Source organism: Pinus tabuliformis, chromosome J (assembly GCF_031772625.1).
Source record: "Pinus tabuliformis cultivar Carrire ecotype Pingquan chromosome J, CPIR1, whole genome shotgun sequence".
Classification (NCBI taxonomy): Eukaryota; Viridiplantae; Streptophyta; class Pinopsida; order Pinales; family Pinaceae; genus Pinus; species Pinus tabuliformis.
This window is the reverse complement of record NC_142295.1, coordinates 1,421,249,824-1,421,394,002: the sequence shown is the minus strand read 5'-3', so window position 1 is coordinate 1,421,394,002 and position 144,179 is coordinate 1,421,249,824. Positions and strand designations below refer to the sequence as shown.

Genomic DNA, 144,179 nt, shown 5'->3' with positions numbered 1-144,179 from the left:
TTTCCAACGTCTGCACATAGTTCCTCAAGGTGAGCACCCTCTTTATTAGTAAAATGGTATCATTTCTATCTCTGATACCCATTCCTGCTAGCTGAAGGCCAGTGCGATTGTTGAGGACTTGAATCATTCTGTTGGCTATTTCAGGCATATTCCCCAGGGATGCTCGGGCTCTTTGATTTTCTACTTTTTCCCTGCTTAGGAGATCCATTTGCTCATGGATTGTTTCAATGGACTGCCATTGGTCTGTAATGGATTGACCAATGTTAGCCCATAGAATCTTCTTGATTTCACCTATAGTTTTATCCAGAGTAAGTTCTTTTTCTAACTCCTTTATCCTTTTCTCAAGAGCTCTTATCTCTCTTACTCTTTCAGCCAAATTCTGCTTGGATTTGTCATATTTCTCTTCAAGCTTGGCTAAATTTTCTTTAGCCTCTTTCAGTTCAGCCATCTGTACTTCTAGAGCTTCAAGCTCCTTCATCATTTTCTGCATGCTGAGTCTAGGTACCTGTTCTGATGCTGCTACCTGTGTTGTCCCTTCTGATGCTGGTGCTGAGCCTGAAGGGCCTGCCTCCGATGTTTGCCCGGTGGGAGGAGCTGGTGGAGCTATTATTTGAGGAGTATCCTCAATATTTATGGTAGCTGGTGGTGGCCGAGGTGCTTGCTCTTCCTGTCTTTGCTTTAGGCTCACCTCCAAAGCACTCTCTGTTTCCACCAATCTCTTATGTAAGGTTAAGAGTAGAGCAACCACATCTTGGTCTTTCTTTTGTTCTGCAACCCCTTCAGTCTGAGGGTAATGGGTAGGTGGTATATCCTCAACTTTTTTCTTCATCAAGGCTTGCACACCCTTAGGATCATTTGGATCATGTCCTAGTTCTATAATAATTTCTTCAAAGGACTTGATTCTATTGTCCTTGGCTTGAGATGATGCCTTTTCTAGTTCCAGCTGAGCAGCAGTATTGTGTAGAGAATTTTGTAACCTGTGTGCCAATAGAGTTTTATCAGCCAAGGTTGAGTAGACCATCTCCCCGGTTTGCTTGTGTAGCTCAATTTGATCCATGGGGTGGATGTCTTTGGCAAACACTTCCAAGTTAGTTCTGATGTAGTCTGCCGCTGACTGAGGATGCTGCATGGTAGGTCTAAAATGACTGAGAGTCATTTTCCCTTCTTGAATATCATAGGCTGACATGAGTCTCTCCTAATTTGTTGGTGCCATTCTGAGCAGTTGGTTATAGAGCTAGTATCTAACCGGCTCATTTCTTGCTTTTATGTCTGTGAACTGCTTTTTGATACTAGATTTTGCCTTGGTTCGCTGCCTTGAAGAACTTACTTCTTCTCCTCCTTGCATTTCTTGCTCTTGCTGTAAGGAGCTGGCCGATGTTTCGATGCTAGGAGGGAGCATAGTATCGGTTGGTCTTTCAAGAATTTCCTCCTCAGAGAAGGGATTTAGCCTCTGCCGCTTTTCCCCTGGTTGATCCGTTGAAGTAGTGAGAGGAGTTTCTTCTTGCCTATCTCTTTTCCTCATTCTTTCTTCATTTGCAGGTGTCTGTAAAATTGTAGTTTCAACTGTTACCTCCTGCCTTGGAGGGATTTGCTCTTGGGTTTGCTGCTCTGTGGAGGCAGGTGCTTCAGCCATTTCTTCTTGTTGCTCTACTTGCTGCTCCAAATTGGGAAGTGACTCCTCTTGTTGTACTTCTTTGCCTTTAGCTATGTTTGCTACTTGACCAGCTGCTTGGGCAAACTGCTGGGGAACAATGGAAGATGAGGCACTTCCTCCAAGATGCCGAGTGGCTGGAGACCAAACCTGTCCAAAATGTTCCACGTCAACTACTTTTTCTAAATTCTTAATTTCTCCTTCTGCTAATTCTTCTTCAGAATAATTCTCCATTAATGTGCCTTCTCTCCACTCTAGTTGATTAACATATTTTTCAATTTGTGGAATGCTAAAATGATCATAGGTAGCAAGCCTATACTTGATTCTTCTGAGGCTTATGAAATGATTAGGGTCATATGGTGCCCAATAGAAGCTTGTTTTGAGCTGGAGGCTTTTTAGGATCTTGTCTGCCTCTCCCCAAGCTTCTTCCCTCTTATTAAAGATGAATGTACCCAGTTGGTGCTTAATTTTCAGCTGTGCTTTCTTATTTTTGCTATGAAAGTGTACTATGTCTGAATTGCCAAATTGCCGAAAGTACTCTAGGGCAAAATGTCTCATGGGAAGGTACTTTGGCAGTCTGTATGGGGCTAGCTCACAACCATATACTGTGATTACTGTGTGGTTTTGGTAGAAGTACCAATCTCCAATGCTATAGTTCTTTGACAGCTGGAGGATCTTCTGCATTTCATCAGTGAGTCTAGGAGGAGGAGAACTCTGTAGCAGGGACAAGGCTGGATGAATGAACAGATCAATGAACTCACAGTAGTTGTATGGAGAGTAAAAGATATGGTGACAGACTGGTGTCCAGAATATCACTGACCTCCTGTTTCCTTTTGCACCCAGATTTTTGAGAAAAATAGGGAAACTGTCAGGCTGATTGTATAATATCAAGTGATATATGTATGAGGTAAATTTAAATACCCTCTCTCTCTCCAGATTCATGAATTGCTCATGAATTCTGTCAGCAATGAATGTGGCATAATCATGTTGGACAGCAGGGGGCTGTCCTGGAGCGAACATGGATAGCATTACCAAGATTGTTTCATCCACATACTCACTGGTATTGTAACCCAGGATGTAGGATATCATATCCACTAGCAGCCTCCTTGTTTCATTGAACCAAACATGTAGATAAGGAGGAGGTTGCCGGGGCTAGTAATCTGGCTGCATGAACAACTAGCCAATCCTTGTGACCTCTGAGCTGGGCAGCTTGGCACCTTGTTTGAGTAGAAAATTCATAGAAAGGGGCACCAGGGGTTTAGTTGGCTCAAAGCTTAGCATCTCATTTATGGATTGAGGAGTGATGTGAAATAAAACAGTCCCAGATGGAGCCAAAACTGCTCTTTGAGTGGGTTCATAGTGTTCACAACACTGATGGATGAAGTCTGGGAACACATTCACTTGTGGAAGGTAATAGATGGGCAAGTTGGACTCCCAGATACCCATGTCATCAGCACCACTTATGTGTTTCTTCTTCAGCTCACAAACGGTTTCTATGTGATATTTGTTGCTTATTTCAACCGTTTCTTTCATTTGATAATCCCAGTCAGCAAGGGCCAACCATTCTAGGTTCTTATGTGGAGCATTCAGAGGTGCAATGTTTAATGCCACAGGGGCCTCCATTGCTTAGTTGTCACTTGGAGTTGAATTGTACTTGAATTTTGAACAAAGGTAACACTGAACAGTGAATTTTGATGGATAAAGTAATTTGCAGAGAGAAAAAGGGGTAAATTGGGTGAAACAGAGGTAAAATGCTGCTGAGAGAGGCGAAAAGGATGAATTATAATGCAGTGGTTCGCCTTGCCAAGTGAGGAATGCTTGACAAAGGGTCTGAGCCAAAATGGTGCAGTGAGTGCGGGAATTGAAAGGGTTTAGAGCCGGGACGCTCCTCTGATAAATTTTTAGTTTAGTTTTGCAGTTACAGGGAAGTTGACTGGTTAATTTTTGAATTTTTTAACAGTGGAGGACTGAAAACCAGGTTGCGCAGAGGAATGGTAAATACCTAGCAATTACGCAGCTGGTAGGGTGCTGACAGTGGTGAATCCGCGGCGGCAGCAGCTCAGGGTTGATATTTCCGGAGGTTGGCGAAAACGACGTAGAATGGCATGCAGGCGGCAAAAAACACTTTCGATAAAAAATGAGGAAAAACATGACTTTTGTGCGCAATATGGAAAAAATCGATTTTTGGCGCCTTTTTATGAATGACGTCAGCATGATGTCATTGGTCAGGTCCGGGTACGGCGGGATGACGTGGTGACGCATGACTGGGCTGAGGTGGACGAGTGACGGGGCGGCCATGTCGGGTTAACGGGTAAATAGGAGCTGACATGACTTGCTGACGTAACGCTGACGTGATGCTGGCTTGGGCTGGAAAGGAATGGCGGTAAGCGGTTTTATCGGACCGCTTTTGGTACGGGCCCGGTATTTGTCGGAAGCCGCCCGATACAATCAGAAACTGACACGCGCCCCAGGGAATACGTCAGCAGACTGACAATTTCGGGCGCTAAAGGCCGGACGGCGGGGGTGGTCCGAAATCGCCGAGGACCGTCGGATGGGAGGGCCCGGATCCGACGGATGACGGACAGTGAAAATGCCAGCGCGATACGGCGGGACCCGGCGACCTTTTAATTATTTTTTGTTTTTTGGTAAAACGCGCCGAGATATAAAACATTGGATAAACGGCTAGAGTGGGTTTTTGCAATTTTTTTTTAAAACAAATCGAGAGGAACATGAATTTACAACTTTGTAAGGTGGGTTAGGGCTATTAAATCAACCAGATGTTAATTTAATCCCCAAATACAGTATGAACATCAATTTACATTAGAATTCAACTTTATTATACTTTCACTCTTTAGGGTATATGGCTAAATTGCCCAAGGGGAGGATATATACATATTTTGGGATTTTTTGCATAAAAATGCTATAATACTAGGGGAAGGGGAAAAGTTAGGGAGTTATATAGTAAGATTAGAGGTTAATATGGATTAAAAGGGTGAAAGAAGAACTGAAGGCTAAGCTTAAGAAGTAAACTTGGGTTTGGAAGCATATGAGAGTGGGGAATGATTTTACACAGGAAATGTGGCTTTCTTGTGTGATGGAGACCAACACCTTGGCTTGATGTTGCTGCAATCTTAGAGTGATGTTAGGAATGGATGAGGAGATCCCTCTGGTCCACTGATCAGATGTTAGAAAGAAGTTTTGTGGGGAATGATGGGGAAGTTAGACATGCTTCCATGCTTTTTTACCAAGATGCTGAGTAGATATCTCTGTTCTTGGCAATATATGCTTTCTTTGTCAAGGCCAGCAACATGAAGGAAATCAAGCTTCTGCAACCCCTGTCTACCTACCCATCTTAATACCTAGCATTTTTTATTACTTCAAGGAGGGTGCATTTGGACTTGCAAACCCTCAATTGCTCTTTTCTTTTTCTTTTTCAAATGCATTTCTAACTAAGACTACCCTTATTACTTCCAAGGGCCCAGATTAAGCAGTTGGGCACCTTTATTCTCTACCTAACTATTAATCTGCCAAGATTAAACTGTTTGGACAGATTCTCATTCTCTATTCTACAACATCAATTTAAACATGGCATGACCCAGATTACACTGTTGGATCACCCATCAACAGGTAGGACATGAACAAAATTGTTTACAGATGTGTTTTACACACAAATATGGAATCTTTGCATCATCAAAGCAGAACATATTTGGAATTTCCCCTGCCAATCATGATATATGAAACCTATTGGTATAGGAGGCTAACACCATTCAAGAAGAAATAATATATAATAAGGTATAAGGTGATTAAAAGTTAAATCTAAAATCATTAATTTTTTATTTTTCTTATTTCTTATAGTTATTTTATAGTTATCTTATAAAGATGATTTAATAAAAATTTGAATATTTATGTTAATTAATATATTTCAATATAAATTTCTTATATATAGAGAGAAAGTGCATAAACATATATATGGGATTGTCTATGGAGGTTGGACAACTATTTTTCGACATAATCCAATCATTTTTTTTCAAAAAAATAGTAATCTGATATTTTTTTTTTTTTTTTTTGGTGGAAATGGATTCAACACATAAAAAACCTTTGAGGCACTAAAAAGATATGAAGCTTGATAGCTATAACCCCAATTAAAAAAAAAATGCCCAATTTTGTCAACATCATGTCGAAAATTCCATTGTAACACCCCTCACCGTGTATGTATTTACTTTATCTTTTTACATTTATTGTAGTAGAAGTGAATAATTGGTGAACGGAAAAGGTATGTTTGAATTCAAAAATAATATTTTAAAAATGATGTGGTTAAATATTAAAGAAAACAAAATCATCTTGGAAATTTTCATGGCAAGGCACTAGATGTGGTTCAATTGCAAGTAGTTATAGAAGGTTTTTTTTCATTCTTTTTTCATATCACCCTAGAGATAGAGATCTCAGTGGGGGAAAAGGAAAAATAAGAGAAGGTAGGACGTTTTCGAGAGGTGATTCTGGAGTTGGACTGAGAGGCAGTGGAATCCTTGCACCTTGTGAAGGCTGAGAGAAGCAGGTTGGACCTAGGGTGGTCTTGATGTCTGTGGACTTGGCTGAAAGGAAAAAATGTCTAAAGATTGTTCTAGTAGTTAAGGAATGGGGGGATACTAGACATAATAGCCAGTATCAAGTTCGGGAGGAGTGGTCTCTCCCAACAAAAATTCCAGGCAGACAATAAAAACAAATAAGTAATTCTATAGGAGCTAATATGTAATTATTATTTCCATTATGTGATGGTGTTTAGCCATTTATACAGACATTTATATTGTTATGTCAGGAATGAATGTATACATATGAAAGTTACTTCTTGTTGTGGTAATTTAAATGAAAGGGTAAGTACCTAGTTTTACAAGGTTTTTAGGGGAAATTTAAACCCTATCGGAAACATGTTAGAAGAAAATAATCTGCATTGCTAAAAAACAATGACACAAGAATTACAACCATTGTAATGGAAGAACAAGCTAGTGGAAGAAGGGAATACTCAGTGTGATGATATTGAGAATAAGAAATCGGTGGAGGGTTTCCCAGGTTTCCAGTTGAGATCCCAGGCCAAGCTGGGTTACCCAGCAACCTAGAGTCTGCTCTGGAATACGTGATAGAATCTGTGAAAAATTAGGAAACTGTAAACATGAAATTTCGAAGATATGAAATGAATTAACTCAAATAAACCCTTATGATACATATTGTAGTAAACAATAGACAGAGAAGCAATATACATGTGGTATTCGGTGAATCTTGCATAACAAAGAACTTGTAACAACTAAATCGTCACAAATATAATTGAAATCAGAAATATATTGTACAACGAACATCTGAGAAAAACCCATGAGCAATAATGCATGCACATGAACCCCTGTGATTTCACATTCGAACAAGAGATTATATATAATAATGATGCCAATTGTAATATATAATAAATATTTGGTAGATTATAACTGGTAGAAAAACAAGTGGCAAAACTGTAACTTAAATAATTATAGGGTTGCTCGAACAACTAAACCATATAAGGTATACATCATTCTAGTAATCTATTATGCAGCGAACAGACTGGAATTAATATAAAACTTTTAACCAAAAACCTCCTCTTAAGTTCCTACAAGACTTATAAGTAGGGGTCATGCAAATTCCGCATCAAGCAGAAAGGGTAGTGACCCTGGAACTTCGTAAACAAATTCCACTAGAATACACAGGAAAATGTTTAAGTTGGCACCTGGAAAGATGAAAAGCAAATGGAAGGTTAGCGTTAGAACACTTATTGTCATAACCAGAATCCTCTGAACATGGAAAGAACTAGAGATGTAAAAACCTAGTTGTTATAACCAAAAGCAAGTGGTTCATAGTTAGAAACCCTTCATATAGCCATAAATTTAAAGACTGTTGCAGCAGCTAAAAACACATTACCTATAGAATCTATTTGAAGGTGAAGTGAGCGGGAGACTATCACACAGACACAAAATTCGCCGAGTATTAAACCATAGGGAAGGAAAAGAAAAATACAATGATAGCAAGAAAAAGCCCAGGATAGACCTTTACATAAATGTGAGATAAGGTGAAAGATCTCGGCGGACAACCCTAAGAAAATACAACTTTGGTCAGAGTCCTCTACCAACCAGAGAATCCCTTGTTAGCATATGGATAACAACGACCATCAACAAATGTCAGATTAGCAAGCAACGAGATAGTAGTTACCTCTGTGGATGCGGTAAAAACCCTTGTCGCTGAAGACAGATGTAGAAAGGACCTCCGAGCTGAGCAGAGAGTGAATGATAAGCAACCGGGAGAGTAGAGGCCAAGTGGTTACCTCAACCATCAACAATAACCCTTGAACGTCTGATTTACTCGACATCAGATGGACAATGTAGAGGAGAGATTGAGTAGGTTCCGAGTTGGGAGTGGCATGCAGTGGGTGCTAGTTGTCCTCCATAAATATCAATAGTAACCTTGCGGTCTAAGGAAAAATATCAAACCCATATAAACCATCAAACCCTAAGTATTTATATTTGTTGTACATTATGCCCTAACCATCGTTAATATATATATTTGTTAATAAGTTCTTAATATATATATTTGTTAGTAATTTCAATGATGATTTTTTTTCCATATTACATGACGTGTAACAACTTCTATCTATATATATGTATATGTTACTTTTTTTAATTATTACTTTTATAGTATGGATATGTGTTACAAGTGGTATTAGAGCCAGGTTCAACACTAAGGCTTGCTCGGGCAACCAAGGAATAACAAATTCTATATATGTTCATATTGAAAGGCAATAGAATGAGGAGAGGGACTGGAATTACCCCATTAGCCACTAGAGGCAACCCAAAAATTTGCGTGCAATTAGTGGAAGAGTCTCACAACACCAATGCAATGTTATTAGAAATTGTTCAACAACTACAATCATAAATGACTAACTTGAGAGAAGATAATGAAAGATCGAGGTTGGAGCAAGAGAGAATCTTGAAAAGCCTCTTTGATTGACAAAACCAAGGGAATCGAATCCCAATCCAGATTATGAGCATAGGACTAAAACACATTGACAGTGGGAGAACAATTCAAAAACAGGAGGAGACCGATATGTTAATGGTGAAGAATAAGATTAAGAAACTAGCGAAAAGGAAACCAAAAGGTTGAAGGTGGAGTTGCGGGGGGAATTTAAAAAATAATATATAAACATATTTTTTCCAACCATTTACTTAAACCCTTATCGAGAAACCATCCTCATTATTCAGGAAGCGAGCTACTTATTTGTATATATACTAAATGATATATAAACATATGTTTTCCAACCACTTAAACTCTTATCTAACTATCTATCCAAACGGGAAACCATACCTCATTAATCAAGAAGCGAGTCACACCGAATTTCATTTTACCATTCAAGAAGAAATAAGGTATAAGGTGATTAAAAGTTAAATCTAAAATCATTAATTTATTTTTTTATTTCTTATAGTTATTTTATAGTTATCTAATAAAGAGGATTTAATAAAATTTTGAATATTTATGTTAATTAATATATTTCAATATAAATTTCCTATATATAAAGAGAAAGTGCATACACATATATATGGGGTTGTCTATGGAGGTTGGAAAACTATTTTTTGACATAATCCAATCTTTTTTTTTCAAAAAAAAAAATAGTGTGAGTACTCGAATAATTTCTTTTATGGTGGAAATGGATTCAACAAATAAAAAACCTTTCAGGCACTGGAAATATCTGAATCTTGATAGCTATAACCCTAATTTAAAAAAAAAAATGCCCAATTTTGTCAACATCATGTTGAAAATTCCATTGTAACACCCCTCACCATGTACGTATTTATTTTATCTTCTTACATTTAATATAGTAGAAGTGAATAATTAGTGAACGGAAAGGGTATGTTTGAATTCAAAAATAATATTTTAAGAATGATGTGATTAAATATTAAAGAAAACAACATCATCTTGGAAATTTTTATGGCTGGGCCCTAGATGTGGTTCAATTGCAAGTAGTTATAGACGGTTATTTTCCTTCTTTTGTCCTCTCACCCTAGAGATAGAGATCTTAGTGGGGGAAAAGGAAAAAGAAGAGAAAGGAGGGCACTGCCGAGAGGTGACTCTGGAGTTGGACTGAGAGGCAGTGGAATCCCTGCACCTTGTGAAGGCTGAGAGAAGCAGGTTGGACCTAGGGTGGTCTTGATGTATGTGGACTTGTTTGAAAGGAAAAATTGTCTAAAGATTGTTCTGGTAGTTAAGGCACGGGGGAGACTAGACATAATAGCCAGTCTCAAGTTTGGGAGGAGAGGCCTCTCATAGCAAAAATTCCAAGCAGACAAGGAAAACAAATAAGTAATTCTATAGGAGCTAATATGTATTTATTATTTCCGTTATGTGATGGTGTTTAGCCATTTATACAAACATTCATATTGTTATTTCAAGAATGAATGTATACATATGAAAGTTACTTCTTGTTGTGGTAATTTGAATGAAAGGGTAAGTACCTAGGTTTACAAGGTTTTTAGGGGAAATTTAAACCCTATCAGAAACATGTTAGAAGAAAATAATCTGCATTGCTAGAAGACAACGATGTAAGAATTAGAACCATTGTAATGGAAAAACAAGCTAGTGGAAGAAGGAAATACTCAGTGTGATGACATTGAGAACAAGAAATCAGTGGAGGTTTTTCTAGGTTCCCTGTTTAGAGCCCAAGCCAAGCTAGGTTACCCAACAACCTAGAGTCTGGTCTAGAATACCCGACATACTCTCTGAAAAATTAGGAAACTGTAAACATAAAATTTTGAACATAGGAAATGAATTAACTCAAATAAACCCTTATGATAAACAATAGATAGAGAAGCAATATACATGGGGTATTTGGTGAATCTTGCATAACAAAGAACTTGTAACAACTAAATCGTCACGAACATAATTGAAATCAGAAATATATTGTACAACAAACATCTGAGAAAAACCCATGAGCAATAATGCATGCACATAAACCCCTGTGATTTCACATTCGAACAAGAGATTATATATAATAATGATGCCAATTGTATTATACAATAACAGTTTGGTAGGTTATAATTGGTAGAAAAACAAGTGGCAAAATTGTAACTTAAATAATTATAGGGTTGTTCAAACAACTAAACCATAGAAGCTATACATCATTCTAGTAATCTATTATGGAGTGAACAGACTAGAATTAAAATAAAACTTTTAACCAAAAACCTCCTCTTAAGTTTCTACGGGACTTATAAGTAGGGTTCATGCAAATTCCGCATCAAGCAGAAAGGGTAGTGACCCTAGAACTCCGTAAAAAAATTCCATTAGAATACACAGAAAAATGTTTAAGCTGGCACCTGGAAAGATGAAAAGCAGATGGAAGGTTAGCGTTAGAACACTTCTTGTCATAACCAGAATCCTTTGAACATGGAAAGAACTGGAGATGTAAAAACCCAGTTGTTATAACCAAAAGCAAGTGGCTCATAGTTAGAAACCCTTCATGTAGCCATAAATTTAAAGACTGTTGCAACAACTAAAAACGCGTTACTTGTAGAATTTGTTTGAAGGTGAAGCGAGCAGGATACTGTCACACAGAAACAAAATTCACCCAGTATTAAACCATAGGGAAGGAAAAGAAAAATACAATGACAACAAGAAAAATCCTAGGATAGACCTTTACACAAATGTGAGATAAGGTGAAAGATCTCGGCGGACAACCCTGAAAAAATACAACTTTTGTCAGAGTCCTCTACCAACCAAAGAAACCCTTGTTAGCATCTGGATAGCAACGAGATAGTAGTTACCTCTGTGGATGCAGTGAAAACGTTTGGTCGAAGATGGATGTAGAACGGACATCCGAGTTGAGAAGAGAGTGAATGACAAGCAACCGGGAGAGTAGAGGCCAAGTGGGTACCTCAACCGTCAAAAATAACCCTTGACCATTTGATTTACTCAACATTAGATGGACGGTGCATAGGAGAGATCGAGAAGGTTCTGAGTTGGGAGTGGCATGCAGTGGGTGCTAGTTGTCCTCCATAAATATCAATAGTAACCTTGTAGTCTAAGGCAAAAGATCAAACCCATATAAGCCATCAAACCCTAATTATTTATATTTATTGTACATGATGAAAACTTTTTCCATATTACATGACGTGTAACAACTTCTATATAGTAATATATAGTAATATATATACATATATACAACGAAGATATAGATAAATGTCACTTTTTTTAAATTATTACTTTTGGAGTGTGGAGATGTGTTACAAGTGGTATCAGAGCCAGGTTCAACACCGAGGCTTGCTCGGGCAACCAAGGAATAACAAATTCTATATATGTTCATAGTGAAAGGCAACAAAATGAGGAGAGGGACTGGAATTACCCCAGTAGCGACTAGAGGCAACCCAAAAATGTGGGTGAAATTAGGGGAGGAGTCTGACAACACCAATGCAATGTTATTAGAAATTGTTCAGCAACTACAAGCATAAATGTCTAACTTGAGAGAAGATAATGAAAGACCGAGGCTGGAGCAAGAGAGAATCTTGAAAATCCTCTTTGATTGATAGAACCAAGGGAATAGAATCTCAACCCAGATGATGAGCGTAGGACTGAAACACATCAACAGTGGAGAACAATTCAAAAATAGGAGGAGACCGATATGTTAATGGTGAAGAATAAGATAAAGAAACTGGCAAAGAGGAAACCAAAAGGTTGAAGGTGGAGTTGCAGGGGGATTTAAAAAATGATATATAAACATATTTTTTCCAACCATTTACTTAAAACCTTATTGAGAAACCATACCTCATTATTCAAGAAGCGAGTTACTTATTTGTATATATTCTAAATGATATATAAGCATATGTTTTCCAGCAACTTAAACTCTTATCCAAATATCTATCCAAACAGGAAACCATACCTCATTATTCAAGAAGCGAGTCACACCGACTTTCATTTTACCATTCAATAAGAAAGAAGGTATAAGGTGATTAAAAGTTAAATCTAAAATCAATACTTTTTTATTTTATTTCTTATAGTTATTTTATAGTTATCTGATAAAGAGGATTTAATAAAAATTTGAATATTTATGTTACTTAATATATTTCAATATAAATTTCTTATATATAAAGAGAAATTGCATACACATATATATATGGGGTTGTCTATGGAGGTTGGACAACTATTTTTCGACATAATCCAATCATTTTTTTTTTTTTAAAGATAGTGGGAGTGATCGAATATATATATATATATACATATATATATATATATATATATATAATATATATATATATATATATATAATTTTATTTTATTTTATTTTATTTTTTTATTTTATTTTATTTTATTTTATTTTATGGTGGAAATGGATTCAACACATAAAAAACCTTTGAGGCACTGAAAATATCTGAAGCTTGATAGCTATAACCCCAATTTAAAAAACAAATGCCCAATTTTGTCAACATCATGTCGAAAATTCCATTGTAACACCCCTCATCGTGTACGTATTTATTTTATCTTTTTACATTTACTATAGTAGAAGTGAATAATTGGTGAATGGAAAAGGTATATTTGAATTCAAAAATAATATTTTAAGAATGATGTGATTAAATATTAAAGAAAACAAAATCATCTTGGAAATTTTCATGTCAAGGCCCTAGATGTGGTTCAATTGCAAGTAGTTATAGATGGTTTTTTTCCTTCTTTTTTCATCTCACCCTAGAGATAGAGATCTCAGTGGGGGAAAAGGAAAAAGAAGAGAAGGTAGGACGTTTTCAAGAGGTGATTTTGGAGTTGGATTGAGAGGCAGTGGAATCCCTGCACCTTGTGAAGGCTGACAGAAGCAGGTTGGACCTAGGGTGGTCTTGATGTCTGTGGACTTGGCTGAAAGGAAAAACTGTCTAAAGGTTTTTCTAGTAGTCAAGGCACGGGGGGAGACTAGACATAATAGCGAATCACAAGTTCGGGAGGAGTGGTCTCTCCCAACGAAAATTCCACGCAGACAAGAAAAACAAATAAGTAATTCTATAGGAGCTAATATGTACTTATTATTTCCGTTATGTGATGGTGTTTAGCCATTTATGAAGACATTTATATTGTTATGTCAAGAATGAATGTATACATTTGAAAGTTACTTCTTGTTGTGGTAATTTGAATGAAAGGTTAAGTACCTAGTCTTACAAGGTTTTAAGGGAAATTTAAACCCTCTTGGAAACATGTTAGAAGAAAATAATTTTCATTGCTAAAAAACAACGACGCAAGAACTAGAACCATTGTAATGGAAAAAAAAGCTAGTGGAAGAAGGGAATACTCAATGTGATGACATTGAGAACAAGAAATTGGTGGAGGTTTTTCCAGGTTTCCAGTTTTGAGCGCAACCCAAGCTAGGTTACCCAGCAACCTAGAGCCTGGTCTGGAATACCCGACAGACTCTCTAAAAAATTAGGAAACTGTAAACATAAAATTTCAAACATAGGAAATGAATTAACTAAAATAAACCCTTATGATACATATTGCAGTAAACAATGGATAGAGAAGCAATATACATGCGGTATTCAGTGAATCTTGCATAGCAAAGAACTTGTAACAACTAAATCGTCACGAATATAATTGAAATGAGAAATATATTGTACAACGAGCATCTGAAAAAACCCATGAGTAATAATGCATGCACATAAATCCCTATGATTTCACATTTGAGCAAGAGATTATATATAATAATGATGCCAATTGTATTATACAATAATTGTTTGGTAGATTATAACTGGTAGAAAAACAAGTGGTAAAATTGTAACTTAAATAATTATAGGGTTTTTTGAACAACTAAACCATAGAAGGTATACATCATTCTAGTAATCTATTATGGAGTGAACAAACTGGAATTAATAGAAATGTTTAGCCAAAAACCTCCTCTTAAGTTCCTACGGGACTTATAAGCAGGGGTCATGCAAATTCTGCATCAAGCAGAAAGGGTAGTGACCCTAGAACTCCGTAAAAAAATTCCATTAGATGATCCAGGTGGATGTTGGTGGCCACCCACCTATCCCATTTGGACCCCCACAACTGTCTCTTTCAGTCTTTGTAGTTTCCTAAATTGTAGCACAGTTTACTATTTTTAGCAGTTTTTCGGGTCCTGAACTTCCGGAGCCGTTTTGAGGCCCTAAACGACGTTTTTTTGGGAATCTGGGGCAACATGGGTCGATGGACCGATGTTTCCTCCCAAAGTGGTAGTACTCGGATAGATATTTCTAACGAGCTATCGTACACGTCAAACGGAGATCGTATGCCAAAGTTACGACCCCGGGAAATTGATGTACCAATTTACCCAAACGGGGCCCACAATTTGGCGTTTCATCTTCTAGGGTTAGATTCGGGATGTGAAGGGTTTTCCATTGTTTCTCAACAATAAATAGGCCTTCAAGCCTCATTGTAACACAGTTTAGAATAGTTCAGAGGCATGTAGCCGCCACATCTCTTCTCAGAGATAAGCTACCATCGCCCTAGCTGGTTTCTTTCCATTTCTGTTTGTAAGCATATTTCAGTATTTTACAGTAATGAAATGAAGTAATATTTCCGCTGCATCTCAGTATTTATGGTTATCTCATCTCTGTATTTATGGTTATCTCTGTAATTTGTTGTGTTCCTGTCTAAATCCGAATCAGTGGTATCAGAGCGGTCTGCTTTTTCTCTGTTTTTCTTTGCATGTCCCCAACGAGGTCGAGATATAAGGAGTTAGGGCTTGAACTGGTCGAGCCTTTGCAAGACCAGCCTCGCAAATCCTGACGGCCTCCCATGGCAGATGAGAAGAAAGACGAGGGGGCAGGAGATCCTATCAAAATCTTGCTTGAATAAGCGCTCGAGCGGCAAAGGAACGTGATGATGGATAGCTTTGCGCAGATCCTTCGGCGGCTACCCAGAGGCGACGCATCGACTTCCAACAGCGACTCTGGAAATGCCACACCGTTTAAGGTACAAGTTAATTTTGAAATCCCCATCTTCGAGGGTCAAATATACGCAGATGCCGTAGATAAATGGTTAAATCTGCTAGATGGGTATTTTTCTGTTCATGAATTTTCAAGTCGGGAAAAGATTGTTTTCGCTCTTCTCAAGGCAGCCCCCCACGTCAAGGACTGGTGGGAAACCTATTGCGAGCAGAAGGATGAAAGTATAGGCTCACTATTTTCAGCCGCACACACTTGGAATGACTTTCGGGATGCCATCAAGGAGCAGTACTACCCTGTCGGAAGCTATGAGGACAAATACATCAAATGGACCACACTGCGACAGGGACGAGACCAAGATGTGTCGGAGTTCACAAACATTTTTCATATCCTTCGCACACAGTTGGGTATCAAAGATTCTGAGCTGCATCTGGTACTCAAATACCGTGGCTGCCTACACAAATACATCCAGGAAGAGATGGGGTTCTTGAACATCCCCTCACTCGGCACAGCATACCGATACGCTGTCAAAATCGAGCAAAAGTTCAAACAGAAGAAGCGAGACTTTGGATCTGCAAATCCGAAGCCCAAAGGACAAAGCCAAGGCGGGGTGACCCAAGACAACCCGTCAAAGCTGCAAGAAAATAACAACACCACGAAGCCGAAGAAGGACACAGGAAAGTGGTGTGAGTTCCACAAGAGTCCCACTCATAAGACAAGTGAGTGTCGGACCAAGCAGTCGCTGGTGGCGGAGTTGAAGGATTCTGAATTAGATGCATGTTCTGACCCTAAGCCAGAACTTGACAAGGGGAATGGCAAAGGGAAGCAGATCATTGATGCAGATCCCAGCGCCACTGTTGCCACTGCCAAGATCCAGAAGAATGAACTTGCAGATCCAGAAGAGGGGGAGCGTCTTTTCCACTCACAGATGTGGGTGAAGGGTTCGTCGCTACAATTCATTGTCGACAGTGGAAGCCAAAAGAACCTCATTTTAGCAGAGGTTGTGAAGCGGTTGGGCCTACCGACTACACCGCACCCGCAGCCGTACAGTATCGGGTGGCTTCACGAAGGACGAGATCTGAAAGTTCGCCAGCAGTGTCGCCTTCCCTACAGCATCAAACCCTTCACAGACGAGGTATTGTGTGATGTTACACCTCTGGATGTTTGTGATGTATTATTAGGCCAACCATACTTGTGGAGGTGACATGCTGTATATGAGTCAAGGCCTCGCGCTGTCATTATTTCTTTGGGTGATTCATTATACAGGATACCGGAGGTAGCCCCACCTACCTCCACATCTTTGATCACTACCAAAAAAGGCAGCAAGCTCATATCACAGACCAGGAAATTCATCTGTCTGGTTCACTCCCAAAGTAAGGGGAAGATCGTTGCTACATCCATGACCCCTGCAAAGGGTTCCTCCACGCAGCAACAGCAACAAAGGGATACGGTCATGACAAAACACAGGAACAACTTCTCCTCACCCACATGGGTACCACACAAGTTTCAGGTGGGCAACAAAGTCTGGTTGCATCGACAGAAAGAACGCCTTACCAGAACCCATCAGAAGCTCAGATCACTCCGACATGGTCCTTACAGCAGTACCAAGGCTATGGGGAACAATGCTTTGGAGCACATCATTCCTCCATTCCTTCGCCTGCACCAAATGTTCAATGTGGACCATCGTCGACCATACTTCCCACCATCACTGGACACATTAGAGATCGCAGGACAAGTTCAGCAGATGGAGGAACTCAACGCAATGGGGACCATTGCTTCCTAAGGGGGGAGGAATGATCTAGGTGGATGTTGGTGGCCACCCACCTATCCCATTTGGACCCCCACAACTGTCTCTTTCAGTCTTTGCAGTTTCCTAAATTGTAGCACAGTTTACTATTTTTAGCAGTTTTTCGGGTCCTGAACTTCCGGAGCCATTTTGAGGCCCTAAATGACGTTTTTTTGGGAATCTGGGGCAACATGGGTCCATGGACCGATGTTGCCTCCCAAAGTGGTAGTACTCGGATGGATCTTTCTAACGAGCTATCGTACGCGTCAAACGGAGATCGTATGCCAAAGTTACGACCCCGGGAAATTGATGTACCAATTTACCCAAACGGGGCCCAAAATTTGGCATTTCATCTTCTAGGGTTAGGTTTCGGGATGTGAAGGGTTTTCCATTGTTTCTCAACAATAAATAGGCCTTCAAGCCTCATTGTAACACAGTTCAGAACAGTTCAGAGGCATGTAGCCGCCACATCTCTTCTCAGAGATAAGCTACCATCGCCTTAGCTGGTTTCTTTCCATTTCTGTTTGTAAGCATATTTCAGTATTTTACAGTAATGAAATGAAGTAATATTTCCGCTGCATCTCAGTATTTATGGTTATCTCATCTCTGTATTTATGGTTATCTCTGTAATTTGTTGCGTTCCTGTCTAAATCCGGATCATTAGAATACATAGAAAAATGTTTAAGCTGGCACCTGGAAAGATGAAAAGCAGATGGAAGGATATCATTAGAACACTTCTTTTCATAACCAGAGTCCTCTAAACATGGAAAGAACTGGAGATGTAAAACCCAGTTGTTATAACCAAAAGCAAGTGGTTCATAGTTAGAAACCCATCCTGTAGCCATAAATTTAAAGACCATTGTAGCAACTAAAAACACATTACCTGTAGAATCTGTTTTAAGGTGAAGCGAGCGGGAGACTATCGAATAGACACAAAATTCACCGAGTATTAAACCATAGGGAAGGAAAAGAAAAATACAATGACAACAAGAAAAAGCCCAGGATAGACCTTTACACAAATGTGAGATAAGGTTAAAGATCTGGGCGGATAACCCTGAAAAAATCCAACTTTGGTTAGAGTCATCTGCCAACTAGAGAAACCCTTGTTAGCATCTAGATATCAATGACCATCAACAAATGTCAGATTAGCAAGCAAGGAGATAGTAGTTACCTATGTGGATGCGGTGAAAAACCTTGTCACTGAAGACATATTCAAAACGGACCTCCAAGGTGAGCAGGGAGTGAATGGCAAGCAACCGGGAGAGTAGAGGCCAAGTGGTTACCTCAACTGTCAACAATAACCATTGACTATTTGATTTACTCGACATTAGATGGATGGTGTAGAGGAGAGATTGAGAAGGTTTCGAGTTGGGAGTGGCACACAGTGGGTGCTAGTTGTCCTCCATAAATATCAATAGTAACCTTACAGTCTAAGGCAAAAGATCAAACCCATATAAACCATTAAACCCTAAGTATTTATATTTGTTGTACATTATGCCTTAACCATCATTAATATATATATTTGTTAATAAGTTCTTAATATATATATTTGTTAGTAATTTCAATGATGAAAACTTTTTCCATATTACATGACGTGTAACAACTTCTATATAGTAGCATGCATATATATATATATATATATATATATCTTCGGTATATATATATATACACTGAAGATATAGATAAATGTCACTTCTTTTTAATTATTACTTTTGGAGTATGAAGATGTGTTACAAGTGGTATCAGAGCCAGGTTCAACACTAAGGCTTGCTCGGGAAACCAAGGAATAGCAAATTCTATATATGTTCATAGTGAAAGGCAGCTGAATGAGGAGAGGGACTGGAATTACCCCATTAGAGACTAGAGGCAACCCAAAAATATGGGTGCAGTTAGGGGAAGAGTCTCACAACACCAATGCAATGTTATTAGAAATTGTTCAGCAACTACAAGCATATATTGTTAAAAATGGCAACAAGAAATGCTAAAAATAGAAGCGCTAAAAATAGCACTACTATAAATAGTAGTTCAGGTACGAGTGTTGGACTGAGCAACAAGGAATGAAAAATGGAAGTGTTATTTTTAGCAGTTCGGGATAAATTCCTATTTTAGTTAGTCCATGAACTAAAATAGTGAAGTAAAATTCGAATTTGATCTTAATAGCTATTTGTAAAATAATTAATTAATTCATCTTGAGTTAATTAGTTGAGGAAAATCAAACATGAAGTCTATGTGGGGACATGCAACAGTTTCTCCATTGATTGAGGAATTTATCCATCAGCTAAAGAGATAATGATGAGTTGTAATTAGTTGGCTCAGTTAACTGAGTGAAGTCTAGTTAGATTAATTCAAATAGTTTGTTGAATTAATTGTGAGTTTAGTTAGTTAATGCTTGCATGCATGTAACTGCTGCACTTCAGATAACTGAATATTCTCTCATCAATAACTCATGCATGTTAGTTTAGTCAGAGACCCAGTTGAGATCAGAGGAGACAGTGTACTATCAGTTGGATGAATTTTTCCTATAAAGGAATCTCATCCATGAAGAAGGATTTATCTCCTTCGGGTTTGTGTAGTTATTTCTGAGTCAAGTGAGCAGTGTGAGATGGGAATTCACGCAAGTGGAAGCACTAGACCCCAGGAAAAATTGCACAAGGAAATAGGAGGCTTGGAGGGCAGAGGAGAAGGTTGTGAGAGCCTTTGACTGTCTATGAGCAGTATTGTTTGATTGCAGAGAGAGCAGGATAGCTTGAGAGTTGATTCTTCTTGTAACTTGAACAAGATTTCCACTTGTATGATAAGACAGAGATTGGGATTTTAGGCTGACGCTTTCCCTGGGTTATTTCTTCTGTGTTATGTGTGATTAATTTCTCATTCTCAATTATATGAGTTCTCTTGATCTTTCTCAATTCGATTAAGCTTCTGCAAAGTGTTGTAGAAGTGGATCTTGTATTGTGTTTTAGTATATTACATAATCTGTTGATCTACAGTGGGAAGTTCTACATAAATGACTAACTTGAGAGAAGATAATGAAAGACCGAGGCTGGAGCAAGAGAGAATCTTGAAAAGCCTCTTTGATTGGCAGAACCAAGGGAATCGAATCCCAACCCAGATGATGCGCATAAGACTGAAACACATCGACAGTGGGAGAACAATTCAAAAACAGGAGGAGACTGATATGTTAATGGTGAAGAATAAGATAAAGAAACTGGCGAAAAGGAAACCAAAAGGTTGAAGGTGGAGTTGGGGGGGGGATTTAAAAAGTGATATATAAACATATTTTTTCCAACCATTTACTTAAACCCTTATCGAGAAACCATACCTCATTATTCAAGAAGCCAGTCACACCGACTTTCCTTTTACTATTCAAGAAGAAATGAGGTATAAGGTGAATAAAAGTTAAATCTAAAATCAATATTTTTTTTTTGTTTTTTATAGTTATTTTATAGTTATCTTATAAAGAGGATTTAATAAAAAATTTGAATATTTATGTTAATTAATATATTTCAATATAAATTTCTTATATATTAAGAGAAAGTGCATACACATATATATATGGGGTTGTCTATGCAGGTTGGACAACTATTTTTTGACATAATCCAATCATTTTTTTCAAAAAAATAAAAAATAGTGGGAGTGCTCGAATAATTTCTTTTATGGTGGAAATGGATTCAACACATAAAAAACCTTTGAGGCACTGAAAATATCTGAAGCTTGGTTGCTATAACCCCAATTAAAAAAAAAATTGCCCAATGTTTTCAACATCATGTCGAAAATTCCATTGTAACACCCCTCACCGTGTACATATTTATTTTATCTTTTTATATTTAATATAGTAGAAGTGAATAATTGGTGAACGGAAAAGGTATGTTTGAATTCAAAAATAATATTTTAAGAATGATGTGATTAAATATTAAAGAAAACAAATCGTCTTGGAAATTTTCATGGCAAGGCCCTAGATGTGGTTCAACTGCAAGTAGTTATAAATGGTTATTTTCCTTCTTTTGTCCTCTCACCCTAGAGATAGAGATCTCAGTGGGGGGAAAGGAAAAAGAATAGAAGGTAGGACGCTGTAGAGAGGTGATGCTAGAGTTGGACTAAGAGGCAGTGGAATCCCTGCACCTTGTGAAGGCTGAGAGAAGCAGGTTGGACCTAGGGTGGTCTTGATGTCTGTGGACTTGGTTAAAAGGAAAAATTGTCGAAAGATTGTTTTAGTAGTTAAGTCACGGGGGGAGACTAGACATAATAGCCAGTTTCAAGTTCGGGAGGAGTGGTCTCTCCCAACGAAAATTCCATGTAGACAAGAAAAACAAATAAGTAATTCTATAGGAGCTAATATGTAATTATTATTTCCGTTATGTGCTGGTGTTTAGCCATTTATACAGACATTTATATTGTTATGTCAAGAATGAATGTATACATATGAAAGTTACTTCTTGTTGTGGTAATTTAAATGAAAGGGTAAGTACCTAGTTTTACAAGGTTTTTAGGGGAAATTTAAACCCTATTGGAAACATGTTAGAAGAAAATAATCTGCATTGCTAAAAAACAACGACATAAAAATTAGAACCATTGTAATGGAAAAACAAGCTAGTGGAAGAAGGGAATACTCAGTGTGAGGACATTGAGAACAAGAAATCGGTGGAGCGTTTGGCAGGTTTCCAGTTTAGACCCCAGGCCAAGCTGGGTTACCTGTTGGGTCCCTATAATACTAGTGATTACCCCATTACTATTGTAGTTATACCCCTTATTAATATTGTTGTGCCCCTATTGCCCCCATATTGTTATTACTGTGCCCCATAGAATCCCTCTATTGTTATTTTTGTGGCTTTATATTATTATTGTTAGGTCGGCTGGATTATATTGTGACTCCTTAGACTACTATATATAGAAAGGAGGTTTTGTCATTTGAATCATCCAAGAATTGTTCATTTATGTAATGTAAAGGAGGTTTCCCCCTCGAAGAGGCTGAATTCTAAGGCGTTGATCTATCTTTTCTATCTTTTCTTGAGCTGGTTTCATTACATTTGGTATCAGAGCTTTGGATTCTAGGGTTTCGCTGCTCCAAACAGGTCATCATGGCATTTTCGTTATAACTCTTTTTCTGCGACGTTTCAGAAGTTTAAAAAAAAAGCCATTTGAGAAGAAATCACGCTGAACCTTGGGTCCGAATTACAGAGATTTTCGCGTTATATTTGCGGAGATATGATCCGAGGAAGTTGGTCTTTTTGCAGACTCCTGAATTAAATTCCAAACAGGTGACCTGGGGAAAATCGTCATAACTTTCTCTCTGGGGATCGGATTGAAATTTCATCAGAAGGTACAGAAATAGGATGGATTGTAGTTTCCTGTATGCATTTTTCAGATCCAAAGGTTGAAATAGTGACTCGTGGCACGTCGTACAAGTTTTCTCTACTGAACTAGTCTATAATCAAGTCACTGTGGGAGATTTCTCATAACTCTTCCTTGGAGAAACCAATTTGGGTCAGACTTGTGGCATTGGAAAGAGGACACAAAGGGCTATTACAGGTCACAAATTCAGAACTAGATGATTGGAAAGTATAGAGATACATCAGAGGCAATATCGAGCTCCTACAAAGTGAAAAAAGGTGTGTAGATTTTCTTAAATTTTTGCTTAAGCTTGGTTTGAAAATTTGTTTTTAAGGAATTCAAAGGGCATAATAGAGCATTATTATCGGTAACTGATGCCCTGAGGAAAGAAAATGCAAACACCTAGTAAGGAACCTGGAAGCTCTAGCATGACTCATGAAGAAGAAGTAGAAATGCTATATGATATATCAAAATTACAAGAACAAGTGCAACAAGTGTCACTTGCACAAAAAGCAACAGAATCTAAGATGGATGGTTTAAGGTAAGATGTGGAAGCTAATATGGATGGTTTAAACAAAGGCATAGAAGCTAAAATTGATGGCATGGATGATAATATGGAAGAATTGAAGATAAATATGAATAAGTTGCTACAAGAAATGGTCAATAAGGGTGAAACGGTACTAAAGGAAACTCATGATGAGAACAAAAGAAATGTTAATCATGATTCCATAGACTCTAATGTTGGATCGAAGACTCACCATATTCCAAAAATCGATATGAGGAAGTTTGATGTCAAGGATCCCGCCACATGGATATTACAGATGGAGCAGTTCTTCGATCTCAATAATGTGCAAAACACACAAAACGTACGTATGGAAACTTTATATTTGGAACCAAATCAGTTTGTATGGTATCAATGGCTTTTCTCTCGTAAACAATTTATCACTTGGGCAATTTTTACGGAAGAATTGATAGCACATTATGAGGATACAAAAAGCAACACTTTTTTTAGCCAATTGATAAGTCTCAAACAAAAGGGTTCAATAATGGAGCACATTGAGGAGTTCCAAAAATTGAACATAAGGGTAAAAGATATTCCAGAGGAGCATAGGATTGATGTGTTCATAGGGTCTTTAAAGGATAATATCCAACATGATGTTCGCCTTTGGGAACCTGATTCATTAGAGAAGGCATTCATGTTAGCAAGAAAAATGGAAAGCAAAATTATGGCAACCAGGAAGCATACCACTCACAACTATAAAGACGGAAGTGTTGTTGGCCCTAGTCTTCCACAACCTATAAGGTTGACACCACAACAATTGGAAGAAAAAAGAGCAAAAGGGCTTTGTTACAGTTGTGATAGCAAATACACTAAAGGTCATAAGTGTGTTGAGAAGAAATTATTCTACATAGATTGTGAAGAGGAAGAAGAAAAGGAGCAAGAAAGGTCAAAAGAAGAGGATATACTCCAGGAACAAAGCCTAGATGAAGAACAAATAAATCGGACCATATCTTGTAATGCATTGTCGGGAATTACCACTCCTCAAACCATCAAGATAGAAGGACAAATCAAGAAGAAAAAGGTAATAGTCTTGATTGATTCAGGAAGCACCCACAATTTTATTCATTGTAGGGTAGCAAAAGAATTGAATTGCTTCCTATATCTAGCACCAGAGTGTCAAGTGAAGATTGCAAATGGAGGAACAACAAATTGCTCTGGAAAGTGCCATAATATCAAGCTATCCATGGGAGAATATGTATTGACTAGCCCAATGCTTTCCATTCCAATGGGAGGTGCTGATGTTGTACTAGAAGTCCAATGGCTACAACCCTTGGGTACAATATATTTTAATTTTCAAGAACTTTTCACCAAATTTTCTACAGAAGGAAAGGAAGTTAAATTAAGGGGTATTGCAGGGAAACCGGGAAAGATAATCAGCTCTAGTGGTATGACAAAGCTTCTAAAAAAGGAGCAAAGAGGTGTAATTGCACAATTATGTTCGCTAGATGTTTCCACATCGGAATAATCTATTTCTCCAGATCTCCAAAAAGTCCTGGACAATCATTCCAAGGTATTTGAGACTCCCAAAGGTCTCCCACCTATGCGTGATCATGATCATGCTATTCATCTGATTCCAAGAAGTGTTCCTCCAAACATCAGGCCGTACAGATATCCCTATGTCCAAAAAAGTGAAATTGAATGTATGGTTGCAAAATGCTAGAGGCTGGTATAATTCAACCGAGTCAAAGTTCTTTCTCTGCTCCAGTAGTATTGGTGCACAAGAAGGATGGATCATGGCGCATGTGTCCGGATTATAGGGAGCTCAACAAGCTCACTATTAAAGATAAGTTCCCCATTCCTGTCATTGATGAATTACTGGATGAATTGCATGGATCAATTTACTTCACCAAGTTGGATCTTCGTTCAGGATATCATCAAATCAGAATGAAGATTGAAGACATTGCAAAAACAACATTTAGAACTCATGAGGGTCATTATGAATTTTTGGTCATGCCTTTTGGCCTTACCAATGCACCTTAAACATTTCAAGGTTTGATGAATTCAATTTTCAAACCATTCCTTAGAAAATTTGTGTTAGTATTTTTTGATGATATACTAATCTACAACAAGTCTTGGAAGGATCATGTTGAACATGTTGACAAGGTGCTACAACTATTGGAGGAGAAACAATTATATGCAAAAAGATCCAAATGTTTCTTTGGAGTCCAGGAGGTAGAATATTTGGGTCATATTGTATCTCATGAAGGAGTTAAGGTAGACCCTAGCAAAATTAAAGCCATTAAGGAATGGAAAATCCCCACATCCATAAAGCATCTGCGAGGATTTCTTGGGTTGACAGGGTATTATCGCAAGTTTGTTAAGAATTATGGGAGAATAGCAGCACCTCTAACAACATTATTGAAGAAAGATGCATTTTCATGGACTTTGGAAGCAACAAAGACCTTTTAACATCTTAAAGAGGTAATGTGCCAAGCACCGGTCTTAGCTACACTGGACTTCACAAAAACCTTTATTGTGGAATGTGATGATTCAGGAAATGGAATTGGTGTTGTTCTAATGCAAGATGAAAGACCCATTGCTTTTGAAAGTCGTCCAATCAAGGGAAATTTTTTAAGCAAAGCTATTTATGAGAAGGAAATGTTGGCAATACTCCATGCACTTAAGAAATGGCGACCCTACCTGATGGGAAGAACTTATCCGCTGAAGATTCCACATGGGAGGATGAGAATTTTATGCAGAAGTATCCAGAACTACTCAAGTGTTGAGGACAACACTTTTTTGAAGGCAAGGGGCATGCTGGGTCCCTATAATACTAGTGATTACCCCATTACTATTGTAGTTATACCCCTTATTAATATTGTTGTGCCCCTATTGCCCCCATATTGTTATTACTGTGCCCCATAGAATCCCTCTATTGTTATTTTTGTGGCTTTATATTATTATTGTTAGGTCGGCTGGATTAAATTGTGACTCCTTAGACTCCTATATATAGAAAGGAGGTTTTGTCATTTGAATCATCCAAGAATTGTTCATTTATGTAATGTAAAGGAGGTTGCCCCCTCGAAGAGGCTGAATTCTAAGGTGTTGATCTATCTTTTCTATCTTTTCTTGAGCTGGTTTCATTGCATTATCCAACAACCCAGATTCTGGTCTAGAATACTTGACAGACTCTCTGAAAAATTAGGAAATTGTAAACATAAAATTTTGAACATAGGAAATGAATTAACTCAAATAAACCCTTATGATACATATTGCAGTAAACAATAGACAGAGAAGAAATATACATGCGGTGTTCGACGAATCTTGCATAACAAAGAACTTGTAACAACTAAATCGTGACGAATATAATTGAAATGAGAAATATATTGTAAAACGAACATCTGAGAAAAACCCATGAGCAATAATGCATGCACATAAACCCCTGTGATTTCACATTCGAACAAGAGATTATTTATAATAATGATGCCAATTGTATTATACAATAACTGTTTGGTAGATTATAACTAGTAGAAAAACAAGTGGAAAAACTGTAACTTAAATAATTATAGGGTTGTTCGAACAACTAAACCATAGAAGGTATACATCATTCTAGTAATCTATTATGGAGTGAACAACCTGGAATTAATATAAAAATTTTAACTAAAAACCTCCTCCTAAGTTCCCACGGGACTTATAAGCAAGGGTCATGCAAATTCTACATCAAGCAGAATGGTGACCCTAGAACTCCATAAACAAATTCCATTAGAATACACAGAAAAATGTTTAAGCTGGCACCTGGAAAGATGAAAAGAAGATGGAAGGTTAGCGTTAGAACACTTCTTGTCATAACCAGAATCCTATGAACATGGAAAGAACTGGAGATGTAAAACCCAATTGTTATAACTAAAAGCAAGTGGTTCATTGTTAGAAACCCTTCCTGTAGCCATAAATTTAAAGATTGTTGTAGTAGCTAAAAACACATTACCTATAGAATCTGTTTGAAGGTGAAGCGAGCAGGAGATTGTCAAACAGACACAAAATTCACTGAGTATTAAACCATAGGGAAGGAAAAGAAAAATACAATGACAACAAGAGAAAGCCCAGGATAGAACTTTACAAGATAAGGTGAAAGATCTCAGCAGACAACCTTGAAAAAATACAACTTTGGTCAGAGTCCTCTACTAACTAGAGAAACCCTTGTTAGCATCTGGATAGCAACAACCATCAAAAAATGTCATATTAGCAAGCAAGGAGATAGTAGTTACCTCTGTGGACACGGTGAAAACCCTCGTTGCCGAAGACGGATGTAGAACAGACCTCTGAGTTGAGCAGAGAGTGAATGACAAGCAACCAGGAGAGTAGAGGCCAAGTGGTTACCTCAACCTTCAGCAATAACCCTTGACTGTCTTATTTACTCAACATCAGATGGACGGTGCAGAGGAGAGATCGAGAAGGTTCTGAGTTGGGAGTGGCACACAATGGGTGTTAGTTGTCCTCCATAAATATCAATAGTAAACTTGTGGTCTAAGCCAAAAGATCAAACCCATATAAACCATCAAACCCTAAGTATTTATATTTGTTGTACATTATTCCTTAACCATCGTTAATATATATATTTGTTAATAAGTTCTTATATATATATATATTTGTTAGTAATTTCAATGATGAAAACTTTTTCCATATTACATGATGTGTAACAACTTCTATATAGTAGCATCTATATATATATATATATATATATATATATATATATATATATATATATATATATATATATATATATATATATATATATATATATATATATATATATATATATATATATATATATATATATATATATATATATATATATATAAATGTCACTTTTTTTTAATTATTACTTTTGGAGTATGGAGATGTGTTACAAGTGGTATCAGAGCCAAGTTCAACATTGAGGCTTGCTCGGGCAACCAAGGAATAACAAATTCTATATATGTTCATAGTGGAAGGCAGCAGAATGAGGAGAGGGACTGGAATTACCCCATTAGAGACTAGAGGCAACCCAAAAATGTGGGTTCAATTAGGGGAAGAGTCTCACAACACCAATGCAATGTTATTTGAAAATGTTCAACAACTACAAGAATAAATGACTAACGTGAGAGAAGATAATGAAAGACCGATGCAAGAGCAAGATAGGATCTTGAAAAGCCTCTTTGATTGACAGAACCAAGGGAATAGAATCCCAACCCTAATGATGAGCATAGGACTGAAACACATCGATAGTGGGAGAACAATTCAAAAACAAGAGGAGATCGACATGTTAATGGTGAAGAATAAGATAAAGAAACTGGCTAAAAGGAAACCAAAAGGTTGAAGGTGGAGTTGCAGGGGGAATTTAAAAATATTAAAGCCCCAACATTCGATGGTGAAGCAAAAGAAGATGTCGAGGCTTGGTTAATAAACATGAATAAATACTTTATAATTCACGAATATGGCCCTAATTTAAAAGCAAGATTGGAAGTTTACCAACTACATAGTAAGGCCACATTGTGGTGGGAGGAAATCAAGATTGTTTGGGGCATTGAGGAGCAAGTGGTGACATGGGAAGTTTTCCAAAAAAAAAATTAAGGACAAGTATTTAACCGAGTGGTTCTATGATGAAAAGGCAAAAGAGTTTCATGATCTTAAGTTGGGATAGTTTTCTATGGATGAATTTGTAACCAAATTCCTCTTTACTGAGCTATGTTACCTACATTCATGAAGAGAAGGAAAAGGTACAAAACTTCATAAGTAGTCTGCTTGCATTTATGAAAGAAAGGTTGGAGTTCAATAATCAGAGATCCATGGATGAAGCAATTCAGAAGGCCCAAATTTGTTATCAACAGATGAAACAAAAAGGGGAGAAATTTAATAAGAAAGGGCCAAGAAGCTTCCAAAATGCCAAGAGTGTGAAAACTGCCAGTATTAACAATGGGCATAAGGGTAGCAAAATAACTACTCTAGAAAAAATTAGTCAAGAACTAGGTCACAATTTGAAGTTAGGAAGACAAGGGTGTTGAGAAAACTAGAAGCCAATCAGTCACAAAAACCACCTTTACAGTTTTGGGGTTGTGGAGAACCCCATTACTATAAAAATTGTTTGCATCAATTTAGAGTGGAGCGGGTTTGCAAATGCTCAGGAATCTTCCCTAGTAGGAGAGGTGGCAAGAAGTATACCAAAAATCAATGCAGCTCTAGAAGATCACCAAGCAGCATTTTAGCCTGTGATGATAGAATTGGAAGGTATGATAGCTAAGCATGTTGTTTCAATTTTGATAGATCCAGGGGCTAGTTTAAGCTATATTAGCCCAAAGATAGTGGAACTATGTCATATACTTGTTAGTAAATTTAGAGACCCCTGATTAGTTCAATTAGCAACATGGGCTAAAATAAAAGTAACTACCAAGGTTGAAAATTGTTCCATTGATATAAATAATTAGCAGATTAAAGTAAATTTAAATTTTCTACCTCTAGGATCACATGATGTTTTAGTAGGAATGGATTGGCTAGAGGGACATTGGTCCCTGGTAAATTGTAAAGATAAAGTGATTAGTTTCCTCAATGAGGAGGGCACAAGGCACGAACTTGAAGAGATCAAAAGGCTACTTCAGCTATGACCTATTACATCCACTCAACAAATGCCTTCGAAAAGGTTGTCCAATCTATGTGATGCAGGTTGGGTATTCGAATGATAAGGAGAAATTAGCTGCCATGGATGATATACCTATTATCCAAGAATTTATGGACATATTTCCTGAGGAATTCTGGGACTTCCCCCAAGCGAAGCATTGTTTTCACTATCGAGTTAATTCCTGGTGCAACCTGATGAGCCCCAAATTTGGTAACTTGTTGGGCTCATTTGGCCTAATTATCCTTGTTCAATCCTTCATTTTTCATAACTTATGCATTATTTTTCAGTATGTTTATGTCATTTGTACAAATAAGGGTAGTCACTCTTCCTAGGTGGCTAACACGTGCTCATTTCAGGTCTTTTGACACATGTTGGAGCAAAACCGAGCAGTCATGGGCTAGAAGACAGCCAAGCTTGGGTTGAGGATTCGTAGGGGGTTGTCTATGTCATTAAATAGCCTTCCTCGGGATCTTCACCCCCAACTCCGAGCTCCAAAGGCTACCAAAACCGGATCTAGAAGGCAGCCATGCAAATTTTGGAAGGTGTTGTCCACTCACAGTTTGGGCAGCCAAGTCCCATAGATTTAGGAGGCCAGCTAGGGCCTTTTGGTGTATAAATGTTAAGGCCTCAGCCTTCATGAGGGATTTTTGGAAACTCTTGCATACTTTGCACTACAGTGCTGCTAGCTTCATTTTGTTCTCTTGTAGCCATTTTTGGCATAACTCTTGACTTATGATCATGTTTTGATAATGAGAAGCAGTCCGATTTTATATCAACTCTGAGTTTTCTCTAAGAGCCATAGCTCTCGGGGTTGGGCCCAACCTGAGAGCCTAGGGCATCCTTCTTTGTACTGTTACCTTTCCTTTATGCATCGTTATTTTCCTTTTATGCATTTGAAACGTATTTCTGTTGGGCAGATTTAGTCGTGTTGGTTAAATAGGTCATTGATTATGAATAGTATTGCTTCAGATGTTTAAAATAGATTGGTAGGATAATAACAGATAAAGCTCCAAGAAAAGGGTCAACAACACTCTCAGTTTCACCTCATCCTTATTGGATCAGGGGCTGGAATTGAAGAAACAGTGCTGCCCCAACAAAAACACTAGTTTGCTTGACCATGCAATCCTTAGTGTACTGTTTTCATTTGTAGAAGTCAGTTATGGGTTCAAATCTCTGAAATGTTTCTTTGCATGAGTGATGTACATGGTTCTCTTTACAAATAAAGTCGTTGTTCATTCGTTTCATTGACAGTTAGATTAGATTAGCTAGGACTTTGATTAATTGCAGGACTTTGTTGATTCGATTAAATGTACACCGTGCAGGGCATCTCTACCACTCTCTCATCCGCCTAAGCTTCATCAGAGCCAGCTGTTCCATCTCCTAGCTAGGTTCCTCATCTCACATCTGTCCTCTTGCCCACGTAACCCTACCTTTTTGTTCAATCATCGTTTCAAACTTCTTTGAGCCAAATTAGCTATCTACACCTTCTCACCACTCCATCCACCAGTCCCTGGGCAACTTCAGACCCCTATCTTACCTCCATATCCATTCATGCATCTTCCCTCACTCACCCATCCTCCAAAATCCAATTTTTAAACATCCTGTAGAAATTTCTAAACATCTTGTAGAAATCTCTGAACATCCTGTAGAACCCCTGCAGACTTCCTGTAGAAGCTCCCAAATGAGGTTTCTTGATAGCCAAACTTTGTGGAACTCTCTGGAAGGGTGTTAGGGACTCCTTAGACCCTCTTTGAACCTTCCCAACTTTTTCCAAGCATTTTTCCTCCTCGATCTGCCCTTGCACAGTAAAAAGCTAGTCAGAAGCACATGCATGATAATTCTCATAACTCATTCAAAAATACAAAAAGATGTTTTTTTCAGGTAGAGGTAGTCTAGACACATGTATTTAACCTTCATAGAATTAATGGCATCCTTTCCAGTAGTTTGCGTTCTCTCCTTTGCATCAGTAGGACTAGCTGGTAGAATTAGGGTTTGCTAGGGTTTGCGTTACTTTTTGGCTTTCAGTTTCTTTTCGCAAGTAGATTAGCTTCCTTTGATTTAGCTTGCATCCATCAGTTAAAAAGATTCTTCTAAGAGCTCATAGAAGTTGGCTTAGGCCCCTAGCAGACTTGTGCCAACTGATCAAGTGACAGCTGCGGCAAGAGCTAGTACTTGTGCATACATCACCGTCGCTTCCAAGTTTGTTACGAACTACCGGGTTGATAAAAGTAAAGAAGGGAGTCCCAGGAGTTGCAGCATTATTGCTGCAATACTGGAGCCCACCATCTTTTTGGCGTCGTTGCCAGGGAAGCATCAGAGTATTGGTGATTGCTGCTTTTCTTCTATTCTCCACTACAACCTTCTGTTAAGTAGTTTATTTCATTTCATTTCCGCAAAAGTAGAGTAGATATTTCCTGCTTTCATAGATTAGCATTTAAATTCCACAATTTCATTTCTGCAAGCGTAGAGTAGCATTTCAATTCCGCAAGCGTAGCCTAGCATTTCATTCCTGCAATTTCATTTGAGCAAACTAGATTAGTCATTTCATGCTTTCATTTCAAATCCGCATTTCCGTTTCAGCAAGAGAGATTAGTTGTAGTTGAATTTATTTTAGTTTTGCAGTACCAGAAGAAAAAAAAACAAAAACAATCAAAATTCTTTCCATTTCATGCCTCGTAGGAACAGAGATAAAACCGGCAAATTCTTACTCAATACCCCCACCACTTCATTGAGTCACCCTTCTCTCTTCTTTGGTGACAGTGATCTAGAAGAACCTATAGGTGAACCTCCTGAGATATACGAAGATCCTATAACAGAAAAAGAGTTAGAGAACACTCCATCTGAAGCCATGGCTGAAAACCGAAATGGTAGAAGAGAAGATGAGAGAATAGAAGGTGCCTTTCCCATCTGAGAGACCAATGGAGACATGAAAATGAAAAACATAAGCCCCTCTACTTTACCTCACTTCCATGGATTGACTACTGAAGACCCTGATACCTTCCTGTTTGAGTTTGTTGTCCTTTGTTGAACCTATGACTATACAGAAGATGAGCAAAAATTGAAACTCTTTCCCTCTACCCTCAAGGATGCAGCATTACGCTGGTTCATGGGGTTACCTGGAAACAGTATCACCACTTGGGCTCAGATGCAGCAAGCTTTCAATACCAAATAGGGGGACTACTGTAGGTCCAGGGAAGCCAAGGGAGAAATCTTTCGGATGACCATGGGAGATGATGAGTCTTTAGAAGATTACGAGGAAAGGTTCCAGCTTAGCTATAAACGGGCCAGGTGCACACTTGACCCTGAATCTCTAAAGTTGGTCCTGCTCCGAGGAGTCCCTGAAGATCTTCTAGATACCCTTCACATGCTAGCTGGAGGAGATATTTACCAACTACCCTATGAGGATATAAAGACTGTGTTTAGAATCCACTCTAGGGAAGCCCGGAAAAGAGGTAGGGGAAACCCACTTTCAGCTAGTAATACTTTCTCCAAGCATGAGTTTGCTAATCAGCTGGAGGACCTCAAAAGTGAGGTGAGACAGACCATTGCCATGCAACTTGATACCTTCCGAATCCAGTAGAAGAAAGAGGAAGCTGAGAGGGCTTTAGCCATCTTCTATCCCGGGTGTACGAGGAAGCACCCTAAGAACGAGTGTTCATTACACTCACTAGAGGTATGTTTCGTTTGTGAGGAGGACCACCCCACAAACCAATGCCCAACCTTACCTGGATTTAAAGCCATATACCAAGGGACTGAGGTACCCATTGAACCTCTCTACTTCCTCAACCAAAGGAGGCCACATGGACCTAGACCTTACCAGCAGGGGATGCAAGGGACATCCCAAACTTATTATAGCCCCAACCAATCTGCTCCTATGCCTTCTTGGGGTCCCCACGCTCATCCTTCCTGGTCTGCACCTCCTCCATGGTATTACCCACCTCAATACCATACTCAACCCACTACTCATTCGTTTCACTCACATGTCCAGCCACAACCTTAGTGGAATGCACCTAAACCGGGGTGGAGGTCCCAGTACAACACTCCTCCCACCATTTTGCCTCCACCACCGACTCAACCATAACCATTACCTCCTGCTCCTCCAAGACAACCCCAAATTCCTGCTCAATCGAACCCGAACCCCAACAACCGACAGGCCCAGCAGGTATATACTGGGGAAACAACATGCCCTACCTATGCTGTGGAGATCCAGGAGATCAACCTGCGATCCGGGAAGACTCTTCCAAATTGCCAACCTCCTCCCCTAGAGGACGAGGAAGATAAACAGGAAAGTGAACCCAAAGCCATTCCACCCTTTCTTGAGAGACTAACAGTAACCACACAACCCAACCCAGAAGAAAATGAGCTTCTAGGACAACTCAAACAGTTGTGTGTGAGAATACCACTTCTCCAAGCCATCAAAGATGTACCGATATACAACAAATTGGTTAAGGAAAAGTGTTTCAGGCACCCAGGCAGGTGAAAAAGAGATGCCTCAACTATCAATGTCATAGGACAACTGTCTGATCTTATGTTGGGGCAAGTAATCTGTCCAAAGTATTTGGATCCTGTTAGAAAATTATATATTACGGAGAAATGGAACACATAAAATATTGCAGAAATATATACACAGAAAACACACAAAACAAGAGAGACACAGATATACGTGGTTCACCTAGTTTGGGCTACGTCCACCCCGAACAGCCAGTCCTTTCTTTCTATTATCCAGCAAAATGAAGAGACACAACCTACAGCAAATCCGCTGTAATATCCTTTGTTTTCTCTCACAGTCTCACCTCTCTATTTCTTGCTCACAGAATACACATCTATCACACAGCCTCAAATACAATACCCTCATACAAAGAGAGGGGTTGCCTTCTAGGGCAAAAAACCCTAAACTAAACATAAGTTCTACTGTCAGATAATCCGCCTAATGAACGGCCCAGATTGACTAGAAATTACTATACTTTTACAAGGCAATTTTACAGCTGTTTTTAGCTTCGGGGGCGCTGCCCCCGAAACCCCCCGCCAAGGGGGGGCTCCCAAAGGTCACAGTCGCCCCCCCTTGGACCCCCCCTGCAGCGAATATTTTATGGGCGGCGTTGCCACCCCCATCTTGAACTGGGGTCCTATGTGGCGATACCTTTGAATATAGAAGATAATCAGGCTCCACACCCAACAATCTCCCACTTGGAGACTGATTGTAGCAACTCCACTGCTGCTCCATTTGCTGGACAATGACTCATCTTTGGACCTGGCTGTTTCTCATATTCATCGTCATCCTTGAAGACCAACTGAAATTGAGCATATTCTCAGTTTCTCCCTGGTTACAACTTTTGTTAGCATATCTGCAGGATTCTGGCTAGTGTGTATCTTTTCCAGCTTCAACTCTCCATCTTCCAACACTGATTGTATGAAATGGTACTTGAGCTGTATGTGTTTAGTCCTGAATGAAATGCTGAGTTCTTTGCAAGATGAATGGCACTTTGGCTATCACTGTATAACGTGCCCATATCATGCTCCTTACCCAATTCACCCATAAACCTTTGTAACCAAATCATTTCTTTACTAGCCTTTGTAGCAGCAACATACTCTGCTTTTGTTGTTGAAAGTGCAACAACACTTTGGATTTTTTGAAACCCAACTGACAGCTGTTCCTCCAATAGTAAATACATATCCTGTAGTGCTCCTCCTGTTATCTCTGTCACCTGCCATATCTGCATCAACATATCCTTGTAGGGAGATGTTTGAACCACCAAAGCATATTGCTTGATTTGTGCTACCTTTCAAATATCTGAGAATCCATTTCACTGCCATCCAATGTTCCTTTCCTGGATTGTTCATGTACCTGCTTACAACTCCCACTGCATGTGCAATATCAGGCCTTGTGCAGACCATTGCATACATTAAGCTTCCGACTGCTAATGCATATGGAACTTTAGACATATAATCCATGTCTTCTTGGGTCTTTGGGCACATTTCCTTGCTAAGTTTGAAATGGCTAGAAAAAGGTGTACTAACTGGTTTTGCATTGTGCATGTTAAATCTTTTCAACACCTTTTGTATGTACTCATTCTGAGACAATGTTAATTTACGATTTTTCCTGTCTCTAGTTATTCTCATACCAAGGATTTGTTTTGCAGCTCCCAAATCCTTCATTGCAAATGAATTTGCCAATTTTCTTTTGAGCACATTTATTTCCTGCATGTTAGATCCTGCAACAAGCATGTCATCTACATACAATAACAATATAATATAGCTGCCATCATTTTGCTTTTTCAAATAAACACAATGATCAGAGTGACATCTAGTATAACCTTGTTCACACATAAACTTGTCAAATTTTAGATACCACTGCCTTGGAGCCTGTTTTAAGCCATACAAGCTCTTCTTCAACCTGCACACTAGTTTCTCCTTCCCTTTCACCTCATATCCTTGTGGCTGCTGCATATATATCTCTTCCTCCAAATCCCCATGGAGAAAGGCTGTCTTTACATCTAACTGCTCAAGATGCAAATCTTCAGCTGCTACAAGACTTAAAATAGTTCTGATTGAAGTCATTTTAACAACAGGAGAAAATATTTCATCAAAATCAATACCTTTCTCTGTGCAAACCCCTTCACCACAAGTCTAGCTTTATACATCTGTTTTCCTCCATATTCTTCCTTCAGCCTGTAAACCCATTTATTCTTCAATGTAGTTTTTCCTACAGGCAACCTGACTAAATCCCAAGTTTGGTTATGCATTAAGGAGTCCATCTTTTCTTCCATGGCTACCTCCCACTTCTTCCTGCTTTCAACCTGCATTGCTTCTTCATAACATTCGGGTTCACCAGAATCAGTCAACAATAAATAATATAATGAAGGAGAGTATCATTCAGGGGGTATACTTATCCTGGTAGATCTTCTAACACCACTTTCAGGTGTTTCGGGTGCCTGTTGTTGTTGTGGTGGTTGCTGTTGTTGTGGTTGTTGATTGTTATTATTTTCAGGCACCTTTACTTTTTCAGTGATTTCATCAAGAACTGCGTATTCCTTGTTTTCCTTTTCCTGTTTCTTTTCTTGCAACTGATTCTTATACAAGACCTTTTCATTGAATATTACATCTCTGCTCCTAATGATTTTGTGATTTTCATAATCATATAAGTGATAACCAAAATCATTAACACCATATCCAATAAAGGTACATTTCTTTGACTTTGCCTCAAGCTTTGTTCTATTTTCTTTATCAATATGGACAAAGGCCTCACAACCAAAAGGATTTAAAATAGAGTAGTTTACCTTTTTACCTGTCCATGCTTCCTCTAGAACACCACCATCCAAGGAGCTTGAAGGCCCTCTGTTTATTAGATAAACAACAGTATCTACAGCATCTGCCCAAAACTGTAAAGGCAATCCTGCATGCAATCTCATGCACCTTGCACGCTCCATGATTGTTCTGTTCATCCTTTCTGACACACCATTTTCTTGTGGTGTTCTTGGAACTGTCTTCTCTCTGCGAATTCCATGCTCTGAAAAGTACCTATCAAACTCTTTGCTGCAATATTCACCTCCATTGTCTGATCTAAGACACTTCAATTTCTTTCCTGTCTCAATCTCAACCAAAGCTTTCCATTTCTTGAAAGTATCAAATACATCAGATTTATTCTTAATACAATAAATCCAAGTTTTTCTAGTTGCATCATCAATAAAAGTAACATAATAACGAGAGGCACCGAGAGATGATACCTGAGCAGGTCCCCATACATCTGTATGCACAAGCTCTAATTTTTCATTCTTCTTTTCTTTCCCAACTCTGATAAATCTGACTCTCTTCTGTTTTCCATAAATGCAATTCTCACAGAAGTCCAAATCAACATTCTTCAAACCCAGCAACAAATTCCTTGAGTGAAGAATCTTCATCCCCTTTTCACTCATGTGTCCGAGCCTATGATGCCATAATGCTGCATCTGCTCCTTTGGAAGTTAAAGCATTAACAGAGTTAGAAATACCATTGCATAAATACAATGTACCGACCTTTTCGCCTTTTGCTATTACCAGGGCTCCTTTGGTGACCTTCCAAGATTTATCTGTGAAAGTTGTCACACAACCTTCACCGCCTAACTGCCCTGTTGAAATCAGATTTTTCTTTAGATCTGGAACATGCCTTACCTCCTTTAATAGCCATTGGTTTCCATTCTGCTGTTTTACAAGAACCTTACCCATTCCAACGATTTTACAGGGTTTATCATCACCCAGACGAACTTGTCCAAAATCTCCTTGAACATAGTCATGAAAGTATTTCTTATCAGGTGTGGCATGGAATGAAGCCCCTGAATCTACCACCCAGGAATCAGTAATATTTTCGAAAGAAAGAATCAAAGCATCTTGTAACACCTCACCTGTCACATTTGCTTCATGATTGTTTTCTTGCTGTGCATCTCCTTCTTTTCCCTTCCGAGATCTACAGTCTTTCTTTAGGTGTCCTTTCTTTCCACATTTCCAGCACACTATCCCCGATCTGGACTTGGATCTGCCTTTCCTTGATTTACTGCGATATCCTAAGCTCTTTCCTCTTTCCATTTTTCTTCCTCTAGACTCTGCACTCAAAGCATTTCTCGATGTCTCATCGGAGCTTTTCCGTCGCATTTCCTCGCTAAGGATAGCACCGACAACATCATCAAACTTTAAAGTACTAGATCCAGAAACGGAGTTACTAATGGCCATTATCAAACCATTCCAACTTTCTGGTAATGAGCACAAGAATAACAGAGCTCTAACTTCATCATCAAAGTTTACCCCTACAGAACTTAACTGACTTGTAACTGTATTAAAATCATTTAAATGGTTTGCAACAGATCCACCTTCCGACATATTCATATTAAATAACCGTTTCATAAGAAATACCTGTTTGAGGCCGAGGGTTTTTCATATAGTTTCGACAACGTCTGCATCAAACCCTCTGTCGTGGTTTCCTTCGAAATGTTGAAGGCAACTGATGCAGCAAGGCACAACTGTATTGTGCCGAGTGCCTTTCTATCGAGAAGGTTCCATTCTTCATCTTTCATACCCGTCGACATCTTTGTTTTTCCGCCCAATGGTAGGTATAGATCTTTCTGATACAGATAATCTTCCATCTGCATCTTCCACAGCGAGAAGTTTTGGCCGTTAAATTTCTCGACCCTAAACTTACCATCTTCCGCCATTGCTCCCACTCGAACCAGGAACCCTTCTCTCCTATGAGTTTATCAGCCAAATAGACCTTCGGCTCTGATACCAGTTGTTAGAAAATTATATATTACAGAGAAATGGAACACATAAAATATTGCAGAAATATATACACAGAAAACACACAAAACAAGAGAGACACAGATATACCTGGTTCACCCAGTTTGGGCTACGTCCACCTCGAACAGCCAGTCCTTCCTTTCTATTATCCAGCAAAATGAAGAGACACAACCTACAACAAATCCGCTGTAATATCCTCTGTTTTCTCTCACAGTCTCACCTCTCTATTTCTTGCTCACAGAATACACATCTATCACACAACCTCAAATACAATACCCTCATACAAAGAGAGGGGTTTCCTTCTAGGGCAAAAAACCCTAAACTAAACATAAGTTCTACCGTCAGATCATCCGCCTAATGAACGGCCCAGATTGACTAGAAATTACTATCCTTTTACAAGGCAATTTTACAGTTGTTTTTAGCTTCGGGGGCGCTGCCCCCGAAACCCCCCGCCAGGGGGGGGCTCCCAAAGGTCGCAGCCGCCCCCCCTTGGACCCCCCCTGTAGCAAATATTTTACGGGTGGCGTTGCTGCCCCCATCTCGAACTGGGGTCCTATGTGGCGATACCTTTGAATATAGAAGATAATCAGGCTCCACACCCAACAGATCCTGGGAGTCATATAGTTGATGTCCACATCAATGGCACCATCATACCCCACACCTTGATTGACTTAGGGGTTGCCATTAATGTGATGACCAGGGACACCATGCTCAAACTCAACCTTCAGGGTTCCTTAAGGAAGACCTCAACAGTCCTGCAGTTGGCATATCGCTCCACCGTGACTCCCGAAGGGATTGTGGAGGATGTCTTGGTCTCTATTGACTCTTGGGAGTATCCTGCGGACTTCTTGGTCCTTCAACCAAAGGCAAAGATTACTGGATACCCCCTTATTTTGGGAAGGCCTTGGTTAGCCACTACGGATGCTTACATAAGCTGCCGAGCAGGAAACATGACCATAAAAAATGGTCCTATGTCCAAGCAGCTAGTCCTATACCCTCTTGCCCAACCTCTGCTAGAGCATGACTTACCACTTTGGTTGGAAGAAGGAGAAGAGGATGAGGTATACTCTGCACCCTTGTGCACCTTAGAAACCACCATTGGAGGTCCTCAAATCGAGGATGATTTGCTTGACACCTTGATTCAGAATCCGCCCCCCAGTGCATTGTCCTTAGAGAAATTGGTGGAGGATACTCAAACCAGTACCTTAGTGGACCTCTGTGTGACTGATCCAACCTCTCCCAGAGTTAAGAATGTGGAGTTTGGCCTTGAGAGAACTTTAAAGATCAGCTCCTCCCTATCTCCTTCCCAGGAAAAGGAGTTGTGTAGCTTGTTGGCCAGTCATCTAGATGCTTTTGCTTGGAGCTATAAGGAGATGAAAGGAGTCCATCCTTCAGTTTGTACCCATCACATCTACATTAAAGAAGATTGTAAACTGGTCAAGCAACCTCAGAGGAGAATGAATCCAGCCCTTAAGGACATTGTCAAAGAAGAATTGCAAAAATTGTTGGATGCAGGATTCATCTACCCCATCTCGGACAGCGAATGGGTTTCCCCTCTAGTGTTGGTACCCAAGAAAAATGGGAAGTGGAGAATCTGTGTGGACTACATAGAACTGAACAAAGCCACCAAGAAAGACCACTTCCCTCTGCCTTTCATAGATCAAGTGTTGGATGGACTGACAGGAAAGAAGTTTTTCTCTTTCCTAGATTGGTTCAGTGGGTATAATCAGATCCAAATCAGCCCGGAGGACCAAGATAAGACCACCTTCACTTGTCCTTGGGGTACCTTTGCTTACCGAGTCCTTCCCTTTGGGCTATGCAATGCTCCTACCACTTTCCAGAGAGTAGTATTGAGCATCTTTTCTGAGCTAGTCCATGATTCAGTGGAAATCTATATGGATGACTTCACTCCTTATGGGTCCAACTTCCAGGAAGCATTGTCCAATCTGGGAAAAGTTCTAACCAAGTGCATTGCGATGAACCTGTCCCTTAGTCTTGAAAAATGTGAATCCATTATGATTGAAGGGATCGTGCTAGGACATACCATTTCTCACCAAGGATTACAGGTGGATCCTAATAAAATTGCTCTCATAAAAAAGGTTCCACCTCGTCAAAAGGTAAGAGATGTTCAGAGTTTCTTAGGCTTAGCAGGATATTATAGAAGATTCATTAAAGACTTTTGTAAGCTAGCCTCGCCATTGTTTGGCCTCTTAGCAAAGGATGTTGAGTTTAAATGGACTGACGACTGTTAGAGGGCTCTGAATGAAGTAAAGGATAAGTTGGTGTCCGCCCAGATCTTGAGAGGTCCAAACTGGGCCCTACCTTTCCACATCCACACTGATGCCTCAAACAAAGCCATAGGGGCAGCCTTAGGACAAGTTGAACAAAAACTTCCATATGCCAGATACTTTGTCAGCAAAAACTTATCCAAGGCAGAAATGAATTATACGGTAACTGAGAAAGAGTTCTTGGTCGTGGTCCATTCCCTGAACAAGTTCCGACACTACATCACTGGCTATCAAACATTTGTACATACTGATCATGCTGCAATTAGATATTTAATGAATAAACCTGATGTGAATGCTCGTATTATTAGATGGTTACTTTTGTTGCAACAGTTTGATTTGACTATCGTTGACAAACCAGGTAAAGAAAATGTTGTTGCTGACTTCTTGTTTAGATTGGATTTACCTGCAGGTGAAGATGGAACAGTGGATGACCAGATGCCAAATGAACATCTGTTCGCTATCTCAGTACTCTCTCCATGGTTTGCTGATCTAGCAAACTACCTGGTGGTGGGCTCCAGTATTGTAGCAATAATGCTACAACTCCTGGAGCTTCCTATCTCTAATTTTATCAACCCGGTAGTTCGTAACAAACTTGGAAGCGACGGTGCTGTATGCACAAGTACTAGCTCTTGTCGCAGCTGTCACTTGGTCAGCTGGCACAAGTCCGCTAGGGCTCAAGCCAACTTCTATATGTTCTCAGAAGAAGCTTTCTAAATGATGGACGAAGGCTATCTCAAAGGAAATTGACCTACTTTGCAATAATGAACTGAAAGCCAACAAAACAGGGAAACCCTAATAAACCCTAATCTGACTAGTCTAATCTCTATGATGCAATAGTGGGAGTGAAAACTTCTAGAAATGATGCCATTACTTCTAGTGATATGAGATGCATGGATTTTAAGCTACTTCTACTGAAAAGAACATTGTTTTTGTATTTTTGCTTAAGTGGTTGGAGTTATTATGATTTTGTTTCTTATTAGGGTTTGACTGTGCACGGGTGGTCTGAAGGGAAAGAAAGCTTGGGAAAGGTCAGGAGGGCTAGGAGAGGTTCCAGAGGACCCAAAACATCATTCCACAGAAGTCCACAACGTTTAGATGCTTGGCAACCGAGGTTACAGGTTTCTACAGGATGTCTGCAGGGGATCCTACAGGAAGCTCGGGATTCCTACAGGAAGTCTGCTAACTTCTACAGGATGTTCTGTGGTTGGAGTTTTGGGTGATGGAGGAGTGGAGGAGTTGTATGGGTGGATAGGTAGGATGGAAAGGGAGCTTATGATGGCTCAGGGACAGATATATGAGATGAGGAAAGAGTGGGTACAGTTGGTTGGTGGATAGACGGGTGGAAGCAATGGAAAGTCTGAAAGGATGGAGCTACGTGAACAATAGAAGTGTTGGAAGGCAAACGAGCTGAACAGAGGTTGGGTAGGTGGCTTTAGGCGCGGTTGGGAAGAAGAAGAAGATGACGGAGTGATGCAACGCAGTGTAAAGGAAACAAATCTACACAAAACCGAGAATTCATCAACCTATCCTAACTGTGTTATTAAATCAACGAACAGCAATGTAAACTTCAGAGAAAAATCGTGCATGGAGTTGGAATGAAGAAGTACTGCTCAAGATCAGAATGCATGGATGGATCTACGATTGAAATGACTGTGTTGTAGCTTGAATGAAGGTGTATGACTGCGTTTTTTGGTGGCTGGTACGGTCTACACCCCCAATCTCTAAACAGAGATGGCAGTGAGTGCACTGTCAGCCTTTTCTTGGAGTTCAAATGAATGTTGATCCCCCTACTCTAATCTAAGCAACTAAAAGCACTTGAACTGTAAACTAATCCTACTCAGACACATAAAAGAAATCAAATCAGCAGACTGTAATTTCTAAATGCATGTCAAAACAGAGGAATAAAGTGATGAAAGGAAAGACAATTAACAATACAAGGAAGAGGAGGTCTATTGCTCTCAGGTTGGGCCCTAACCTGAGAGCTATAGCTCCCTTAAAAACTCAGAATTGAATCCAAAGCTGCCTGTCTTTATTGAAAAATCATGAGTCTAATAACATTCCAAAACTGGCTTACAAAGGCAAAAACCGAGCTGTAGCTCGTGCTTAGAAATTGCAACAGTAGTTTAAAAGTTCAAAAAGCTCCTATCAAAGGCCACAGCCTTAATATTTATACATGATGAGGATCAAGCTGGCTTCCTCAATTAATGGAGCTCGGCTGTCCAACTAAAAGTAAACTGTTGTAGACTGCTGTTCCTGTAGAATCTGTTGGCTGCCTTTAAGCTCGGTGGGGAAAGCTGTTGGAGCTCGGAGTTAGGGTGGAGATCACGAGGGAGGTCATTAAGGCTGTAGACAACCTCCCTATAAACTTGCAATGCCACCTTTGCTGTCTCCTTGTCTCCTTCTGCGTGGTCTTTGCTCCCTTTAATGCCAAAAAACCTGAAATCATCATGTATTAGCCACATAGATATAATTCCTGCCCTTCTTCCTACAAATAACACGAATATACCAAGAAATGAATGCATAAGTGATAAAAGATGAAGGGTTGAGCAAGGTAAGTAGGCCAAATGAGCCCAATTTGTTACCAAAAATTGGGGCTCATCATCACCCCCCAGCTAAAATATTTGCTCATCCTCGAGCAATTTTGCCCCAGCTCCTTGTCCTTGGCCGAGAACTAGGCGCCGGAATACGCCCTTTCTTTCCTACTTTTGGTGGCTCTGCCTGTTCTGCCCTTGGTGGCGATGAGGGTGCTGCTCCTTCACTCTTCTCTGTTTCTGTTATCACAAAATCAAGCACTGAAGGGCTGCTGATCAGGTAGACTCTGTGTAACTGTTTCAGACCAATCTTTTGACTAAGGATTAGCCTCCCTAGCCTGAGAGGGCTCTCTCAAGAAAAAGTTATTGATTTTGAATGTTGATAAGAGGGCTAACTCTTGTACAATAGATTTAATGAACTTGCTGGCTGGACAAATATACAAATACATCCATTGGGCTTATGGAGTCAAACATGCTACAGAAAACAATGATATTTCCTTTACATAGAAGTCAGGGCATGTGACATTTAAATGTTCAAAATATAACTCTTATAAAACCACAGTTCATAGAAGAGTACAGGAAGTCAGAGCAACATATGTGAATTCTGAGTGATTACTCCTCTAAGCAACTGAAAAAAGACATGAAGGACAAAGTAAAACAATACATCTTGAACATGGAAATGTTGTATGAATCCTGAGAAGAAAGGCATATATCTTATATTACTACAAACTGTTCTTTACACAAGCCAAAATAGCACTCTCTTTTCATAAAATATCCAACCCTTTTTACATTCATCTTTCAGCTCTATATAGAATGCTTACTCTACCTGATTCGAGCTCCCTCCTCCAGCGTGAGGGGAGCTCAATAATTACCTATGATGACACCTACTAACTTTTAACTACCTAATAATTACAGCTGACCACTAATTTACAGCGCTGGAATCCTAAAGCAAATAAGATCCTAATTCTACATCATGCTGGACATAGCATTTATTACAATTAAGATTCCTCCTCTGCCAAGTGGATTACTATAGCGGTAGCTTGGATGGCTTTAATTACAATGAACTTCATTCTTTGACATCTGCGTTCCTTCTGGCGGTGGCTGTGATGGCATGAGATGGGCAATTAATGTTCCATGCTGGCTTTGAACACCGAAGGCTTTGATCTGTTCTGTGTTGGCTGAGAATAACCCTAAATTCTCGGTTCTGGTCCCCCATCACCGAGTATGCAGCAGTAGTTACCTTAAGCCTTTAATAACCCAAGAATATAGGATATTACCATGTTACTGATATGTTTACTGACATGCTGGAAGCTTCTTTGATGAACAGGTGTGCCAACCGAAACTTTTCATATGCAGCTCCCTCCAAACCCTAATCACCGAGATTAAAGTGACTTTATGACCAAAAATTCCAAACTTAGGTTAAAATCTTTCACCTTTTGTTAAAGGTACACATGGCGTATGTTGAATGGCTGTAGCAGCTTCCTTTGATCCCTTTCATGTCACTGAGGTGTTTCCTTTGCAAATTTTTGATTCTGCCATCAAACTGTTATATGCGTTTCAAAACAACACCTACAGCAGTTTCGCAGTTTCGTAGCGCGCTACGAAACTGCGAAACTGTTTTAAACAATTTCAATTTCCCCTGAGATTTTAACTGCTCTGCCACCTTGCTCACAAATAACTTATCAATGCTCATAACATTCATGCTTGAAATTCTTGCAAATCCTGGAGCGGATGACATTACAGTTAAATGAAATTCATCAGCAGAAAAAATCTCCAGTTTGTCCATTATCTGTGACCCAACTTTCAAGAGTGCAGCATAAGATGTGTGTCTGTAACACTGCCATTCTCTGCAACAACATGACAAACTCCATACTTTCTTCTCACAAGTCACCATTATATCATAAAGTATACACCATTTTTTCTGAAATTATAAGAACTCCAGGTGAGCTTCCCTTGAAGCCTCCAAGGGGCATGACTGACACCTTTGGGATAAGGCACCACTCTCATATAAGCAATGGCCTGACCAATATTTTATCTTAATCTCGTGAACTGGTTTGATTGATTTGTTAAATATGCAGTCAGTTACAGACATAATACACAGAGCAAGCAAATCCACCCCAACAACTCTAATGTTGAAACCCGAAAGACATTGCACCTACAATTCCATGATTTTACTTGGAAGGATGGATGGTATTTACACCAGTTCTTGGCATGTCAGGAAGAAAAGAAAAACCTAGCAGTAAAACAAAACCCTCCTAAAATGGGGGAAGGTTACAGTAAACCATGAATCACTGTTTTCAGTTAGTATTTTACATGACTTTCAACAGGAGATGGTCTAAAACACAAAAGTATGTCCTCGGACCTGCTCTACCCAATGAATTATTTTTGGGTACATCTTTACCAACAAAATCTGGTTGTAAACTCCAACTTTGCTCTTAACCTCTACATTGTTCTCTGTTGTTCGAAAACCAGATCATATTGACCCTCTAAATCATATGTATACAGTCCGCACATCGTTCTGTCCAAAACCTGTACCACATCCTGGACATTTGCGGTGCCGGGTCTCCAAGTTCCGTTGTATACAAGGGCCACAAAACAAGTGGAAGCACTTGGTAATCACAACTTCTTTGGGCCTATCATGGCAAACACTACATTTTAAAATTGCCTTGTACTCTTTGACTTCTTCTTGAAGTCTTTCTACTACTGTTTCACCATCGTTAAGGGAACTGAGGCATGTAAATTTTATGTTCAAAACGACCAGTTCTTCCTCAATTCTCTTTTTCCCGAACCTCTCATTCTTCAACTCCACTTGCAGATCAGTAATTCTGCGTTTGCACTGTTCAGCCTCCTTTTGCAAAGCCTCAAGACAAGCCTTAAGAAATGGGAAGATACCGAACATTTCCGATGAAATAAACCTTGACAAAAATGGCATCGAAGAGGTCAATCCAGTTTCTTGAGCGCGGCCATGGAGCATAAAAAGCTTCCAACCATCCATTCACCAATTTATCTGGAATACTTTGGGACATAGTCATTGCCTGGCTGTTTGGGTTGTTTGCATCAGGAAAAACATGATCATAAGATAAACCATTCAGCATGCCATTGACAAAACCTTCTCTGCCACCCGTTTGCGTGGAAAAAGAACTCTTGTGGAGCTAGGCCACGAAGATAATGAACTACATCTCTCTCTGGCACTTCATCAAACACTTGCGCCCAAGACATAAATGCTATTCCATGAATTTGCCACCTGCCAATAATTGGTTTCACCCACAGTGGAAAGAAATCTCCACCGGCCCATTTGTATAGACCTCAGCCTCATTCTTATCCTTTTCCTTTTTTAAAATCGAAGTCGGTTCTCTTCATCTGCGATTTGCATTGATGCCGTGCCACCAGCAAGCAGAATAATGCTAAACAATTCTCGGCGTATATCCACGTCACACTTATTTATACTCTCGATAACCATCTGGGGAAGCCCGCGAAGTGAATGCCCTAAATTATCAAGCTTCTCCATATGAGGCAGTGTTTGAAGTAGGGGCGGGTGGAATATAAGATCAGGAAATTTGAATCTATCAGCTCCAATTTTCGTTTTATACTATCCAGAGTAAGTGCATACTGCTGACCATCTTCAGTAACCTTTCCAATTTGATCCAAGTGAACCCTCACCTGTTCTTCAAGACGCATAATCTTCTGCTTATACATCTCTGCTGAAACACCAGCCTGCTGTAATTGCTTTGCCATATCCTTTTTCTCCATAAGAAGAGAATTTTGAACCTGCTTTGCCTTCACACTCTCCGATACAAGCTTGATATCGTAATCATCTCTCTCTGTTATCTGCTGAAGTAATCGTTGATTTTGAGTTTGCATATCTTCGTATGCTTGCCCAATAGTCTCAATTTCAGCTATATACACTTCTCCTTCTTCATTTTTAGCTTTCAGAGCCTCAGTGAACTCCAATATGTCCCTCTCTGCAGCATCAAGCTTTTGCCTTGTGTCAGCTATCTCAGCTTTAGCAACAGCAAGTCTCTGTTGGCAGACTGCCTCAGCTTCATTGGCTGCTTTGACCCGCAATTCCAAACTGTGCTCATCAAGGGCAGACTTTAGCTTATGCACTTGTGCCCAAGCTTTGCATTCTGCCTGCCTTGCTTCCATGACATCCCTGGAATCTGTGGTTTCCCGTCCATACATCTCCAGAATTAACTTTAGCTCTTGTTTAGTCTCTCTTAGATCCGTAACCAAAGCCTGCAAGGATTTTATTTTAGCTGCATGGTCTGCACATTTATCTGACAGTTTTTTGTATTCATTTGACTTTCTGTTAAGTATAGTTGTGAGGGAATGGACCTCTGCCCGCAATGAATGAACTTCAAAGGTTGTCTCCTTAAATTTAGTTAAATGTGCTTGCATCATACCCATCTCTTTATGTAGAGTTGAAACCATCACTTTAAACTCACTAATAGTGTCTTTGTATGATATGAAGAACCAACAGATCCATTAGCATCATTGTAATAGCTGTCCACATATTTATTGAACAAAGATTGCTGCCCAAATGGCTGTATGATAGGCATTGGTCATGCATCCATCAATGAACCAATTATTGCACCCTCTCTAAGAAACTCACACTGACCAAACTTAATGACAAGCATACATGCAGGAGCTTGAGAACATGCCACCTGTAAAATGCATCCACCCCAGAACTATTTTGCATGACAGCTACTATGGATTCGAACAAATCCCCAATTTCGTAGCACGCTACGAAATCACTAAAACATGTTGCGCTGCGAAACTGCTAAAGGATTCATGCGCTGTGAAAACAATTTGTCTTTAAGCTAATCTGAGCAATTTTTGGAAACAGAATTTTGAGAGATAACAGTTTCCTTGACCTTGAGCCGGGTTTTTGAAGCCGATTGGTCTATCCTTGTTTTCCAAGTAGTTGTTTTTGGGCTCCCCCTCTCGTAGGTGACAGATATCTTCGAGGGGGACCTCTCACTGGGTGAACTAGGGGCATCCCCCGTAGTGATTTGGCTGCTGGATGGGGGCTGTGGCTTGCCCGTCTTTATTCTCGAACTTCAGAGTATAGAGGGGTCTCCCTCTTTCTCTTTTCTTTTGGCTTAGGTGGCGTGCTGAGGCCAGCTAGTATAGCTGCTGCCTCGCTTTCACGAATATCAGCCTTCTTCTCCTTGGGTTTCACCTTTTCAGGGCTTCCTGTAGAAGACCCTGTTTTAGCCAATTTCGGGCTTCCTGTAGAAGCCCCTATTTTGGTAATTTTCGGGCTTCCTGTAGAAGCCTGTTTCTGCTTTCCTGTAGACACAGGTGTCACCACCTTGGCTTGCTTTGCTGCATGGGTTTTGCTTTTTGATTTGGTTGCGGGTGCTGACGAGGTACTTGTGCTGATGTGGACCTTCTCAGCTTTGTCTGTTCTGCTCTGCAACCTTTTCTCTCTTGCTGACAAGATGGGTGTGTCACCTTTTTCCTCAGCATCTTTTTTCTCGTGCTTCCTCCTTTGTTCTTTCTTCTGCACTGTGGTCGGGGTCTTCTGGCCTGTTTCTTTCTTTCCCGCGGCCACTGTTTCTTTCTCCTCACTGCTGGAGGAACCATTTTCTTCAGTCAACATCCTTATGTCTCCATCTCTTGTCAAATTTCTGAATGCTTCCCATGAGAGGGGAATCTTATATGAATGAAGCGCATCCTCCACAAGAAGTTTGATCAACCCATGGTGGGCTACTTGATCTGGTATGCCTTCTTTTAACTTTGTGGCACACTCAATTAGAGACTGTAGCAAGAAATAAGGAATGCTAAGTTTGTTTTCTACAGGAAGATCAATCTGGTGCCTCAATTCAGTGAGCAACCTGAAGTGATACCCATACACAATGCTGAAACGGCCTTCACAGGTTATGTACTTCATGATTTGCAGGCTAACTTCATTCCATGGTGGCAGCAAGCTGGTTCTATGCACCCCATTTTTGTCCTCCGTGAATTCCTCCTCAGGTGGAAAGAATTCTTTCTTTGCCTGCTGGCTCAACTTCCTTTCTTCCTTATCCCATGGCAAACCCATTGGAAGTTCATTAATTCGACTGATATATTGCGGGGTGAGCTTGAGGCTTAGGCCCCTGAAGTTCACGGTGGCCAATGTTTTGGATTTCGGCCTCAAAGCTTGTAAAAATTCTTCTGCCACTTCGTCGTCATAACCCTGCAACTTGTCACAAAAGGATATCCATTGTGCTCGTGTGAAGAGCTCCACCACCTCCTGGTTTTCTCTTAACTTTGATGAATCAGTGGGTTCCCGTCTAATAAACCCACCCGACATGATAAAAATTGTTGCTAGAGGTGGCGAATGCGGAAGAAGTTTAGCTTATTGGGACAGAGTGTAGAATTACGCTTCCATCGTGCAAATAATCCACAAAACTTATCCCTGAGGACCTTAACACAGTTTAATTACACTGTCATCCTATAGAACGATAGTCTATGCACAGCAAACAGCACTTTCAACCACTTTCTACGACCAGACTGTAGACGACGATTCTGCCACCTTTAAAAACCAATTGAATGGAGAATTCAGGGTTACCTTTTTATCTGCCACCTTTTTACGTGAGGAACCCGCCTTCCTGTAGAAACAGCTTTCCTGTAGGAGCAGCTTTCCTGTAGGAGCAGCGCGTGATTCCTGGGGAAGACTGCAGTTGGTCCGCGCTCTCGGTGGTGCTTCACAGCCATTCTGATAGCCAAAGGCTCAGAGTTTCGAACTGCAGAGGGATCCGAATGTTCACTCGAGGTTCAAACAGCGAATGATAAATGCATGCGGCCAATCTAGCCGATTAGATTTGAATCGGCTGAATCCGTGGCGTGGGGGTGAGCTGTCCCCGCCGGACCGTTGGATGACGTCGTCCCATCATTTGTCTGCGAGTTCACTTACCACCGCATCATCCCTCTAGCAGATCCGCCGCCGTTTCTTCTGCTCAATCCATTTTTTCCGACGGGGATTGTTCTCACGTGTGTGCTGATCATTCCTTTTGTCACGGCCGCCACCCAAACATCTGACTGGACCATTAACCGGTCGACGTGGCCAGTCAACTGGCCATACAGCCGCTCAACCCATTCACTTTACACTTTGCAAACAATTCAAAGTAAAATTCATGCGATCTGACGGAAGAAAGGGTCGAGACACTTACCTGCGCGGTTGCAACACGATTTTTCGGGTTTTGGACGATGATGAATGGATCTATCTGCTGCTGGTGAATTTGCACAGGCCCGGAGGTTCACGTTTACAGGCTGCCGATGATGGAGTTGATGCTTGGCTGCACGTGTCCGCGTTCATTGCATATGGCCAGCGCCTTGAATAGTATACACTCTAGCGGGCTTAACTGTTACAGGACTCCCGCGGGATGTCTTGTAACAGTTCTTCCTCCTTGGGTGCATGTTGCATGACGAAGGATCTGGCCGCCTGATCACGCTCCCAGGGATTCTGGATGACTGGGATGGATCTGGTATGAGATCTCAGTGTTTTTTCATTTGAAAATTGCTTTTTCTTGAGAACTCATCGATCTGCTTTACTGGTGCAGGTAACTTCGTTGCATGTCGACAAGGATGGCAGGACAAGGTGACAACAATGTGCAAGGGAGATAACAATAGCTTGCATGCGTCCAAACCGATCCTTAGTCGTTAGATCTCCTCATAAAATGGATTCTGGACTGTCCTGAAATTCTACAGGAAGTTTCCTGTAGAAAGGTTGCGTTTCCTGTAGAGAGTCTGCACCTTCCTGAAGAAAATTTGCATCTTCCTGTAGAAAATCTGCGTCTTCCTGTAGAAGACTCAAGCTGTAATAAAATTGCACATACCTTGGAGAAAATGAGTATTCTTGGAGGAGGTGCTGGTGAGGTCTCCTGACTGCATGATAAGGATCCTGGGCTTTGAGTTGAGAGGCTTCCTCTCCTCCATAGAACACCTGCAACCTGCATGCAATTTTACATTATGAATTTGCTGACCTTGTTTTTTTTTTTTTTCTCTTTTTTTTTTTTTTTTGAAAGATAACAGGGGCGCCTCATTGAGGTTTTCACCCTTGCCATCTGCCTTAAGCGCCTCAGAGAGGTTTTCACTCAAGGATCTTTTTTCAAATCTCTTTCTTTTTTTTTTTTTTTTGAAAGACAATAGGGGCGCCTCAATGAGGTTTTCACCCCTACCACCTGCCTTGGGCGCCTTAGAAAGGTTTTCACCCAAGGATCTTTATTATTTTTTCTCTTTTTTTTTTTTTTTTTTTGGATCTTTCAGGGTATGCCCAAAGGAGAGGCAGAACCCTTCTCTATGACCAATACTGATTTCTCCATAGTTTTGATGAACTCTTGTCTTGAGAGAGGCTTCCTGTAGATCTTCAGTCGATGCCCATTGACAAGCATGGGGATGGCTTCCTCATCAATGGTCCGAATAAGAACAGATCCATTGTCATGACATTTTTCCACTACATATGGTCCTAGCCATCTGGTTCTCAGCTTCCCTTTGAAATCTTTGTATCTGGAGTCATACAACAAGGCCCAATCTCCTGGCTGAAATTGCTTGTCATGGAGATGTTGGTCATGCCACACCTTTCTCTGAAGTTGAACCACTTCCGAGTGAAGGAGGGCCTGCATCCGGTGCTCGTCCAGTCCATTCAGCTGCAATAACCTTTCTTGTTGTGCATGGCTGAGATCTAGATCTAGCTGAGCTGCCATCCTCAAAGTGTTGTACTCGAACTCAATGGACAGCAAAGCTTTCTTCCCATAGACCAGCTCATAAGGTGTGAAGCCGGTGGTGGTCTTCCAGGTTGTGTTGTAAGCCCATGTGGCCTCAACCAGGCGATCTGCCCAGTCCTTTCTGCTGCTGCTCACCACCTTAGTCAAGATCCCTTCTAATGCTCTATTGGTGACTTCCACCTGCCCATTTGCTTGAGGGTGATAGGGGGTGGAAGTCCTATGCTTGATCTTGTGGTGAGCTAGTAAGTCTTCAACCAGGTTGGATGTGAACTGGCTCCCTTGATCGGTGACTAGCTCTCTTGGGTAGCCAAACTTGTAGAAGATGTTTTCTCTTAAGAACTCGGCCACCTTTTCTTCTGTTGCTGCTTTGATTGCTTTAGTCTCTGCCCATTTTGTCAGGTAGTCAGTACACACAATGATGTAAGACCTTTGCCTCGAAGGAGGGTTGATTGGACCCACAAAGTCCATGCCCCACTTCTCAAATGGCTCAAGAGTCACTTGAGGTTGGAGAGGCATCTCATCCCTTTGAGTCGGTTTCCCCATTCTTTGGCATTGGTCACATTGGCTGATATATCTTCTGACATCTTGATGAAGTGTGGGCCAATAGTAGCCTGCCTGCAGGATCTTGAAGGCAGTCCTCTTTGCTGCAAAATGTCTTCCACAAGGCCCATCATGATAGGTGAGGAGGATATCAAGGACTTCCTCCTCCCTTACACAATGCCTTAAGATCTGATCAGGGCCAAGCTTGAACAGATTGCCCCCGATCCAAGTAAATGAGGCACTTTTTCTGATGATTCTGCTCTTCTCTCTTGAAGATATGTGCGGAGGGAACTGTGCTGAAACAAGGTAGTTTGCTATATCAGCAAACCATGGAGAGAGTGCTGAGATAGCAAATAGATGTTCATCAGGCATTTGGTCATCCACTGTTCCATCCTCATCTGCAGACAAATCCAATCTAGATAGAAAGTCAGCAACAACATTTTCTTTACCTGGTTTGTCAACAATGGTAAAATCAAACTGCTGCAACAAAAGTAACCATCTAATAATACGAGCATTCACATCTGGTTTATTCATTAAATATCTAATTGCAGCATGGTTAGTATGTACAAATGTTTGATAGCCAGTGATATAATATCGGAACTTGTTCAGTGCATGGACCACAGCCAAAAACTCTTTCTCAGTTACAGTGTAATTCAGCTCAGCTTTGGACAAGTTTTTGCTAACAAAGTAAATGGCATATGGAAGTTTTTGTTCGACTTGTCCTAAAGCTGCACCTATGGCTTTGTTCGAGGCATCAGTGTGGATGTGGAAAGGTAGGGCCCAGTTTGGACCTCTCAGGATTGGGGCTGACACCAACTTGTCCTTTAATTCATTCAAAGCCCTCTGACAATCATCAGTCCACTTAAACTCCACATCTTTTGCCAACATGCCAAACAATGGCGAGGCTAGCTTGCTGAAGTCCTTAATGAATCTCCTGTAATACCCTGCTAATCCTAAGAAACTCCGAACATCCCTTACCTTTTGAGGAGGTGGAACCTTCTTGATGAGAGCAATTTTGTTAGGATCCACCTATAACCCTTGGCAAGAAATGGTATGGCCTAGCACGGTCCCTTCAGTCATCAGGAATTCACATTTTTCAGGACTAAGGGATAGGTTCATCTCAATGCATTTGGTTAGGACTTTTCCCAGATTGGACAATGCTTCCTGGAAATTGGCCCCATAAGGAGTGAAGTCATCCATATGGATTTCCACTGCATCATGGACCAGCTTCGAGAAGATGCTCAAGACAGCTCTCTGGAAGGTAGCAGGAGCATTGCATAGCCCAAAGGGAAGAACTCGGTAGGCAAAGGTACCTCAAGGACAAGTGAAGGTGGTCTTATCTTGGTCTTCTGGGCTGATTTGGATTTGGTTGTACCCGCTAAACCCATCCAGGAAAGAGAAGAACTTCTTCCCTGCCAGTCCATCCAACACTTGATCTATGAAAGGTAGAGGGAAATGGTCTTTCTTGGTAGCTTTGTTCAGTTCTCGGTAGTCCACACAGATTCTCCATTTCCCATTCTTCTTGGGAAACAACACCAGAGGGGACACCCATTCACTATCTGAGATGGGGTAAATGAATCCGACATCCAACAGTTTTTGCAATTCTTCCTTGACAATGTCCTTAAGGGCTGGATTCATTCTCCTCTGAGGTTGCCTAACCGGTTTACAACCCTCTTTGATGTATATGTGATGGGTACAGACCGAGGGATGGACTCCTTTCATCTCCTTATAGCTCCAAGCAAAAGCATCTAAGTGACTGGCCAACAGGCTACACAACTCCTTTTCCTGGGAAGGAGATAGGGAGGAGCTGATCTTTAACGTTCTCTCAGGGCCAAACTCCACATTCTTGACTCTGGGAGTGACAGGGTTGGTCGTACAAAGATCCACTAAGGTGCTGGCTTGGGCATCCTCCACCAATTTTTCTAAGGATAGTGCACTGGAAGGTGGATTCTGGATCAAGGTCTCAATCAAGTCATCCTCGGTTGGGGGGTCTCTTCTACTGGTATCTAGGGTGCACAAAGGTGCTGAGTACACTTCATCCTCTTCTCCTTCCTCCAACCAAAGTGGTAAGTCATGCTCTAAGGAAGGTTGGGCAGGAGGGTATAAGACTAGCTGCTTGGACATAGGACCATTTTTTATGGTCATATTTCCTGCACGACACTTATGTAAGCATCTACAGTGGCTAACCAAGGCCTTCCCAAAATAAGAGGATATCCAGTAAGCTTTGCCTTGGGTTGCAGAACCAAGAAATCTGCAGGGTATTCCCACGAGTCGACAGAGACCAAGATATCCTCCACAATCCCTTCGGGAGTCACAGTGGAGCGATCTGCTAGTTGCAGAACTGTCGAGGTCTTCCTCAAGGAACCCTGAAGATTGAGTTTGAGCATGGTATCCCTGGTCATCACATTAATGGCAGCCCCCAAATCAATCAAAGTGTGAGGTATGATGATGCCATTGATGTGGACATCTACTACAGGACTCCCAGGATCTAGATACTTTGGGCAGATGACTTGTCCTAACATAAGGTCAGACAGTTGTCCTAAGACATTGATGGTTGAAGCATCTTTCTTTCGCCTGCCTGGGTGTTTGAAACACTTTTCCTTAACCAGTTTGTTGTATATTGGCACATCCTTGATGGCTTGGAGAAGTGGTATTTTCACACACAACTGCTTGAGCTCACCCAGGAGCTCATCCTCCTCTGGGTTGGGTTGTGTGGTGGCTGTTAGTCTCTCAGGAAAGGGTGGAATAACCTTTGGTTCACTTTCCTGTTTATCTTCCTCATCCTCTGGGGGAGGAGGTTGGCGATCTGGAAGAGTCTTGCCAGATCGAAGATTGATCTCCTGGATCTCCACAGCATAAGTAGGGCATGATGTTTCCCCAGTGTATACCTGCTGGGCCTGTCTATTGTTGGGGTTCGGGTTCGGTTGAGCAGGTATTTGAGGTTGCCTTGGAGGAGCAGGAGGTAATGGTTGAGGTTGAACTGGTGGTGGAGGAAAAATGGCAGGAGGAGTGTTGTATTGGGGCCTCCACCCCGACTAAGGTGCATTCCACTGAGGCTGTGGCTGGGTGTGTGAATGATAAGAATGAGTAGTGGTTTGAGTAGGGTATTGAGGTGGGTAAGACCATGGAGGAGGCATGGACCAAGAAGGATGAGCAGGGGGACCCCAGGAAGGCATAGGAGTCGATTGGTTGGGGCTGTAATAAGCTTGAGGTGCCCCTTGCATCCCCTGCTGGTAAGGTCTAGGTCCTTGTGGCCTCCTTTGGTTGAGGTAATAGAGAGGTTCAGTGGGAGCTTCTGTCCCTTGGTACATGGCTTTAAATCCAGGTAAGGTTGGACATTGGTTTGTGGGATGGTCCTCGTCACAAACGAAACACACTTCAACCGAGTGCAATGGACATTCGTTCTTAGGGTGTCTCCTGGTACATCTAGGGCAGAAGATAGCCAAGGCTCTCTCAGCTTCTTCCTTCTTCTGCTGGATCCTGATGTAGGAATTTACAGGGTAAGTTCCTCAGAAAGAATACCAAAAGGACACCGCTCACAACCAGATCTCAAATCAATACACCAGTATTTTTGACGTGGTTAAAACCCTCAAAGTGCAAGGAGGGAAACAGTCCACGGCCTGTCCCAACGTGGGTACTACAGGCAATTTATTAATCAAAGAATGAAAATTTACATAAGCTTCTCTCATGCACGGATTACCCGAACAATGACCCTCCATGCGCTTTAAATAGAACTCATGGACCAATCGGGTGTCAAGCCACGGATCAAGTGTCGGTAATACCGAGGTGAGAGTGAACCGTCGGATCACTACATATCGTGACCGTCGGATTGTAAGTTACAAAATGTACAACGGTAAAGAAACACACTTTACCTAACTCTAACCTAACTCTATACTAGACCAAGTTGAACTTAACTATATCCTATGTGTCGGAATATCCTAACATCCCCCCTTAAGAACAACTTGGGATAGGATTGAAGGATTTACAAATATGACACAATAGGAGAAGGAAGGAGGCACTAGAGCCTATCCCCCCTTAGTGACAACTTCCTGAACTCCAAGCATATATCGAAGTTTAGTGAACTTCGCCTCTGTGAGAGCCTTTGTGAAGATGTCTGCAACCTGATCATCTGTTGGACAATATTGCACTTCAAGAACATGGTCATGAATGAGCTTTCTGATGAAGTACATGTGTAGTTCAATGTGTTTGCTGCGCTGATGCTGGACTGGATCTTTGCATAGCTGAATGGCACTTTGATTATCACACCAAAGTGTGGTTGGATGCTGCTGCTCAAAGCCAAACTCTGATAGGATCTGACGAAGCCACAAGGCTTCCTTACTAGCTTCCACGGCACCACGATACTCTGCTTCTGCTGACGAAAGAGAAATGGCAGCCTGTTTCTTACAAGCCCATGTAATAGGTCCTGAACCAAGAGTGAAGACATAACCGGCAGTAGACTTCCGATCATCAGGGTCACCAGCCCAATCAGAATCAGTGAAACCAACTAACAGAGGAGCTGCTTTGGCACTGTAATGAATCCCAAACTGTACTGTACCTCGAACATAACGAAGTATTCTTTTAGCTGCTTTCCAATGACTTTCACGGGGGTTTTGCATAAAACGAGCAACAAGGCCAACAGCAAAGGAAAGATCAGGACGAGTATGGGTTAAATACAAGAGTTTTCCGACAAGTTGACGGTATAAGGTAGCATCAACTTCAGGAGAAGTACAAGAGACTGAAAGTTTGACTCCAGACTGAAAGGGAGAAGGGGCTGGATTACAGTCTTCCATGTGAAAATGACGAAGAATATCACAAGCATACTTGGACTGGGAAAGGAAAATACCCTCTTGGGATTGCAAGACTTGAAGACCGAGAAAATAGTGTAAGTGTCCTAAGTCTGTCATTTCAAATTTCTTTTTAAGGCTGGACTTCACATGGTTTATAAGGTTGGGATCACTACCAGTAAGAATAAGATCATCAACATAAAGAACAAGGATGATAAGAGAGTTGCCCACTTTCTTGGTGTAGACAGTATTGTCAGAATGACACCTAGAAAAGCCAGATTCTAAAAGAAAGCTATCCATTTTGGCATACCAAGCCCGAGGAGCTTGCTTGAGGCCATAAAGGGATTTCTTAAGTCGACAAACAAGGCTGGAGTCTGTTTGTATGAAGCCAATGGGTTGTTCCATATAGATTTCTTCCTGCAAGTCCCCATGCAAGAAGGCAGATTTAACATCCATCTGATGGACTTCCCATTTTAAAGAGGCAGCAAGGGAAAGAACAAGGCGGATAGAGTTCATTTTGGCAACAGGGGAGAAGGTTTCAGTGTAGTCAATGCCTTCAACCTGTGAAAAGCCCTTAGCAACGAGACGAGCTTTATGTTTATCAACTTTCCCATCTGGTCCATACTTGGTTCTGTAAACCCATTTACATCTAACAAGTTTGCGTCCCTTTGGTAGAGGAACAAGATCCCATGTATCATTTGTCATCAATGAATGATATTCTTCATTCATAGCTGCTTCCCAATGTGGATGGCCTGAAGCTTCTGCAAAAGTGTCAGGATCATGATTTACTGGAGCTTGAGCCAGTAAAGAAGAGGCTCTTTCAAACTGAGAACGTGTACGTCGCTGATCTGTAGGATCACCGGCAAGATCACCTGCTGCATCCCGAGTAGCACGGACCCATCTTGGAAGTTGAGGATCCTGAGAAGGTGGGGGAGGATTATCATCCTCGCTTTCATCATCTGAAGAAGAAATGTTTTCAAAAGTAGAAGAGATAGGAAGAGGTGGCACATCCGCCGGACTAGGCTCGCAGGCCGATTTATTTTCATCAAATTTCACATCTCTTCTAATGATAACATTTTTGGACTTAAATGGAATAAGTCTATAACCTTTTACATCTTCAGAATATCCAACAAAAGTACATTTCTCACTCTTAGGTTCTAAAGCTTTATGCTTTTCATCTGGAATATGGGCCCATGCTTCACTTCCAAACACACGAAAGTGACTTACATCTGGTTTAATGGAACTCCAAGCTTCTTCTGGAGTGATATTCTCTAGAACCTTAGTAGGAGTGCGATTGATTATATAATTTGCACAATTAATTGCTTCGGCCCAAAAACTAAGACTGAGTCCTTTAGATTGCAGCATACAATTAGCCATTTCCTTTAAGGTGCGATTTTTCCTTTCAGCTACACCATTTTGTTGTGGAGTGTATGGAACAGTATGTTGCATTTGAATTCCATTTTCGGTGCAAAAGTTGATGAATGTGTTTTTAACATATTCTCCACCATTATCAGTTCTTAGCTTAAGAATTTGATGTCCAGATTGTTTTTCAACAAAGGCTTTGAAGGCCAAAAAAGTGTTAAATACTTCGCTCTTGAGTTTTAAGAAGTATACCCAAGTGCGTCTGGAGAAATCATCAATGAAAGTTAAGAAGTACTTGCAGCCAGAGAATGAAGCAACAGGAAGAGGACCACATAAATCACTGTGCACAAGCTGTAAAGGGGCTGAGGCGTGCCAAGAGGCACGTTTGTCAAAACTGTCCCGATGATGTTTTCCGAGTACACATCCGGAACAAACACCATCTCTGCAAGATACCATAGGAAGACCTGTCACCATATTTTCTTTACATAGATGCTGAAGGGAGCGATAGTTTAAGTGACCAAATCACTCATGCCAAAGTTTGCTCACTTCATCATTATGAGCAACAAATACTGAGGGAAGATTTGATGACCCAAAGTTGTGAAACTTATACAACCTTTTGGAATCATCAGCAAGACCAGTAGCTAGAATCTGTTTAGGATCTTTTAGATCCTTGATTACAACATCATGAGGTGAAAATTCAACAATTTTACCTTCACCTGAATGAGTTATCTGATAGACAGAGAGAAGGTTGCAGGATAAGGTTGGAACACATAATACATCATTAAACTGACCATTGTCTAGATGAACAGTTCCAGTCCCTACAACATTAAGAGATCTATCATCACCAATATATATATTTTTGGTGTTACAATCATTTAAAGAAGAAAACATGGCTTGGTTTTTGGCCATGTGACAAGAGGCTCCAGAATCAATGAGCCACTCATGAGAATGAGAAGAAGAAGAAGATACATTTAATGCATAACCAGACTGAGATGATTGATAATGACATGCAGAAAGTGCCATTCCGGAAGTTGAAGTTGATGTAGGCTCCACATGGATGTTATGTTTCTTCATTGCGGCTTCCAAGGCTTCCATCTTCTTAAAGCATTTAGATTCTAAGTGGCCATCTCGATTACAAAAGTTACAATGTCTATCAGTCTTCTTCCATTTGTTTTTATTGGTCTTATCATTTTGCTGAAATGATCTTTCATTTTGAGGCTGAGATGATTTAGGACCATTCTTTTGAGGATATGACTTCTTAGGATTCTTTGAATTTGGTTGCTGCTAGGCGGCTAACGCTTTCGTGGAAGAGTTTCCAAGATTAAGAAGACCAAGGTGTAAGAGTTTTTCTTGTTCTCTTATTAAGGAATCACAAAAGGAGTCAAAGGAAGGGGCCTTGTAGTCTTGTCCTTGACAAATGAAAGCTTCCCTTGTAGAATGGAAAGTGGAAACAAATACAGAGTAGGCTGGTCCCAACTTAGTAAGGATGGAATAAATAAGGTTACCATCTTCTTTCTTAACTTTAACACCTTCCAAGAGATATCTAAGGGTCTTGAATTTGGACAAGAAATCTTCAATGCAAGAAAAATTATTAGGATCCAAAGTAAGCAGCTCATTTTCAAGTTGATGGGCTCTAATTTCATTTTTAATCCCAAAAACTTTAGCAAGTTTTTCTAATGCTTCATGAGGAGTCTCAAGTTCTGCAATGTGGAATCTAAGATCAGGAGAAACAGACATCCCTATCAAACCACGTGCTTGATCTTGTCTATTTTCCCATTTTGCCGCCTTGTCTTCATCTTTTGGTTTCTTCTCTTGGTCTGTGGCTATTCTGTAGAGACCTTTACTTCTAAGTAAATCTTCCATGTAGGCTACCCATTGGAAGTAGTTAGTGCTGTCAAGAATGACTTGGCATGGACTTTCCATTTTTAAAAAAACTGAAGCTGAAGATGCTGAAGGTAGGTGTTCCAATGGATAGATCTCGAAAAAATAGGCGGTTTAAAAAAAAACGGCTCTGAAAAAGGCTTCCGGATGAAGAAGTTATGGCTTTTTGAAAAACAATGTTGACGTTGCCGGCAAAGTGCGCGAATGTGCGGGAATGAAAAAAATCCGCCCCCACAAAATGGAGACTTGAACCCAAGACCTCTACTCTCTTAAAATAGCTTTGAACCAATTGATCTATACAAAAAATTTGAGAGAGAGAGAGAGAGAGAGAGAGAGAGGGGGGGGGGGGGCCTTGGTTTGCGTGCTTGCCTTGAGAAAGCTCTTTTTCCCTACAAAACACAAAACACAAAACCCAACACGAATATGCAAAGAAAAACGAACCTTGCGGCTCCAAGTTAGCTTTAGCCAAAAAAACTAGAAATTTAAAAAAAATGTCAAAGTTAGTTTTAACCGAAAAACTAAATATTTTTCTCAATGTTTTTGATTTTCCGAGATCACACTAAGGTGCAGGGAAAAGAGCATACGCATGAGAAAAATCCTTCCTTTCTGTTTCTGATTTGCCCAGATCGCACAGAGTCGCAGGGCAAAGAGCATACGCAGAAATGAAAGGTATAGATCCGGTTAACAAAAAAGCTAAATAAACTGAGACCGAAATAAGCAGAGAGAAAATAACAGTAAACTGCAAAAAAACACTGTATACCTCCCGATCTGAAAAATGACGCAGCTAGGGCTACCGGAAACCTTTTCGCGTGAAACGAAAGAGGTTCCTCACTGGAACAGATGCTCCGAACGCAACAGAGCAGTCCTCTCGGCCCGAAAGCAGTCAGAAACAGCAGATCTAGGAAACGACAGCCGCATGCAGTTCTACCGGCTTCAGATTTGGATCACCAACGGACGCGGCCCTCAAATAGCTCTGATACCATGTAGGAATTTACAGGGTAAGTTCCTCAGAAAGAATACCAAAAGGACACCGCTCACAACCAGATCTCAAATCAATACACCAGTATTTTTGACGTGGTTAAAACCCTCAAAGTGCAAGGAGGGAAACAGTCCACGGCCTGTCCCAACGTGGGTACTACAGGCAATTTATTAATCAAAGAATGAAAATTTACATAAGCTTCTCTCATGCACGGATTACCCGAACAATGACCCTCCATGCGCTTTAAATAGAACTCATGGACCAATCGGGTGTCAAGCCACGGATCAAGTGTCGGTAATACCGAGGTGAGAGTGAACCGTCGGATCACTACATATCGTGACCGTCGGATTGTAAGTTACAAAATGTACAACGGTAAAGAAACACACTTTATCTAACTCTAACCTAACTCTATACTAGACCAAGTTGAACTTAACTATATCCTATGTGTCGGAATATCCTAACACCTGAATGTGTCCAGCTGCATGGCAATGGTCTGTCTCACCTCACTCTTAAGATCTTCCAATTGATTCGCAAACTCATGTTTGGAGAAAGGGACACCAGTTGAGAGGAGGTTTCCTCTACCTCGTTTCCGAGCTGCCCTGGAGTGGTTTCTAAACACAGTCTTGATGTCCTCATAAGGCAGTTGGTAAATGTCCCCCCAGCTAACATGTGAAGGGTATCTAAGAGGTCTTCAGGGACTCCACGGAGCAGGACCAACTTGAGGGATTCAGGGTCAAGTGTGCACCTGGCCCGCTTATAGCTAAGTTGGAACCTCTTCTCATAATCCTCTAAGGACTCATCATTTCCCATGGTCATCCGAAAGATTTCTCCCTTGGTTTCCTTGGACCTACAGTAGTCCCGGTACTTGGTATTGAAAGCTTGTTGCATCTGAACCCAAGTAGTGATACTATTCCCAGGTAAGCCCATGAACCAGCGTAATGCTGCATCCTTAAGAGTGGAAGGGAAGAGTTTCAGCTTCTGCTCATCTTCAGTATAGTCATAGGTTCTACAAAGGACAACAAACTCAAACAGGAAGGTATCAGGATCTTCAGTAGTCAGTCCATGGAAGTGAGGTAAAGCGGAGGGGCTAATGTTCTTCATTTTCATCTCTCCATTGGTTTCTCGGATGGGGAAGGCACCTTCTATTCTCTCATTTTCTCTTCTATTGTCAGCCATAGCTTCAGATGGGATGGTCTCTAATTCTTCTTCTGCTATAGGATCTTCGTATATCTCAGGAGGTTCACCTATAGGTTCTTCTGGATCACTGTCACCGAAGAAGAGAGAAGGGTGACTCAGTGATGTGGTGGGGGTGTTGGGTAAGAATTTGCCTGTTCTATCTCGATTCCTACGAGGCATGAAATGGAAATACTTTTTTATTGCTTTTGTTTTTTCTGTGGTACCTGCAAAACTGAAACAGATTGATCTACAACTAACTATAAAGATGCAGAATTAAATTGAAAGCAGGAAAGAACTAATCTACTTTGCTCAAATGAAATTGCAGGAACGGAAATGCTAGTCTACGCTTGCAGAATTGAAACACTAATCTGTGCTTGCAGAAATGAAATGGCAGAATTGAAATGCTAATCTATGAAAGCAGGAAATGCTAATCTATGAAAGCAGGAAATGCTAATCTTATGAAAGCAGGAAATGTCTATGCTACTTTTGCAGAATGGAAATGAAATAAACTACTTAGCAGAAGGCAAGAGTAAGAAAATAGAAGAAAAGCAACAATTACTAATACTCTGATGCTTCCCCGGCAACGGCGCCAAAAAGATGGTGGGCTCCAGTATTGTAGCAATAATGCTACAACTCCTGGAGCTTCCTATCTCTAATTTTATCAACCCGGTAGTTCGTAACAAACTTGGAAGCGATGGTGCTGTATGCACAAGTACTAGCTCTTGTCGCAGCTGTCACTTGGTCAGCTGGCACAAGTCCACTAGGGCTCAAGCCAACTTCTATATGTTCTCAGAAGAAGCTTTCTAAATGATGGACGAAGGCTATCTCAAAGGAAATTGACCTACTTTGCAATAATGAACTGAAAGCCAACAAAACAGGGAAACCCTAGTAAACCCTAATCTGACTAGTCTAATCTCTATGATGCAATGGTGGGAGTGCAAACTTCTAGAAATGATGCCATTACTTCTAGTGATATGAGATGCATGGATTTTAAGCTACTTCTACTGAAAAGAACATTGTTTTTGTATTTTTGCTTAAGTGGTTGGAGTTATTATGATTTTGTTTCTTATTAGGGTTTGACTGTGCAGGGGTAGTCCGAAGGGAAAGAAAGCTTGGGAAAGGTCAGGAGGGCTAGGAGAGGTTCCAGAGGACCCAAAACATCATTCCAAAGAAGTCCACAACGTTCAAATGCTTGGCAACCGAGGTTACAGGTTTCTACAGGATGTCTGCAGGGGATCCTACAGGAAGCTCGGGATTCCTACAGGAAGTCTGCTAACTTCTACAGGATGTTCTGTGGTTGGAGTTTTGGGTGATGGAGGAGTGGAGGAGTTGTATGGGTGGATAGGTAGGATGGAAAGGGAGCTTATGATGGCTCAGGGACAGAGATATGAGATGAGGAAAGAGTGGGTACAGTTGGTTGGTGGATAGACGGGTGGAAGCAATGGAAAGTCCGAAAGGATGGAGCTACGTGAACAGTAGAAGTGTTGGAAGGTAAACGAGCTGAACAGAGGTTGGGTAGGTGGCTTTAGGCGCGGTTGGGAAGAAGAAGAAGATGACGGAGTGATGCAACGCAGTGTAAAGGAAACAAATCTGCACAAAACCGAGAATTCATCAACCTATCCTAACTGTGTTATTAAATCAACGAACAACAATGTAAACTTCAGAGAAAAATCGTGCATGGAGTTGGAATGAAGAAGTACTGCTCAAGATCAGAATGCATGGATGGATCTACGATTGAAATGACTGTGTTACAGCTTGAATGAAGGTGTATGACTGCGTTTTTTGGTGGCTGGTACGGTCTACACCCCCAATCTCTAAACAGAGATGGCAGTGAATGCACTATCAGCCTTTTCTTGGAGTTCAAATGAATGCTGATCCTCCTACTCTAATCTAAGCAACTAAAAGCACTTGAACTGCAAACTAATCCTACTCAGTCACATAAAAGAAATCAAATCAGCAGACTGTAATTTCTAAATGCATGTCAAAACAGAGGAATAAAGTGTTGAAAGGAAAGACAAGTAACAATACAAGGAAGAGGAGGTCTATTGCTCTCAGGTTGGGCCCTAACCTAAGAGCTATAGCTCACTTAAAAACTCAGAATTGAATCCAAAGCTGCCTGTCTTTATTGAATAATCATGAGTCTAATAACATGCCAAAACTGGCTTACAAAGAGAAAAAACTGAGCTGTAGCTCGTGCTTAGAAATTGCAACAGTAGTTCAAAAGTTCAAAAAGCTCCTATCAAAGGCCACGGCCTTAATATTTATACATGATGAGGATCAAGCTGGCTTCCTCAATTAATGGAGCTCGGCTGTCCAACTAAAAGTAAACTGCTATAGACTGTTGTTCCTGTAGAATCTGTTGGCTGCCTTTAAGCTCGATGGGGAAAGCTGTTGGAGCTCGGAGTTAGGGTGGAGATCACGAGGGAGGTCATTAAGGCTGTAGACAACCTCCCTATAAACCTGCAATGCCACCTTTGCTGTCTCCTTGTCTCCTTCTGCGTGGTCTTTGCTCCCTTTAATGCCAAAAAACCTGAAATCATCATGTATTAGCCACATAGATATAATGCCTGCCCTTCTTCCTACAAATAACACGAATATACCAAGAAATGAATGCATAAGTGATAAAAGATGAAGGGTTGAGCAAGGTAAGTAGGCCAAATGAGCCCAATTTGTTACCAAAAATTGGGGCTCATCACCTGGTCTCAGCACAGTTTCCTCCGCATCTATCCTCAAAAGAGAAGAGCAGAATCGTGAGGAAAAGTGCCTCATTCACTTGGATCGGGGGTAACTTGTTCAAACTTGGCCCCGATCAGATCTTAAGGCATTGTGTAAGGGAGGAGGAAGTCTTTGACATCCTCCTAACCTGTCACGATGGGCCTTGTGGAGGACATTTTGCAGCCAAGAGGACTGCCTTCAAAATTCTACAGGCAGGCTGCTATTGGCCCACACTTCATCAAAATTTCAGAAGATATATCAGCCAATGTGACCGATGCCAAAGGATGGGGAAGTCGAGTCCAAGGGAAGAAATTCCTCTCCAACCTCAAGTGACTCTTGAGCCATTTGAGAAGTGGAGTATGGATTTTGTGGGTCCTATCAACCCTCCTTCAAGGCAAAGGTCTTACATCATTGTGTGCACAGACTATCTAACAAAGTGGACAGAAACCAATGCCATCAAAGCAGTGACAGAAGAGAAGGTGGCTGAGTTTTTGAGAGAAAACATCTTCTACAAATTTGGCTACCCAAGAGAGGTAGTCACCGATCAAGGAAGCCAGTTCACCTCCAAATTAATTGAAGACTTGCTCGCTCATCACAAGATCAAGCATAGGACTTCCACCCCATATCATCCTCAAGAAAATGGGCAAGTGGAAGTCACCAATAGAGCATTAGAAGGGATTTTGACTAAGGTGGTGAGCAGCAGCAGAAAGGATTGGGAAGATCGCCTGGTTGAGGCCACTTGGGCTTACAACACCACCTAGAAGACCACAACCAGCTTCACATCTTATGAGCTGGTCTATGGGAAGAGAGCTTTGCTGTCAATTGAGTTCGAGTACAACACATTGAGGATGGCAGCTCAGCTGGACCTAGATCTCAGCCATGCTCAACAAGAAAGGTTATTGCAGCTGAATGGGTTAGATGAACACTGAATGCAGGCCCTCCTCCACTCATAGGTGGTTCAACTTCAGAGGAAGATATGGCATGACCGGCACCTCAATAACAAACAATTCTAGCCGGGAGATTGGGCGCTGCTGTATGATTCCAGACATAAGGATTTCAAGGGGAAGCTGAGGACAAGATGGCTAGGACCATATGCAGTGGAGAAGTGTAATGACAATGGTTCTGTCCTTATTTAGACCATTGATGAAGAAGCCATCCCCATGCTCGTCAATGGGCATCGACTAAAGATCTATAGGAAACCTCTCTCGAGGCAAGAGTTCATCAAAACTATGGAAAAATCAGTGCTGGTCATAGAGAAGGGTTCTGCCTTTGTTTTGGGCATACCCTGAGCATCATTATAAAAAAAATAAAAATAAAATAAAAAAATAAAAAAATATCCTTGGGTGAAAACCTTTCTAAGGCACCCAAGGCAGATGGTAGGGGTGAAAACCTCATTGAGGCGCCCCTGTTGTCTCTCTGAAAAAGAATTGGAATAAAAAGATCCTTGGGTGAAAACTCTCTGAGGTGCCCAAGGCAGATAGTAGGGGTGAAAATCTCATTGAGGTGCCCCTGCTGTCTCTTAAAAAAAAAAAAAAAGGAGAAAAAAGAAAAAGAGAAAGAGGCAGAAACAAAAAAAATAGGTTTAATCTTTGGAAATTGTTGCAGGTTGCAGGGACTCAATGCAAAAAGGAGGCCTCTCAACTCAAGGACAAGGGTCCCTACCAAGCTACCAGGAAACCTCACAAACACTCCCTCCATGAACACTCATTTCTTCCAAGGTTTGGACGCAATCTGGTCATAGTTTAGCCTTCTATAGGAAGCTACAGGACTTTCTACAGGAAGTTCTGTATTTCTACAGGAAACATCCTGTAGAGCCTTTGGGTGGGCCAGGACCGATCATGAAGAAGAATTTGAAGCTTGAAGTCCATTGAGGAGGCATGCAACCACTCTTTTCTTCCATCCTCCACTTGTTTCACCTCCTTTCACCACCATTGCTGCCATACGGTCAAAATATACCTGCACAGTCATACCATAACTTTGTTTTCTCAGATAAAGGAAAAAAATTTGGGAAATAAAAGCATGCAAAGGATCGCACACTTTACCTGTCAAGGCAATCTCAGGACCCTGCACCTGTGAACGTGACTCAATTATTTTGGCATGCACCCCAGGAGGAGAAACGGCTACAGGATGTCCTACAGGAATCCTGTAGCAGCTGATCCGGCTAGAGCACATACCATGGAGACACCAGCAGCTCATGAAGCTGATGCATGCAGCATTCACCACCAGGAAATCGGGTCTCAAGGTCTCGTAGCCAGCAACAGCCAATGAAGAGGAGCTCTAGCGCCCGTGCACGAAGCAGCAGCAAGCAGATCCAGCATTCCTCGTCCTGAAGCCTGAGAAAACTCACGTCCACGGCCGCACAGGTAAGTGCCTAACCTTATTTCGTCAAATTACATAAGCTATACTCTAAATGTGCATGAATGTGAGAATGAAAGGATTGAACAAGTCGGGTAGCCATGCAACTGGCCACCACAACCAGTGCGACGGCCTCGTCGGATCCGAAAGGCTTTGGTTATGTCAAAAAGATGGGAAATGGGCACGTGGGAAGCGTCCAGTCGGAGAGAAGTGGTAGTCTAACAGGAATGGCGGTGGTAAATGCAAAGGGAAGGATTCAGCGGTCAGGGACATGCCCCGGAATGATAGCGGTGACATCGGCCAACGGATCGACTGGGACAGCTCACCCCTGCGCCATGAATTCTGCAGCAATTCAAATCGGCTGGCTGAATCTCTTATGATGCACTGCAGTCATTTACTCACAATCGTTTTGCAGCCGAGTACGCGTCCTCAATCCTCTGAAGGTTGTTAGCCCGAGTTCTCGGCCTATTCCAACATCCTGTTGCTGTGCAGAAAGTACAAAACCACTGAAGCGTTCCCTAGAAGCTGTGCACGATTTCTACAGGAAGCTGCGCTACAGGGAGCCCGGTATTACGGAGAAGTTTGGACTGTTCACGTCGAGGGTGGAAATTTTGAAATAAGGTAGGCTTGAAGATAACTCTCCCATGCAAATTATTCAAAAGGTGGTGAATTAGACGTGTTGAGAGGGTAGGAAAATGTGAATAAAATTCTGTTTATGAATTCAAAAGCCGTTTTCTTATCGCTGCATGAAAATTGTCGTCGTAGTCTGCATGTGGGATTTTCTCTGGGGTTTTGAATTAAAATTGAGCCACTGTCAAGGCTCACCGGTAGAAAGTTGTGAATTTTATATAACTGTGTGCATAACAGAGACATAGCTCTGTGCTCTATCTAGAAAATCCCGAAGCTCTACTCCTGTACATGAGCAGGCAAGCTCATAACAACAAAAACAAGTTTTTTACCATGCCGGGAGGGTTCATTAGAAAAGAGCCTTCGGACTCCAAGAAGTTACGGGAAACCCCTGAGGTGGTGGACTTGTTTTCTCATGCACACTGGATGTCATTCTGTGACAAGCTTCAAGGTCACAATGACGAAATTGCAGAAGAATTCCTAAGGTCCTTGAAGCCGAAGTCAAAGACATTGGCCGTTGTCAACTTCAGAGGATTGACCCTCCGACTCACCCCACAACTCATTAGCAGAGTAACTGATCTACCGATGGGGGTACCCTGGGATAAGGAGGAGAGAAAATTGTGTCAGAAAGCTAAAAAGGATTTCTTCTTGCCAGATGAACAATTTTCAGAGGACAAGAATGGAGTTCGAAGAACTAGCCTACAGCCGTTCTGGAGTGAGGTCAGCTTCTAGATTATGAAGTATATTACGTGTGAGGGGCGATTTAGCATCGTGTATGGCTATCATTTCCGGTTGCTCACAGAACTCAGGCACCAAATGGACCTACCCTCAGAGAAAAAGTTGAGCATTCCTTACTTCCTCCCGCAATCCATGATTGAGTGTGCCACCAAACTAAGAGAGGGAACACCAGACCAGCTAGCCCATCATGGGCTTATCACGCTTCTCGTGGAAGATGCACTCCACACTTACACCGTCCCTCTCTCCTGGGAAACTTTTCGAAATATGTCTAAGGATGATGACATCCGAATTTTGGTCGAGGAGCTCACTTCCTCCAGCAGTGAGGAGAAGGAGCACATTCAAGCAAAGGAGAAAGATAAAGGACAGGAAACCCTGGGCAAAACACCAAAGAAATAACAGAAGGGAACACAAGGAAAAAGCCAAGCTGCCAAAACAGGGGGTGGTAAAACCACACCAACACCCAGGGAGAAAATACTACAGAGCAGGGTGGAAAGGACTGAAAAAGTCCACGCCAGTGAGGGCACCTCTGAGGCAGCCTCAGCCAAGCTAAAAGAAAAAACACCCTCAGCCAAGTAGGCTACAATGGTGTCGTCTGCTTCTATAGGAAGTTTTAAAATGACTTCTACAGGAAGCTAGAAACCAGCCACTACAGGACTTTCTACAGGAAGTCCTGAAAAAGGAAAGCAGAAGGAGAAATCGGTTGAAATTCTAGCTTGGGAGGCAACAACTGTGCTGGCCACCCTAAGTACCTCTCCCAAGCCAAAGGAAAAATGAAAGAGGGAGACTCCTCTGTATTTCAAAGCGAGAAGAAGTGTAAGAATTAAAACCGACAGACCCCAACCTCCATCCAAAGACCCAATTACCATTGAAGACACCCCTACCTCACCGAAGGAGAAGTCCCCCTACAAAGCATCAGTCACTTATGAGCGGGGGAGCCCGAAGACATCTACCTGGAGGGAGAGAATGGAAAGATTGGATTCAAAAGCATCTCTACAGGATGTTGAAGTTGTTCTACAGGAAACATTGGCCAGGCTCAAGGAGACTGAAAGAATGGATGGGGAAGCAGCCAAATCACCAAAAAGGAAGAAGAGGTAGAACACATCATGGAACCTAGTCCCCAACCCAGCTTGGGGTCTTATTATAACTTCTTGGAGGCCGGAAAAATCATTCCACAGAAATTCACAGTGCCACTTTTTGTTGCACTAGAGGAAGAAAGAGTGAGGACCCACACATGGATGAAAATAGCCAAGTCTAAAGGAGTAGCAGATATAGGCCCTTTGGAGGAACAACTCAAGGAGACAAGAAGAGAATTGGCTATGGCAAAACATGTGGGAAACTGCCAGCGAGTTTTCTATAGGAAGAAAATGAGAAGCTCAAACGACAGCTACAGCTACAAGGATAGAGGAAAGAAGGGGACACAGCACTAGAGGACACCACAACAGAACCTCAAGAAAAAGAAGGAATGCAAGTTGATCTTGAGGAACTAAATCAGCAACTACAGGAAAGAGAATTGCAGGCAAGCATAGAGATACAAGCTCTAAAACAGCAGGTGCAAGAAAAGGAGCTACAACTGGCCTGCATGGCCAGTTGGGCAATGGACACTCTGCAATGTAGGCAGCCGGCCAAATCTTATGGCCTATACCTACAGGACCAGTGGCTGCAATTCCAAATTAACACATTGACATAGAGGGGTATCTCCCAAATCCAAAACCCCCCAGTAGTTCACGGATTTATGTAACAACAGTTCATTAGAGGACAAGGCCAAGTTGTTAGAGTTCTACCTTCATAATTTGGCCCTTCCAAATGTAACCTCATGGGACCCCAGCACAGCAGTAGGGGATATGCAGCTGATGGCAATGACCTCATGGCTAAACCACGAAGAAAAGAGAGTAGCAGAGGTCAAAGATGTCATGAACCGAGAGCTACATGAACCACTGCTGATTAGAGCAGAGCCAGGGGACCCCACCGCATTGATATCAGCCCACCAGCACCTAGCAACCAACTCTCAGGCTTTATTAGAATACATGGATCGGAAGGCTCAGGCCATAGCACACTTCGAGGATATGGAGCGATTATTAGGGGACAATTGTGTTCATGCTTGCACCCGTAGGTGGAACACATTGTCCCACAACCTCAAAATCAGGGAATATCACATTCCAACTAGAATGAGGGAGGCCTTGGCACGGGTGCCTCTCTACAAGAAGTCCATGTAGAACCTCCAGGCCATCTGGATAGGCCTCAAGCTAAGTCCACCTTTGCTTTTGGGATTGTTAGAAGGAAGCACAGAAAAAGAAGAGCATAAGTAGTGGGAAGAGGTGGAAAGGAAGGCCAGATTCCGTGACAGTGAGGAGGATACTACTTCAGAAGCCTGGGATGTGAGGGTGACGATTAAAGCAATGAAAGACGAGGAGCTAGACTAGTTGTTCAGAGGATGAGCAACCCTTTTAGAAGGGGGGTGATGATGAGCCCCAAATTTGGTAACTTGTTGGGCTCATTTGGCCTAATTATCCTTGTTCAATCCTTCATTTTTCATAACTTATGCATTATTTTTCAGTATGTTTATGTCATTTGTATGAATAAGGGTAGTCACTCTTCCTAGGTGGCTAACACGTGCTCATTTCAGTTTTTTTGACACATGTTGGAGAAAAATCGAGCAGTCATGGGCTAGAAGACAGCCAAGCTTGGGTTGAAGATTCGTAGGGGGCTTGTCTATGGCATTAAATATCCTTCCTCGGGATCTTCACCCCCAACTCCGAGCTCCAAAGGCCACCAAAACCGAATCTAGAAGGCAGCCAAGTAGATTTTGGAAGGAGCTGTCCACTCACAGTTTGGGCAGCCAAGTCCCATAGATTTAGGAGGCCAGCTAGGGCCTCGTGGTGTACAAATGTTAAGGCCTCAGCCTTCGTGAGGGATTTTTGGAAACTCTTGCATACTTTGCACTACAGTGCTGCTAGCTTCATTTTGTTCTCTTGTAGCCATTTTTGGCATAACTCTTGACTTATGATCATGTTTTGATAATGAGAAGCAGTCCGATTTTATATCAACTCTGAGTTTTCTCTAGGAGCCATAGCTCTCGGGGCTGGACCCAACCTGAGAGCTTAGGGCATCCTTCTTTGTACTGTTACGTTTCCTTTATGCATCGTTATTTTCCTTTTATGCATTTGAAACGTATTTTTGTTGGGCAGATTTAGTCGTGTTGGTGAAATAGGTCACTGATTATGAATAGTATTGCTTCAGATGTTTAAAATAGATTGGTAGGATAATAACAGATAAAGCTCCAAGAAAAGGGTCAAAAACACTCTCAGTTTCACCTCATCCTTATTGGATCAAGGGCTGGAATTGAAGAAACAGTGCTGCCCCAACAAAAACACTAGTTTGCTTGACCATGCAATCCTTAGTGTACTGTTTTCATTTGTAGAAGTCAGTTATGGGTTCAGATCTCTGAAATGTTTCTTTGAATGAGTGATGTACATGGTTCTGTTTACAAATAAAGCTGGTGTTCATTCGTTTCATTGACAGTTAGATTAGATTAGCTAGGACTTTGATTAATTGCAGGACTTTGTTGATTTGGTTAAATGTACACTGTGCAGGGCATCTCTACCACTCTCTCATCCGCCTAAGCTTCATCAGAGCCAGCTGTTCCATCTCCTAGCTAGATTCCTTGTCTCACACCTGTCCTCTTGCCCACATAACCCTACCTTTTTGTGCAATCATTGTTTCAACCTTCTTTGAGCCAATTTAGCTATCTACACCTTCTCACCACTCCATCCACCAGTCCCTGGGCCACTTCAGACCCCTATCCTACCTCCCTATCCATTCATGCATCTTCCCTCACTCACCCATCCTCCAAAATCCAATTTTTAAACATCCTATAGAAATTTCTGAAAATCGTGTAGAAATCTCTAAACATCCTGTAGAACCCCTGCAGACTTCCTGTAGAAGCTCCCAAATGAGGTTTCTTGATAGCCAAACTTTGTGGAACTCTCCAAAAGGGTTTTAGGGACTCCTTAGACCCTCTCTGAACCTTCCCAACTTTTTCCAAGAATTTCTCCTCCTTGATCCGCCCATGCACAGTAAAAAGCCAGTCAGAAGCACATGCATGATAATTCTCATAACTCATTCAAAAATACAAAAAGATGTTTTCTTCAAGTAGAGGTAGTCTAGATACATGTATTTTACCTTCATAGAAGTAATGGCATCCTTTCCAGTAGTTTGCGTTCTCTCCTTTGCATCAGTAGGACTAGCTGGTAGAATTAGGGTTTGCTAGGGTTTGCGTTACTTTTTGGCTTTCAGTTTCTTTTCGCAAGTAGATTAGCTTCCTTTGAGTTAGCTTGCATCCATCAGTTAAAAAGATTCTTCTAAGAGCTCATAGAAGTTGGCTTAGGCCCCTAGCGGACTTGTGCCAGCTGACCAAGTGACAGCTGCGGCAAGAGCTAGTACTTGTGCATACAGCACCATCGCTTCCAAGTTTGTTACGAACTACTAGGTTGATAAAAGTAAAGAAGGGAGTCCCAGGAGTTGCAGCATTATTGCTGCAACACTAGAGCCCACCACAACCCCTGTGTCAAAATCCCTTTATCGAATGAGTAGCCTTGAACTAACTGGACTTAAAATGTAGTTGCAGGAGTTACAGGACAAGGGGTACATTCACCCAAGTGTGTCACCTTGGGAGCCCCTGTGTTATTTGTTAGGAAGAAAGATGACACTTTACGATTATGTATTGATTACTTGCAACTAAACAAATTAGCCATCAAAAATAAATATCCATTTCCCAGAATTTATGATCTATTTGATCAAGTCAAGGGTGCCACTATTTTCTCCAAGATATATTTACGATCAGGTTGCCATCAGATCAGATTGAAGGAGGAAGATATACATAAGACAACTTTCAGAACTTGTTATGGTCATTACGAGTTTGTTTTCCTACCATTTGGGCTTACCAATGCCCCTTCCACATTCATGAGTTTAATGATTGGGATTTCCCATCCTTATTTAGATAAATTTGTTCTCATCTTTATCAATGACATTCTCATTTATTCCAGAATTTTAGAAGAACATAAGAAACATTTGATGTTGGTATTGCAAACCTTATAGAACCATCAACTGTACGAAAAATTTAGTAAATGCAATTTTTATAAGGATCGTATTCAGTATCTCGGGCATATTATTTTCTCTGAAGGAATAGCTGTGGATCTTGAGAAAATTACGAACATTTTGGAATGGATTGTTCCTAAAAATGTTGCGGATATTTGATCATTCATGGGCTTAGCCGCCTACTACTGTCAATTCATAAAGGGATTCTCTAAAATTGCGTAACATATTACTTCCTTGCAAAAAAAGGGAAGGAAATTCAAATGGACACATAATGAGAGTCCAACTTTGATCAACTGAAGCATGTGTTAATGAAAACCCTAGTACTAAAAATTGCATACCCTAACAAGGAATATGTAGTATGTACGGATGTGTGCCAGGAAGTATGTAGTTGGGGGAGCATTAATGCAAAAAGGAAAATTAATAGCCTATGAATCACTTAAATTGAAATAACATGAACAATGGTACTCCGCCTATGATTTGGAATTAACAACGATAATTCATGCTTTGAAGCTTTGGCAACATTACCTTTTAGGTAAAAATCTAATTTTAATGACTGACCATCGTAGTATAAAAAATTTCTTTAGGAAACCTACCCTTAATGCATGACAAGCTCGATGGACTTCATTTTTGATTGAGCTTGAGTTCGAGATTAAGCATTTAAATGGGAAGGAGAATGGAGTGGCAGATGCATTAAGCCAGAGATTACATTATGTATATGATCTTTCTGACATTCGGATAGAAATTAATTTCTTTAACTAGATTAAGGAAGCTACTGCAAGGGACCTCGAATATGAGTTTCTTTGGAAGCAGACTTAGAAATTGAGAAAATATGGGAAATCAAATGATTATGATATAAATAGAGAAGGGTTATTAACTTTTAAAGGAAGAGTACATGTACCAAATCAAGTAGTTGTTAAACAACTAATTTTGGATGAATGTCATAGAAGCCCTTATGCGGCCCATCTTTGTAACCAAAACTTGTTTTATGCCATTAAGAAAGTTATTTTTGGTCTGGGATGAGGAAGGATATTGAAAATTATTTAGTTAAATGTATGGAGTGTCAACAAGTTAAAGTTGAAAACCAACATCCTATGAGATTGGTTAACCCTTTTCCCATTCTAGAATGGAAATGGGAAGTCATCACATTAGATTTTATAACAGGCCTACCTAGATCGAAAAGGAAAAATGACTCAGTGATGGTAGTTGTGGATAAACTAAGAAAAACAACCCATTTCATTCTTCTACAATCCACATACAAAATTGTTCAAATTGTTGATATTTTTATGAGGGAGATATTTCATTTACAAAGCATACCCAAGATGGTCATCTCTAATAGAGATGTGAAATTCACCTTTGCATTTTGGAAAGCTCTTTTTGAGGGCTTAGGTACCAAAGTCAATTCAGTACCACCTATCATCTACAGACTAATGGGAAGACTGAGCGGGTGAATCAGGTACTAGATGATATGTTGCGCATGTATGTTATGTAATAACCTTGTAAGTGGGAGGAATACATTAATTTGTTTGAATTTGCTTATAATAATATTTATCATGAATCATTGGAATTGAGTCCTTATGAAGTACTTTATGCAAGAAGGTGCAGAACACCTACTAACTGGAATATCCCTAAGGATAAGTTAATTATAAGACAATATAAGATAACTGAAATGGAGTAGACCATAAAAAGCTTCTGCCAAAATTTGAAGGTTGCCGAAGAACGATAGAAAACATAAAAGAAACTATAGAGAATTTCAAGTTGGAGACCATGTTTACTTGAGGGTCAAGCCAAAAATAAGTACTTTGAGATGGGGTGGTTGCGCGAAGCTAGCTCCCCGTTATTGTGGACCATTCTAGATTCTGGAAAGAATAGGACTCGTGGCGTATCAACTATCATTACCTAGCCATATTCGAGTACATAATGAATTTCATGTATCATTGTTAAAGAAATATGTTTATGATCCTAGACACATTATCAATCAGCGAGAGGTACGGATAAGTATGAATATTGGAAATCAATTTTCTGCATATGTATATATATGTTTTATTTGTGTAATAATGGATAAAGTAAATTAATGATAATCTAATGATTTTGGGATTGGTAGAACTAAACGAAGAATTTCTGGTAGAACCCGTACTTATCCTCGATCGTAGAGCAATAATTTTACAGAAAAGAGCCATCACCCAGGTTAAAGTGTAGTGGAGGCACTTTAGCCTGGAAGAGGCCACCTGGGAGGATGAAAACTTTATGTGGGAGGCATATCCGGACTTGTTTCACCCTCGACTATGTACATATTTATCTTATCTTTCTACATTCACTACAGTAGAAGTGAATAATTGGTGAATTGATGGAAAAGGTATGTTTGAATTCCAAAAGAATATTTTAAGAATGATGTGATTAAATATTAAAGAAAACAAAATCATCTTGGAAATTTTCATGGGAAGACCCTAGATGAGGTTCAACTGCCAGCAGTTATAGACAATTATTTTACTCCTTTTTCCCTTTCACCCTAGAGACAAAGATCTTAGTGGGGGAAAAGGAAAAATAGGTGAAGGTAGGATGCTACTGGGAGGTGATTCTAGAGCTTTTACACAACATTTTGTCACTATCCCTCTACTCCCCGTTCCTTAATCCTAGAGGACCTCTACAGTGAATCCTACATGCTTTCCCTTCATGAATAAACTCCCATTGTGTCTCTCTTCATGAAAAGATCAATTCCCTTTTGCACCATTTCCCCAAAATCTTCTGTTTTTCCCAGTTTACAAGATCAGCACTAATGACCCTTGTCCTCCTCGCGTCGATATGCAGGGATTAACATTGTCCTTAGTGCCGACCGGAGCAACTGAGCTTTGTTGCAGTTGTGTTGATCCTATTATGGAAAGCTTTTTAAATAAGGAGCCAAAGCTTCCATCTCTAGAAGCTTCGTAACAGAAGTCTGGTAAATGGTTTGGCTGTATGGGGTCGCGGATGTCAGTTTGGGCCCCTTTCCCCAATAAGGATGGAACTACCTCAAGAGATAAGACCTTCTCCCATGAGAATATGATCCATCTCCCATCCATTCATGCTATATAAACCTCCCTTTTTCCCAAGCACAAGCTAGTGTTAGTGTTGAAGTGTTAATGTTGGTGTGCTAGTGCTAACTAAGTTTGGAGTAAACAACAAGTTATTCATAGTTGTAACTCTCTAGTCATGTGAGGGAGAAGTGTGAATTTGGTTTAGTGTGAAGTCTAAAGGGAAGAGCCTTAAAACTATCATTGTTGAGGCCATCATGGAATGCTAACGGAAGTGTGTGGGAACTTGTTTTTGTCAAAGGAGAACGGCAATGTCAAGATAATGGTTGTAATCTCTTCTTGATTCAATATATATGCAACTATCGATTGATTTCCTACATAATGTGTCATCTTACATGTTTATGGCTTAATGTTTCTTGACTTGTTAAGTAGGTTGAATTACAATTTGTCTATTATCATGGTTGTTGTTTGTTGTTGTTTACTTGTTTCAGGTGTTCGAAGAAGGAAACGAGAGATAGATGGAGCGAGCAAGAAAGGTCATCATCAAACGGGATAAGCGTACTAAGAGGTAGGCCCTCTTAATTGTTTCTAACCTAAGGAAATCTTCCATAGAATGTATCGGTTGTGGCTGGACCCATTATTGGGCTAGAGGAATTGTTTGTGTCTGCACTCATAATTTTACTTCACCACAAATTGGCAACTATACCGGGGATGCCAATCCTTCTGTTTGTTTGTTTGGGATTTCATGGTTTTGTGTGAACTTTTCTAGTTCCACTTTTTCCCTTTGGTTCTGTTTATTTTCCTTTGCTTATTGGTCTGAGTTTGAAATTCATAGTAGCAAGTCTGGCCCCAAATTTTTTTATTTTTTTTTTCCCAGCTTCCTCACTTAGCATGCTTAATTTGTTGACAGTCTCACTGATCAATGCGATATGTTGAGAAATAGTCGTGTCGACCCCCTTCTGGCACTTTTTGTCAGCTAGGCAATTGGGTCGATGCCTATAATTGAAGATTAGGGTTTGTCCCAAATCTTGACCAGTGTGTTTTTCTCTCATGATTTCGACCCGGTAAGCCTTTTAGACTATTTTCTCCCTGACTAGAAAGTTGCTTTTCATTTGGTTTGTTTGCTTGTTGATTTGTCATCTTTCTACTTTGTTTCTTGGGTCATTGGATGGTTAGTGGCACTAGGTCATCTATAGTGTCATCCATTTAGCTGATTGTGAACTCAGTGAGTCGAGTTGTTGGTGCATTTACTCCTTGCATTTTGTTTGTGGTCCTGCTACGGCTTTGACCCCCATTACACAAGTTTGAAAAGTTTTTGTTTGCTTGTCTAAACATTTCTTTTCCGGCATGGATCACATTGCTTGTCTTTTTTTTGGTAAAGTCGATGTTTCATTAGTCTGAAAGAGATTCTCTTTTCGTGTTTTCATTTGCTTGAAGAGCTAATTGTCTTGAAAACGTTTTCATTGAAGTGTTGTATGCGAAAAATTCATTTCATTATTTCATGAAAAGTATAAAATTCTAGTTTGCTGCATCAGTATGCTATGGTAGTTAGCATCATTGAAGACTAGGATTGCATTGGCATTTGAAAAGAAAAAGAACTCTCTTTGCTTTTGAAAGGACTGTTAGAAATGTACTTGTCAGGAAATTAGGAATTGGAATGTATTTTTCATTAGTTTATTTTCTCAAAAAGTGAAGTAGTGAAAAATCATTTTGCTTTTAGTTGCTTGGTTGTTTGCATTTGATTGTGTGTTTTCTACCCTCTCTAGTGTAGATAATTCATCAAACTGAAAGGGTCTTGTCTCATTTAGTTGCGTTTAGGGTTTTTCGAGTCACATCGCTAAGCCTTGAAAACTAAGACATAACTCAAGATAAACTTTAAAACAAACTCAATTAACCTAAGGTGCATTTGAAATCTAACGATCACATCTAGAAGGTCTAGGCTAGAGATGTGTTCCAATGTCTTTAAACCTAGCAGTTGTCATTAGCTTCGACATTAGACAACGCTATTACGGATTTGTGCTCCCTGTATCATCGAGTATAACGAGATACCCCTCTAGGCTTCAATCCTTGATCCATAGAAAGCTGAGTTGGCCACCTTGCAAAGTGATACACCGAACATAACATTCGGGGAGATTTCCTGCCTGTACTTATCAGTTTACTAGTAGGTATTCTGCAATTCACAGTTGCCTGGTAATCCTTTTTACCTAGACCATCCAGAGAATTCATTTGATCTTTTTGACTCATTTAACTTAGAAGATCATTCGAGCACTTGTCCTTTCGAGCTCGTTTCCAATCGAAAGTGATAGATTCATCTTTGTTTCTTTCTCGACTCTTAAAACATGAAAGAACACCAGTCTATTTATGCATCTTAATAAATTGATTTCCCACAATCTTATAACATTCTATTAGTCTTTCTAGACCAAATCGTGAGTTTCACTTAAAGAATATTTTAAAGCCTTGAAGTTTATCTATCTCTTTTCCTGTTAACTAAGACAAGGTCATCGTGGCTAAACCATCTGGTTCACCTAGTTCCTCTTCCTCTCCTCCGTCAGAAAGATTTCTTGAGGAGTCGTTTCCTGAATTACCAGAGTCATTAGAGGACCAAGGTGTTGGACTCAGAATTGTTTTGATCATTCAATATTTGTCATCTCGTCCTCCACCTACTTCAGATACTAGGTCACCTATCGATTTTGGCTCAGAATCTCTGGACAATCTTGTTCAAACTCCTGAGAGTTCGCCAACCACTAACAGTCAGCTTGGACTAATTATGTATCCTCTGAATCCTTTGTTCAACCCTGTTACGATATCACTGTAGCGTCCGTACAATCAGTCGGGTGTTCCTTTGGAATTATCCCCTCATACCTCTTTGGTCATTCACCATCGTTTGTTCCCAGATATGGAACCCGAAGGCGATGCTCCAGTGACCTCTCCGGATGAGTCAGAAGTTTCTACTCCACACACTGTCAAGGAGAAAGAAGAGCCTTTTCCTCCTCAAGGTTTCCCCTATACAAGGAGCATTCCGTTAGTGTGCATCTCGAATTGTCGTCTAATTATGTATCCTTGGCACAATTGGTTTCAGGTACACCTAGTGCCTCATCACTTTACCATAACCCTGTTTTGGTGTTCAACGCCATGCCTACTACAGGGCCGTTAATTACAAACTCAACCTCCCAACAAGTCGTTACCTCAGTCCCACTGCAACCTACCGTTCCTAACCCTCATGTATCATCTGTCCCAGTTACCCGTCCGGTTCAACCGGTTGTCTCTGTCAGTTCTTCAATCCCTCTAGTCAGTGGACAAGCTGTGCCACCGCCTGGGGTGTAGAATCTGAATGTTTCTATGGTGTCAGGTGCCACCAATGTGAGTAGCTCATAGGATTACATGCTTGGTATGAACCAACCTTCTTATGGCATTATTCAAAACCTTGTTGGTCCTGTTGGATCAAGCAATTTGCAGTACCAACAGGTTCAAAATCCCGTTTGTTTGTTTGGGTCAAGAAATTTCTAGTATCAACAGCCTTATGAGGCTCAAGTTCAATACCAAACTCCTTACATTCTATTGGGTGTGGAGCTTGATTATCTTCTATATTCAAAGGTATCGCCGCATTAGACCCCAGTTCATAATGGGGAGGCAACACTGCCTGTAAAATATTCTCTGCAGGGGGGGTCCAAGGGGGGCGGCTGTGACCTTTTGGGAGCCCCCCCTGGCAAGGGGTTTCAGGGGCAACGCCCCTAAAGATAAGAATAGATGTAAAATTTCCTTGTAAAATGTTGTAATTTCGTAGTCAATTTGGGCCGTTCATTAGGCAGAGATCTGACAGTAGAAGTTATGTTTAATTTAGGGCTTTTTTCCCTAGAAGGCAAACCCTTGCTATATATGAGGGAATTGTATTGCATCTATGTATATCGGTATTCTGAGTGACGAAGAGAGAGGAGATTGAGAGCAAAGAGGGAGTTACAGCAAATCTGCTGTAGGTTGTATCTCTTCAGTTTGCTGGATAATATAATAAAAGAAGGATTGGTTGTTTCTCCGTGGACGTAGCCCAAACTTGGTGAACCATGTATATCTGTGTCTCTCTTGTTTTATGCATTTTATGTGTTTATATTTCTGCAATATTGTATGTGTTCCATTTCTCTGTAATATATAATTTTCTAACAACTGGTATCAGAGCCAAAGGTCTATTTGGCTAATAAACTCGTATAAGAGAAGGGTTCCTGGTTCGAGTGGGAGCAATGGCAGAAGATGGTAGGTTTAGGGTCGAAAAATTCAATGACCAAAACTACCAGCTGTGGAAGATGCAGATGGAATATTATCTATATCAGAGAGATCTGTACCTACCATTGAGCGGAAAGAAAAAGAAGCCAACGAATATGACAGACACAAAATGGGATATTCTCGATAGAAAAGCACTTGGAACAATATGGTTGTGCCTAGCGGCGTCAGTAGCATTTAATATTTCAAAGGAAACAACAACAGAGGGTTTAATGTCGGCATTAGCCAAACTAAATGAAAAACCCTCGGCCTCAAATAAGGTATTTATTATGAAGCGTTTATTTAATATGAAGATGTCAGAAGGTGGATCTATTGCTGATCATTTAAATGAATTTAATATAGTTACTAGTCAGTTAAGTTCTGTAGGGGTAAAGTTTGATGATGAAGTTAGGGCTCTGTTATTTCTGTGCTCATTGCCAAAAAGTTGGAATGGTTTATTTATGGCCATTAGTAACTCTGTCTCTGGATCTAGTACTTTAAAGTTTGATGATGTTGTCAGTGCTATCCTTAGTAAGGAAATGCGATGGAAAAGCTCCAGTGAGACATCAGGTAATGCTTTGACTGCAAAGACTAGGGGAAGAAAAATGGAAAGAGGAAAGATCCCAGGATATCGCAGTAAGTCAAGAAAAGCTAGATCCAAGTCCAGATCGAGGATAGTGTGCTGGAAATGTGGGAATAAAGGACACCTGAAGAAAGACTGCAAGTCTCGAAAGGGAAAAGAAGGAGATGTGCAACAAGAAACTAATCATGAAGCGAATGTAATAGGTGATGTGTTGCAAGATGCTTTGATCGTTTCATTAGAAAATATTATTGATGCCTAGGTGGTAGATTAAGGGACCTCATTCCATGCCACACCTGATAGGAAACTTTTTCATGATTATGTTCAAGGAGATTTTGGACAGGTTCGATTGGGTGATGATAAACCTTGTAAAATCGTTGGAATGGGTACAGTTTTCATAAAACAACAAAATGAAAATCAGTGGCTATTGAAGGAGGTAAGGCATGTTCCAGATCTGAAGAAAAATATGATTTCAACAGGGCAGTTGGGAGGTGAAGGTTGCGTAACCACTTTCATAGATAAAACCTGGAAGGTCACTAAAGGATCCCTGGTAATAGCGAAAGGAGGAAAGGTTGGTACATTGTATTTATGCAATGGTATTTCTAATTCTGTTAATGCTTTAACCTCTACAGGAGAAGATACGACATTGTGGCATCATAGGCTTGGGCACATGAGTGAGAAGGGGATGCAGATTCTTTACTCAAGAAATTTGTTACCAGGTTTGAAGCATGTTGATTTAAAATTCTATGAGAATTGTGTTTATGGAAAATAGAAGAGAGTTATATTCCTTAGAGTTGGGAAAGAAAAGAAAATCGAAAAATTAGAGCTTGTGCATACAAATGTATGGCGACCTGCTCAGGTATCATCTCTTGGTGGCTCTCGTTATTATGTTACTTTTATTAATGATGCAACCAGAAAAACCTGGATTTATTGTATTCGGAATAAAACTGATGTATTTGATACTTTCAAGAAATGGAAAGCTTTGGTTGAAAATGAGACAAGAAAAAGTTGAAGTGTCTCAAATCAGACAATGGAGGTGAATATTGCAGCAAAGAGTTTGATAGGTATTGTTCAGAGAATGGAATTCGCAAAGAGAAGACAGTTCTAGGAACACCACGAGAAAATGGTGTGTCAGAAAGGATTAATAGGACAATCATGGAGCATGCAAGGTGCATGAGATTGCATGCAAGATTGCCTTTACAATTTTGGGTAGATGCTATAGATAATGTTGTTTATCTAATAAACAAAGGGCCTTCAAGTTCTTTGGATGGTGGTATTCTAGAGGAGGCATGGATAGGTAAAAAGGTAAACTATTCTTTTTTAAATACTTTTGGTTGTGAAGCCTTTGTCCACATTAATAAAGAAAATAGAACAAAGCTTGAGGAAAAATAAAAAAAAATGTACCTTTATTGGATATGGTGTTAATGATTTTGGTTATTTCTTTTATGATTATGAAAAAACATAAAATCATTAGGAGCATAGATGTCATATTCAATGAAAAGGTTTTGTATAAGGATCAACTACAAGAAAAGAAACAACAAAAAGAAAATAGAGAATACATAGTGCTTGACGATATCACAGGAAAAGTGATGGTGCCTGAAAATCATAACGATCAACAGCCAGAACAACAACCACAACAACAACAAGCACTTCAAACACTTGAAAGTGGTGTTAGAAGATCTACTAGGACAAGTAGACCCCCTGAATGATACTCTCCATTATATTATGTATTGTTGACTGATTCCGGTGAACCAGAATGTTATGAAGAAGCAGTGCAGGTAGAAACCAGGAAGAAGTGGGAGCAAGCCATGAAAGAATAGATGGTCTCCTTAGCACATAACTAGACTTAGGTCTTAGTCAGGTTGCCTACAGGTAAAACAACATTTTAGAATAAATGGGTTTACAAGTTGAAGGAAGAAGATGAAGGAAGAAAAAGGTATAAAGCTATACTTGTGGTAAAAGTGTTTGCACAAAAAAAGGGTATAGACTTTGATGAGATATTTTCTCCTGTTGTGAAAATGACTTCAATCAGAACTATTATAAGTCTAGTAGCAGGTGAAGATTTTCATCTTGAGCAGTTAGATGTAAAGACAACCTTTCTCCATGGGGATTTGGAGGAAGAGATATATATGTAGCAGCCACAAGGATATAAGGTAAAAGGGAAGGAGAAACGAGTGTGCAGGTTGAAGAAGAGCTTGTATGGCTTAAAACAGGCTCCAAGGCAGTGGTATCTAAAATTTGACAAGTTTATGTGTGAACAAGGTTATCCTAGATGTGACTCTGATCATTGTGTTTATCTGAAAAAGCAAAATGATGGTAGCTATATTATATTGTTATTGTATGTAGATGACATGCTTGTTGCAGGGTCTAACATGCAGGAAATAAATGTGCTCAAAATAAAATTGGCAAATTCATTTGCAATGAAGGATTTGGGAGTTGTAAAACAAATCCATGGTATGAGAATAACTAGAGACATGAAGAATCGCAAATTAACATTGTCTCAAAGTGAGTACATAGAAAAGGTGTTGAAAAGGTTTAAAATGTAGAATGCAAAACCAGTTGGTATACCTTTGGCTAGCCATTTCAAATTAAGTAAGGAGGCGTGTCCCAAGACTCAGGAAGAAATGGCTCATATGTCTAAAGTTCCATATGCATCAGCAGTTGGAAGCTTAATGTATGCAATGGTCTGCACAAGGCCTGATATTGCACATGCAGTGGGAGTTGTAAGCAGGTACATGAACAATCCAAGAAAATAACATTGGATGGTAGTGAAGTGGATTCTTATGTATTTGAGAGGTACCACAAATTAAGAATTATGATTTGGTGGTTCAAACATTGCTCTACAGGGATATGTTGATGCAAATATGGCAGATGATAGAGATAACAAGAGGAGCACTATAGGATATGTATTTATTGTAGGTGGAACAACTGTCAGTTGGGTCTCAAAACTGCAAAGTGTTGTTGCACTCTCAACAACAGAAGCAGAGTATGTTGCTACTACAGAGGCTAGTAAAGAAATGATTTGGTTACAAAGGTTTCTAGATGAATTGGGTAAGAAGCAGGAGTTGGGCAGGTTATACAGTGATAGCCAGAGTGTCATACATCTTGCAAAGAACTCTGCATTTCATTCCAAGACTAAGCATATATAGCTCAAGTACCATTTCATATGGTCAGTGTTGGAAGATGGACAGTTGAAGCTAGAAAAGATACACACTAGCCAGAATCCTACAGTTATGTTAACAAAATTTGTAACCAGGGAGAAGCTGAGAATCTACTCAGTGTCAATTGGTCTTTAAGTATGATGAAGAAGATGAGAAACAACCGGGTCCAAAGAGGAGTCATTGTCTAGCAAATGAAGCAGCGGTGGAGTTTCTATAATCAGTCTCCAAGTGGGAGATTGTTGGGTGTGGAGCTTGATTATCTTCTGTATTCAAAGGTATCGCCACGTTGGACCCCAGTTCGCAATGGGGCAGCAATGCCACTCGTAAAATATTTGCTGCAGGGGGGTCCAGGGGGAGGCGGTTGCGACCTTTTGGGAGCGCCCCCCTTGGCGGGGGGTTTCAGGGGCAGCGCCCCCGAAGCTAAGAATAGATGTAAAATTGCCTTGTAAAATGTTGTAATTTTGTAGTCAATCTGGGTTGTTCATTAGGCGGAGATCTGATGATAGAAGTTATGTTTAATTTAGGGTTTTTTTCCCTAGAAGGCAACCCCTCACTATATATGAGGGAATTGTATTGTGTCTATGTATATCGGTATTCTGAGTGAGGAAGAGAGAGGAGATTGAGAGCGAAGAGGGAGTTACAGCAAATCTGTTGTAGGTTGTATCTCTTCAGTTTGTTGGATAATATAATAAAAGAAGGACTGGATGTTTCTCCGTGGACGTAGCCCAAACTGGGTGAACCACGTATATCTGTGTCTCTCTTGTTTTATGTGTTTTCTGTGTTTATATTTCTGCAATATTTTATGTGTTCCATTGCTCTGTAATATATAATTTTATAACACATTCCATATGGTTCCAAATGAATGGTTAATCCACCTTACGTCCTTCAGTCTGGGTAGTACGTTCAGCCTGGCTCATCCACTTTCCAAGGTGGCTATGGCTAGATTCAATTCGGAAATTTTTCGGGCATTTTTCAAGTACCCTTGCAACAACAAGGATAGCCTCTATAGCAACAAGGGAAACCTTTGTTATAGTAAGGGCCATCCGCGCAACATCAAGGACAAATGATCCCGCAGCAAGGTCAACTGTAACAATCACAGGGGTAACCCTCGCAACAATTGTAGAAAACCGTGCAGCAGTAGATGCAGTCTGCTCCACAAACCTCTCAGCCTATGTCTTTGCAGGGCCAATCTTTGTAGCCTTAGGGACAGCTTTTGCAGTCGCAAGGCCAACCCTTGCAGCAACAAAACCAACCCGGGTAGCAACAACCCTTATATACATATCAACAGGGTCAACCCTTGCAAGGACAAGGCTAGGGTCAAGTCCTACAACAACAGGCCCAAAATCCTAATGTCCTAGGTCAACAGGTCCAGAATCCTTTTGGCCAAGGGAAACAGGTACAAAACCCTAATGTCCTAAGTCAACAGGTCCAGAATCCTTTTGGCCAAGGGAAGCAGGCACATAATCCCTATGTCCAAGGGCAACAAGTGTATAATCTTATGTCCAAGGGCACCAAGTCCAAAATCCTCTTTTTTAGGGGCAACAGGTTCACCACCCATATGTTCAGGGACAACAGGTACAATACCCATATGTCCAAGGTCAACAGGCTCAACAGCCTCTTAACTCGTACATTGCTTATCAACAACCTATGGCTGGACAGTTCCAAGGTATTCAATGTCAAAATCCTCCCTATGGCCAAGGTAACCCACAATGGGGGAAAAATCAAATGCCATATGGCCAAAATCGCCCACTGTGGGGCCAAAATCCTTACCAGCAGGGATGGGCTCCTCTGGTTGGACCTGCTTATCGACCTCCAATTCCTTTTAATACTCAATTGCCATTCTTGGCCACACTAGAGTTGCCAGATGTGTCTCGCCTTACAAATGATCTGATTCTTCATTCGCCATACTGGCCTCCGGTTCCATCCAAGATCCCGAGCGATTGTCCTAAGTTTGATGGGAAATAAAAAGAAGATCCTCAAGCCCACATGATGACATATCACCTCTGGTGCTCTTCGAATTCGTACGTTGACGATTCCATTCATCTCTCTCTTTTCCAATGAACCCTCACAGGTGTTGCAGCCAAGTGGTACATTGAGCTTCCTTGAATCACTTACCATGACTTTAACTCTTTAGCCATGGATTTCCTCACGCATTTCCAGCTACCATTTCGCTATGAAACTGGCACTTATTTGCTCACATCGCTTAAGAAAGATACTGTGGCACACATCTTCGATCACATCCATGAATGGATACATAGACATCACCTAATCAAATTAGAGATTGATGATCAGTTGCTCAATGAATGGTTCACTAAGTCATTCGTGGCTCTAATTGCTCACGACATAGCTATGGGTGGGTGCGTTACTGAAGAGCAAGCCATTGCTCGTTCCCAATACTTAGATCTAGTTTAATCTCAATCTGGAAATTCATATGAGTTAGTATCCGATGCTCCGTAGTCATCATCCGATCCCACGACATCAAAGTTGCAGGCTAAACCTCTTGTTGATGGAGTCATTGGTTCAGTGTCCCAGATCCCTACTAAATCTTCTTCCAAATAGAAGTTGGTCTCAAACACTGTGGACAATAGTTCCTCCTAGAATCCACTTGGCCCTGGTAAAACCTCAGAGGTCCACACTGTCCAGTCTACCACAGCGAACAAATCCTCGAAAGGTAAGAAGAAAGGAAAAAGCAAAGGTAAAGCCAATGCCCCAAAACAGGGTCCTCCTAAATAGTCTGCTGGTGAGTCTTCACAACGGAAACCTAAGTATCCTTGCCTCATTTGCGAGGAGGATCACTTTACTAAGGATTGTCCTGGACGATCCGAAGTTAGTTGTTTGCTTAAAGGGACCTCAACTGTCCTAAAAGAGCCATTCCCGTCTCAGCAGACCCAAATGGTAGACTAACCTCAATCCTCTACTTCCTCAGGATCTCAAGTGTTCATGATGAGTATTCCTATTAATGTGGCTACTAGATCAAAAGATTACCGAATTCCTGCTTCGACAGCTCGGAAAGAGAAAGAAGCCACCCCTTCTTCTTCTGCCCCAAGTTCTGGGCCTCTTTATATCGAGCGCCCTAACCCTAATTCCACTTTACGCCAAATCCTTGTACAATCTCAACGCTCGAACTGCTCAACACTATAATATTGTTTAGGATTTGGCTTAAGCACCATCAGCTATGTCGGATCTCGAGGTTCTCCAAAGTTGCCCATCACAACAAAAATCTTTGCTGTCGGCTATTAGGGGTATTGATCCTACCGATTCCAATTTGATATGTTTTGATCTAGAGAACCATGTTCCATGCCTGCCTCATCAGATTTCCTTTCTCATTCAGGTAATCATCAATGAGAAGACCATCCATAGGATTGTCATCGATGAAGGTGCTTCTAGCCACATCATGTCAATCGCATGCTGGAAGGCCATTGGTTCTCCTGCTTTGAACCAATCCCCAAACACTTTGGAATCTTTCGATGGGCGTGATTCGCGACCCTTCAGTGTCTTACCTAACCTTGCCATTACTCTAGAGGGCAAGACAGTATAAGTCAAGGTAGAGATTGTTGACGCTAATCTCAATTATAATCTTCTACTTGGCCGGAGTTGGACCCATGCCATGCATGCTATAGCCTCCTCCCTATTCCGTGTGATTCATTTTCCTCATCAAGGGAATATTGTCACTGTCGACCAACTATCCTTATTTTCCTCTTCCTCCTCGGATGACAATGTTCCATATCTCAAGCACACTGGTGCTCCCTATGAGAGTGTAGGGGCATTTCTTTTTAAAGATTCTACCTTAATGGGAAATTTTCCAATCCCACCTCCTCATGTTGCCTCTGTCAACATGATCTCGGTCAAATATGACCCTTGGGTCATACCTTCACCAGATCTTGTTGATATATGGGACGAGTTATGCCACTTAGTCCTGTCGAAATCCATTATGTGGAAATCATTTCGGCCTCAAGTTCTAAATCCTCTAATTATTCTGTTTCGAAGACCTCTCTCGATACGTATTCTCAATCCCCATGTCTTGGCACTTTGGAATCTCTTGATCCCTTAGCCAAGACTTTTCTTACTGACAAAGGTATCATGGAAGTAATGTCTCTCAAGGAACAACCTTGGAATGATACTCATCATCGTTCCTCATTCCTGCCTCACTTGGCGGTCATGTCTACTTGTCTCGAGGAGTTCTCTTCTCCGTTGCCTATTGACATCTCAGTTTCTCCTGACATTGTCAAGATCTTTCAAACAAGGGCACCTTTATCTCTTCATAGATTCAGGTTTTTTCTCCCTCCCCGAGTTTTTCCCGGTCACCCATTATTACAATGGGGCTGCCATCTGACTCGTAACACTCCCTCACCCAGGGGGCATGGGGGCAAAGCCTTATACGAGATCTACTCTATTATTTGGCCTAGTCAATGCTTACTCGTCATGAAAACGATAAAACTATGATGTTCATCTGTGTTGATTGATTACCTGAGTTTGATTATGGACTCTCTCAAGAAGTACTAAGCTTACGTCATCTTACATGGTTACTTGTGTACATTAGTGTGTCATTCATTTTTGTGTAGTGTGGTTTGGTGTGTTAGTTTTCAAACAACTTTCCTGTTTACTATGTTTTCCCTACTTTGCAGATGTTTGTGACTCCCCACATCGATTTCACTTACAGTGCTTGCTGTAGTACCCAGAACCTATCATCCGCGGCATGGGCTATTTATGGCCCTCATGGTGAGTTGATTCATCTTGAAGGTATCTATTTAGGTCGCACAACTAATAAAATTGTTGAATACAGTGCGATCGTCGAACTATTGTCAGAAGCCATTGCTCTTGACATTCGAGAGTTAGTTGTCAACCTGGATTCACATCTTGTCGTCCTTCAACCCAACGGGCAATTTTCCATCAGAAACCCTCAGATATTGAGAATGTATCTCCGTATTCGTCTACTGGAAAGGCATTTTGATTATATTACATATCATCATATTCCTAGACGCATGAATACATTGACAGATGCATTAGCTAATTATGTGTTGGATAGACATTTATGAAACATGTGAAAAGATAAAACAAATCATTTGTACCATAGTAAGCAAGAAATACAACATATATATATATATATATATATATATATATATATATATATATATATATATATATATATATATATATATATATATATATCTATATATAGATATATATATATATATATATATATATATATATATATATCTATCTATCTATCTATATCTCTCTCTCTCTCTCTCTCTCTCTCTCTCTCTATATATATATATATATATATATATATAGATATATATATGGTGATAATGTTTGATACATCAAAACCCCAAAAAATAATATGTGTGTCCAAAATAACATTGGCGACTCGCAGGCCTCATATATCTGTGGCACACAGGCCTCAAAAATGTAAATGCTGGACCTAGGAACTAATCAGCATGGTGATCATGGTAGCATGACATGGCTCGTGCAACACGAGTCAACAATCGGTGAATCCGAACCGATACTCCCATCGTGTGTCTCTGGTACTGGCGATGAATGTCTCCCACCCGAGCATACTCTGGGATACCACGAGTCACCCCCTCAAGGTTCCTCACGATATCCTCCTCATTGTCACTCCCATCTTGATAAGGAGCGACATCATCGAACTGGCGGCCGATGCACCTGGCTATTGGGGACATCCCAGCAGGATGCTCTGGTCCAACATCTGCATTAACAAAGCGAAATGTTATAAAAACATATATCAAAAACAATTAAAAAATCACAAAATTAAAAACTTGATTTTTACCTTCATCATTAAAATCCTCTCAATCTAATAGCAGCATGTCTAGATCTCCACGAAAGTCGGTGCCACTATATGGCCAATCCTCCACGACGATCATCTATTGTCGTAGCCATGAAAACAAGGCAGGCCTGTACGACATGTGCTAGCCCCCAGTGATCCTGGGCATCAAATGACTCTAGAGGGCCATCCATGGGTTGCGTGGAATGGGAGGATCTACCTCAGTCAACTAGTACTGGAACAACAACACCCATTCTAAGAAAAAGGTCACTAGTATGAATCCGAAGAAAAATTGCTTCAGATTCCCCACCTTAGCTTTAGTCAGCTGGTGTTTTATGTTGATCTTCATGGCTTCCACCCAATTGAAGATCGTTGATGTTGTGCAGTCGATGGCATATAAGAATTTCAAGTTGTTAGTCTCGTGCACTACCTGGGACCCCGCCACTCTGTTGAGGGTCAATAGTAGCACTCTCAATGTCAGACTCAAACAGTGACAGTCTCAATCTTTCCACTCTTGGATTTGAGGGCTTCAGGAAAATGTTCAACAAACAACATGGATATGCTTGCCCTAATCAGTCATGGCCCATATAAGTTGACCGGTTCCCCTCTTCGGGACAGTCTTGTGATGAAATATATGTCTGAAGTTCATAACTCCAACTCCTGGTCACCAATGACAAATATTTCCTTATTTATGTCCCAGAGACTAATCAGGTACCAAAGCAACTCATGTTGGTCCCGAATCCCTAGTGTGAGAAAGAATTTGAGGAGCCCACGGTCCCTCAAAGCGTTCAAGCAATTTTGATCATTTAGGGCCTGGGTGTCCACATCCTCGTGCTTACGTTCTTTCCAGTCTACCATTTTCGACGATTCTTTCCTGCAAAAACCATAGATTTAAGTCAATAATCCTTTTTGGCCCATAAATTGCAAATTATAATGGTGGTTTTGAGGAGAAATTAGTTTTTTCCCTATTCACGTTGCCAACGTGCTTGTTTTAAAAATAGTTGCGCTGACGACGCGATATGCCATTTTGATTACCCTTGGCGGGTGTGATTTTGTGCTCGGAAGTCGCGCCAACTGAGGGCAAATTTTTTTTGATAAATCCTCCCTCATAAATCCCAAAAATGGTTAAAAACAAGAATAAATGGTATGAAAATGAAGCTTAGGGTTTTGGCTCTTACCTGTAACTGGCGGCTTGGTGAATGGCCTTTCAAATCTCCCGCAATCTGCTCTCGAACAATTAGGGAAAAAGTGAGTAAAAAGTCTTTCAAAGCGAGGTAAAATAGTAAATGGTAAAAAATATTTACTTTTCTTCCCTTTTATTCAGTTTTTCATCAACTATTAGGTTTTGTAAATATTTTGACCTATTTTTCCTTAAGAATTGGATAATGCACTTTACCTTTTTGCGCAGCAATAGGTGATGGATGTCCGAAAATGATGCTAAGTCACGTTTCAGCTCTTTTCTCGACTCGTAAAACTCATATGAAAAGATTAGCGAGTATTTTTCTCTTTTGACTCGTAAAAGAAAATAAAATGGGGGGTCTGCTTTCAAGCTCTTTTTCAACCCTTTAAAAGCGAAAAGATAGCTGAGCCCTTGTCGTTTCGAACTCGTTAACGGACGTGAAACATCGTGCGCCCAGTGTAAGTTTACCCCTTTTTCGAGCTAGGATGCACTATTTATGAAAAAGGTACTCCTTGACTGAAATGGTCAAGCGTTCTCTCGAGTATCATTTTATACCATTTTGGGCTCAAGAGACACAAATGTACGAAAAGGGACCATGTGGAGTTTTCTTTTCGTGTCTTTTTCAAACTCTCTAAACATGAAAAAGATACTAGGTTACACTTTTGTCGGGCTTGTTAAAATATTGAATGACATCGGATTTGTCACCGTGACAAACATGAGCTTCTCCTTCCTAGGGTTGGTTAAACTTACTAGGTCAGATTCGTCTGAAGGATGAACTTACAATGAAAGCATATGCTATCCCATTCAAGCTTACGATTAAAAAATAATTGGGGTACCTGCTAGAAATGGTGGGGGAAAATTTGGAAATCTAATCAATTGTGTCGGCAACTCACTCTTGAACATGACACTTTCTGCTTCGTGTCAAGTTGGGAAATCCTCACTTCATCATTGACCTTCCTGGGTTGGGTTGTTCATTTTTACCTTCCATCTGATATCTACCACGTTTCCATGATCACCGATCCTATGGATCTAAAAGCTGCAAACTTCCAGTCGTGTTGCCGATATGTTCAAGAGTTGTCCTTCTGCAGTTACACTTACCCTTGATTCTCTGTATCATCCAAAATCATTTTGCATCCCTTTGTCTCATGTTGATGATGTGGGATACATTATGGCCCTCCTTTGACACGGTCTCTTCCTGTCGACTTCAACTCATTATCCAGGAAGTTGACCGAGAAGCTCACTTCCAATACCTTAGAGCTTGAATGCCCTAATGGCAAGTTCTTTGCACTCAATGACAAGTTCACATCATTGTTCGATCGGGTGATTTCACGGGTGTTCGACGTTAGTTCCTCTATTCACATTCTGTGGATTGTGTCGATAGTACTTTGAGTACCATTGTCATTATTGGTGGTTTATCTTGTGCTTGTTAACAGTTTACATCATTGACTGGTAACCAAGCGACTTTCTAGCATGTTCGACGTCAACACATTTATTCACATGTTAGAATTTGTGCTTTGATCGGGTCGTGTTGGAGCGCAAGACCCTGGACTCAGATCACAAAAGTCCAAGTTGCGAAGTGATGTGAAATGGTTATGTTGATATACATGTCTCTTTCAGATGGATGGTTGCGACCATACCATGAGTTCTCATATGTGATCCTTCTCATTATTGGATGGCTGCAACCATACATTGGTTTCGATATGATCCTCTTTATAGGATGGCTGCACCCATACCTGGATCCATTTACATGATCATTCTCTGGATGGATGTGTCCATGCCATGATTCATGTATCATTTGACAAAGTTTTTAGTTATGTATATGTATTTTTACTTTCTTGCAGGTTTTCCGATAACAAACTCTGGTTCCCTGCACTGATTCATAAAGCATTTCATCCCTCACTCTAGTTTGGCCTTCACGCTTTAGGGAGCATCTATTACACAACATTTTGTCACTGTCCCTGTACTCCCTATTCCTTGATCCTAGAGGACCTCTACAGTGAACCCTACTTGCTTTCCCTTCATGAAGAAACTCCCATTGTGTCCCTCTTCCTGAGCAGATCAATTCCCTTTTGCACCATTTCCCAAAAATCTTCCGTTTTTCCCAATTTACAAGACCAACGCTAATGACTCTTGTCCTCCTCACGCTGATATGCAGGGATTAACATTGTCCCTAGCTCTGACCGGAGCGATTGATCTTTGTTCCAGTTGCGCCGATCCTCTTATGGAAAGTTTTTTAAATAAGGAGCCGAAGCTTCCATCTCTAGAAGCTTCGTAACAAAAGTCTAGTAAATGGTTTGGCCGAATGGGGTCGAGGATGTCAGTTTGAGCTCCTTTCCCCTATAAGGATGGAACTATCTCAAGAGATAAGAACTTCTCCCATGAGAAGCAGATCCATCTCCCATCCATTCATGCTATATAAACCTCCCTTTTTCCCAAGCACAAGTGAGTGTTAGTGTTGAATTGTTATGGTTGGTGTGCTAGTGCTAATTAAGTTTGGAGTAAACAACAAGCTATTCATAGTTGTAGCTCTCTAGCTGTGTGATGGAGAAGTGTGAATTTGGTTTAGTGTGAAGTCTAAAGGGAAGAGCCTTAAAACTATCATTGTTGAGGCCATCATGGAATGCTAACGGAAGTGTGTGGGAACTTGGTTTTGTCGAAGGAGAACAACAACGTTAAGACAATGGTTGTAATCTCTTCTTGATTCAATATATATGAAATTATCGATTGATTTCCTACATAATGTGTCAACTTCCATGTTTATGTCTTAATTTTTCTTGACTTGTTAAGTAGGTTGAATTACAATTTGTCTATTATCATGGTTGTTGTTTGCTATTGTTTACTTATTTCAGGTGTTCGAAGAAGGAAACAAGAGATAACTGAAGCAAGCAAGCAAGGTCATCATCAAACGAGATAAGCGTACTAAGAGGTAGGCCCTCTTAATTGGTTCTAACCTATGGAGATCTTCCATAGAATGTATCAGTTGTGGCTAGACCCATTATTGGGCTAGAGGAATTATTTGTGTCCGCACTCATAATATTACTTCACCACAAGAGCTGGAGTGGGAGCCAGTAGAATCCTGGCACCTTGTGAAGGCTAATAGAAGTAGACTGGACCTGGGGTGGTCTTGATGTCTGTGGACTAGGATGGATGGAAAAATTGTGTAAAGAATGTTCTAGTTGTTAAGGCATGGGGGAAAACTGAATGTAATAGCTACTCTCAAGGTCGGGAGGAGTGGTCTCTCCCAACGAAAATTCTAGGTAGACAAGAGAAACAGATAAGTAATTATGTAGGAGCTAATATGCAATTATTATTTCCGTTATGTGATGGTGTTTACCCATTTATATGTACATTTATATTGTTATGTCATGAATGAATGTATACATATGAAAGTTACTTCTTGTTATGATAATTTAAATGAAAGGTCAAGTACTTAGTTTTGCAAGGTTCTTAGAGGAAATTTAAGCCCTACTAGAAACATGTTAAAATAAAATAATCTGCATTGCTAGAAAATGATGATGCAAAATTTACAACCAATGTAATGGAAAAACAAGACAGTGTGGTGAGCACCATTATTGCAGCAATAATGCTGCAACTCTTGGGGCTTCCTACTTTACTTTTATCAACCCGATAGTTCGTAACAAACTTGGAAGTGGCGGTGCTATATGCACAAGTACTAGCTCTTACTGCAGGCTATCACTTGATCAGCTGACACAAGCTCGCTAGGAGCTTAAGCCAACTTCTATGAGTTCTCAGAAGAAGATTTGACTATGATGAAAGAAAACTAACTCTACAGGGGCTATTCCATTTGCAGAAAGAGAAGGAGAACTGAAATGTAACACAAACCCTAGCAAACCCTAATTTACCTATTAACCCTACTTTTGCAAGAAAAGAGATGAAAACTGAAGAAATGAGTGCCATTGACTATTGAAAAGGTAAATTGCATTTATTCAAACTACTTCTGAAAAGAAATGAGGAGAAAAACATCTTTTTGTGCTTTTGGGTGTTTTTATGTGAAATTATTATGCTTGTGATTTATTTGGTTGCGATTGTGCAGAGGTTTGGTGGCAAAGGAAGATGGATTTGGTTGTTGCAGAGGTGGAGGAAGGTGTGGAGAGGTCCTAAGAAGCCCCTAGTACCCTTCTGAAGACTCTCATAGCGATTGGACGAAAAATCACTCACAGGAAATTCTACAGGAGACTGCAGGGGATCTACAGGAGGAGGCTGAGAGCTATTTTTAGAGGTTTGAAGGTGGAAAAATGATGGGAAAGGGTTACTAAAGGTTAGAGGAAGGTGGTAAGGTGTCTAGCGCATGTCAAGGAAGATTAAGAATGAACGTGATGGTTGGATTTGTTCAAATGGCAAGAAAGCATCTTTATGGAAAAAACGCAAAAATTAGGGCAAATTAGCGAAATTTTGCAAATGAGTTCGGAAATCTATGAGAAGTGGTTGGTGCTAGCTGTTCTATGGATGAATTTTGAGCTGAGATGTCCTGCAAGAGATCTGCACATCTATTTTATCAAAAATTGACCAAAGCAAGAACTAACTATACCATGAAAATAGAACTTTGTCTAGCTTGACCTAATTTCTGACCTACAAACAGAAAATGCTGACAGTAACCGATGAACAGAAAGGCATGCAAAGAGATCTATGGAAAAATAATAGGAAATTATCGAAGCAACTGAATTTGAACCAATATCAACTATTCCAAATCAATTTATCACACTAGTAGTTGCATGGAAGAGCAAAAACTGTGTTTTTGGTGGCAGTAGCAGTGCTTTGACCTCAAATCATAGTCCCGGGAAGGGAGAAAGGAGATCAGGGTCTGTTGTTGACCTTTTTGAATCTTATTCTGTCACTGTAGTAACCTACTTGAGCAACTGAAACAAAAACAACTATACTAACCATCAAAAGCAACCTAATCTAACAAAGTGAAATGAATCTATGCAACAGAAATTAACTCATGAATTGAAGAAAAAACATATAAGTACATAGTAGGAGGTGCTAGAGGCTTCGGTTGGACCCTAACCCAAGAGCTTCAGCCCCATGAAAGAGATTAGTGTTGGCTCAAAAAAAAATTCATCTTCATTATCAAAAATAGCAGTTACATTACCTAAACTGTTCTAAAAAAGGAACTCGAAAATGAGTTGAACACAATGCTGCACAAAAGTGTGAAAATCTACTAATAACTAGCTAACCTACTAAGGCTCTAATCCTTAATATTTATACAAATGGAGTCCTTCAACAGTCCTCCTAAAATCAAGGAACTCGGCTTCCTAGGACTGGATATAAACAATAGTCCTTCTTTACTTGCTTGGCTGCCCCTTGGAATCATCAATGTGGACCTATATGCTTCGAGTTGTTGATGGAGGATTGGAGGAAAGAGGTCATAAATGTAGGACACATCCCCCCTACAAATTCTCTTCCCTATTTTCTACGAGTTTTGGCTGCTATTTGCTCATAATTCCTTTGACTTTGTCCAAAATTGGCCAAAAAATCTGCATAAAACATTCATTAGACTACATGGCAAAGTGACTAACCCAATTCACTCTATTAGCATAAATATATTCAAAAACATGAAATAAACTAATGATAATGGTGGATTAAGTCGAAATAAGAGGCAGAATGACCCCATATAATTACCCATTTTTGGGGCTCATCATCACCCCCTGCTGAATGGCTTGCTCATCCTCTAAGCAACTAATCTAACTCATCATCCTTAATGGCTCTGACAGATTCCCTAATGTTGGCCAGATAAATCGATCTTGCAGACAAGACCGATCTCCTTAGTATCAAAAGATAGTCTAGCAACAAACAGACAAGCAAACCTATCTTTCTCTAGAAATATGTGATTTATAAGTAAATACCACAAAGGTGTTAAGAACCTACCTTAGATCTAGTGCTTGTTCATAGTAATCATCCTGTAGCCATTTGAAAGAGTTATCTTTGAAGACCTGCAATCACAAACAATCAAACATTAAATAGCACCTGCATAGCAAATATTATAAATCATGCCTATTATGGTGATCAAGGAATCCATAAAATAAACAATGAATTAACAACATATTGAGAAAAACAAATATATTTGTATTAACTTTGAATAGTAGAAGAACTTTACAAATGCCTGTTGTCTTGAAGGATCCTTTTCCTACTCAAGATAGTAAGATGATTGGTTCTTCCTCGAATGCATTAGAAGAACCCATTATGATGATGTCTCATGTCAGGATTGCGATGCGATCACAAGATTATGGTAGTAAAAGTCTTGTTGGTGGTAAAGAAGTAGAATCTTCTAATTCAAACACATCAACTACACCTCCTCCTGGTTCTAATCCACTACAGATCGAGAAACCCAACCCTGACTTAGTAATCAAACCACCTGCTAAAGGTGTACTTCGTAAATCAGCTTTCAATCCACATGTGAGAGCTACTCAGAATTACAACATTGTTGAAGACTTAGCTATTTCCCCTTCAGCAATGTCGGCTTTGAAAGTGCTGCAATCGTGCCCAGCACAATGTAAATTACTATTTTCTGCTATTGGAGCTGTCAATATTCAGGATTCAAACCTAATAATATTTGATTTAGAGAATAGTACACCCCGCCTACCTCATCAAATGGCTTCCCAGATTCCAGTTTTAGTCAAAAACAGACCTTGCTTTCAGACTGTGATTGATGAAGGGGCTTCTACGTGTATTATGTCGATCTAGTGTTGGAAATCACTTGGTTCTCCCACATTTAATCAGTCTCCGAAAATTCTAAAGGCTTTTGATGGCCGAGGGTTCCATCCTTTTGGTATTTTGCAGGATTTACCTATACGGGTCGAAGGCAAAACCGTAAATCTAGATGTCGAAGTGGTTGATGCCCCTCTAGATTACAACCTTCTCCTGGGTTGCAGTTGGTCTTATGCTATGACTGCTATTGTTTCATCGGTCTTTTGGCTTATCAAGTTTCCTTATAACGGAAAGATCATTATGATAGACCAGCTAACTTATTTCTCATCTGACCCAACCTCTACAAATAGTATTCAACACATCGATAAAATGACTATCCCTTACAAGGATGTTGGCATAGGTTTGATTAAAGATTCTGGTTTACTAGGAACTTTTTCCTTCCCTACTCCTAACGTATCACCTTCTATTGCAAATATTCATATGATTTCATCGAATATTGTTACTTTTGATGATCCTTGGATCATACATTCCGATTCAGAGGCGGATTCATTTGATGGCGTGATGCCTTTGAGTCCCTTTGAAATTGCATATCAGGTTGTACAGTCGTTTTCTGATTCTTGTTCAACCGAAACTGATCCAATGAATGTGGTCCATGGGGAATCACTTTTGATATCAACCTCAACTACAACAACACTTTCTGATCCTGTTCATACTGATGAGCAGATTCGTGAACTTTTGTTTGTTGATGATTTACCATGGGAAGATCTTCATCACCAATCTTCATTTTTACCTGAGCTTGATCATTTTGAAAATGATTTTTCTTCTATTTTTACTACTGACTATGTCAAAGAACAACAAAATCCATTGCAACATTCTGATTCTAAGTTAAATTTGGAAAATATCTCTTGAACGGTTCCTATTGACATTTCAGTTAAGCCAGGAATTATTGAAAACATTCATATAAGTGCTTCTTGTATGAATGATGAAATCCAAACTTATAAAGCCCTATTTCAAGAATTCCATGACGTGTTTGCCTGGTCATATGAAGAAATGCCAAGAATCGATCCATCAATTGTTGTTCATGAAATTAAAACTTACCCGAATGCTAAACCTGTCTAGCAACGCTTACGTCAGATACATCCGAGAAAAGCCGCCGCTATCAAAGCCGAAGTTGAGAAATTACTTCACGCAGGTTTCATTTATCCAATTCCTTTAACCGATTGGGTATCAAATATTGTTCTTGCCAACAAAAAACAAGGAACGATAAGTGTATGTATCGACTATAGGGATATTAATCGAGCTTGTCCTAAAGACAATTATCCAACCCCTATATCGATCAAATTATTGATGATTGTGCCGGTAGTGAAATGTTCTCCTTTATGGATGGTTTTTCCGGTTACAATCAAATCAGCATACTCCCTGCTAATCAACCTAAAACAACTTTCATTTGTCCATGGGGGACATTTGCTTATTGCAAATTACCCTTTGGATTGAAGAATACTGGAGCAACTTTTCAAAGGGCTATGTCTTACGCATTTCATGACATCAAGCACATTGTGTAACCTTATCTCAATGATTTACCTGCCCATTCATCGTGTAGAGATGATCATCTCACTCATTTACGAGCTATCTTTATGAGATGTAGGCATTATCGAATTTGGCTGAATCCACACAAATGTGTATTCTGTGTAGAAACAAGTCGCTTACTGGGATTTGTCGTTTCAAAGACTGGCATTCGTGTCGACCCCTCGAAGGTTGAAGCTATGGTCAATCTACCTCCCCCTTCAACTCTTCGCCAACTCCAAAGTTTGCAAGGGAAAGCAAACTTTTTACGTCGTTTCATTCCTAACTACGCCGAGATAACGAAAGGTTTTACCAGGTTGTTAAAATAGAATATTCCATTCTTTTGAGATGGGATCGTTGTTCAATCTTTTGATGCACTTAAACACACATTAACCCATGCGTCGTTACTGCATCCTCCCAATTACAACCAGGATTACTTTTTGTATCTCCCCGCTTCTCATTCCACCATTGGCATGGTTTTAGTTCAGGAAGATGAGTTCAACAATGAACATGTGATTTACTATCTTAGTCGAAATCTACATCCGACTGAGCTTAAATATTCGCATGTGGAGAAATTGGCAGCTGTCCAAGCTGACCAAAGATTTCGTCACTACATCTTATTACGCAAAACCACGGTAATTTATGACTGTAACCCTATGATGTATATATTGACTAAACAACTGCTAGAGGGAAATTATTCCAAATGGATAGTTATCCTGCAGGAATTTGACTTGGAATTGGAAAAATCCAAGAAAAAGAAATCTTTGGTTTTTGCCAAACTAATGTGTGATTTCCCACGTACTGATGCTGAAACTATGGCGGAGCCGCCCATTGCGGATGAATCCTTGTTTCTTATCAGTACTCTTGATCCTTGGTATGGAGATATTATTTTTTATCTCCAAATCCAATCTTTTCAGCCTGAAATCTCATGATCTCAGCGACGGAAAAGACGTTTCCAATCCCAACAATACAATATTATTGGTGATACACTTTATCGTCGTGGAGCGGATTTTGTTTTCCGACGTTGTCTAACTCATGAAGAAGTTGAAAAGGTTCTGAATGACTGTCATTCTGGAGCATGTGGCGGTCATATGTCTGGGTATGCCACAGCCCAAAAGATATTGCGCGCTGGTTATTTCTATCCATCCTTATTCAAAGATTGTATCTATGCAATCCAGAAATGCCACAATTGTCAAATATTCAATCGAAAAATGTGTGCTCCACCCGCTCCTCTTCACCCTATAATTGTTTTCGGTCCTTTCGCAAAGTGGGGTATTGAATTTATTACATGTAACCCTCATTCGGCTGGGGGCCATGCGTATATTATCCTAGCGGTAGATTATTTTACTAAGTGGGCCAAGGCGATGCCTACATTTTCGGTAGATGGAAAGACTGCTGCAACTTTCATATTCAATCATATAATTGCTAGATTCGGTGTTCCTCAAGCTATTATCACTGATCATGGAAGTCACTTTCGAAATATCATGATGACTTAACTGACAGATCAACTTAGCCTGCACCATGATAGTTCTACTCTGTATTACCCGTAGGCTAATGATCTGGTTGAAGCTATCAATAAATTTTTATTCACTATGATCAAACGAATCATTGGTATTCATAAGTCAAATTGGCATACCATGCTATTTTAAGTACTTTGGGCATATCCGACCTCAGCGAAAACATCGACTAGTTTCACTCCTTTTCAACTGGTCTACGGTTTGGAAGTAGTGTTACCTATTGAATGCCAAATTCCGTCATTACAATTAGCCATAGAATTACTCCCAGCTACTTCTGAAGAAGAGAAACGTTTTTTGTACTTAGCTCAGTTAGATGAGAATCAACACACTACTGCAATAGCAAATGAGACTCATGCGAAACGAATGAAATCTCAATACGACAGAAGTGTTACACCTCGTAATTTTTCAAAAGGAGACCTAGTTTTAGTATATGATCAAGCGAAAAATAAGCTAGGGGCTGGAAAATTTGTACCTATGTGGTATGGTCCTTACATTTTTAAGCGAAAGCTGAAAAAAGGGGCTTATGAATTGATAGATTTTGACGGTGTCTAATTGGATAAACCCAGAAATGGACTTTATCTGAAAAGATATTATGCTTAAATTCTGTGTGGAGATTTTTTGTTAGATTAGTTTCTTGTTGATTTGTTTTAGATTAGAAAAGTGTGCCTAGTTTAGAGAGTGCTCTTATCACTATTCCTGCTTATCTTGATTTTACTCTTGATATTGCAGATGTCAACGTCTCTTCAAACATACATTGGTTTTGCTGATGGTGCTTGTCGTAGTACATGGAACATTTCTTCCACAACTTGGGTTATCTATTCACCCTCTGATGAGTTAGTGTCTATGCATGGGGTAAGCCTTGGTCAAACAATGAATAACATTGCAGAGTATAGTACAGTGATTGAGTTATTATCTGAATTCATATCATTTGGGATTCATAGTTTGATTGTTAGGTTGGATTCTGAACTCATTGTATTACAGCTTAACAGGGTTTATGCCATTAGAAATCTAGTGTTATTAAGGTTATTTTTGAGAGTTCATCTCTTGGAACGTGAATTTGATTACATTGAATATCAGCATATTCCAAGACATTTAAATACATTAGCAGATGTAGTTGCTTCTAGTATGATAAATAGACATTTGCAATAATCAAAACAGTAAATTTAATAACATTCGATAACATGTTACACGAGATAGATAGTAATAATGATATATCATAGCATAGAAGTGTGTTTCAAAATATACATCGACTTCGATCATAGGTTGAAAAACACCTTATGATCAGCGAAAATGATAATTGTTTAGATTATCTTCCGGATCCATCACATAAGGATTCTTTTCCATCGATATTTCGAACCAGCAACGATGGTTCATCTTCAGGATGTGAAAAAATATTGAAAGACTGGTCTTATTTTTCAATTATATATATAGAGATGCTTAGCCGACATATATAATTAATTCAATTATTCTTTTTAACTTTTAGGTTTATGGTTATATTAATTATATTTGTTTTAATTTTCTAATTTATATAATTATTTTAATTTAATTTTATAGAATCTATGGAGCCCCAAAAATTCACAAGGAGGACATCCCTTGGAGACTAATAGTTAACACAATTAATGGACCTACATACCATCTAGCAAAACACCTAGCCAAAAAACTAAAACCTCTAGTGGGAAACACAGATTCTTTTGTCAAAGACACAACCCATTTCATTGAAGAAATCAAGAACATCAAACTTGATCAAGATGACATTTTAGTTAGTTTTGATGTCACCTCACTATATACTAATATCCCCATTAATGATTCCATGGAGGTTATCAGCAAACTGACAGACCCTGACACATCTAAGCTCATGGAAATTTTCACGAGATCAACCTTTTTCAGCTTTATGGAAGATATTTATGAACAAACATGTGGAGTCGCCATGGGGTCGCCTCTGTCCCCTATTATTGCCAAATTATTATGGAGGAATTTGAAGACAAAGCCCTTAAAATGGCACCCCTAAAACCTAAATTGTGGAAAATATATGTGGATGACACATTCATCATTTGGCCTCATGGAAGAGAAACCCTAGAAACCTTCAAGAAACACCTAAATAGTTTATCCCCTTCCATAAAATTCACTATGGAAGTGGAGGTCAACAAAAGCCTCCCTTTCCTAGATATCCTCATCACTAGGAATGAGGATGGCTCTATATCCCACCAAGTATATAGAAAAAAGACTCACACCGAACAATATTTACATGCCTCCTCACTGTTATCGGGAAATCTAGTGTCCACTCGGATCTGCTAGTCCCACTAAGACTGGTAGTTATCTTAGAAACAAACAAACTAAAACTACTTTCGTTTTCCTTTATGAGAAGTAGATGAGAGTGGAATGAAGAACACCAACCTCAATCTTGCGCTTGGTTCCTTGCTCGGTTCCTCTCCTTTCTGACAGATCCTTGCCACTTTTCCTTCGTCTACCCAGCTTCAAAGAGCACCTGTGGAATCAAAGAAGCATAATACTATCGAATAACAAATATCTACAATCATAAACAATATAGGATCAGATGTATATTGACCACACAAATGCACATATCATCAAACATACAAGAATGTGGAGGAAAATTTGAATAGCTTTATTAATATCAAGAATAAGCAAAGAGGATTACAACCAATTGTTCTGACCCAACGTCACCCTCCAGCATGAAAGCCCCTCTTTCACCTCATGAAAAGCTTAGATCACCCAACGCTATGATATTCCAACAAAAACCAACAACACTTCCTTAAAAGATACAAAATTCCAGCCTCTGGAACTCTGGGATGAGGGATCCATATATAGATGATTGCAGGGGGGTGAGTCAGCTTATGGGATTTTTATTAGTGTCCTCTCTCTGATAGTTCTTGATTCCACTTGGAGATTGATGATACCTTACTCATCCCTGGGCGAATTAAGAGAGGTAAGTGTCACAGGAGAAGTTTCTAGAAGATTCCATGATCATCCACCTCGCAAACTGTCTCTACCATTTGTCCACATTCGCCCATCGCACCCCATAGAAGGGCTTTTTAGTATGCATCGCACCTCCCATGTGCATTAGGTGGGATGCATCGCACTTTGACCATGGAGCAGGTGAGATGGTCCAGTTTTAACCAGTTCTGAGCAGTTTTTCATGGAGAACTTCTGGGAGATGATGTAATCAGCTGATCTTGTTCTTTTAGGGTATGGAACAACACTTTTAGGGACTTAGGAGCCCTTGGTTTATGGACATGTTTGATTGGGGTTGCAGTGCCCAAAAATGTCTATAACAGTTGCCCCCTAAAGCATGAGGTCGTTAATCTTTGATGTCAGGTGAAATGATTTATCATGAGGATCTAAAGTTTTTTCGAGCTGGAAGGCGACCTGTAATAAGATACAATACAATACATTATCTTCATAATATATTTCATGATCTAGGTGAGTCGGGCATTCCCATGATCAGCTTTATAAATTCATTTTCATGTACATAGGACAGACAACTGTCTATAAGGGAGACTGATGATTCTGATAGAGCCATCATCCTTTCATTCAGATGATCATCTGTGTAGCAACAATGTACATTTGATGTCTTTATTTTCCTGAATATATCACAGCCCGGATGGATGAAACTAGATCCAGGGTCTTTAAACTCGTTCAATCTTCACTCGGAGTACAAGTCGATCCATGTGAAAGATGTTTTGGAGTTGAACATGGACAGACATCGCCTGATTACCAGCCAATGATGTAAGTTGTTAACAGGCGCGAGACGAATCATCGATAATGATGATGACCCTCAAGGTACTACAATACAATTCGCGTGGTGTGAATAAGGGACTTGGCGTCGAACACCACGCAAAATCTTTCGGTCGAAGGCCATTGATGTAAACCTGTCGCCGGAAATCAGAAACTTGCCATTGAGGCATGCAAGCTTCAAAGTACTGAAAGGGTTGTTCCTAAGTCGACTTCTTGGATAATGAGCTGATTTCGACAAGAAGTGACTCGTTGTAGGAGGGCCTTAATGAATCCCACATCTACGACACGGAATGGAGTAAATGATTTTGGAGGTGAAAACAATCTGATGATACAGGGTTCAGGGTGGCAGTCATGAAAGAATGGAGCGTGAATGTATTGCAGCGGATCAGACACAGGTGAATTCTCTGAGCGACTTCTCTTGAACATACTGGTGACACTGACATGATGGATTGGTAGTGTTAACCCCAAATGTGGATGGTGTGATGGACTATTGGTGATATGACCAGTGAATGGAACAACCCAACCCGACTCAGATGCGGAGTGAAAGTGTCATGTTCAAGAGCGACTTGCTACCAATAAAGTTTCTTCAATTTTTCTTCCCAATTTTTCCCCAGTCATTGCTGACCAGTACCTCTTTATTTTTGTCAAGATTGAGAAGGATAACATATGCTTGTTCTATAATTTGCCCTTCGGGAAAACCCGTCGCTATATTTTAACGAGCCTAGCGACAGTGAAACTTGTTCTTGTCTATATGGACAAGTTTGTTTCTATTCGGTTTTAACGAGTTTAATGACAAAAATAACTCGGTCCTTTTCAATTTTAGAGAGTCTGAAAGGGACGTAAAGGAAACTCCAATAATCCTTTTTCATCATGTAATCCCTTAAGTCCGAAAAAGTATAAAATAATACGAAAGGGATGAATTTTCGGTAATTTTAACGAGCCGAACAAGACAAGTGCTCGATCTTTTTGTGTAATAATCCCTCAGGTCCAAAAAGATTAAAATCTAGAGGAGGGATAGCACTTCCGGTCACTTTAACAAGCTGGAGAGGCCAATCGCTTGGAAATCTTTTCATGTTTTACGAGTCAGGTGAAAAGAGCTTAAAGGAGACTCATTTTTTGAGGAACGAGTGATAATTTCGGGTAGCAGCTGATTCTAGGTAAGTTTTGGAATTTCCAAATCACGACAATGTTACAAGGATGGCTAACAGGATCACTCTTCGCAGTTGTTCCTCAAAAGGGGTAAACAATCAAATGGAGGTGAATGATCGGCGAAAACAGAGTGGAGGTGATGATGAGAACACGACCAGGGCTCAAAAGCTGATGATAATGCATTCACAATGGTTATTTACCAGAATTTGGTTCATTTTTTAATGAGCTTAAACTCTGGGGGAACGTTTTCTCATTGCTCATGTTTAATTTTTAATGAGCTTGAACTCCACATAAAAACTCCTCATGCCAATCTTATAATAAGGATATCTCATCTAAGATGCCATTTTTTATGGATCTTGCACCTTTCAAAGCTTTGCCCCGGATCCTTTCTTTATGCAAGTTAGGAACGACCAATCCTACGAGTTTAAAGGGTTTGAGAATCTACAAACTAAGAAAATAAATGGTCGCTCTTCACTTGCATGCAAAAAGGTTTGCATGCCCCCAGGTATAGTGAAAAATTTCCAGGTTACCATATAGAAGTTCCTGCTTTCGCAAGATAATTTCCATCCACACCACAGATAGACACACTTCTTGGCTTAGTCCATTTGGACCAGGGTGGTTCTAAATCCCAACCTCCTAACCTTGACGAAGGAATCTTATTCCAGTCTAATCCCATTTTCATAAATGGATGGGTGTGTCAGACTAGTCATATATCCTCCACAGAAACCTACCCTATACCCATGGTTTTCCTGCTAAAACAGACCAGGGTGCATGCCCCCTGGGATTCAGTCATGTCCTCCTGAATCACTCGCGCTCATCAAGTGGACGGACTGGAGATTGATGAGACATTCCTTGCGTGAAAAGACCATTTAGGGATGGTATTTGACTATTAGCTATGTGTGAGCCGGGAAACGACAGCTGGTCTACGAGCTTGACCACTCTGCCATCATGTGGAAAACACATTACTCTAAAGAGTGAGGAGACAATGGCTCCCATTCTATAAATATAGTCGCATCCAAGGAGTAGATTATAATCTAGAGGTCCTCGGACTACCATTACGTTCATGTAAACGGTTTTCCTTCTTAACGCTATTGGGACATTGGGAAGGATCCCTAATGGTCGACTGGTTCCTTTGTTGAAGCCTGTCAGATTTCTCATCTCAGGCAGAAGTGATGGCGAACCAAGCGCTTCCCAAGAGGAAATGATACTCACAAAAGCCCCTTCATCTATGATGGTACCGACCATGATCATTTTGTAAGCTTGTACAATGATTCAGAATAGTACATTGGCCGGTACCCAGGGTCTGCCTAGTAGATTCCAATCGAAATAAATGACTAGGTTGCTTGGAGGTGGGACTGAATAGAGGGCCGAATATGACTCTGACGAACTTCCTTCCTGCGGTAAAGGAACGGGTAGACTGCCCCCATGTTCATCGGAGTCTGTGTTTACGAAAAGAATTTGGACGGTGTCGTTCTCATTCTCTTTAGTGATTGTGTCATCTGAAGATGGACCTTCCGAAGACAAGACTGGGTCGACTGCCGCCTCAACCTTTTGACTTTCGTCTGGTATGGGTTTACCGGGTTTATCTTCAATGACAGACTCTTTGACCGACCACAATGGCGTGTCAGTCGGATTTTCAACCAGTGACGGACTCGACAAGAGTTTCTTATATCCAAGAGGAAGCCGTAATGGTGAAGCCGAACGGTCATCCAAAACTCTTTTAGCTTCATCTAGGAAGGGACAACGGTGGACGGCGTGATCGCCTTCACACAGTTTACAAGGAAATTTACATTTCCTTTTTTGTCCAAATGCTTCACTTTCACTAGTTGATGGTGTACTTTCAACATGGTCTTCAGAGATTGATGACACCGGGTTGTGCAAACGAGGAGACCAATCCCTTAAGATCTGAGGGATGTAAGGACAATCTCGATGATAGTGGTCTCCTTTGCAAATGACACATGGAGATTTAGGCTTAGATGGTGCAGTGTGTGGATTTTCACTAGACGACGCCTGGTTATCCTTCTTCGCCTTTGGCTCCTTCTTCTTCTTTTGCTTCTCCTTCTTCTCCTTCTTCTTCTCAGTTACTTGGTTTTGGGCCTCACCGGCTTTATCAAGTGAAGAGGAAGGAGGAGAGGGAGAATCAGATGAAGTAGAAGGTTGGGGGGTAACTTTAGTATCATCCAGTTGCTGACTTGATTGTTCAGGAATCATGGTGTTCTGAACGACGGAGGTCGAGAAGAGCCATATTGGCAAGCCAATCGTCAATCCTGGAAGTGACAATGTGGCCATATGAGGTGCACCAACATCTCCCCAAGAGGAGAAAGGACTAGGATTTCCTCCAATGGGAACTCCTTGGTTGGTGGACTCCATTTTTCTCAACCTAAGACCAACGCGGGAATGGTGATATTATTCCGATTAAAATAAATTTTAGACGCTTTGACACAACTTGTTTTTTCAATTTTTTTAAGAGTTGAGAAAAAACAAAAGATGACTCTAGTTGCCTTCGATTTTTAATGAGCCTGAAGTGACAAGTGCTCAGATGGACCTTTTCCTTTAAGGAGTCTAAAAAGGAACGAAAGAGACTACTCTGGAAATCTAGACAGAGGGATTACCAAACCAATTGCAAAACTGTAGAATACTTTTTACAGTACGGGAGTCAATCTTCCCGAATGCTGTGTTCAGTGCATTGCAATCGATAGGGCGGCAGACACGGCTCCCTATGGATAAAGGATATAGCCTATTGTGGTCTCCCAATATATACTTGACGGTACATGGGAGCACAAGTCCGTACTGGCACTTGTCGTCTCAAAGAGGAGGAATCACCCAACCAACAGTGAAAGTGACAGTTACTAGGCTTTACAACGCCGAAATACGTCTCTAGCCTAGACTTCTAGATGTTGTGCATTAGGTTCCAAAGAGTTTTTAGGTTCATTAAATTTATTTTACAGTTGATCTTTCTTAAGAAATTTTCCTTTCAGGTTCACCGCGTGATGTAGATGTACAATTCCTAAAATGCAATCTAAGATGATAAACAATCATTTAATCTTCTTTTTGCAATGAAAATCCTAGCTACTAAAGAAAGAGAGACAATATTCTTTCAACATAGAGTAGAGAGCACACACTAGATGCACTGCCTAAATCAAACCAACAAGTAGTCTAAATGCAAATGCACATGCATGTATTTGTTTTCAGCTTTCTTAATGTTTGAATGACAAGAAGAATGCTAAGTACAAATGTGAATTATCTTTCAAAGCGACAATACTAACAAATTTCTCTTCAAAATGAAAGGAAGATAGTGACGACACTTTCCTATTTTGAATTGAAAATTTCTTTCGACACTTGAAAAACTACTAATTCAAATCAAATACAAGAGTAACTGTATAATCGACCATCAAGAACAATGGAATTCTTTTCTTTGACTAAAAACGACACGTGTGACACTTTCAAATCAAAAGACGACAGTTCGACTATGCTACTACTTTGTAAAAGAGAACTGAAAATGGCGGAAAATACATAAAACATTCACAGTTCTTTGCACAATGGAGGCAGAATGATGGAAAGAAAGGGGGTTTCCACAGTCGTATACTGATCACAGACAACAAAACTCTAGAGTAGAGCTGAAAAGAGTGAAGAAAAAACCAAAACCTAGAGGTAAAATTAGCCTTTTCTGATCAACGCACCTGTAACACAGGAAAACAGGGATGCATCCACCTACTGCACACGGGAGGTGTGATGCATACTGGTTTCCTTGAAGAGAGGGTGCGATGGGACCAGGACGAGACTTTACTTGGCTCTTGGTCACAGTTTGTAGCTCAGTTTAGGGATTTAGGCTGAGCAAATGATGTACAGAAAATAGAAATCACAGGGGCTGATCTAATGAGGTTACTAGAGCCACCACTAGAGAAATTAGAAAGTTTGCAAATCGATTGTTCAGTTTATAAACAAAACCCGGAGATAGACTAAAACAACATTGATTTACTTTGCACTTGCATAGCAAATGCAGTTCGAAGGCTAGCTGGCTTGACTTCAGGCTTCGTCTGTAAGTTTATAAAAAAAACAAATATGGACAAACAAACAATCTATTCACTCCCCAGTGGAGCCGCCATTTTGTTATCAGGAAATCTAGTGTCCACTCGGATCTGCTAGTCCCACTAAGACTAGTAGCTATCTTAGAAAAAAACAAACTAAAACTACTTTCATTTTCCTTTATGAGAAGTAGATGAGAGTGGAATGAAGGACACCAACCTCAGTCTTGCGCTTGGTTCCTTGCTCGGTTCCTCTCCCTTCTGACAGATCTTTGTCGCTTCTCCTTCGTCTACCAAGCTTCAAAGAGCACCTATGGAATCAAAGTAGCATAATACTATCGAAGAACAAAGATCTACAATCATAAACAATATAGGACCAGATGTATATTGACCACACAAATGCACATATCATCAAACATAGAAGAATGTGGAGGAAAGCTAGAATAGCTTTATTAATATCAAGAATAAGCAAAGAGGATTACAACCAATTGTTCTGACCCAGCATCACCCTCCAGCAAGAAAGCCCTTCTTTCACCTCATGAAAAGCTTAGATCACCCAACACTATGATATTCCAACAAGAAACCAACAACACTTCCTTACAAGATACAAAATTCCAGCCTCTGGATCTCTGGGATGAGGGATCCATATATAGATGATTGCAGGGGGGTGAGTCAGCTTCTGGGATTTTGATTAGTGTCCTCTCTCTGATAGTTCTTGATTCCACTTGGATATTGATGATCTCTTACTCATCCCTGGGCGAATTCAGAGATGCAAGTGTCACAGGAGAAGTTTCTGGAAGATTCCATGATCATCCACCTCACAAACTGTCTCTGCCATTTGTCCACATTCGCCCATCGCACCCCATAGAAGGGCTTTTCAGTATGCATCGCACCTCCCATGTGCATTAGGTGGGATGCATCACACTTTAACCATGGAGCAGGTAAGATGGTCCAGTTTTGACCAGTTCTGAGCAGTTTTTCATGGAGAACTTCTAGGAGATGATGTAATGAGCTGACCTTGTTCTTTTAGGGTATGGAACAACACTTTTAGGGACTTAGGAGCCCTTGGTTTATGGACATGTTTGATTGGGGTTGTAGTGCCCAAAAATGTCTATAACACTCACATCATCAACTGACCCACAAACTAGGAGTCCTCAACACATTAGCAACCAAAGCCCTTAGAATCTCTGATAAAGAACACCTAGAAAAAGAAATAGAACACCTTATTAAAGTTTTCCTAAAAAATGGATACAATAAACATCAAGCTATCATAGCCATAAATAAAGCAAAAACGTGACCTAACAAAAATAAAAACTTTGACAATATAAAAGGTAAAGTCAACCTCCCTTACATACAGGGGTCTACAGACAAAATCTCTCGCATCTTGAAAAACAATGGAATCCTAACCACTTTCAAACCCTTAAACACGATCCGCAATTGCCTTAATCCAGTGAAAGACAAAATTGACCCTAAATGCCATAAAGGTGTCTACTTAATTCCTAGCTCGTGCGGCAAACCCTATGTAGGCGAGACACCCAGATCTTAGCCAGGAGCGATCACTACTTCATAAGGAAATTCAGGGAAGCCATAGAAATTAGCAAACACCCTAATAACCTCAACAGAGACGATGGATGGACCATAAGCAAAAACTGGGTTCCAATCCTATCATCCAAATCTACCCCTAACCAGAATCCTCCCCTAATTAACCTAGAACAAACTTAATAAATCTAATCCATTTTAATTTAATAACACACTTTGACCTTATATATATATATATATATATATATATAGATATCATCATAGGAATTAAACATCTATCAAAAATATCTCAACTATAATAAACTCTTCAACATAGGACAATATATAGGGAGCCTTAATAAATAATCACGACATATAATTAAAACTAATACAAATACAAAAAATAATAATAATAAATAAATATAATTACAACAATTAAAACTAAAATTATAATTAATAAATAAATTAGAACAAATATAACTAGCATTTGCATCTTATGTTGCAAAGGAAACGCCGTAAGGCATAGAGTGGGGAAGAATAGGGACATGTGAATGGACATTGTTGAAAGCAATGGTGGATGATAATGGGTTACAATTGCAATAGCTAGTTATGTGTATTCTGAAAATGGATATTTTGTAAATAATAATAGGTTGTGGAAGAATAGCGACATGTGAATGGACGTTGTTGAAAGAAAGGGTGGATGATAATGAGTTACAGTTGAAAGTATTAGTTATGTGTATTTTAAAAAAGCACAGGGATATCCATAGGCATCGTTGGGCTGTTGATTCCTTCCTTGTCTGACTTTGGGATGTCATGGCTAAGCTAGCGCTTCATATAAACAAAGGATAGATTCGAAAAATTTATAAAACGGTTCCCTTTTGGAATCGAAAATCATTCGATTTTGCCATTTCCATATGGCCCAGATTGTTAACAAAGAAATGGGCCTCCACTTGCAGTACATGTTGCTCCGTGCTTTGGAAGCCTCATAGATAGAAGGAGCATTGACAATGACGAAACCAAAGTCAGTAGTTAAGTTCTACCAAATCAACTGGGATTGAGGACATTGTAGGAAAATATGCAAATTATTTTCAGAATTTGATCTACAAAGGGGGCATATGGCAGGCCCACACCATTTGCGCTTCTGGAGATTCTCCCAAGTGAGATTCCTGTCATGAAAAACCAGCCAAGAAAAAATAATGATTTTTAAAGGGCATCCAAATTTCCAAAACGCTGGGGGGAAAATATTATGATATGTATCGGACTCTGATAATAAAATTTGGAGATATATATGCTTTGCATATACAGCCGATGCACCACTGAGACCTTTCCAAACGAGGCAATCCCTATCTGACGAGCGATACAATCCACGCGATTGCAATGAAATAGTGATAGCATTCCATTGGGATTCCAGAGCACCGGGTAATTGCATTTCTGTAGCAGTTTTCCAGATTGGAATAACACCATCCCATTTTTTTATTGCACTGGCCCAAAAGAAATATCCCCTGCTGTGTAAATTTCTCAAAAGTTGAGAGGAGATACGGATCTTTTCTCCCATACCTGCGAATTCATCAAATCCAATGATAATATTGGATCCGGATTGGAATTTCCAAATCAAATTTTTTCTAAAGAACGACTCCAATCTTTTAAAACCTCTCCATATATATGAGCCGTTGGTGGATCTAGTGGAGCGCTGTCTATACCAATATGTCATGTCTTGCTCATCCATGTACTTAGCTCTAATGGTTTTGCTCTAGTTGGATTCATCCATAATCACTTTCCACATTGATTTACATAGAAGGGCTCTTCTAAAGGAGTGTAAATCCAATATGCCCCAACCTCCCATATTTTTTGGTCGTGTCAACTTCGAAAGCTTGCTGAGGTGATATTTTATCTTCTCCTTCTGTCCTCCCCATATGAAATTAGCTATCATTCAGTTTAAACTGTTAATAGTAGATGAAGGGATATAGAAAAGGTGTGCCCAATAAACCATGATTTGTAGCAGTAGGGATTGTGTGAGAATGGCGCGACCTCCAATTGATAAGCACTTGTATTCCCATGTAGATATTTTCTTATAGAACCGATTTGGAATACATGACCAGTCGGCCAATCTGTAACCCACAGGTTTCAAATTGAATCCCAGATGTTTGAAGCCCTTCAGGATAGGAAATGCTTTAATGTTGAAAAGATCTGTTAGAAATGTGATTATACCTCCATTCACATCAGCGACATAGAATGAAGATTTTAAATCGTCGATATACATGTCGGTGGCTTTTTGAAATCTCCCAAAGATTTCATAGATACATATCCATGTTGATTTGCACAGTATGGCTGACGGAAGGATATCATCAACAAAAAGATTATGCGACATGAATATATCCCTGCAAATGGGGAGAGGCTTGTATATCTCTTGTTGGATCGCTTTCTTTATGTGTAGGCTCAGAGATTCCATAACTAGAATGAAAAGGAGTGGAGATAGGGAGCAACCCTGACGTAAGCCCCTGGCCGCTTTGAAGAAAGGAGTTGGGACACCGTTAATTAGGACTGCATAATTTACTACCACCACATAGGCCATGATCCATTTGATGCACCTAACATCTAGGCCAATCCTAGCTAGTAGGCATCGAATAAAGCCCCAGTTCACACAGTCATATGCCTTTTTAAGGTCGATTTTAAAAGAGCAACTTCTATTTTCCTGCTATGCATTGAGTGTAATAATTCTTGAGTGAGAGCCACTGCTTCTAAGATATTTCTGTCTTTAAGAAACCCGTGTTGCTCTAGAGATAGATGTAGAGATAGAGTGTTTCTAATTTGAATAGCTATAATCTTTGATATGACCTTGTATAATACGTTGCACAATGAGATTGGACGATAATCTGAAAATGTGGAGGAGAGATTTTTCTTTGGAATTAGAGCGATATATGTTGAGGAGATTTTTTGGCTTATGAAACCCTGTGTTCTCATTTCCTCGACCATCTTTAGGATATCTGTCTTGAATAATTTAAAGAAGTGGATGAAGAAATCGGTGGTCCACCCATCCGGCCCAAGGCACTTGTCTTTCTGGAATGATTTCATTGTTGCCAATAATTCTTCTTTTGAAACTTCACCAAATAGAGCTTTGCTTAGACTTTCATCAAACATAGTGGGGTATGGGTCTATTCCCCATAGAATATCCTCAATATCACAGACAGAATCCTCACTGTAAGCCCTTTTGTAAAATTTCACAGCTTCTCTAGAAATAGCCTCCTGTGAGGAGTGAGAATTTCCTTCCTCATCCTTGATCTCCCAAATAGCGTTTGTATCCCTTCTCTTATTTGCAAACCTGTGAAAAAACTTGGTGTTTTTATCTTCCTCTCTGAGCCATAATGCTCGACTTTTGAGCCTCCAAGAGGCCTCTTCTTCTAATATCTTTTGTTTTCTTTTTTCTAAATCCCATATATGTTTTCTGATGGTGGATGTCATGGAGGGATTTTTAAAAAGTGTAGATAAGTACTCCAGTTTCCTACATATGTCCTTCAACTCCTTTTTATTGGAGGCCGATTTCTCTTTTTGCCATTTTTTAACCTCCTTTTGAAGAAATTGCAGGGGATCAAGGAATTGCCGGGAAGAGTCATTTTCCTGCATGGGAGATAACTTCCATGTATCATTTATAAATTTGCTGAATTGACCAACAGCAAGCCATACACAATTGAACTTGAAAGGATATCCAAATCTGCGTCTAGCATATTTCCATTGAAAAGAAATGGGGCGGTGATCAGATATGAAAGATGGTATGATGTTCATGGTAGGAGGCCCATATCTTTCTGTCAGTCTTTCATGGTAGATAAATTTGTCTAATCTTTTCGCCAGGAAGGAATTGTTGGATCGCCCATTGTCCCAAGTTGGTCCCTGACCAATAGGCAAGATATCAATAAAATTATTTTGTATAATAGATTCCCGAATGAATCTCCCCATCGGATCATATTTCTTTCCATTGCCCCATATTTCGTCATTACAAAAGGTGCAATTAAAATCTCCACCAATTATCAAAGAGTCAATTTCAAGTAGTTCAGAAGAAAGAAGATAATTCCAGAAAGGGTACTGGTTTTTATATGGAGCATAAATATTCAATATGTGAATGGGGTCTGAAGATCCACAGAAATGGGCCAGCACAAGAATGCCAGTGAAACATTGAAAAGCAGCAGTCGTAATCCATTTAGGGTCCCATAATACAGCTAGTCCTCCAGACATGCCCACAGCATTTGAAGCGACCATATGCCATGTTGGTAACATCCGCCTGAAGTAAGAAATGGTTTGTGAGCTATCGTGCATGGTTCCCTGTATAAGAAGCATTTTAGATTTTGAAGAGACAAAAAGATTTTTTAGGGCCAGAAATTTGGGGTCAGCTCCAAGGCCCCGAATGTTCATTGATAGAATGTCGATCATTTGGGAAAATCATTAGGCCGACATGCTCTAAGAGGCCTTTTAAGAGGAATATCTTCAGCTGCAATTTCTGTAATAGGAATTTCAATTAAGGAAAGATCTCGGGTTGACGAGTCCTGTCTTCCCTTCCTACCCCGAAAGTGTCTACTACCACGCTTCTCTTTGCGGCGGACAGTTATGTTTCTAGCTGAATTAGGGCTAATATTGGGCAAGGGGGAACGATTGGGTCGATGGACAGTTAATGGCTGAAATTTTAAAGACGCTTTTTTAAGGAGGTCAATATCCTGATCAAAAGAATTACGGGGAGAGGTTCGAGGGGATAGTGGAGGGGAAATAGGGATATATGGAGCCTTACCTTTATGGTCAGGTACATGTCCAAGGGATGGAGGTTTAGGGGAGTGAGCTATATATGGAGATTTATTATTTATATCAAAAGAGCGACCAAGTGAAGGGGAAGACGGGAATCTTTGGATGGGTGGAATGTGAGAGGAAGGGGATTGGGGTGATGAAGATATGTATTGAATATGGGCAGACGCAGGATCAATACATGGAGGCTTAGAAGATGCGGGAGGGAGGGGAATCTCAGGGTTTGGTTCCAATTCATGAGGTGGAGAAATATTGGAGAAGCTCGTTACTCTGGCCGATAGGTCAAAAAAGGACAGCGAGGGAGTTTCAGAAACAGTGGAAGAACGGGGTCGATCAGAAAAATAGTTAGAATTACGATTTGTATGGTTCACAGATACAGATCGAGATTGCGGAAGACTGGCAGATCAATCTAGGGAACGGCCTTTCGGCGAGGATAGGACGTCATTAGTTCTGACTGGAGCCCGATAGACCTCCATGGTGTTAGGCCATTCATATGCCGAATTTTCTCTTTCATATGTCGAAACAGGAATATTTACAGCATGGAACTTTTTCTTCTGTTTACCATTGGGGCGACGAGGACAATTACGAAAAAGGTGTCTAGTTTTGTGACAATTTGAACACCTAAATGGGACGCCCCAATAATCTAATCGTTGTTGAATTTTGGACAGCTCCCAAGTTAAATCAATAGACTCTGGAAAACCCCCTTTGAATTCCTTTTCTATGAGAATCTAGGCCACCTGCTTGTCTTTTGCCCCAATACACCTAGGATCGACGTATATGAATCGCCCAATAGCATTTCCTATTTTTTCCATAGATTCTTTGGTCCACAGTTCAAGAGGCAGGCCAGGCAATTTTGGCCAAATGTAATTGTTTTGGGGCGTGCAACGAAGCGGATTAAAACCAATAAACCATCTGTGCAGAGCTAAAAAGCTCTTCTCTTTCACCCAGAGTTTCGAATAGATAATTTCCAAGTAACGTACCTAGAGGAAGTGGAAAGTAGATATTTTATTGAAAATGATTAATTAATTCTTTTAACTAACTTTACATTATTTGATAAGAGAGAAGTAGATTAATTAATTCTTTTAACTATTTATTGTATTGAAATATATTTTTTTATAACCTAATATAAAAGAAATATATAATTCCTTCATAATTCTATATAAATAATAAAATAATTAAACATGTATAATTATTTTAATGTTAATATGAAATTTATCTATAAATATTAATAAAAAAAATAGTAATAAAAAAATATTTTAATTTCTATTTTAATTAAAATATTTTTATTTCAACCTCTTATGCATAAAAATATATATTATGAAAATATAAATTTGATTTAAATTTGAATTTAAAATAATATCATAAAAAAATATTTCATTATTAAAAATAATATCATAAAAAAATATTTCATTATTAAAAATAATTAAAAAAAAATCATTATTAAAAATAATAAAAAAAAAATTCATTATTAAAAATAATCAAAAAATATTTCATTATTAAAAATAATCAAAAAATATTTCATTATTAAAAATAATCAATTCTCTCAAAATTAAGATTAAATTGATCTATTAATTTTTCATTTACATACAGAAGAATCTCAAGTTATCATTGAGATAAATAAATCTCTATAGTACATACTTGTTATATCTATATATATATGAATGAAGATCTTTGCTATGATTTATATTACTGTGGCAATGGCATTTTTCCACAACAAATTCTTTTATTAGTATTTAATACATGACCCTTAAATTTTTCATATACTCAATCTTGACTTAAATACACATGAGTGCATTACAGTTCACTTTAGTTACATTTAGAATTAATAACATCACATCAATCACATGATTATTTTTCATATACTCAATCTTGACTTAAATACACATGAGTGCATTACAATTCACTTTAGTTACATTTAGAATTAATAACATCACATCAATCACATGATTTATCCATGGAAATGGTACATATGATAATTAGATTGCCACCAGGAGGATCTAAATAATTAAGTTCCAATGTACTAAGTTAATGTAGGTTCTCCACAAAACATGTATATTGGTAAATGAAATTACAATGAATGATTCTCTATGCAACACACTAGGAATTGGAAATGATAATAATTCTAATAATTCTTTGAATGTATGGTTTTAATCCCATACTGACTCACTAACGTACTGCTCAATCTCCTTGACCTATGTGATACACTAGACTTTGGTTTTTTTTCGAAACTCCTTTGCTTTCTTGATCTCCCATAATCCTCTACCTCTCCCTCCTGGCACAATGTTCTTTAATTTCATGTACCATGTTAACATGTGGTCTAATAGTGGTATACAATTGTGCCACCTTTTTCTATTCATCTAGTACCTATTTAACATTCCAAACTTTCTCACATACAAAAATATTTTGTTTGGGATCCTCCGATCCAACACAGTGAAAGAACGTAATTCGCATAGAAGGATCAACGTCCATTACCATTCTCTACGTAGTTCCACACTATGAAACTTTTGATTGATTTGTTTGGCATCCTAGATCTTGATTGACTACTTCCACTATTCTGATTATTATCACTATTCCCTTCACTATTTGGATTTAATTATAATAACTTACTGGGTGATCTTACTTCTTGACGTAGGTGATAAACTCATCTTAAATAAAATCTCTCTGCTTGTCCTCCATTTATAAGGCCGGCATAGTTCGCCCTAATTTGCAGTAGGTGGTGATATCATACCCAAAAGATTCGCTCTCCTAATGGATATACATTCTGCCAGATTGGCTGGATCTGGCTACTTTCTAAATTTAACTTGACTCGACTACCTAAATTTAATGTACTTTAACAAATACAACCTCTGTCTGTGCTAAGTTTGCCCTATTTAGCTGTAGGCGGTGATCATATTGGCTCTCCTAGTGGACATAAATTCCGGCAGCTTGGCAAAATCAGGGATTACTTCTTTCAGTCCATCGGATTTATAGAATCGATCAATCCATGCGCTCAGCAATGGCATTTTCTCTGGATCTATTAAAACGCTATCGGTAGCCTTTGATAATCACTGACAATCACTGACAAACCACCCAATGCGATGTCAAGCAAGCCGAGACCTCACTTTTTTTTTCGAGGTAATGAATGCTGTGGAAGCCACCTGTAATCAAGAAATATGTTATATTTACTATCTGTTTTTTTTTATTTTTATTAATACAGAAGCGTTTTTTATTTAAAAAAAATGGCGTTTTTTATTTAAAAAAAATTGGTTCCGAGATAACTCATAATATTGAACCAACAACAGAATTTGAAGCCCAGAACCATTCACATTCCGGATTGTTTTCCAAAATGCAGCAAGGTCCCGTATAAAATTACTCTTTACAAGTTTTGTATTTTATGCAACACTTTTTACAAATTTTGTATTTTATGCAACACTTTATACTAGGTATAAAGGATCTTTCCAAAAAATTAATTGCATTTCATTCTGGTTTCTATTACATTCTATACCAAAGCTTCCTTTTCATTATGGTTTCTATTACATTCCTAATCAACGCACATTGAACAGCGGAATGACAGCTACAGTATCGGAGAGATACATTAAAAACTTGTTGGCAAGCAAAAAATTTTCAGATGCATATACATTTTTTTTCTCTGTTTCTTTCTTTCTTTTTGTACTAGCACCCTGTTGCTTCTTGGGTTCAAGCCAAAAAGCAGCCTGTTGCTTCTTGGGTTCAAGCCCTAAACGACTCACTATAGGGGATTTGAATCTGAATCTGTGTTGTTTCAACAAACTTATTAACGAATTGAAATGCCCCTGGGGCTACATTTTTTCTCTCTTATCTTTGAACCTTTTTCAATTTAATTTAATAATACATCTACAAAATTAGCAACCGTAAATTTTGAGTATTCTGGACAACAACCAAAAAGGGAAAAAAAGAAGCATTCTTTACCACACTTTCACTATGGCACCATGTTTCCAATTCGCCACCGGTCATTTGTAAATCTCTCAAATTCCGAATTCGAAGACAAGAAGGCAGGGAAGTGTCTGGACACTTACTCCCGCAAAGCCATAGAAGCTGATCCGCTTGTTTCAGAAACTCGGATATGCTTCTCAAACAATTACCTTCGGCCCTCAATAGGTGCAACGTGCTCATATCAACATAAGGCTGCAAAGAGTTGTGGAACGACTGGTCAGGTATTCCTTGAACCCTGTTTATCCCGCGCACCTGAATTATTATCTGAAAACTGTTAGAAAACAATATGGACTTACTCGTAAATCCAAACAGTATTAACAATATATAACTTGTAAAATTTTCAGAACTAACATTTTGATTCAAACACGTACATTTGGTTGTATAACCGCATTACGAAAAAGGCCGTCAGTGGGGCGCCAAAGACGACGATGACATCTCGGAAGTTGTCTATCAGCGAAATCTCTGCCCAAGTCTCTGAGGTGATTGTGCATTTTTATACGGTTTTGACAGTCGATCTCCAGAATACACTTGTACTCTAGGTTCTGCAGATTCAACTTTCCTCCCCAACCAGATCTGTCCCATATGCTTATGGCCAGATCTTTATCTTCTTCTATGAAGAAACAGGCAATATTTAAGAATATCTCTCTTTCCTGGGTGTCGAGACTGTCGTAACTAATCCTAAGACTGTTTTGTATTTCGGGGGGAAGTACTAAACCCGATAATTTCAGCAATTGGGCTTCCCAATACTCTAAATATTGTTTATAAAGATGAGACCCTAGCACTCTGAGAGACAATGGCAATCCATCACACGCATCCAAAAACTTTGCAACCACTTCTTCAAATCCCGCACGGGGTTTAGGCTCCTGAAAGGCATGCATGCAGAAAAGCCTTTGTGACTGTTCTCTGTCGAGGCCTGACAGCTTGTAAATCAACGAGACTCCGTTGGTTTAAAGAAAATCCCTATTGCGAGATGTAAGTAGGATTAAGCTATCGGAACTAAGAATATCTTTAAGAGGTGAAAATAATGCTTTTAACTGCCTGGAATCATTGATATCATCCAAAATTATGAGGGCTTTATAACCCAAGAGACGATGAGAAAGCTCTGATTTACCTTCAACAATGTTACTAACTGCCAGATCCCCTGAAGTCAAGCCTTGGAGGAGTTTATTTTGCACAGAAATTAAAGAAGTTTCGGCTCTCACATCTTCCAAAAAACAAGATCCACGGTAGGCTGACCTGTTGCGGTTAAAGAACTCTAATGCCAAGGTTGTCTTCCCTACACCACCAGAACCCACAATCCCCACAACCTTGGTCTCCACGCTGGGTCGCTGCTGCAGCATCACTGTTTTCTCAAAATCTTGTAGCTTTTCGTCCAAACCAGTTGGATATTCAGCTACAAACAGTTGAGGCTTTCTAATTTTTTCTTCCACCAATTGAACTACGTTCTCCAGGAGTTTGCCTTCGTCGCTGGTTATTCACAGTAAAACCAAACGTGAGTGCGAAAAACTTCGTTTATCAATACAATCAAACTATTAGGGACACAGAGACTAAAAGTTCTTACCCATAATATGCCTTTAGCTCCAAACCGCAAGTGTGAAACCTCAAGCAATGCTTTTTTCCAATCTGCAATTCTTTGTTGTGGGTATCTCCTTTTCTTTTCATGACCTCGCAAGGCTTTACCATAGACTCCATTGTTGCCCGCCGCGCAACCAATAAATCTCAAGATTTGACCCAATAGTCCATGTTGCCTGTCATCTGTCCTGATCCGTAGATCACAAGGATTAACATTATAAAAGATTGGAATAACAGTAAGAATGAACTAAATTACCTTATCGTCTACAAAGGCAGCCCAGAAACGAGCAATGGCTCGGTCATATGGATCTTTGGGAATTCTTGCGAACAGGGTTCGATTTCAGGAGCAGCTCGCTCTTAGCTCTGAGATTCTCTTCCGCGAACTGGTAATCGATACCTAGCAAATGCCACTCGAGTCATACCGAACCGCTTTACCTGCCCCTTTTCTCCCCGTTTTTTTATTTCAGTTTTATTTTAGTTTTCGATCAACGATCTAAGGGTGAACAATAAGACACGGGGGCAGCTGGGGGAGTCCATTTCAGATGGGATACTAGTTAATAGTTAATTACTTAGATGAAATATGTCTTATTAAAAAAATATGTCCATTAGTGGAAGAACACCCGACTTAGATATTTATAACGAGCGCCCTCATTGTAGTATTCATCATTCTATCAATTATTTATCTATCAATACATTTATACAATTACGGATTTATTGTATCTTCAAATACAATCAAAAACTGTTTATTTACACCCACATACATAACAGATCCGAAATATAAGTACATTATAAAAAATTCCCTATACCAAAAGCTTTATTAATTTGGAAGTTGGCTTTGAATCCAAATCTCCAAATCCCTACATGTAATAGCGCCCTTTGTCTTTGCTACAAACATCACCATCTTTGGCTTCTTGTCATTATCCAATTGCATGTTTTACTACTGCAATGGTACTTCCATGTTGGTGAATTTTAGTTTGCCATCCCCAAAATTTGCTCATAGAGCTCTCTAAATATATAGTTACCTGTTTATTTATCCATGTTACATAAATATCATAAAAGAATGGTTCTCTGGTTCTCCCAACCTATGAGTACGTATCTTCCTGTCAATTTAACCGTGCTTCATAACTCTGATAACACAATGGTAAAGTGAAAATATGTTCTGGACATTGAAATGCTACATATATTAAATAGAAAATATAACACCTATTCCTTGGCTACACATCCATGATAGAGAATATAGATAAGCTTGATTGGTAGGAAAGTCATAATCCGCAGAGGAACACTGCTCATCATCACCAATGCAAGATTGCCAACATATATAAGCTTGGTCATCATGCAACCAAAATTTAACGGCTATTCCATGGCTACCAATCATAATTGATTACGTAAATAAGCTTGACTAGTAGGCAAGTCGTAATCCACAGTGGAACACTGCCCATCTTCACCAGTGCAAGATTTGCCAACATGCATAAGCTTGGTCATTATGCAAACCAATGCTTATGGCTTGTTTTACTGGGTTTTTCTTTTTTCACTAACTCAGGGTTCATTCACTCAATGCTCGAGACATCCACAACTATCTCTACAAGAACACAGTTTCTTGTTGAAACAATAGAAACAATGAGCATCCCTCACGACAATCTCCTGCATAAGAAGCTTGGGCATGGACTTCATAGCAGAGTGACAATGACTAGAACTTAAAAAGGTTCTTCTGTACATGTACGACTGTCTTAGGAGAACTGAACATGTTATAAAGTCCAGAGTCCAAATGCGATGACCAGATTTTGCTATGGTGGGAAAGATCGTGATCCTTTTACTCAAAACCATTTGGTAGAAATCCCATGTTGGGTATGGTGGAAACGAACGTCATCCTTTTACTCCTCAAAACCATTTGGTAGAATTCCCACGTTGGCTGTATATGCCACAGCATTCATCTGATCAGACAAAGTTTCAACTTCGCATAAATTGTTTCTCTTTGTGGGAGTAGTCTATCCCCCTACGAGGAAAGCATGGACCTGTTTGTTAATAACAATCCAACTGCAACCGGGTTTCTTTTTCACCTTCCTTTCTTTCATCCTGTTCCGCACACTGCCAATGTCATCCCACCTACCAGCTGCTGCATAGATGTTTGACAACAGTACATACGGTGCTGGATTTTGGGGATTCAGCTCAATAAGGTGTTGTGCTGCCTTTTCTCCGAGGTCTATATTGTTATGCGTTCTGCAGGCACTGAGAAACGAACCCCACATGTCAGCATCCGGTTTAAATGGCATTTTGTTAATAAGGTCGTTTGCCTCATCCAAGCACCCTGCCCGGCCAAGAAGGTCTATCATACAGCCATAGGAGTAATGTGATAAAATCGAGTCATGACATCAAAGTATTGCCTTCCCTCGTCCACTAACCCTGCATGGCAGCAAGCAGACAAAACACCCACAAAAGTAACACGGTCAGGCTTTATGCCAGTGAATTGCATTTGTTCAAAGAGTTCCAGGGACTCCTTGGCACATCCATTTATTGCATACCCTACAATCATTGCAGACCAGGAAGCAGTGTCTTGTTGGCGCATTCTGTTAAACACCTTGCGTGCATCTTCTGTGCTCCCACATTTTGCATACATGCCTACAAGGGTATTTCCCACAAGCACATCAGAATGAAACCCACTTCTAATTACTACTTCATGGGCTTCACTGCCTCGTTCCAGAGCTGCCAAAGCTGAACATGCAGGTAAGACAATGACAAAAGGTTTCTGTATTCGGTTTTATATTTACCATTTGCATCCGTCCAAAAAGTTTCAGGGCGTTTTCAGCTTGCCCATTCTGTGAATATCCTCCAATCATTGCATTCCACGAGACGACATTAGATTCAGGCATTGTCTTAAACAAGTTTAGAGCCTCTTCAACTTGCCCATTCTGTGCAAATCCAGAAATCACTGCATTCCACGAGATCACATTTCTTTCAGGCATGATCTGAAAGAGCTCGAAGGCCTCTTTAACATATCCATTCTGCACATACCCTGCAATCATAGTATTCCATGAAACCAAATTATGTCCAGGCATTTTCTCAAACAGCTCCACCGCGTTTTCCACATCCCCACACTGCGCATACCCTGCAATCATTGTATTCCATGAAATGACATCTCGTTTGGGCATCTCTTGAAACAACTTCAGGGCATCACCGACCAGTCCATTCTGTACATAGCCTGCAACCATAGCATTCCATGAGACAACATCTCGTTGAGGCATTTTGTCAAACAATTCGCGTGCAAACTCAATAAACCCGTGTTTGGCATACATATCCACAAGTACATTTCCCACAAACACATTCGTTTCGAATCCACCCTTACGAATTTCACCATGAACTTCCCTCAGGACTTCCAAATCAGTACACGCCGGGAGAATGCTGGAAAAGGTAAAATGATTGGGCTGTAAACCCATATCTTGCATTTCATGAAAAAATCCCAAGGCCTCCTGAGCATGCTCGTGCCGGGCATAAGCTGCAATCATGGCGGTCCACGAGACCACATTTTTCAGAGGCATTTCATCAAAAACCCTGCGAGCCTCTATGAGGCTCCCTAACTTAACGTATATACTAACCAGTTTATTTCCTAGCGAGATATCCTGGCATTCAAATTGCGTTTGAACCATGTGGGCATGGACTAGTTTGGCATCTGGAAGAGATTTAGCATTCAGGCATCCCTGCAACAGAGAATCGTAAGTAGAGGAGTATGGCCAAATCCCATTCTCAACCATGTCCTGCAAAATGCGCAGTGATTCCCTCAACCGACCCTGTTTACACAAACTTTTTACCAACCCATCATTCCCTTCTTTCGTTTTCAGAGTATCTGTTGTAGCTTTGCATCTGTTGGAAATTTCGAGAACTGGTTTCACTGACAACACCATTTTTCTTCTTATGATCGTTTCTCGCTGCCATTGCCATGGCTATTTTATTAGTCCCCCATTACCTGCCGCAAGGCAGCAGGGACCATTGCAACGAGTACGCGTTTGTTCCAATGTATTTCAGGAGCAGCTCTGAGATTCTCTTCCGCGAACTGGTAATCGATACCTAGCAAATGCCATGCGAACCCGCACAATGAAGGGACTCAGACTCATACCGAACCGCTTTACCTGCCCATTTTCTCCCCGTTTTTTTATTGCAGTTTTATTTTAGTTTTCGATCAACGATCGAAATTCGTTCAATCGTCTAACACCATCCATCTAAGGGTGAACAATAAGACACGGGGCAGCTGGGGGAGTCCATTTCAGATGGGAACGCCTTACGGCGTAATTATAACAGTTAACAATTAATAATTAATAATTAATTAGAATAATAATTAAAATAAATAAATAATCAAAATAGATACAATCATTACAATTAAGATTAATAATAATTAATTAATTAAAATAATAATTAAAATAAACAAATAATTAAAATTTATACAATTAAAACAATTATAGAATCAATATAATTACAACAATTAAAATTAATAATTATAATAATTAATATTATAATACTTAAAATTAAAATTAATTAAAATAAATAACAATTAAAGTTAAGATTAATAATTAAAAGAATTATAATTAAAATAAGAAATAATTAAAATTAAAATAAGAAATAATTAAAGTTAAATTAAAATAACCAAAATAGAAATAATTAATTAAAATTAAATTAAAATAATTATATAAATTAGAAAATTAGAACAAATATAATTAATATAACCATAAACCTAAAAGTAAAAAAGAATAATTGAATTAATTATATCTGTCGGCTAAGCATCTCTCTATATATAATTGAAAAATAAGACCAGTCTTTCAATATTTTTTCACATCCCGAAGATGAACCATCAGTGATGGTTCGAAACGTCGATGGAAAAGAATCCTTATGCGATGGATTCGGAAGATAATCCAAACAATGATGAAACTCACATAAACCTCAAAGACAAGAAAATGGTAATACAAAAAGACAAAAATGTCATGAGTCTACAAAATCGATCATCCTATCCCTGGTGATGATCACGATAAGAAATTACTGCTCGAGCCACCTTACATAGGAACCTCCTAAAAGGTCCTAGGACCCCAATCACATATCTCTGTAACGTAAGTGGAATATCATCTATATCAGTCTCTAGAATATCTAGTGTCAAGCGCTCTAGATGATGCTCCAAGTTAGTCAAGATCTCAGCTGATTGGCCCTATGGGGCTGATGCTGCTGCAGCTGGGTGTCTCCTCTCGTAAGGCTGGTCGTCGTGGACCCACATTTGCGTTTAAACTTTTGATTGTCAGTTTTGGACGATTAAAAAAAAAAAAACAAATTAAAACTTAGAAAGTGTTGAAAATGGTTTTTACTTGAATCATCCCATTGCTCTCTAGGTGGAAGAATCATGTCTCAATCGCTGCAGTAATCCATCTCGGCATATGGAAAGTCCTGAATCACAAAAATTTGGTTGTTCAACCAACGAAAATATGCAGGCGGAAATCGAACAACCTCTATGCCCTCAGCGTGACAGGCCATCAAAGCAACCCAACGAACCATTCTAGGCTCTCGAGGAAGACCAACATCAACAGGAATATGTTGTGGGGCTAACATGGGGATCTTCTCTAGAGCAAAGGTGACTACGATAGATCCATATCCAAAGTTTTTCAACTTTCCATTCTTTGCTCTGGTTAGTTGGCCTTTCACATTTGCCAACACAGCCTCGCTCTAGTTGTATATGGTGCCTCGAAAACAGTCTACAGCGATCTGTATCTGGGATCTAGTAGCCACATGCAATACTGCACTCCCGCATAGTCTGGTAACAGTGAATGCAATAACTTTAAGCTCAGGATGGATGATAGTTTTAATACCAATCTGTTATCCTTGGGGTATGCTTGATCATCGCAAAACTCCAATCGGAGACTAGCGACAAACTGGCCACTTGGCCTAGTCCCGAAAAGAGATAATTGTTCGCCCCTCTTGGACAAACCAGTAAAAAAATATATGTCCTCCAGCTTGATTTCGAGCCGGTGGCCACCAATCACAAAGCACTAGTCCTGTGTGTTCCATCTGTCTACCAGCCATGTCAAGAGGTCTACTTGGGCCCTCATGCCCTGTATGGCCTAGAACTTATACAATCTACATGCTCTCAATGCCTGCAATGTGGGCATATGATTTATTGCGGCATAATCTACATCCTCGTGCTTGCGTTCTTGCCAAATAAGCATTTTGAATGTCCTACAATGCATAAAAAGACATATTAGAACAAGCTTGTTCGAAAAATTTTGGGCAAAAATGGAGAAATTTAAGTTTTAAAATTCATTGCACGCGGTCCACACCCGCTACTTACAAACAGTGCGTAGGTCCGCATGGGTTGTGAGCAATAGGTGCAAACCCATGACGTTTTTCTTTATAGAAAAAGTCGGGGTCCGCAAGGCCTATGTGTTACCCCTGCGGACCCCCGCGAGAGATTTTTTAAACCTATTTTTCCTTTAAAAATCAAATTTAAAGCCTAAAAACAAAATGTAAATAGATGAAATGCAAGTTAAGGAGGACGTGGATTACCTGGAGCTAATGGTTTTCTATTCCGACATATGGATTTTCCAGAATCTTCACAGGAACTTTTTTTCCCAAAAGCTCTCACTTCTCACTCTGAACTCAAATAGTAAAAATGAAGTTAGAAAAACCCTTTTTATAAGTTTTTTCGAATAAATGAATTTTTAATTTATTTAGTTTTCACTTAAACAACAACAACAACAACCAAAAAAAAAAAAAAAAACATTTTTATTTATCTTAAATAGGTATGTGTAATGTTTCAAGTTTTTGTGCAGAATATTGGATTTTTCAAGAAAATTGATCATTTTTCAACAAAGAGCATACTTTTATCACTTTTTCGGACTCTTTCAAAAATTTACGAAAAATGAAACATTGGAGTCCTCTTTAAGCCCTTTTCAGACTCTCGAAAATTGAAAAGATTTCCGAGCACTTGATTGTTTGAACTCGTTAAAATAAATGAATAATTGTCCCTTCAGTATAAGTTTACCCCTTTTACGGACTGAAATGAACTATTTACGAAAAAGGTATACGTTGAATACTTACGGTCAATATAGTTCTCTCCCGCATTATTTTATCCTTTTTCAGGCTCGAGGGACTAAATTTATGAAAAAGTACCCCCATGGAGTTTTCTTAAGTTTTTCTTCCGACTCCATAAAATTTAAAAGCATCAAGTTTCTCCTATACTGGACTCGTTAAAATTTAACAGTAAATGATATGTTCAATTTTAAACAGGAACGAACCACTCCTTCTTAGGGTTCGAATTTTAAATTAAGTTGGACTCATCTGAAGGATGAGCTTATAAACAAGCAAATGTTATCCTCCTCAAGCTTGTCAAAAATAAAGAGGTAGTTGCTAGAAATGGTGGAGGAAAAGAGAGAAAAATGAACCTGTTTGTTATACTTTGTTTTTCAAAAAGCCATTAACCACTCTTGAACACAACACTTTTTGTTCACCTGGGTTGGGAAAATCCTTTGCCTAACAGTTAATCAAACCACATTGAAAGTCTTCAGCGGGTTTCTGGGTATTAGCTTTGGGTCAATTGTCACCAAGCCATTTGTGGTGTCATTATGTGTTCAAGAGAACAATTCAAACAAACCATTCATCTGCAAGATATCTATCATCCATTTTGACCATCCCTGAGTCAGTCCTTGCCAATATATTTCTTCAAAACTTGATCTATGATTTCGTGTTGTGGCTTTGCCTACGACGGATTGCTTTCTATCGACTTCAGCTCATTATCTAGGAAGTTGATCTAGAAATCGTCAGTACCTTGAAATCTGCATGCCCTAATGGTAGGTTTCTTGCCTTCAACGATAGGTTGCATCATTGACCTTCGATCGAATGATTCTATGACATGTTCGACTTCAGCTCATTTATTCACATTTCATGGATTGTACTAAGTACTTTGAGAGCCATTGACATTACTAGTGATTTCTATCACACTTTTTAACAGTCCATATTCTTGACTGGTAATCAAGTGGTTTCTACCATGTTCGACTTCGACACATTCATTCACATGGATATAATTCTACTAGTTCGGGAAGCGGAAATCAAGACCTTGGATCTAGTTTCTACCATCCAGGCTGCGAGGAATTTTGTTATTCATTATACAGTGGACTATTCATAGATAGGTGGCTACGTCCATACTGTGTCTACACATGTCTATACTCTTGATGTATTACAAAATCATTCATGTATCAGAACAGTTTAGTCAGTTTTGATCTGAGTATGGGAATGCCTACCTCAGCGATTGAATGTTTTAACAGGTTCCGACTGGGGTGTCCACAAGATGATCCTTGAAATGATAAAATACTTCATTCTTCATACATGACAAACTCTATCTTCATCTATTATAGACTTCACACTTTAGGGAGAAATCTGTTGCACTGAAAATTGTCACCTTGAAGTTCTGCTATTTGTGTGAGTTCATTATCACTCATACTTTCCTCCTCTGCAAGTCTAAAACATCAGTTCCTCATATCAAGTCTTGAAAATAAGAGAAAAGCTCTCAAAAGTTTTAAAACTCTGGTTTCGCACTTTCTCTTTGTCTTACCTGCGGTCCCGCACCTAATGGTCATGTCTTCGGCGCACCTAACCGCACTGTCTCTATGTTAAATGTGCGGACCCCTATAAAAGTTAAAAAGGTGCAAGTATACTCTGAAAAAATTCACTTTCAGTTATTTCTAGAAGCTTCTGGAAGGAATCTTGAGGTGGCAAGTTTGCTCTTTTAAGGTTCATGTAACCCATACCTTAAGGAGCTAACCCCTTGATGTGAGGAGCTTATTCTTTTGAAGGAGGATTTTATCCCTTCATAGGTGGAGCTGTAACCTCCTCCTCTGCACTATAAAAAGAAGCATTGAGCTGGTTAACTGGTTGAAGTTAGAAGCTTAGTATTTTTTGAGGTAAAATTATGTTGGAACTTAGTCTTCGTTAGTTGAGTTTTTTTTAGGAGGGATTATATACCTTTATGAATCTCATTTGGAAGAGTGCAAGACTTGTCAAAGTAAAGGAAATTCCTGTTTCAGACCTCAGGAAAAACTTGTTCAAGATCAAGGTGACAATTTTCATTGCAACACCTGACATCCCAAGCCTCTGATGTGATGTCTTCCTCTTTATCATGGAAACCTGCTTTCCTATCCACTTCTTCCCATTGTTTTTGTTCTTCCTCCTCCTTTACTCCTTCCAGTAGTCCCAGCAGCAGTGGAGGATTGAATTTAAGGCCAATCCAGTTGGCTTTCAAATTTTGCATTGAGTGCTTATACAGGGGCACTCTCCTCATGACTTCCCTCATCCTGTTTGGGGAGTGATACTCCCTGATCCTTAGGCTGTTTGGCAATGTATTCCACCTTCTTATGTAGGCATGAGTACAGTGATCGCCAAACAATCTCTCCATATCCTCGAAATGAGCAATAGCATGTGTGTGCTTGTCAACATAGTCAGGGACAACTTGAGGATTAGCTGCAAGGTGTTGGTGGGCATAGATGAGAGCCAAGGGTTCTATTGGTTCTGCTCTAATCATCAGGGGCTCACTTAGCTCTTTTGCCATCATTTTTTGGATTTCCACTGCCCTCTTCTCTTCATGGCTCATCCAAGATGCCATAGCCATTAGCTGCAAGTCTCCCAATGCAGCATTTGGATCCCATAAATTCATGTCAGTAAGTGCCATGTTGTGCAGGTAAAATTCTGCTAGCTTTGCTTTATCCTCAGTTGAACTGTGATCACATAAATGCATAAATTGGCCATAATCCTGAAAAGGTATTGTGCCCCTCTGGGCCAGTGTTTTAATCTGAAATTGGAGCCACTAATCTTTGAGGTACAATGCATATGATTTGGCTGGTTGCCTACACTGTAATGCCTCCATTGCCCAGCTGGCCATGCAGGCTAACTGGGCTTCCTTTTCCTGTAGCTACCTTTTCAAAATCAATACTTCATTTTCTGCCTGGGATTCTTTTTCCTGTTGTTGTTTCATCAAAGTCTCATTGTCTGTCTGGGGTTCCTCTTCTTGTTGCTGTCTATTTGCTACCTCACTATCTGCCTGGGGTTCCTCTTTCTGTTGTTGTCCTTTTAAGATTGACAACTCATTTCCTCCTTGAGGTTCCCTTTCTTGTAGTTGCTTTTTTAACATTTCATTTTCTTCCTGCAATTGAGCTCTTGTTGGGTCCCTATAATACTAGTGATTACCCCATTACTATTATAGTTATACCCCTTATTTATATTGTTGTGCCCCTATTACCCCCATATTGTTATTTCTGTGCCCCATAGAATCCCTCTATTGTTATTTTTGTGGCTTTATATTATTATTGTTAGGTCGGCTGGATTATATTGTGACTCCTTAGACTCCTATATATAGAAAGGAGGTTTTGTCATTTGAATCATCAAAGAATTTTCATTTATGTAATGTAAAGGAGGTTTCCCCCTCGAAGAGGCTGAATTCTAAGGCGTTGATCTATCTTTTCTATCTTTTCTTGAGCTGGTTTCATAACATTTGGTATCAGAGCTTTGGATTCTAGGGTTTCGCTGCTCCAAACAGGTCATCGTGGCATTTTCGCTATAACTTTTTTTTCTGTGATGTTTCAGAAGTCGCAAAAAAAAACCCATTTGAGAAGAAATCGCGCTGAACCTTGGGTCCAAATTTCAGAGCTTTTCGCACGATATTTTCGGAGATATGATCTGAGGAAGTTGGTCTTTTTGCAGACTCCTGAATTACATTCAAAACAGGTGACCTGGGGAAAATTGTCATAACTTTCTCTCTAGGAATCAGATTGAAATTTCGTAAGAAGGTATAGAAAGAGGACGGACTGTAGTTTCTTGTATATCTTTTTCAGAACCAAATATCGAAAATTGTACATGTGGCACTTCATACAAGTTCGCTCTACTGAAAGGTCTATAATCAGGTCACTTGGGAATTGTGCATAACTCTTTCTTGGAGAATCCAATTTGGATCAGACTGGTGGCATTGGAAAGAGGACACAGAGAGATACTACAGGTCACAAATTCAAAACTAGATGATTGGAAAGTACAGAGATACATCAGAGGCAATATCAAGCTCCTACAAAGTGAAAAAAGGTGTGTAGATTTTTTTAAATTTTTGCTTAAGCTTGGTTTGAAAATTTATTTTGAAGGAATTCAAAGGGCATAGTAGAGCATTATTATCGGTAACTGATGCCCTGAGGAAAGAAAATGCAAACACCTAGTAAGGAACCTGAAAGCTCTAGCATGACTCATGAAGAAGAGGAAGAAATGCTACATGATATATCAAAATTACAAGAACAAGTGCAACAAATGTCACGCTCACAAAAGTTAACAGATGCTAAGATAAATGGCGTGGAAGCTAAGATGAATGGCATGGAAGCTAAGATGGACAATTTGAAGATAGATTTGAACACAAATTTGAAGACGGGCATGGCAGATTTGAAGACAGATTTGACAAATTTTCTACAAGAAATACTTACTAATGGTGAAAAGGTAGTAAAGGAAACTCATGATGAGAACAAAAGAAATGTTAATCATGATTCCATAGATGCTAATGTTGGATCGAAGAATCACCATATTCCAAAAATCGATATGAGGAAGTTTGATGGCAAGGATCCCGCCACATGGATATTACAGATGGAGCAATTCTTCGATCTCAATAATGTGCAAAACACACAAAAGGTACGTATGGCAACTGTATATTTGGAACCAAATCAGTTTGTATGGTATCAATGGCTTTGTTCTCGTAAACAATTTATCACTTGGGCAATTTTTACGGAAGAATTGATAGCACATTATGAGGATACAAAAAGCAACACTTTTTTTAGCCAATTGATAAGTCTCAAACAAAAGGGTTCAATAATGGAGCACATTGAGGAGTTCCAAAAATTGAACATAAGGGTAAAAGATATTCCAGAGGAGCATAGGATTGATGTGTTCATAGGGTCTTTAAAGGATAATATCCAACATGATGTTCGCCTTTGGGAACCTGATTCATTAGAGAAGGCATTCAGGTTAGCAAGAAAAATGGAAAGCAAAATTATGGCAACTAGGAAGCATACCACTCACAACTATAAAGACGGAAGTGTTGTTGCCCCTAGTCTTCCACAACCTACAAGGTTGACACCACAACAATTGGAAGAAAAAAGAGCAAAAGGGCTTTGTTACAATTGTGATAGCAAATACACAAAAGGTCATAAGTGTGCTGAGAAGAAATTATTCTACATAGATTGTGAAGAGGAAGAAGAAAAGGAGCAAGAAAGGTCAAAAGAAGAGGATATATTCCAGGAACAAAGCCTAGATGAAGAACAAATAAATCCGACCATATCTTGTAATGCATTGGCGGGAATTACCACTCCTCAAACCATCAAGATAGAAGGACAAATCAAGAAGAAAAAGGTAATAGTGTTGATTGATTCAGGAAGCACCCACAATTTTATTCATTGTAGGGTAGCAAAAGAATTGAATTGCTTCCTATATCCAGCACCAGAGTGTCAAGTGATGATTGCAAATGGAGGAACAATAAATTGCTCTGGAAAGTGCCATAATATCAAGCTATCCATGGGAGAATATGTATTGACTAGCCCAATGCTTTCCATTCCAATGGGAGGTGCTGATGTTGTACTAGGAGTCCAATGGCTACAATCCTTGGGTACAATAGCTTTTAATTTTCAAGAACTTTTCATCAAATTTTCTACGGAAGGAAAGGAAGTTGAATTAAGGGGTATTGCAGGGAAACCAGGAAAGATAATCAGCTCTAATGGCATGACAAAGCTTCTAAAAAAGGAGCAAAGAGGTGTAATTGCACAATTATGTTCGCTAGATGTTTCCACATTGGAATCATCTATTTCTCCAGATCTCCAAAAAGTCCTGGACAATCATTCCAAGGTATTTGAGACTCCCAAAGGTCTCCCACCTATGCGTGATCATGATCATGCTATTCATCTGATTCCAGGAAGTGTTCCTCCAAACATCAGGCCGTACAGATATCCCTATGTCCAAAAAAGTGAAATTGAACGTATGGTTGCAGAAATGCTAGAGGCTGGTATAATTCAACCGAGTCAAAGTTCTTTCTCAGCTCCAGTAGTATTGGTGCACAAGAAGGATGGATCATGGCGCATGTGTCCGGATTATAGGGAGCTCAACAAGCTCACTATTAAAGATAAGTTCCCCATTCCTGTCATTGATGAATTACTGGATGAATTGCATGGATCAATTTACTTCACCAAGTTGGATCTTCGTTCGGGATATCATCAAATCAGAATGAAGATTGAAGACATTCCGAAAACGACATTTAGAACTCATGAGGGTCATTATGAATTTTTGGTCATGCCTTTTGGCCTTACCAATGCACCTTCAACATTTCAAGGTTTGATGAATTCAATTTTCAAACCATTCCTTAGAAAATTTGTGTTAGTATTTTTTGATGATATACTAATCTACAGCAAGTCTTGGAAGGATCATGTTGAACATGTTGACAGGGTGCTACAACTATTGGAGGAGAAACAATTATATGCAAAAAGATCCAAATGTTTCTTTGGAGTCCAGGAGGTGGAATATTTGGGTCATATTGTATCTCATGAAGGAGTTAAGGTAGACCCTAGCAAAATTAAAGCCATTAAGGAATGGAAAATCCCCACATCCATAAAGCATCTGCGAGGATTTCTTGGGTTGACAGGGTATTATCGCAAGTTTGTTAAGAATTATGGGAGAATAGCAGCACCTCTAACAACATTATTGAAGAAAGATTCATTTTCATGGACTCCGGAAGCAACAAAGGCCTTTGAACATCTTAAAGAGGCAATGTGCCAAGCACCGGTCTTAGCTACACCGGACTTCACAAAAACCTTTATTGTGGAATGTGATGCTTCAGGAAATGGAATTGGTGCTGTTCTAATGCAAGATGAAAGACCCATTGCTTTTGAAAGTCGTCCAATCAAGGGAAAGTTTTTAAGCAAAGCTATTTATGAGAAGGAAATGTTGGCAATACTCCATGCACTTAAGAAATGGCGACCCTACCTAATGGGAAGACACTTCAAGGTAAAAACGGATCATGATAGCCTTAAATACTTTTTAGAACAAAGATTATCCTCTGAAGAGCAACAAAAGTGGGTCACAAAGATGTTGGGTTATGACTTTGAAATCATCTACAAAAAAGGGAAGCAAAATGTGGTGGCAGATGCACTCTCAAGAAAGGATGAGGATGTGGAAGCATTGTTGTGTGCCATTTCTATTATCCAACCAGATTGGATAAACGAAGCAAGGGAGGAATGGAAGAATGACGAAGAAGTGTGGGCACTTATTCGAAAGCTACAACAAGATTCCAGTACTTCTGATACATTTAGCTGGCAAAATGATTCGTTATGGTACAAAGATCGCTTATACCTCTGTAAGAATTCCCAGCTAAAACAAAAGATTCTTATGGAATTGCACACTTCTCCCTTAGGAGGGCACTCAGGATTTTTAAAAACTTACCACAGGGTTAAGAAGGAATTTTTTTGGGATGGCCTTAAATCAGATATTCAAAAGTTTGTGGCGGAATGTTTGGTTTGCCAACAAAATAAAGTTGAAACAATTAAGACACCGGGTCTATTACAACCTTTATCCATTCCAAGCCAACGTTGGGAGGAGGTTTCAATGGATTTTATCACAGGTTTACCCAAGTCTGAGGGAAAGAGTGTCATCATGGTGGTAGTTGACAGACTTACCAAGTATGCACACTTTTGTGCATTATCACATCCATTTAAAGCCAGTACAGTTTCTACTGCATTTATGGAAACAGTTCAAAAGCTACATGGAAACCCAAAGATTATTGTAAGTGACAGAGATCCCATTTTCACTGGAAATTTTTGGACAAAATTATTTTCTTGTCTTGGTACTCAGTTAGCTCATAGCTCATCTTATCATCCTCAATCTGATGGGCAAACTGAGATAGTAAACAAATGTTTGGAAGGATATCTTCGTTGCTTTGTATCTGATAAACAGACACAATGGGTCAAATGGTTGCCTCTGGCTGAATGGTGGTATAACACTTCCTTCCATACAGCAACAAAAATGACCCCATTTATGGCACTTTATGGGTATCAACCACCATCCATCACATCATATTTAAGAGAAAATTCTAAGGTTCAGGCAGTGGAACATCACATCGAACATCAACAACAAGTCCTCCAACTCTTAAAGGATAACCTCGTGTTGGCACAAAATAGAATGAAACAACAGGCAGATCAACATCGCAGTGAAAGAAGTTTTGATGTAGGTGATTGGGTATTCCTACGGCTACAACCATATAAGCAAATGTCCCTAAAGCAAGCTAAGAAGGATAATAAATTATCACCCAAGTATTATGGTCCGTACAAGGTGTTGCAAAAGATTGGTACTATGGCATACAAATTGGAGCTTCCTGCAGCTTCTCGATTGCACCCAGTTTTCCATGTTTCATGTTTAAAGAAGGTTATAGGCGACAAGCTCCCAATTCAAACAATATTGCCAGAACTTGACGAGGAAGGAAAAATTATATTGGAACCGGAAGCAGTCACAGAAACAAGAACTCGACAGCTACGAAATCGATCAATTTCAGAGTATCTTATCAAGTGGAAGAACTTATCCGTTGAAGATTCCACATGGGAGGATGAGAATTTTATGCAGAAGTATCCAGAATTACTCAAGCGTTGAGGACAACACTTTTTTGAAGGAGAGGGGCATGTTGGGTCCCTATAATACTAGTGATTACCCCATTACTATTGTAGTTATACCCCTTATTTATATTGTTGTGCCCCTATTACCCCCATATTGTTATTTCTGTGCCCTATAGAATCCCTCTATTGTTATTTTTGTGGCTTTATATTATTATTGTTAGGTCGGCTGGATTATATTGTGACTCCTTAGACTCCTATATATAGAAAGGAGGTTTTGTTATTTGAATCATCAAAGAATTGTTCATTTATGTAATGTAAAGGAGGTTGCCCCCTCGAAGAGGCTGAATTCTAAGGCGTTGATCTATCTTTTCTATCTTTTCTTGAGCTGGTTTCATAACAGCTCTTATGATGCTTTCTATATGTATGACCATGCTCAATTATTTGCCCATCTCTCTCAACTTGTTTTCCATGTGCCCAATGTCTTCTACCCCTTTTGATTTTGCAATCTGCATCCATGTATGGGCCCTCACTCTTTCCTTTTCCAGTTCGAAGAAAAGAGGCACTATAAACTTTTGCGGGATGATCTTCCCACCTTCTAGAAGGTTGTAGTAGGAGCCTAAATTAGGCTGAGGTCTAGACATAGATTGCTATCTCTTTCTTTTCCCTTTTGGCTTGGCTGGAGTACTAAGTGTAGAAAGAATAACTATTGTTTTTCTTGCTAATGTCTAAGTGATCTAGGAGGATCTCGAGACACTAAGGGGATGGATAAGTCTTGAAATTCAAAATGGCAGAAAGGAGAATTTGGTGGCATCAGTTGAGAGGGATCGTCTTCCTGATCGCGATGGCGTGAACGGTTTGTCAATCCGAGCTCGTATGCAAAAGATAGAGCTCTTCAAAGATTGGTATGGCAGAGGAAAAATGGGGCCCACAGTGCACCACATAGCATCCCAGTGAACACATAGGACCCACACGGCAGCCTATCAAACACTAACACATGGCAGCCCGTCATTAGCCTCCTAAACCTATACAAAAAATATTTTGGTTATTATATCAAAATCAAATCAAGAAAAGAATATATAATAATAACCCCATAATAAGAAAAAAATATATAATAATAACCATATAATAATATGGTTATACCATACATGGTGAAAAAGTGATAACCATAAACCAATATAAAACAAATAAATGAACTATATATTATAGTTCATAACCTTATCCCCAAACCAAAACACATATAACAAATGGTTATAAAACGGTGGACGTATATGTTTTAACTATATACGATAGAAGGTTATGGTGGCCAATGTATGGGGGCATACGTGGCAAACGTATGTGGTTATAACAAGTTGGAAACCCAACGAAGTTCAAACGTTCAACGCATGAAGATTGTGTGGTTACAACGTATGCCATAACAAACCACCACATATGGTAAAGTCATAAACCATATGAAATCAACGAATCTCAACATATGGTGCACAAGGGTTATAACCATATAACAAAGTTCCATATAAATGCAACGGTCAACGAAGAAACGGATATGGTGAAGATTGCACGGAGAGATGGTGGTTGGGGGCGCAGCCACGTGGTGGTCCCGCCCCCCCTCAGCAATTCCTATTTCCACCTCCATAGCAAAGTTAATGCTATGGAGGGTACCTCTGTCAGAGCCCGGCGACGGCATCGACGGCATCGACCATACCTTTCCGGCTGCCCAGCAAAAAGCCCTCTCCGACCTGCCCGCCGCCACATTGAATGCCTCGCCAGTTTATTTTTGCAGCCAACATTAATATAAGACTGCTCCTCCCACGCCCATTTGAATTTCACGAAGTTGCCTCCCGCGCCAATTTGAATTTAAATTTTACTACATCTCGGCGCGCAGTTGAATTCTGTTGTTAATGCCTCGACCAAAGGCAGTGGAGCTATCCATGGAAGTCTGATAGCGTCTTTCTTCTGCATCTCTCGCAACGAGAGGAAAACGGGCATCCGCATGCTCTAACTCCAGAGAGTCTATCTCTTGTGCTAGTGTCATTATAGACTACTCGGTTCTGGGTACTCTGAGTTACCAGAGTTGCCAACAATGGAAAATTTGGTATTTCTGGAGGAGCTGTGGGCATTCAGGTTGGTGAAGCTGAAGAATATACGAGCGTTGGCACAAGGGTCATCATGGCTGACAGACGGGGTAGAAATGTACAGCCCCACCCTCTGGCTGGGCAAGGATCGTCGTCATGAAGAGGAGGGAGAGGAAGAGGAAGAGAAAGTGGGGGCAATGTGTTTGCGGGCTTTAGCACGCGCACTTTGGCCGAAACGTTGGGCGTGAATTATGAAACTGCAAGGAGGCTTTAACAGAGTCAGCGATCACGACGTTTTGCGAGGGTTGAACACGGCCAAGGACTCAGCTTACCCGCCCCTCGATCTCGTTCTCGCTCTCCTTACGAGAGAGAGGCAGAGGGATGATGTTGCTGCTGGATTGGGTCAAAATAATTCATCTGTAAAGGAGAATGGAGTGGAAGAGCTTGTGTGTGCAATGCGTGTAAGGCACAATGCTGACAACCCGCAGGATGCCGATGTCTACGTAAGAGATGGGGGACGGATGGATATAGTCAACCGCTACAAACTTCCAGTACTCGAGTATTTGAGATTAGGAGCCGAGAGGGTTGTTCTGCGCCCGGTTGTATACCTTCAAACGATGCAATATCTCTTTAAAAAAAATCAGACATGAAACAGAGAGGTCAGTTGTGTACCTTCAAACCATGCCAATGCCACTGAAAAAATACATTCCTATCACTTTTAATGGTAATACCCAAAAGTGCATTAAAAAAATTGGCGCATTAAATATATAAAAGATACATATATTTTTGGCATTGGAAGTAATGTTTTATGTGTTTTAAGTTGTGAATTGTTATGTGTGAGTTGTTTATTATTTTTATATATGTTATTATTTCTATATATGAGTTGCTTACAAATTATAGATCTACTTTTTTCAAATTTTATCATCTAAAAATTCCTCTAATCGAAGGTTTTTTTAAGTATATATTTTAATTTTAAAATAAGTTACAAATAAATAATTTTTTTGGTTAATAATAATATAGTATATGTGATTTTATATTATAAATGAAATGCTCAGGATATCATTTTTCCTTTTTTAATAAAATATTTAGAAACTTGTTTTAATTTTATGTTGTATTTTTTATTTTTTTTCCTTCAAACTTATTTTAATTTTTTCCTTTGCCGTTCAGAATACTAAGATAAGAAAGCTTATTAGATGTAATGTTATAAGTAAATTAAATTTGGACTATATTGACACTAATCATAATTATATTGATAATATTAATATAAATATGTTCATTATATATATATATATATATATATATATAAACATATGGGTATCTCATATATTAATATTAAAAAATATTTTTATTTATTACTAATTTATGATTGGTTATAATGTTATAATATTGAAATAATTTTTTATTGTAATAATAAGTGAAATTAATTGTGAACAGTGGCATTTGTCGATTGATTGAAGGAAACAGTGATTCGGACGCAGGGAGACTGGCGAGCTAGGGTTACAGTTGTTAGCTGACGTTGAATGCCATGGAAGGGCACAAAGGAGGGAGCTCCACTCCCTCCTACAAGCAAGCTTAATCAACTGACGTAAGAAGCCAATAGAAGAGGTCAAAGGTGCTGCTAAAGTAGGGAAAGAAAGCATGGAAGAAGAGCAAGAAGGAAATACAGCAAAGGAGAATAATAACACAAAGGACAAGGAGGAAGATGACAAGGAATAGGGGGCAAAAACCAAGGCACAAAAGGGTCAATGTAAACCCAAAACCAAAGTTAGACCCAGAGTGGTTCTAAATGATTCTGCTCTACAGGCACACAGGGACCACATGCGGACATATGCTATTATCTGTAAATTCATGGGAGTATGGCCCACTAAAAAAGCATTACAGACACAGATTAAATATCATTGGAAACAAAAAGGAAGCATTGACCTACATCTTGGGTCCAAGGGATTCTTTACTGTGGTCTTCACAAATATTGAGGATAAAGACAAAGTGTTTGAAGGGGGGCCCTACTTCTTCGCGGCAGTTGGCCTCTATATGAGGCCATGGATGATGAACTTTGTCCCGGAGCGGGAGACATTTATCTCGATTCCGGTATGGGTAAGGCTTTACTCTCTTCCTCTTGATTATTGGCAAACACAGTCATTAATAGCCATAGGAAATAAATTAGGACATTTTTTCAAAGCCTCTGAAGCCACTAGAAGAGGAATATACACTTCCTTTGCACGAATTTGTGTGGAAATGGATCTTTCCGGAGCCCTACTGGACGAGGTTACTTTGGAGGTTTTTGATGAAGAATGGGTTCAAACAATTGATTATGAAGATATTCCTTTAGATGTCGAAGATGCCATGAGCATGGACACCTTTTTAGGGATTTCCCTCTCAGTAAAATAGAGAATAAGAGCAAAGCGACCACCATAAAAGATACTGGAAACTTTCATAAAGTGAGTCATAAAGGAAAATGGGGCAAAAGGGGACTTAAGCAACATCAAGCAGAAGGGCCTCAGGTCAGTCTGAACAGGTACCAAGTGCTCGAAGAAGAAGAAGAAACAAAAAAGCAGATCAAACAATGGAGGGATGTCTAGAGGAGAAGGAGAAAGAGGCAGACAAGGAGCAAACAAAGGATAATAACAAAAAGAAAGAGGTTATGATGAGTGATGCAGAATTGGATATGGACCAAGAAATGACCCAGAGTGAGATGGAAATGGAGGACCATGAGCTACAGGAGATTCTTGAGAGAGAAAACCTAGATTCGGAAGTGTTCTTGAAACAAGGAACCATGGGAGGGATAGACTCGTCACCTTAAGAGGAGTTCTCTAGAGTATAGCAACTATACTTATGGAAAACCCAGACTACAGGGATGGACAAGCAAAGTATTACTGCAAGACAGGGTGGCGAAGGGGTGAAAACTTTGAAAAACACATCAGGATTAGCACCTAGATGCCCAGGAAAGAAAAGAGGCAGAAAAAAGCAGAATGAGCTGTTGATGGAATGTGGAAAGCTAATGATATATTTAGGTAAGATGAAAGACCTAACCAGTTACTCCTTCACAAATCTTTAATAATGAAGTTCACTTCTTGGAATATAAGAGGTCTT

The 144,179-nt window shown here is 39.9% G+C and overlaps 2 protein-coding genes, 1 long non-coding RNA gene and 1 pseudogene across 5 annotated transcripts; all 4 read right to left on the bottom strand.

Annotated features, from left to right (window-relative positions):
- Window positions 1-10,721: 10,721 nt before the first annotated feature.
- LOC149232667 (uncharacterized) lies at window positions 10,722-11,579 on the bottom strand. 2 transcript variants are annotated; one of them, XR_016247554.1, is made up of 3 exons: window positions 11,479-11,579; window positions 11,349-11,393; window positions 10,722-11,258 (listed from the first exon to the last, which is right to left on the bottom strand). It is a non-coding gene; the product is annotated as an uncharacterized LOC149232667 (long non-coding RNA). The 2 variants fall into 2 exon arrangements; XR_016247555.1 differs by having other exon boundaries at window positions 11,355-11,393.
- A 34,558-nt stretch (window positions 11,580-46,137) lies between these two features.
- On the bottom strand, window positions 46,138-115,340 carry LOC149232666 (E3 ubiquitin-protein ligase BRE1-like 1). The gene is made up of 4 exons (XM_089381964.1): window positions 115,172-115,340; window positions 47,573-48,416; window positions 47,072-47,206; window positions 46,138-46,877 (listed from the first exon to the last, which is right to left on the bottom strand). Exons 1-4 carry the CDS (start codon window positions 115,338-115,340, stop codon window positions 46,454-46,456), a joined length of 1,572 nt encoding a protein of 523 aa, XP_089238090.1. The 3' UTR covers window positions 46,138-46,453.
- A 7,134-nt stretch (window positions 115,341-122,474) lies between these two features.
- On the bottom strand, window positions 122,475-123,789 carry LOC149232665 (TMV resistance protein N-like). Of its 2 annotated transcripts, XM_089376537.1 has the most exons (3): window positions 123,645-123,789; window positions 123,378-123,571; window positions 122,475-123,283 (listed from the first exon to the last, which is right to left on the bottom strand). In XM_089376537.1, exons 2-3 carry the CDS (start codon window positions 123,506-123,508, stop codon window positions 122,764-122,766), a joined length of 651 nt encoding a protein of 216 aa, XP_089232663.1. In that variant the 5' UTR covers window positions 123,509-123,571; window positions 123,645-123,789; the 3' UTR covers window positions 122,475-122,763. The 2 variants fall into 2 exon arrangements, with proteins under 2 accessions (XP_089232663.1, XP_089232662.1); XM_089376536.1 differs by having other exon boundaries at window positions 123,378-123,789.
- Window positions 123,790-124,613: 824 nt separating this feature from the next.
- LOC149232664 (pentatricopeptide repeat-containing protein At2g13600-like) lies at window positions 124,614-127,640 on the bottom strand (annotated as a pseudogene).
- Between the last annotated feature and the right edge of the window lie 16,539 nt (window positions 127,641-144,179).

What these genes read in the sequence shown, in the direction of transcription:
- LOC149232665 (XM_089376536.1), bottom strand. Translation starts at nt 123,508, where the DNA reads ATGGAGTCTATGGTAAAGCCTTGCGAGGTCATGAAAAGAAAAGGAGAT. An exon ending in GAGCTAAAGGCATATTATGG is followed by an intron (nt 123,284 to 123,377) that starts GTAAGAACTTTT and finishes GTGAATAACCAG; the next exon opens with CGACGAAGGCAAACTCCTGG.
- LOC149232666 (XM_089381964.1), bottom strand. Translation starts at nt 115,340, where the DNA reads ATGTATATCGACGATTTAAAATCTTCATTCTATGTCGCTGATGTGAAT. An exon ending in CAGATTGGCCGACTGGTCAT is followed by an intron (nt 48,417 to 115,171) that starts GTATTCCAAATC and finishes TATCATACAAAG; the next exon opens with ACACTATTAGTGAGTTTAAA. An exon ending in GTTACTGAAGATGGTCAGCA is followed by an intron (nt 47,207 to 47,572) that starts GTATGCACTTAC and finishes AATTATTGGCAG; the next exon opens with GTGGCAAATTCATGGAATAG.